The sequence below is a fragment of the Pararge aegeria genome, chromosome 27 (genome assembly GCF_905163445.1).
Source record: "Pararge aegeria chromosome 27, ilParAegt1.1, whole genome shotgun sequence".
Taxonomy (NCBI): domain Eukaryota; kingdom Metazoa; phylum Arthropoda; class Insecta; order Lepidoptera; family Nymphalidae; genus Pararge; species Pararge aegeria.
Window position 1 is genome coordinate 7423534 of NC_053206.1, and position 144179 is coordinate 7567712.

Below are 144179 nucleotides of genomic sequence, written 5' to 3' on the forward strand. Positions count from 1 at the left end.
GTACTAAAATCACATAAAAGACACTCGCACCTCGATTACGAGATGTACCAAACTCGCATAAAAGACACTCGCGACTCGATAACGAGATGTACAAAACTAGCATAAGAGACACTCGTGACTCGATTACGAGTACTACTAAAATCGCATAAAAGACACTCGTTACTCGATTATGAGATGTAGTAAAATCGCATAGAAGACACTCGCAACTCGTTTACGAGATGTACTAAACTCGCATTAAAGACACTCGCGACTCGTTTACGAGATGTACAAAACTAGCATAAGAGACACTCGCGACTCGTTTACGAGATGTACTTAATTCGCATAAAAGACACTCGCGACTCGTTTACGAGATGTACTAAACTCGCAAAAAAGACACTCGCGACTCGATTACGAGATGTACAAAACTAGCATTAGAGACACTCGTGACTCGATTACGAGATGTAGTAAAATCGCATAAAAGACACTCGCAACTCGTTAACGAGATGTACAAAACTAGCATTAGAGACACTCGCGACTCGATTACGGGATGTACAAAACTGGCATAAAAGACACTCGCGACTCGATTACGGGATGTACTTAAATCGCATAAAATACACTCGCAACTTGTTTACGAGATGTACTAAACTCGCATAAAAGACGCTCGCGACTCGATTACGAGATGTACAAAACATGCTAGTTTTGTACATCTCGTAATCGAGTCACTCGCGACTCGATTACGGGATGTACAAAACTAGCATAAAAGACACTCGCGACACGATTACGGGATGTACTAAAATCGCATAAAAGACACTCGTTACTCGATTACGAGATGTTCTAAACTCGCATAAAAGACACTCGCGACTCGTTTACGAGATGTACAAAACTAGCATAAGAGACACTCGCGACTCGTTTACGAGATGTACTTAATTCGCATTAGAGACACTCGTGACTCGATTACGAGATGTAGTAAACTCGCATTAAAGAAACTCGCAACTCGTTTATGAGATGTACTAACATCGCATGAAATACATTCGCACCTTGTTTTTGAGATGTACTAATATCGCATAAAAGACACTCGCAACTCGTTTACGAGATGTACTAAACTCGCATAAAAGACACTCGCTACTCGTTTACGAGATGTACAAAACTAGCATAGGAGACACTCGCGACTCGATTACGAGTAGTACTAAAATCACATAAAAGACACTCGCACCTCGATTACGAGATGTACCAAACTCGCATAAAAGACACTCGCGACTAAATTACGAAATGTACTAAACTCGCATAAAAGACACTCGCGACTCGATTACGAGTACTACTAAAATCGCATAAAAGACACTCGTTACTCGATTATGAGATGTAGTAAAATCGCATTAGAGACACTCGCAACTCGTTTACGAGATGTACAAAACTAGCATAAGAGACACTCGCGACTCGATTACGGGATGTACTAAAATTGCATAAAAGACACTCGTTACTCGATTACGAGATGTAGTACAATCGCACAAAAGACACTCGTTACTCGATTACGAGATGTAGTAAAATCGCATAGAAGACACTCGCGACTCGTTTACGAGATGTACAAAACTAGCATAAGAGACACTCGCGACTCGATTACGGGATGTACTAAAATTGCATAAAAGACACTCGTTACTCGATTACGAGATGTAGTAAAATCGCACAAAAGACACTCGCAACTCGTTTACGAGATGTACTAAACTCGCATAAAAGACGCTCGCGACTCGATTACGAGATGTACTAAACTCGCATAAAAGACACTCGCGACACGATTACGGGATGTACTAAAATCGCATAAAAGACACTCGTTACTCGATTACGAGATGTTCTAAACTCGCATGAAAGACACTCGCGACTCGTTTACGAGATGTACAAAACTAGCATAAGAGACACTCGCGACTCGTTTACGAGATGTACTTAATTCGCATAAAAGACACCCGCGACTCGTTTACGAGATGTACTAAATTCGCATAAAAGACACTCGTGACTCGTATACGAGATGTACAAAACTAGCATAAGAGACACTCGCGACTCGATTACGAGATATTCTAAACTCGAATAAAAGACAATCGCGACTCAATTACGAGATGTACTAAACTCGCAAAAAAGACACTCGCGACTCGATTACGAGATGTACAAAACTAGCATTAGAGACACTCGTGACTCGATTACGAGATGTAGTAAACTCGCATTAAAGAAACTCGCAACTCGTTTATGAGATGTACTAACATCGCATGAAATACATTCGCACCTTGTTTATGAGATGTACTAATATCGCATAAAAGACACTTGCAACTCGTTTACGAGATGTACTAAACTAGCATTAGAGACACTCGCGACTCGATTACGAGATGTACAAAACTAGCATAAGAGACACTCGCGACTCGATTACGGGATGTACTAAAATTGCATAAAAGACACTCGTTACTCGATTACGAGATGTAGTAAAATCGCATAGAAGACACTCGCGACTCGATTACGGGATGTACTAAAATTGCATAAAAGACACTCGTTACTCGATTACGAGATGTAGTAAAATCGCACAAAAGACACTCGCAACTCGTTTACGAGATGTACTAAACTCGCATAAAAGACACTCGTGACTCGATTACGAGTAGTACTAAAATCGCATAAAAGACACTCGTTACTCGATTCTGAGATGTAGTAAAATCGCATAGAAGACACTCGCGACTCGATTACGAGATGTAGTAAAATCGCTTAAAAGACACTCGCGACTCGATTACGAGATGTACTTAATTCGCATAAGAGACACCCGCGACTCGATTACGAGATGTACTAAAATCGCATAAAAGACACTCGTTACTCGATTACGAGATGTAGTAAAATCGCATAAAAGACACTCGCAACTCATTTACGAGATGTACTAAACTCGCATAAAAGACACACGCGACTCGTTTACGAAATGTACTTAATTCGCATAAAAGACACTCGCGACTCAATTACGAGATGTAGTAAACTCGCATAAAAGAAACTCGCAACTCGATTATGAGATGTACTGACATCGCATGAGAGACACTTGCACTTCGATTACGAGATGTACCAAACACGCATAAAAGAAACTCGCAACTCGTTTGTCAGATGTACTGACATCGCATAAAAGACACTCGCGACTCGATTACGAGATGTACAAAACTAGCATTAGAGACACTCGTGACTCGATTACGAGATGTAGTAAACTCGCATTAAAGAAACTCGCAACTCGTTTATGAGATGTACTAACATCGCATGAAATACATTCGCACCTTGTTTATGAGATGTACTAATATCGCATAAAAGACACTCGCAACTCGTTTACGAGATGTACTAAACTCGCATAAAAGACACTCGCTACTCGTTTACGAGATGTACAAAACTAGCATAAGTGACACTCGCGACTCGATTACGAGTAGTACTAAAATCACATAAAAGACACTCGCACCTCGATTACGAGATGTACCAAACTCGCATAAAAGACACTCGCGACTCGATAACGAGATGTACAAAACTAGCATAAGAGACACTCGTGACTCGATTACGAGTACTACTAAAATCGCATAAAAGACACTCGTTACTCGATTATGAGATGTAGTAAAATCGCATAGAAGACACTCGCGACTCGATTACGAGATGTAGTAAAATCGCTTAAAAGACACTCGCGACTCGTTTACGAGATGTACTTAATTCGCATAAGAGACACCCGCGACTCGATTACGAGATGTACTAAAATCGCATAAAAGACACTCGTTACTCGATTACGAGATGTAGTAAAATCGCATAAAAGACACTCGCAACTCATTTACGAGATGTACTAAACTCGCATAAAAGACACACGCGACTCGTTTACGAAATGTACTTAATTCGCATAAAAGACACTCGCGACTCGTATACGAGATGTACAAAACTAGCATAAGAGACACTCGCGACTCGATTACGAGATATACTAAACTCGAATAAAAGACAATCGCGACTCAATTACGAGATGTAGTAAACTCGCATAAAAGAAACTCGCAACTCGATTATGAGATGTACTGACATCGCATGAGAGACACTTGCACTTCGATTACGAGATGTACCAAACACGCATAAAAGAAACTCGCAACTCGTTTGTCAGATGTACTGACATCGCATAAAAGACACTCGCGACTCGATTACGAGATGTACAAAACTAGCATTAGAGACACTCGTGACTCGATTACGAGATGTAGTAAACTCGCATTAAAGAAACTCGCAACTCGTTTATGAGATGTACTAACATCGCATGAAATACATTCGCACCTTGTTTATGAGATGTACTAATATCGCATAAAAGACACTCGCAACTCGTTTACGAGATGTACTAAACTCGCATAAAAGACACTCGCTACTCGTTTACGAGATGTACAAAACTAGCATAAGTGACACTCGCGACTCGATTACGAGTAGTACTAAAATCACATAAAAGACACTCGCACCTCGATTACGAGATGTACCAAACTCGCATAAAAGACACTTGCGACTCGATAACGAGATGTACAAAACTAGCATAAGAGACACTCGTGACTCGATTACGAGTACTACTAAAATCGCATAAAAGACACTCGTTACTCGATTATGAGATGTAGTAAAATCGCATAGAAGACACTCGCGACTCGATTACGAGATGTAGTAAAATCGCTTAAAAGACACTCGCGACTCGTTTACGAGATGTACTTAATTCGCATAAGAGACACTCGCGACTCGATTACGGGATGTACTAAAATCACATAAAAGACACTCGCACCTCGATTACGAGATGTACCAAACTCGCATAAAAGACACTCGCGACTCGATTACGAGATGTACAAAACTAGCATTAGAGACACTCGTGACTCGATTACGAGATGTAGTAAACTCGCATTAAAGAAACTCGCAACTCGTTTATGAGATGTACTAACATCGCATGAAATACATTCGCACCTTGTTTATGAGATGTACTAATATCGCATAAAAGACACTCGCAACTCGTTTACGAGATGTACTAAACTCGCATAAAAGACACTCGCTACTCGTTTACGAGATGTACAAAACTAGCATAAGTGACACTCGCGACTCGATTACGAGTAGTACTAAAATCACATAAAAGACACTCGCACCTCGATTACGAGATGTACCAAACTCGCATAAAAGACACTCGCGACTCGATAACGAGATGTACAAAACTAGCATTAGAGACACTCGTGACTCGATTACGAGATGTAGTAAACTCGCATTAAAGAAACTCGCAACTCGTTTATGAGATGTACTAACATCGCATGAAATACATTCGCACCTTGTTTATGAGATGTACTAATATCGCATAAAAGACACTCGCAACTCGTTTACGAGATGTACTTAACTCGCATAAAAGACACTCGCTACTCGTTTACGAGATGTACAAAACTAGCATAAGAGACACTCGCGACTCGATTACGAGTAGTACTAAAATCACATAAAAGACACTCGCACCTCGATTACGAGATGTACCAAACTCGCATAAAAGACACTCGCGACTAAATTACGAGATGTACTAAACTCGCATAAAAGACACTCGCGACTCGATTACGAGTACTACTAAAATCGCATAAAAGACACTCGTTACTCGATTATGAGATGTAGTAAAATCGCATAGAAGACACTCGCAACTCGTTTACGAGATGTACTAAACTAGCATTAGAGACACTCGCGACTCGATTACGAGATGTACAAAACTAGCATAAGAGACACTCGCGACTCGATTACGGGATGTACTAAAATTGCATAAAAGACACTCGTTACTCGATTACGAGATGTAGTAAAATCGCACAAAAGACACTCGCAACTCGTTTACGAGATGTACTAAACTCGCATAAAAGACACTCGTGACTCGATTACGAGTAGTACTAAAATCACACAAAAGACACTCGTTACTCGATTCTAAGATGTAGTAAAATCGCATAGAAGACACTCGCGACTCGTTTACGAGAAGTACTAAAATCGCATAAAAGACACTCGTTACTCGATTATGAAATGTAGTAAAATCGCATAGAAGACACTCGCAACTCGTTTACGAGATGTACTAAACTCGCATAAAAGACACTCGCGACTCGTTTACGAGATGTACAAAACTAGCATAAGAGACACTCGCGACTCGATTACGGGATGTACTAAAATTGCATAAAAGACACTCGCACCTCGATTACGAGATGTAGTAAAATCGCACAAAAGACACTCGCAACTCGTTTACGAGATGTACTAAAATCGCATAAAAGACACTCGTTACTCGATTCTGAGATGTAGTAAAATCGCATAGAAGACACTCGCGACTCCATTGCGAGATGTAGTAAAATTGCTTAAAAGACACTCGTTACTCGATTACGAGATGTAGTAAAATCGCACAAAAGACACTCGCAACTCGTTTACGAGATGTACTAAACTCGCATAAAAGACACTCGCGACTCGATTACGAGTAGTACTAAAATCGCATAAAAGACACTCGTTACTCGATTCTAAGATGTAGTAAAATCGCATAGAAGACACTCGCGACTCGTTTACGAGAAGTACTAAAATCGCATAAAAGACACTCGCGACTCGTTTACGAGATGTACTTAATTCGCATAAAAGACCCTCGCGACTCGTTTACGAGATGTACAAAACTAGCATAAGAGACACTCGCGACTCGATTACGGGATGTACTAAAATTGCATAAAAGACACTTGCACCTCGATTACTAGATGTAGTAAAATCGCATAAAAGACACTCGCGACTCGATTACGAGTAGTACTAAAATCGCATAAAAGACACTCGTTACTCGATTCTGAGATGTAGTAAAATCGCATAGAAGACACTCGCGACTCGATTACGAGATGTAGTAAAATCGCTTAAAAGACACTCGCGACTCGTTTACGAGATGTACTTAATTCGCATAAGAGACACTCGCGACTCGATTACGGGATGTACTAAAATCACATAAAAGACACTCGCACCTCGATTACGAGATGTACCAAACTCGCATAAAAGACACTCGCGACTCGATTACGAGATGTACAAAACTAGCATTAGAGACACTCGTGACTCGATTACGAGATGTAGTAAACTCGCATTAAAGAAACTCGCAACTCGTTTATGAGATGTACTAACATCGCATGAAATACATTCGCACCTTGTTTATGAGATGTACTAATATCGCATAAAAGACACTCGCAACTCGTTTACGAGATGTACTAAACTCGCATAAAAGACACTCGCTACTCGTTTACGAGATGTACAAAACTAGCATAAGTGACACTCGCGACTCGATTACGAGTAGTACTAAAATCACATAAAAGACACTCGCACCTCGATTACGAGATGTACCAAACTCGCATAAAAGACACTCGCGACTCGATAACGAGATGTACAAAACTAGCATTAGAGACACTCGTGACTCGATTACGAGATGTAGTAAACTCGCATTAAAGAAACTCGCAACTCGTTTATGAGATGTACTAACATCGCATGAAATACATTCGCACCTTGTTTATGAGATGTACTAATATCGCATAAAAGACCCTCGCGACTCGTTTACGAGATGTACAAAACTAGCATAAGAGACACTCGCGACTCGATTACGGGATGTACTAAAATTGCATAAAAGACACTTGCACCTCGATTACTAGATGTAGTAAAATCGCATAAAAGACACTCGCGACTCGATTACGAGTAGTACTAAAATCACATAAAAGACACTCGCACCTCGATTACGAGATGTACCAAACTCGCATAAAAGACACTCGCGACTAAATTACGAGATGTACTAAACTCGCATAAAAGACACTCGCGACTCGATTACGAGTACTACTAAAATCGCATAAAAGACACTCGTTACTCGATTATGAGATGTAGTAAAATCGCATAGAAGACACTCGCAACTCGTTTACGAGATGTACTAAACTAGCATTAGAGACACTCGCGACTCGATTACGAGATGTACAAAACTAGCATAAGAGACACTCGCGACTCGATTACGGGATGTACTAAAATTGCATAAAAGACACTCGTTACTCGATTACGAGATGTAGTAAAATCGCACAAAAGACACTCGCAACTCGTTTACGAGATGTACTAAACTCGCATAAAAGACACTCGCGACTCGATTACGAGTAGTACTAAAATCGCACAAAAGACACTCGTTACTCGATTCTAAGATGTAGTAAAATCGCATAGAAGACACTCGCGACTCGTTTACGAGAAGTACTAAAATCGCATAAAAGACACTCGTTACTCGATTATGAAATGTAGTAAAATCGCATAGAAGACACTCGCAACTCGTTTACGAGATGTACTAAACTCGCATAAAAGACACTCGCGACTCGTTTACGAGATGTACAAAACTAGCATAAGAGACACTCGCGACTCGATTACGGGATGTACTAAAATTGCATAAAAGACACTCGCACCTCGATTACGAGATGTAGTAAAATCGCACAAAAGACACTCGCAACTCGTTTACGAGATGTACTAAAATCGCATAAAAGACACTCGTTACTCGATTCTGAGATGTAGTAAAATCGCATAGAAGACACTCGCGACTCCATTGCGAGATGTAGTAAAATTGCTTAAAAGACACTCGTTACTCGATTACGAGATGTAGTAAAATCGCACAAAAGACACTCGCAACTCGTTTACGAGATGTACTAAACTCGCATAAAAGACACTCGCGACTCGATTACGAGTAGTACTAAAATCGCATAAAAGACACTCGTTACTCGATTCTAAGATGTAGTAAAATCGCATAGAAGACACTCGCGACTCGTTTACGAGAAGTACTAAAATCGCATAAAAGACACTCGCGACTCGTTTACGAGATGTACTTAATTCGCATAAAAGACCCTCGCGACTCGTTTACGAGATGTACAAAACTAGCATAAGAGACACTCGCGACTCGATTACGGGATGTACTAAAATTGCATAAAAGACACTTGCACCTCGATTACGAGATGTAGTAAAATCGCATAAAAGACACTCGCGACTCGATTACGAGTAGTACTAAAATCGCATAATAGACACTCGTTACTCGATTCTGAGATGTAGTAAAATCGCATAGAAGACACTCGCGACTCCATTGCGAGATGTAGTAAAATTGCTTAAAAGACACTCGCGACTCGTTTACGAGATGTACTTAATTCGACTAAGAGACACTCGCGACTCGTTTACGAGATGTACTAAATTCGCATAAAAGACACTCGTGACTCGTATACGAGATGTACAAAACTAGCATAAGAGACACTCGCGACTCGATTACGAGATATACTAAACTCGAATAAAAGACAATCGCGACTCAATTACGAGATGTAGTAAACTTGCATAAAAGAAACTCGCAACTCGATTATGAGATGTACTAACATCGCATGAAATACATTCGCACCTTGTTTATGAGATGTACTAATATCGCATAAAAGACACTCGCAACTCGTTTACGAGATGTACTTAACTCGCATAAAAGACACTCGCTACTCGTTTACGAGATGTACAAAACTAGCATAAGAGACACTCGCGACTCGATTACGAGTAGTACTAAAATCACATAAAAGACACTCGCACCTCGATTACGAGATGTACCAAACTCGCATAAAAGACACTCGCGACTAAATTACGAGATGTACTAAACTCGCATAAAAGACACTCGCGACTCGATTACGAGTACTACTAAAATCGCATAAAAGACACTCGTTACTCGATTATGAGATGTAGTAAAATCGCATAGAAGACACTCGCAACTCGTTTACGAGATGTACTAAACTAGCATTAGAGACACTCGCGACTCGATTACGAGATGTACAAAACTAGCATAAGAGACACTCGCGACTCGATTACGGGATGTACTAAAATTGCATAAAAGACACTCGTTACTCGATTACGAGATGTAGTAAAATCGCACAAAAGACACTCGCAACTCGTTTACGAGATGTACTAAACTCGCATAAAAGACACTCGCGACTCGATTACGAGTAGTACTAAAATCGCACAAAAGACACTCGTTACTCGATTCTAAGATGTAGTAAAATCGCATAGAAGACACTCGCGACTCGTTTACGAGAAGTACTAAAATCGCATAAAAGACACTCGTTACTCGATTATGAAATGTAGTAAAATCGCATAGAAGACACTCGCAACTCGTTTACGAGATGTACTAAACTCGCATAAAAGACACTCGCGACTCGTTTACGAGATGTACAAAACTAGCATAAGAGACACTCGCGACTCGATTACGGGATGTACTAAAATTGCATAAAAGACACTCGCACCTCGATTACGAGATGTAGTAAAATCGCACAAAAGACACTCGCAACTCGTTTACGAGATGTACTAAAATCGCATAAAAGACACTCGTTACTCGATTCTGAGATGTAGTAAAATCGCATAGAAGACACTCGCGACTCCATTGCGAGATGTAGTAAAATTGCTTAAAAGACACTCGTTACTCGATTACGAGATGTAGTAAAATCGCACAAAAGACACTCGCAACTCGTTTACGAGATGTACTAAACTCGCATAAAAGACACTCGCGACTCGATTACGAGTAGTACTAAAATCGCATAAAAGACACTCGTTACTCGATTCTAAGATGTAGTAAAATCGCATAGAAGACACTCGCGACTCGTTTACGAGAAGTACTAAAATCGCATAAAAGACACTCGCGACTCGTTTACGAGATGTACTTAATTCGCATAAAAGACCCTCGCGACTCGTTTACGAGATGTACAAAACTAGCATAAGAGACACTCGCGACTCGATTACGGGATGTACTAAAATTGCATAAAAGACACTTGCACCTCGATTACGAGATGTAGTAAAATCGCATAAAAGACACTCGCGACTCGATTACGAGTAGTACTAAAATCGCATAATAGACACTCGTTACTCGATTCTGAGATGTAGTAAAATCGCATAGAAGACACTCGCGACTCCATTGCGAGATGTAGTAAAATTGCTTAAAAGACACTCGCGACTCGTTTACGAGATGTACTTAATTCGACTAAGAGACACTCGCGACTCGTTTACGAGATGTACTAAATTCGCATAAAAGACACTCGTGACTCGTATACGAGATGTACAAAACTAGCATAAGAGACACTCGCGACTCGATTACGAGATATACTAAACTCGAATAAAAGACAATCGCGACTCAATTACGAGATGTAGTAAACTTGCATAAAAGAAACTCGCAACTCGATTATGAGATGTACTAAAATCGCATAAAAGACACTCGTTACTCGATTCTAAGATGTAGTAAAATCGCATAGAAGACACTCGCGACTCGTTTACGAGAAGTACTAAAATCGCATAAAAGACACTCGCGACTCGTTTACGAGATGTACTTAATTCGCATAAAAGACCCTCGCGACTCGTTTACGAGATGTACAAAACTAGCATAAGAGACACTCGCGACTCGATTACGGGATGTACTAAAATTGCATAAAAGACACTTGCACCTCGATTACGAGATGTAGTAAAATCGCATAAAAGACACTCGCGACTCGATTACGAGACACTCGTGACTCGATTACGAGATGTAGTAAACTCGCATTAAAGAAACTCGCAACTCGTTTATGAGATGTACTAACATCGCATGAAATACATTCGCACCTTGTTTTTGAGATGTACTAATATCGCATAAAAGACACTCGCAACTCGTTTACGAGATGTACTAAACTCGCATAAAAGACACTCGCTACTCGTTTACGAGATGTACAAAACTAGCATAGGAGACACTCGCGACTCGATTACGAGTAGTACTAAAATCACATAAAAGACACTCGCACCTCGATTACGAGATGTACCAAACTCGCATAAAAGACACTCGCGACTAAATTACGAAATGTACTAAACTCGCATAAAAGACACTCGCGACTCGATTACGAGTACTACTAAAATCGCATAAAAGACACTCGTTACTCGATTATGAGATGTAGTAAAATCGCATTAGAGACACTCGCAACTCGTTTACGAGATGTACAAAACTAGCATAAGAGACACTCGCGACTCGATTACGGGATGTACTAAAATTGCATAAAAGACACTCGTTACTCGATTACGAGATGTAGTACAATCGCACAAAAGACACTCGCAACTCGTTTACGAGATGTACTAAACTCGCATAAAAGACACTCGCGACTCGATTACGAGTAGTACTAAAATCGCATAAAAGACACTCGTTACTCGATTCTAAGATGTAGTAAAATCGCATAGAAGACACTCGCGACTCGTTTACGAGAAGTACTAAAATCGCATAAAAGACACTCGTTACTCGATTATGAAATGTAGTAAAATCGCATAGAAGACACTCGCAACTCGTTTACGAGATGTACTAAACTTGCATAAAAGACACTCGCGACTCGTTTACGAGATGTACAAAACTAGCATAAGAGACACTCGCGACTCGATTACGGGATGTACTAAAATTGCATAAAAGACACTCGTTACTCGATTACGAGATGTAGTGAAATCGCACAAAAGACACTCGCAACTCGTTTACGAGATGTACTAAACTAGCATAAAAGACTCTCGTGACTCGATTACGAGATGTACAAAACTAGCATAAGAGACACTCGCGACTCGATTATGGGATGTACTAAAATTGCTTAAAAGACACACGTTACTCGATTACGAGATGTAGTAAAATCGCACAAAAGACACTCGTTACTCGATTACGAGATGTAGTAAAATCGCATAAAAGACACTCGCAACTCATTTACGAGATGTACTAAACTCGCATAAAAGACACACGCGACTCGTTTACGAGATGTACTTAATTCGCATAAAAGACACTCGCGACTCGTTTACGAGATGTACTAAATTCGCATAAAAGACACTCGCGACTCGTATACGAGATGTACAAAACTAGCATAAGAGACACTCGCGACTCGATTACGGGATGTACTAAAATTGCATAAAAGACACTCGTTACTCGATTACGAGATGTACAAAACTAGCATAAGAGACACTCGCGACTCGATTACGAGATATACTAAACTCGAATAAAAGACAATCGTGACTCAATTACGAGATGTAGTAAACTCGCATAAAAGAAACTCGCAACTCGATTATGAGATGTACTGACATCGCATGAAAGACACTCGCACTTCGATTACGAGATGTACCAAACACGCATAAAAGAAACTCGCAACTCGTTTGTCAGATGTACTGACATCGCATAAAAGACACTCGCACCTCGTTTACGAGATGTACTAAACTCGCAAAAAAGACACTCGCGACTCGATTACGAGATGTACAAAACTAGCATTAGATACACTCGTGACTCGATTACGAGATGTAGTAAACTCGCATTAAAGAAACTCGCAACTCGTTTATGAGATGTACTAACATCGCATGAAATACATTCGCACCTTGTTTTTGAGATGTACTAATATCGCATAAAAGACACTCGCAACTCGTTTACGAGATGTACTAAACTCGCATAAAAGACACTCGCTACTCGTTTACGAGATGTACAAAACTAGCATAGGAGACACTCGCGACTCGATTACGAGTAGTACTAAAATCACATAAAAGACACTCGCACCTCGATTACGAGATGTACCAAACTCGCATAAAAGACACTCGCGACTAAATTACGAAATGTACTAAATTCGCATAAAAGACACTCGCGACTCGATTACGAGTACTACTTAATTCGCATAAAAGACACTCGCGACTCGTTTACGAGATGTACTAAATTCGCATTAAAGACACTCGTGACTCGTATACGAGATGTACAAAACTAGCATAAGAGACACTCGCGACTCGATTACGAGATATTCTAAACTCGAATAAAAGACAATCGCAACTCAATTACGAGATGTAGTAAACTCGCATAAAACAAATTCGCGACTCGTTTACGAGATGTACAAAACTAGCATAAGAGACACTCGCGACTCGATTACGAGATATACTAAACTCGAATAAAAGACAATCGCGACTCAATTACGAGATGTAGTAAACTCGCATAAAAGAAACTCGCAACTCGATTATGAGATGTACTGACATCGCATGAAAAACACTCGCACTTCGATTACGAGATGCACCAAACACGCATAAAAGAAACGCGCAACTCGTTTGTCAGATGTACTGACATCGCATAAAAGACACTCGCACCTCGTTTACGAGATGTACTAAACTCGCAAAAAAGACACTCGCGACTCGATTACGAGATGTACAAAACTAGCATTAGAGACACTCGTGACTCGATTACGAGATGTAGTAAACTCGCATTAAAGAAACTCGCAACTCGTTTATGAGATGTACTAACATCGCATGAAAAACATTCGCACCTTGTTTTTGAGATGTACTAATATCGCATAAAAGACACTCGCAACTCGTTTACGAGATGTACTAAACTCGCATAAAAGACACTCGCTACTCGTTTACGAGATGTACAAAACTAGCATAGGAGACACTCGCGACTCGATTACGAGTAGTACTAAAATCACATAAAAGACACTCGCACCTCGATTACGAGATGTACCAAACTCGCATAAAAGACACTCGCGACTAAATTACGAAATGTACTAAATTCGCATAAAAGACACTCGCGACTCGATTACGAGTACTACTAAAATCGCATAAAAGACACTCGTTACTCGATTATGAGATGTAGTAAAATCGCATAAGAGACACTCGCAACTCGTTTACGAGATGTACAAAACTAGCATAAGAGACACTCGCGACTCGATTACGGGATGTACTAAAATTGCATAAAAGACACTCGTTACTCGATTACGAGATGTAGTACAATCGCACAAAAGACACTCGCAACTCGTTTACGAGATGTACTAAACTCGCATAAAAGACTCTCGTGACTCGATTACGAGATGTACAAAACTAGCATAAGAGACACTCGCGACTCGATTACGAGTACTACTTAATTCGCATAAAAGACACTCGCGACTCGTTTACGAGATGTACTAAATTCGCATTAAAGACACTCGTGACTCGTATACGAGATGTACAAAACTAGCATAAGAGACACTCGCGACTCGATTACGAGATATTCTAAACTCGAATAAAAGACAATCGCAACTCAATTAAGAGATGTAGTAAACTCGCATAAAACAAATTCGCGACTCGTTTACGAGATGTACAAAACTAGCATAAGAGACACTCGCGACTCGATTACGAGATATACTAAACTCGAATAAAAGACAATCGCGACTCAATTACGAGATGTAGTAAACTCGCATAAAAGAAACTCGCAACTCGATTATGAGATGTACTGACATCGCATGAAAGACACTCGCACTTCGATTACGAGATGCACCAAACACGCATAAAAGAAACGCGCAACTCGTTTGTCAGATGTACTGACATCGCATAAAAGACACTCGCACCTCGTTTACGAGATGTACTAAACTCGCAAAAAAGACACTCGCGACTCGATTACGAGATGTACAAAACTAGCATTAGAGACACTCGTGACTCGATTACGAGATGTAGTAAACTCGCATTAAAGAAACTCGCAACTCGTTTATGAGATGTACTAACATCGCATGAAATACATTCGCACCTTGTTTTTGAGATGTACTAATATCGCATAAAAGACACTCGCAACTCGTTTACGAGATGTACTAAACTCGCATAAAAGACACTCGCTACTCGTTTACGAGATGTACAAAACTAGCATAGGAGACACTCGCGACTCGATTACGAGTAGTACTAAAATCACATAAAAGACACTCGCACCTCGATTACGAGATGTACCAAACTCGCATAAAAGACACTCGCGACTAAATTACGAAATGTACTAAATTCGCATAAAAGACACTCGCGACTCGATTACGAGTACTACTAAAATCGCATAAAAGACACTCGTTACTCGATTATGAGATGTAGTAAAATCGCATAAGAGACACTCGCAACTCGTTTACGAGATGTACAAAACTAGCATAAGAGACACTCGCGACTCGATTACGGGATGTACTAAAATTGCATAAAAGACACTCGTTACTCGATTACGAGATGTAGTACAATCGCACAAAAGACACTCGCAACTCGTTTACGAGATGTACTAAACTCGCATAAAAGACACTCGCGACTCGATTACGAGTAGTACTAAAATCGCATAAAAGACACTCGTTACTCGATTCTAAGATGTAGTAAAATCGCATAGAAGACACTCGCGACTCGTTTACGAGAAGTACTAAAATCGCATAAAAGACACTCGTTACTCGATTATGAAATGTAGTAAAATCGCATAGAAGACACTCGCAACTCGTTTACGAGATGTACTAAACTTGCATAAAAGACACTCGCGACTCGTTTACGAGATGTACAAAACTAGCATAAGAGACACTCGCGACTCGATTACGGGATGTACTAAAATTGCATAAAAGACACTCGTTACTCGATTACGAGATGTAGTGAAATCGCACAAAAGACACTCGCAACTCGTTTACGAGATGTACTAAACTAGCATAAAAGACTCTCGTGACTCGATTACGAGATGTACAAAACTAGCATAAGAGACACTCGCGACTCGATTATGGGATGTACTAAAATTGCTTAAAAGACACACGTTACTCGATTACGAGATGTAGTAAAATCGCACAAAAGACACTCGTTACTCGATTACGAGATGTAGTAAAATCGCATAAAAGACACTCGCAACTCATTTACGAGATGTACTAAACTCGCATAAAAGACACACGCGACTCGTTTACGAGATGTACTTGATTCGCATAAAAGACACTCGCGACTCGTTTACGAGATGTACTAAATTCGCATAAAAGACACTCGCGACTCGTATACGAGATGTACAAAACTAGCATAAGAGACACTCGCGACTCGATTACGGGATGTACTAAAATTGCATAAAAGACACTCGTTACTCGATTACGAGATGTACAAAACTAGCATAAGAGACACTCGCGACTCGATTACGAGATATACTAAACTCGAATAAAAGACAATCGTGACTCAATTACGAGATGTAGTAAACTCGCATAAAAGAAACTCGCAACTCGATTATGAGATGTACTGACATCGCATGAAAGACACTCGCACTTCGATTACGAGATGTACCAAACACGCATAAAAGAAACTCGCAACTCGTTTGTCAGATGTACTGACATCGCATAAAAGACACTCGCACCTCGTTTACGAGATGTACTAAACTCGCAAAAAAGACACTCGCGACTCGATTACGAGATGTACAAAACTAGCATTAGAGACACTCGTGACTCGATTACGAGATGTAGTAAACTCGCATTAAAGAAACTCGCAACTCGTTTATGAGATGTACTAACATCGCATGAAATACATTCGCACCTTGTTTATGAGATGTACTAATATCGCATAAAAGACACTCGCAACTCGTTTACGAGATGTACTAAACTCGCATAAAAGACACTCGCTACTCGTTTACGAGATGTACAAAACTAGCATAAGTGACACTCGCGACTCGATTACGAGTAGTACTAAAATCACATAAAAGACACTCGCACCTCGATTACGAGATGTACCAAACTCGCATAAAAGACACTCGTGACTCGATTACGAGTACTACTAAAATCGCATAAAAGACACTCGTTACTCGATTATGAGATGTAGTAAAATCGCATAGAAGACACTCGCAACTCGTTTACGAGATGTACTAAACTCGCATTAAAGACACTCGCGACTCGTTTACGAGATGTACAAATCTAGCATAAGAGACACTCGCGACTCGTTTACGAGATGTACTTAATTCGCATAAAAGACACTCGCGACTCGTTTACGAGATGTACTAAATTCGCATAAAAGACACTCGTGACTCGTATACGAGATGTACAAAACTAGCATAAGAGACACTCGCGACTCGATTACGAGATATTCTAAACTCGAATAAAAGACAATCGCGACTCAATTACGAGATGTACTAAACTCGCAAAAAAGACACTCGCGACTCGATTACGAGATGTACAAAACTAGCATTAGAGACACTCGTGACTCGATTACGAGATGTAGTAAACTCGCATTAAAGAAACTCGCAACTCGTTTATGAGATGTACTAACATCGCATGAAATACATTCGCACCTTGTTTATGAGATGTAATAATATCGCATAAAAGACACTCGCAACTCGTTTACGAGATGTACTAAACTCGCATAAAAGACACTCGCTACTTGTTTACGAGATGTACAAAACTAGCATAAGAGACACTCGCGACTCGATTACGAGTAGCACTAAAATCACATTAAAGACACTCGCACCTCGATTACGAGATGTACCAAACTCGCATAAAAGACACTCGCGACTCGATTACGAGATGTACTAAACTCGCATAAAAGACACTCGCAACTCGATTACGAGATGTACAAAACTAGCAATAGAGACACTCGTGAATCGATTACGAGTACTACTAAAATCGCATAAAAGACACTCGTTACTCGATTATGAGATGTAGTAAAATCGCATAGAAGACACTCGCAACTCGTTTACGAGATGTACTAAACTAGCATTAGAGACACTCGCGACTCGATTACGAGATGTTTAAAACTAGCATAAGAGACACTCGCGACTCGATTACGGGATGTACTAAAATTGCATAAAAGACACTCGTTACTCGATTACGAGATGTAGTAAAATCGCATAGAAGACACTCGCGACTCGTTTACGAGATGTACAAAACTAGCATAAGAGACACCCGCGACTCGATTACGGGATGTACTAAAATTGCATAAAAGACACTCGTTACTCGATTACGAGATGTAGTAAAATCACACAAAAGACACTCGCAACTCGTTTACGAGATGTACTAAACTCGCATAAAAGACACTCGTGACTCGATTACGAGTAGTACTAAAATCGCATAAAAGACACTCGTTACTCGATTCTGAGATGTAGTAAAATCGCATAGAAGACACTCGCGACTCGATTACGAGATGTAGTAAAATCGCTGAAAAGACACTCGCGACTCGTTTACGAGATGTACTTAATTCGCATAAGAGACACTCGCGACTCGATTACGGGATGTACTAAAATCGCATAAAAGACACTCGTGACTCGATTACGAGATATACTAAACTCGAATAAAAGACAATCGCGACTCAATTACGAGATGTAGTAAACTCGCATAAAAGAAACTCGCAACTCGATTATGAGATGTACTGACATCGCATGAAAGACACTCGCACTTCGATTACGAGATGTACCAAACACGCATAAAAGAAACTCGCAACTCGTTTGTCAGATGTACTGACATCGCATAAAAGACACTCGCGACTCGATTACGAGATGTAGTAAACTCGCATTAAAGAAACTCGCAACTCGTTTATGAGATGTACTAACATCGCATGAAATACATTCGCACCTTGTTTATGAGATGTACTAATATCGCATAAAAGACACTCGCAACTCGTTTACGAGATGTACTAAACTCGCATAAAAGACACTCGCTACTCGTTTACGAGATGTACAAAACTAGCATAAGTGACACTCGCGACTCGATTACGAGTAGTACTAAAATCACATAAAAGACACTCGCACCTCGATTACGAGATGTACCAAACTCGCATAAAAGACACTCGCGACTCGATAACGAGATGTACAAAACTAGCATAAGAGACACTCGTGACTCGATTACGAGTACTACTAAAATCGCATAAAAGACACTCGTTACTCGATTATGAGATGTAGTAAAATCGCATAGAAGACACTCGCAACTCGTTTACGAGATGTACTAAACTCGCATTAAAGACACTCGCGACTCGTTTACGAGATGTACAAAACTAGCATAAGAGACACTCGCGACTCGTTTAAGAGATGTACTTAATTCGCATAAAAGACACTCGCGACTCGTTTACGAGATGTACTAAACTCGCAAAAAAGACACTCGCGACTCGATTACGAGATGTACAAAACTAGCATTAGAGACACTCGTGACTCGATTACGAGATGTAGTAAACTCGCATAAAAGACATTCCCGTCTCGTTTATGAGATGTACAAAACTAGCATAAGAGACACTCGCGACTCGATTACGAGATGTAGTAAAATCGCATAAAAGACACTCGCAACTCGTTAACGAGATGTACAAAACTAGCATTAGAGACACTCGCGACTCGATTACGGGATGTACAAAACTGGCATAAAAGACACTCGCGACTCGATTACGGGATGTACTTAAATCGCATAAAATACACTCGCAACTTGTTTACGAGATGTACTAAACTCGCATAAAAGACGCTCGCGACTCGATTACGAGATGTACAAAACATGCTAGTTTTGTACATCTCGTAATCGAGTCACTCGCGACTCGATTACGGGATGTACAAAACTAGCATAAAAGACACTCGCGACACGATTACGGGATGTACTAAAATCGCATAAAAGACACTCGTTACTCGATTACGAGATGTTCTAAACTCGCATGAAAGACATTCGCGACTCGTTCACGAGATGGACAAAACTAGCATAAGAGACACTCGCGACTCGATTACGGGATGTACTAAAATTCAATATAAGACACTCGTTACTCTATTACGAGATGTAGTAAAATCGCATTAAAGACACTCGCAACTCGTTTACGAGATGTACTAAACTCGCATAAAAGACACTCGCGACTCGTTTACGAGATGTACAAAACTAGCATAAAAGACACTCGCGACTCGATTACGGGATGTACTAAATTCGCATAAAAGACACTCGCGACTCGATTACGAGATGTACAAAACTAGCATTAGAGACACTCGCGACTCGATTACGGGATGTACAAAACTAGCATAAAAGACACTCGCGACTCGATTACGGGATGTACTAAAATCGCATAAAAGACACTCGTTACTCGATTACGAGATGTACTAAACTCGCATAAAAGACATTCCCGTCTCGTTTATGAGATGTACAAAACTAGCATAAGAGACACTCGCGACTCGATTACGAGATGTAGTAAAATCGCATAAAAGACACTCGCAACTCGTTTACGAGATGTACTAAATTCGCATAAAAGACACTCGTGACTCGTATACGAGATGTACAAAACTAGCATAAGAGACACTCGCGACTCGATTACGGGATGTACTTAAATCGCATAAAATACACTCGCAACTTGTTTACGAGATGTACTAAACTCGCATAAAAGACACTCGCGACTCGTTTACGAGATGTACTTAATTCGCATAAAAGACACTCGCGACTCGTATACGAGATGTACAAAACTAGCATAAGAGACACTCGCAACTCGATTACGAGATATACTAAACTCGAATAAAAGACAATCGCGACTCAATTACGAGATGTAGTAAACTCGCATAAAAGAAACTCGCAACTCGATTATGAGATGTACTGACATCGCATGAAAGACACTCGCACTTCGATTACGAGATGTACCAAACACGCATAAAAGACACTCGCACCTCGTTTACCAGATGTACTAAACTCGCAAAAAAGACACTCGCGACTCGATTACGAGATGTACAAAACTAGCATTAGAGACACTCGCGACTCGATTACGGGATGTACAAAACTAGCATAAAAGACACTCGCGACACGATTACGGGATGTACTAAAATCGCATAAAAGACACTCGTTACTCGATTACGAGATGTAGTAAAATCGCATAAAAGACACTCGCAAGTCGTTTACGAGATGTACTAAATTTGCATAAAAGACACTCGTGACTCGTATACGAGATGTACAAAACTAGCATAAGAGACACTCGCGACTCGATTACGGGATGTACTTAAATCGCATAAAATACACTCGCAACTTGTTTACGAGATGTACTAAACTCGCATAAAAGACACTCGCGACTCGTTTACGAGATGTACTTAATTCGCATAAAAGACACTCGCGACTCGTATACGAGATGTACAAAACTAGCATAAGAGACACTCGCGACTCGATTACGAGATATACTAAACTCGAATAAAAGACAATCGCGACTCAATTACGAGATGTAGTAAACTCGCATAAAAGAAACTCGCAACTCGATTATGAGATGTACTGACATCGCATGAAAGACACTCGCACTTCGATTACGAGATGTACCAAACACGCATAAAAGAAACTCGCAACTCGTTTGTCAGATGTACTGACATCGCATAAAAGACACTCGCACCTCGTTTACGATATGTACTAAACTCGCATAAAAGACGCTCGCGACTCGATTACGAGATGTACAAAACTAGCATTAGAGACACTCGCGACTCGATTACGGGATGTACAAAACTAGCATAAAAGACACTCGCGACACGATTACGGGATGTACTAAAATCGCATAAAAGACACTCGTTACTCGATTACGAGATGTTCTAAACTCGCATGAAAGACATTCGCGACTCGTTCACGAGATGGACAAAACTAGCATAAGAGACACTCGCGACTCGATTACGGGATGTACTAAAATTCAATAAAAGACACTCGTTACTCTATTACGAGATGTAGTAAAATCGCATTAAAGACACTCGCAACTCGTTTACGAGATGTACTAAACTCGCATAAAAGACACTCGCGACTCGTTTACGAGATGTACAAAACTAGCATAAAAGACACTCGCGACTCGATTACGGGATGTACTAAATTCGCATAACAGACACTCGCGACTCGATTACGAGATGTACAAAACTAGCATTAGAGACACTCGCGACTCGATTACGGGATGTACAAAACTAGCATAAAAAACACTCGCGACTCGATTACGGGATGTACTAAAATCGCATAAAAGACACGCGTTACTCGATTACGAGATGTACTAAACTCGCATAAAAGACATTCCCGTCTCGTTTATGAGATGTACAAAACTAGCATAAGAGACACTCGCGACTCGATTACGAGATGTAGTAAAATCGCATAAAAGACACTCGCAACTCGTTTACGAGATGTACTGACATCGCATGAAAGACACTCGCACTTCGATTACGAGATGTACCAAACACGCATAAAAGAAACTCGCGACTCGTTTACGAGATGTACTTAATTCGCATAAAAGACACTCGCGACTCGTATACGAGATGTACAAAACTAGCATAAGAGACACTCGCGACTCGATTACGAGATATACTAAACTCGAATAAAAGACAATCGCGACTCAATTACGAGATGTAGTAAACTCGCATAAAAGAAACTCGCAACTCGATTATGAGATGTACTGACATCGCATGAAAGACACTCGCACTTCGATTACGAGATGTACCAAACACGCATAAAAGAAACTCGCAACTCGTTTGTCAGATGTACTGACATCGCATAAAAGACACTCGCACCTCGTTTACGAGATGTACTTAACTCGCAAAAAAGACACTCGCGACTCGATTACGAGATGTACAAAACTAGCATTAGAGACACTCGTGACTCGATAACGAGATGTAGTAAACTCGCATTAAAGAAACTCGCAACTCGTTTATGAGATGTACTAACATCGCATGAAATACATTCGCACCTTGTTTATGAGATGTTTTTATATCGCATAAAAGACACTCGCAACTCGTTTACGAAATGTACTAAACTCGCATAAAAGACACTCGCTACTCGTTTCTGAGATGAACTGAAATTGCATAAAAGACACTCGTTACTCGATTACGAGTAGTACTAAACACGCATAAGAGACACTCGCGACTCGATTACGAGATGTACTTAACTCGCATGAAAGACACTCGCGACTCGTTTACGAGATGTACTAAACTCGTTTGAAAGACACTCGCGACTTGTTTACGAGATGTACAAAACTAGCATAAGAGACACTCGCAACTCGTTTACGAGATGTAGTAAAATCGCATAAAAGACACTCGCAACTCGTTTACGAGATGTACAAAACTAGCATAAAAGACACTCGCGACTCGATTACGGGATGTACTAAATTCGCATAAAAGACACTCGCGACTCGATTACGAGATGTACAAAACTAGCATTAGAGACACTCGCGACTCGATTACAGGATGTACAAAACTAGCATAAAAGACACTCGCGACTCGATTACGGGATGTACTAAAATCGCATAAAAGACACTCGTTACTCGATTACGAGATGTACTAAACTCGCATAAAAGACATTCCCGTCTCGTTTATGAGATGTACAAAACTAGCATAAGAGACACTCGCGACTCGATTACGAGATGTAGTAAAATCGCATAAAAGACACTCGCAACTCGTTAACGAGATGTACAAAACTAGCACTAGAGACACTCGCGACTCGATTACGGGATGTACAAAACTAGCATAAAAGACACTCGCGACTCGATTACGGGATGTATTTAAATCGCATAAAATACACTCGCAACTTGTTTACGAGATGTACTAAACTCGCATAAAAGACGCTCGCGACTCGATTACGAGATGTACAAAACTAGCATTAGAGACACTCGCGACTCGATTACGGGATGTACAAAACTAGCATAAAAGACACTCGCGACACGATTACGGGATGTACTAAAATCGCATAAAAGACACTCGTTACTCGATTACGAGATGTTCTAAACTCGCATGAAAGACATTCGCGACTCGTTCACGAGATGGACAAAACTAGCATAAGAGACACTCGCGACTCGATTACGGGATGTACTAAAATTCAATAAAAGACACTCGTTACTCTATTACGAGATGTAGTAAAATCGCATTAAAGACACTCGCAACTCGTTTACGAGATGTACTAAACTCGCATAAAAGACACTCGCGACTCGTTTACGAGATGTACAAAACTAGCATAAAAGACACTCGCGACTCGATTACGGGATGTACTAAATTCGCATAAAAGACACTCGCGACTCGATTACGAGATGTACAAAACTAGCATTAGAGACACTCGCGACTCGATTACGGGATGTACAAAACTAGCATAAAAGACACTCGCGACTCGATTACGGGATGTACTAAAATCGCATAAAAGACACTCGTTACTCGATTACGAGATGTACTAAACTCGCATAAAAGACATTCCCGTCTCGTTTATGAGATGTAAAAAACTAGCATAAGAGACACTCGCGACTCGATTACGAGATGTAGTAAAATCGCATAAAAGAAACTCGCAACTCGTTTACGAGATGTACTAAATTCGCATAAAAGACACTGGTGACTCGTATACGAGATGGACAAAACTAGCATAAGAGACACTCGCGACTCGATTACGGGATGTACTTAAATCGCATAAAATACACTCGCATCTTGTTTACGAGATGTACTAAACTCGCATAAAAGACGCTCGCGACTCGATTACGAGATGTACAAAACTAGCATTCGAGACACTCGCGACTCGATTACGGGATGTACAAAACTAGCATTAAAGACACTCGCGACACGATTACGGGATGTACTAAAATCGCATAAAAGACACTCGTTACTCGATTACGAGATGTTCTAAACTCGCATGAAAGACATTCGCGACTCGTTCACGAGATGGACAAAACTAGCATAAGAGACACTCGCGACTCGATTACGGGATGTACTAAAATTCAATAAAAGACACTCGTTACTCTATTACGAGATGTAGTAAAATCGCATTAAAGACACTCGCAACTTATTTACGAGATGTACTAAACTCGCATAAAAGACACTCGCGACTCAATTACGAGTAGTACTAAAATCGCATAAAAGACACTCGCAACTCGTTTCTGAGATGAACTGAAATTGCATTAAAGACACTCGTTACTCGATTACTAGTAGTACTAAAGTCGCATAAAAGATACTCGCAACTCGTTAACGAGATGTACTAAACTCGCATAAAAGACACTCGCGACTCGATTATGAGTAGTACTAATATCGCATAAAAGACACTCGTGACTCGTTTACGAGATGTACAAAACTAGCATAAGAGACACTCGCGACTCGATTACTGGATGTACTAAAATTGCATAAAAGACATTCGCGACTCGTTTACGAGATGTACAAAACTAGCATAAGAGACACTCGCGACTCGATTACGAGATGTAGTAAAATCGCATAAAAGACACTCGCAACTCGTTTACGAGATGTACAAAACTAGCATAAAGACACTCGCGACTCGATTACGGGATGTACTAAAATTCAATAAAAGACACTCGTTACTCTATTACGAGATGTAGTAAAATCGCGTTAAAGACACTCGCAACTCGTTTACGAGATGTACTAAACTCGCATAAAAGACACTCGCGACTCGTTTACGAGATGTACAAAACTAGCATAAAAGACACTCGCGACTCGATTACGGGATGTACTAAATTCGCATAAAAGACACTCGCGACTCGAATTCGAGATGTACAAAACTAGCATTAGAGACACTCGCGACGCGATTACGGGATGTACAAAACTAGCATAAAAGACACTCGCGACTCGATTACGGGATGTACTAAAATCGCATAAAAGACACTCGTTACTCGATTACGAGATGTACTAAACTCGCATAAAAGACATTCCCGTCTCGTTTATGAGATGTACAAAACTAGCATAAGAAACACTCGCGACTCGATTACGAGATGTAGTAAAATCGCATAAAAGACACTCGCAACTCCTTTAAGAGATGTACTAAATTCGCATAAAAGACACTCGTGACTCGTATACGAGATGTACAAAACTAGCATAAGAGACACTCGCGACTCGATTACGGGATGTACTTAAATCGCATAAAATACACTCGCAACTTGTTTACGAGATGTACTAAACTCGCATAAAAGACGCTCGCGACTCGATTACGAGATGTACAAAACTAGCATTCGAGACACTCGCGACTCGATTACGGGATGTACAAAACTAGCATAAAAGACACTCGCGACTCGATTACGGGATGTACTAAAATCGCATAAAAGACACTCGTTACTCGATTACGAGATGTACTAAACTCGCATAAAAGACATTCCCGTCTCGTTTATGAGATGTACAAAACTAGCATAAGAGACACTCGCGACTCGATTACGAGATGTAGTAAAATCGCATAAAAGACACTCGCAACTCGTTAACGAGATGTACAAAACTAGCACTAGAGACACTCGCGACTCGATTACGGGATGTACAAAACTAGCATAAAAGACACTCGCGACTCGATTACGGGATGTATTTAAATCGCATAAAATACACTCGCAACTTGTTTACGAGATGTACTAAACTCGCATAAAAGACGCTCGCGACTCGATTACGAGATGTACAAAACTAGCATTAGAGACACTCGCGACTCGATTACGGGATGTACAAAACTAGCATAAAAGACACTCGCGACACGATTACGGGATGTACAAAACTAGCATTAAAGACACTCGCGACACGATTACGGGATGTACTAAAATCGCATAAAAGACACTCGTTACTCGATTACGAGATGTTCTAAACTCGCATGAAAGACATTCGCGACTCGTTCACGAGATGGACAAAACTAGCATAAGAGACACTCGCGACTCGATTACGGGATGTACTAAAATTCAATAAAAGACACTCGTTACTCTATTACGAGATGTAGTAAAATCGCATTAAAGACACTCGCAACTTATTTACGAGATGTACTAAACTCGCATAAAAGACACTCGCGACTCAATTACGAGTAGTACTAAAATCGCATAAAAGACACTCGCAACTCGTTTCTGAGATGAACTGAAATTGCATTAAAGACACTCGTTACTCGATTACTAGTAGTACTAAAATCGCATAAAAGATACTCGCAACTCGTTAACGAGATGTACTAAACTCGCATAAAAGACACTCGCGACTCGATTATGAGTAGTACTAATATCGCATAAAAGACACTCGTGACTCGTTTACGAGATGTACAAAACTAGCATAAGAGACACTCGCGACTCGATTACTGGATGTACTAAAATTGCATAAAAGACATTCGCGACTCGTTTACGAGATGTACAAAACTAGCATAAGAGACACTCGCGACTCGATTACGAGATGTAGTAAAATCGCATAAAAGACACTCGCAACTCGTTTACGAGATGTACAAAACTAGCATAAAGACACTCGCGACTCGATTACGGGATGTACTAAAATTCAATAAAAGACACTCGTTACTCTATTACGAGATGTAGTAAAATCGCGTTAAAGACACTCGCAACTCGTTTACGAGATGTACTAAACTCGCATAAAAGACACTCGCGACTCGTTTACGAGATGTACAAAACTAGCATAAAAGACACTCGCGACTCGATTACGGGATGTACTAAATTCGCATAAAAGACACTCGCGACTCGATTACGAGATGTACAAAACTAGCATTAGAGACACTCGCGACGCGATTACGGGATGTACAAAACTAGCATAAAAGACACTCGCGACTCGATTACGGGATGTACTAAAATCGCATAAAAGACACTCGTTACTCGATTACGAGATGTACTAAACTCGCATAAAAGACATTCCCGTCTCGTTTATGAGATGTACAAAACTAGCATAAGAAACACTCGCGACTCGATTACGAGATGTAGTAAAATCGCATAAAAGACACTCGCAACTCCTTTAAGAGATGTACTAAATTCGCATAAAAGACACTCGTGACTCGTATACGAGATGTACAAAACTAGCATAAGAGACACTCGCGACTCGATTACGGGATGTACTTAAATCGCATAAAATACACTCGCAACTTGTTTACGAGATGTACTAAACTCGCATAAAAGACGCTCGCGACTCGATTACGAGATGTACAAAACTAGCATTCGAGACACTCGCGACTCGATTACGGGATGTACAAAACTAGCATAAAAGACACTCGCGACACGATTACGGGATGTACTAAAATCGCATAAAAGACACTCGTTACTCGATTACGAGATGTTCTAAACTCGCATGAAAGACATTCGCGACTCGTTCACGAGATGGACAAAACTAGCATAAGAGACACTCGCGACTCGATTACGGGATGTACTAAAATTCAATAAAAGACACTCGTTACTCTATTACGAGATGTAGTAAAATCGCATTAAAGACACTCGCAACTCATTTACGAGATGTACTAAACTCGCATAAAAGACACTCGCGACTCAATTACGAGTAGTACTAAAATCGCATAAAAGACACTCGCAACTCGTTTCTGAGATGAACTGAAATTGCATTAAAGACACTCGTTACTCGATTACTAGTAGTACTAAAATCGCATAAAAGACACTCGTTACTCGATTCCGAGATGTAGTAAAATCGCATAAAAGACACTCGCAACTCGTTTACCAGAGTTACTAAACTCGCATAAAAGATACTCGCAACTCGTTTACGAGATGTACTAAACTCGCATAAAAGACACTCGCGACTCGATTATGAGTAGTACTAATATCGCATAAAAGACACTCGTGACTCGTTTACGAGATGTACAAAACTAGCATAAGAGACACTCGCGACTCGATTACTGGATGTACTAAAATTGCATAAAAGACATTCGCGACTCGTTTACGAGATGTACAAAACTAGCATAAGAGACACTCGCGACTCGATTACGAGATGTAGTAAAATCGCATAAAAGACACTCGCAACTCGTTTACGAGATGTACAAAACTAGCATAAGGGACACTCGCAACTCGTTTACGAGATGTACTAAATTCGCATAAAAGACACTGGCGACTCGATTACGAGATGTACAAAACTAGCATTAGAGACACTCGCGACTCGATTACGGGATGTACAAAACTAGCATAAAAGACACTCGCGACTCGATTACGGGATGTACTAAAATCGCATAAAAGACACTCGTTACTCGATTACGAGATGTACTAAACTCGCATAAAAGACATTCCCGTCTCGTTTATGAGATGTACAAAACTAGCATAAGAGACACTCGCGACTCGATTACGAGATGTAGTAAAATCGCATAAAAGGCACTCGCAACTTGTTTACGAGATGTACTAAACTCGCATAAAAGACGCTCGCGACTCGATTACGAGATGTACAAAACTAGCATTAGATACACTCGCTACTCGATTACGGGATGTACAAAACTAGCATAAAAGACACTCGCGACACGATTACGGGATGTTCAAAACTAGCATAAAAGACACTCGCGACTCGATTACGGGATGTACTAAAATCGCATAAAAGACACTCGTTACTCGATTACGAGATGTACTAAACTCGCATAAAAGACATTCCCGTCTCGTTTATGAGATGTACAAAACTAGCATAAGAGACACTCGCGACTCGATTACGAGATGTACTTAAATCGCATAAAATACACTCGCAACTTGTTTACGAGATGTACTAAACTCGCATAAAAGACACTCGCGACTCGATTACGGGATGTACAAAACTAGCATAAGAGACACTCGCGACACGATTACGGGATGTACTAAAATCGCATAAAAGACACTCGCGACTCGATTACGAGATGTACAAAACTAGCATTAGAGACACTCGCGACTCGATTACGGGATGTACAAAACTAGCATAAAAGACACTCGCGACTCGATTACGGGATGTACTAAAATCGCATAAAAGACACTCGTTACTCTATTACGAGATGTAGTAAAATCGCATTAAAGACACTCGCAACTCATTTACGAGATGTACTAAACTCGCATAAAAGACACTCGCGACTCAATTACGAGTAGTACTAAAATCGCATAAAAGACACTCGCAACTCGTTTCTGAGATTAACTGAAATTGCATTAAAGACACTCGTTACTCGATTACTAGTAGTACTAAAATCGCATAAAAGACACTCGTTACTCGATTCCGAGATGTAGTAAAATCGCATAAAAGACTCTCGCAACTCGTTTACCAGAGTTACTAAACTCGCATAAAAGATACTCGCAACTCGTTAACGAGATGTACTTAACTCGCATAAAAGACACTCGCGACTCGATTATGAGTAGTACTAATATCGCATAAAAGACACTCGTGACTCGTTTACGAGATGTACAAAACTAGCATAAGAGACACCCGCGACTCGATTACTGGATGTACTAAAATTGCATAAAAGACATTCGCGACTCGTTTACGAGATGTACAAAACTAGCATAAGAGACACTCGCGACTCGATTACGAGATGTAGTAAAATCGCATAAAAGACACTCGCAACTCGTTTACGAGATGTACAAAACTAGCATAAAGACACTCGCGACTCGATTACGGGATGTACTAAAATTCAATAAAAGACACTCGTTACTCTATTACGAGATGTAGTAAAATCGCGTTAAAGACACTCGCAACTCGTTTACGAGATGTACTAAACTCGCATAAAAGACACTCGCGACTCGTTTACGAGATGTACAAAACTAGCATAAAAGACACTCGCGACTCGATTACGGGATGTACTAAATTCGCATAAAAGACACTCGCGACTCGATTACGAGATGTACAAAACTAGCATTAGAGACACTCGCGACGCGATTACGGGATGTACAAAACTAGCATAAAAGACACTCGCGACTCGATTACGGGATGTACTAAAATCGCATAAAAGACACTCGTTACTCGATTACGAGATGTACTAAACTCGCATAAAAGACATTCCCGTCTCGTTTATGAGATGTACAAAACTAGCATAAGAAACACTCGCGACTCGATTACGAGATGTAGTAAAATCGCATAAAAGACACTCGCAACTCCTTTAAGAGATGTACTAAATTCGCATAAAAGACACTCGTGACTCGTATACGAGATGTACAAAACTAGCATAAGAGACACTCGCGACTCGATTACGGGATGTACTTAAATCGCATAAAATACACTCGCAACTTGTTTACGAGATGTACTAAACTCGCATAAAAGACGCTCGCGACTCGATTACGAGATGTACAAAACTAGCATTCGAGACACTCGCGACTCGATTACGGGATGTACAAAACTAGCATAAAAGACACTCGCGACACGATTACGGGATGTACTAAAATCGCATAAAAGACACTCGTTACTCGATTACGAGATGTTCTAAACTCGCATGAAAGACATTCGCGACTCGTTCACGAGATGGACAAAACTAGCATAAGAGACACTCGCGACTCGATTACGGGATGTACTAAAATTCAATAAAAGACACTCGTTACTCTATTACGAGATGTAGTAAAATCGCATTAAAGACACTCGCAACTCATTTACGAGATGTACTAAACTCGCATAAAAGACACTCGCGACTCAATTACGAGTAGTACTAAAATCGCATAAAAGACACTCGCAACTCGTTTCTGAGATGAACTGAAATTGCATTAAAGACACTCGTTACTCGATTACTAGTAGTACTAAAATCGCATAAAAGACACTCGTTACTCGATTCCGAGATGTAGTAAAATCGCATAAAAGACACTCGCAACTCGTTTACCAGAGTTACTAAACTCGCATAAAAGATACTCGCAACTCGTTTACGAGATGTACTAAACTCGCATAAAAGACACTCGCGACTCGATTATGAGTAGTACTAATATCGCATAAAAGACACTCGTGACTCGTTTACGAGATGTACAAAACTAGCATAAGAGACACTCGCGACTCGATTACTGGATGTACTAAAATTGCATAAAAGACATTCGCGACTCGTTTACGAGATGTACAAAACTAGCATAAGAGACACTCGCGACTCGATTACGAGATGTAGTAAAATCGCATAAAAGACACTCGCAACTCGTTTACGAGATGTACAAAACTAGCATAAGGGACACTCGCAACTCGTTTACGAGATGTACTAAATTCGCATAAAAGACACTGGCGACTCGATTACGAGATGTACAAAACTAGCATTAGAGACACTCGCGACTCGATTACGGGATGTACAAAACTAGCATAAAAGACACTCGCGACTCGATTACGGGATGTACTAAAATCGCATAAAAGACACTCGTTACTCGATTACGAGATGTACTAAACTCGCATAAAAGACATTCCCGTCTCGTTTATGAGATGTACAAAACTAGCATAAGAGACACTCGCGACTCGATTACGAGATGTAGTAAAATCGCATAAAAGACACTCGCAACTTGTTTACGAGATGTACTAAACTCGCATAAAAGACGCTCGCGACTCGATTACGAGATGTACAAAACTAGCATTAGATACACTCGCTACTCGATTACGGGATGTACAAAACTAGCATAAAAGACACTCGCGACACGATTACGGGATGTTCAAAACTAGCATAAAAGACACTCGCGACTCGATTACGGGATGTACTAAAATCGCATAAAAGACACTCGTTACTCGATTACGAGATGTACTAAACTCGCATAAAAGACATTCCCGTCTCGTTTATGAGATGTACAAAACTAGCATAAGAGACACTCGCGACTCGATTACGAGATGTACTTAAATCGCATAAAATACACTCGCAACTTGTTTACGAGATGTACTAAACTCGCATAAAAGACACTCGCGACTCGATTACGGGATGTACAAAACTAGCATAAGAGACACTCGCGACACGATTACGGGATGTACTAAAATCGCATAAAAGACACTCGCGACTCGATTACGAGATGTACAAAACTAGCATTAGAGACACTCGCGACTCGATTACGGGATGTACAAAACTAGCATAAAAGACACTCGCGACTCGATTACGGGATGTACTAAAATCGCATAAAAGACACTCGTTACTCTATTACGAGATGTAGTAAAATCGCATTAAAGACACTCGCAACTCATTTACGAGATGTACTAAACTCGCATAAAAGACACTCGCGACTCAATTACGAGTAGTACTAAAATCGCATAAAAGACACTCGCAACTCGTTTCTGAGATTAACTGAAATTGCATTAAAGACACTCGTTACTCGATTACTAGTAGTACTAAAATCGCATAAAAGACACTCGTTACTCGATTCCGAGATGTAGTAAAATCGCATAAAAGACTCTCGCAACTCGTTTACCAGAGTTACTAAACTCGCATAAAAGATACTCGCAACTCGTTAACGAGATGTACTTAACTCGCATAAAAGACACTCGCGACTCGATTATGAGTAGTACTAATATCGCATAAAAGACACTCGTGACTCGTTTACGAGATGTACAAAACTAGCATAAGAGACACCCGCGACTCGATTACTGGATGTACTAAAATTGCATAAAAGACATTCGCGACTCGTTTACGAGATGTACAAAACTAGCATAAGAGACACTCGCGACTCGATTACGAGATGTAGTAAAATCGCATAAAAGACACTCGCAACTCGTTTACGAGATGTACAAAACTAGCATAAAGACACTCGCGACTCGATTACGGGATGTACTAAAATTCAATAAAAGACACTCGTTACTCTTTTACGAGATGTAGTAAAATCGCATTAAAGACACTCGCAACTCGTTTACGAGATGTACTAAACTCGCATAAAAGACACTCGCGACTCGTTTACGAGATGTACAAAACTAGCATAAAAGACACTCGCGACTCGATTACGGGATGTACTAAATTCGCATAAAAGACACTCGCGACTCGATTACGAGATGTACAAAACTAGCATTAGAGACACTCGCGACGCGATTACGGGATGTACAAAACTAGCATAAAAGACACTCGCGACTCGATTACGGGATGTACTAAAATCGCATAAAAGACACTCGTTACTCGATTACGAGATGTACTAAACTCGCATAGAAGACATTCCCGTCTCGTTTATGAGATGTACAAAACTAGCATAAGAGACACTCGCGACTCGATTACGAGATGTAGTAAAATCGCATAAAAGACACTCGCAACTCGTTTAAGAGATGTACTAAATTCGCATAAAAGACACTCGTGACTCGTATACGAGATGTACAAAACTAGCATAAGAGACACTCGCGACTCGATTACGGGATGTACTTAAATCGCATAAAATACACTCGCAACTTGTTTACGAGATGTACTAAACTCGCATAAAAGACGCTCGCGACTCGATTACGAGATGTACAAAACTAGCATTCGAGACACTCGCGACTCGATTACGGGATGTACAAAACTAGCATAAAAGACACTCGCGACACGATTACGGGATGTACTAAAATCGCATAAAAGACACTCGTTACTCGATTACGAGATGTTCTAAACTCGCATGAAAGACATTCGCGACTCGTTCACGAGATGGACAAAACTAGCATAAGAGACACCCGCGACTCGATTACGGGATGTACTAAAATTCAATAAAAGACACTCGTTACTCTATTACGAGATGTAGTAAAATCGCATTAAAGACACTCGCAACTCATTTACGAGATGTACTAAACTCGCATAAAAGACACTCGCGACTCAATTACGAGTAGTACTAAAATCGCATAAAAGACACTCGCAACTCGTTTCTGAGATGAACTGAAATTGCATTAAAGACACTCGTTACTCGATTACTAGTAGTACTAAAATCGCATAAAAGACACTCGTTACTCGATTCCGAGATGTAGTAAAATCGCATAAAAGACACTCGCAACTCGTTTACCAGAGTTACTAAACTCGCATAAAAGATACTCGCAACTCGTTTACGAGATGTACTAAACTCGCATAAAAGACACTCGCGACTCGATTATGAGTAGTACTAATATCGCATAAAAGACACTCGTGACTCGTTTACGAGATGTACAAAACTAGCATAAGAGACACTCGCGACTCGATTACTGGATGTACTAAAATTGCATAAAAGACATTCGCGACTCGTTTACGAGATGTACAAAACTAGCATAAGAGACACTCGCGACTCGATTACGAGATGTAGTAAAATCGCATAAAAGACACTCGCAACTCGTTTACGAGATGTACAAAACTAGCATTAGAGACACTCGCGACTCGATTACGGGATGTACAAAATTAGCATAAAAGACACTCGCGACTCGATTACGGGATGTACTAAAATCGCATAAAATACACTCGAAACTTGTTTACGAGATGTACAAAACTCGCATAAAAGACGCTCGCGACTCGATTACGAGATGTAAAAACTCGCATAAAAGACACTCGCGACTCGATTACGAGATGTAGTAAACTCGCATAAAAGAAACTCGCAACTCGTTTATGAGATGTACTAAACTCGCATAAAAGACAATCGCGACTCGATTACGAGATGTACAAAACTAGCATAAGGGACACTCGCAACTCGTTTACGAGATGTACTAAATTCGCATAACAGACACTGGCGACTCGATTACGAGATGTACAAAACTAGCATTAGAGACACTCGCGACTCGATTACGGGATGTACAAAACTAGCATAAAAGACACTCGCGACTCGATTACGGGATGTACTAAAATCGCATAAAAGACACTCGTTACTCGATTACGAGATGTACTAAACTCGCATAAAAGACATTCCCGTCTCGTATATGAGATGTACAAAACTAGCATAAGAGACACTCGCGACTCGATTACGAGATGTAGTAAAATCGCAAAAAAGACACTCGCGACTCGATTACGGGATGTACAAAACTAGCATAAGAGACACTCGCGACACGATTACGGGATGTACTAAAATCGCATAAAAGACACTCGCGACTCGATTACGAGATGTACAAAACTAGCATTAGAGACACTCGCGACTCGATTACGGGATGTACAAAACTAGCATAAAAGACACTCGCGACTCGATTACGGGATGTACTAAAATCGCATAAAAGACACTCGTTACTCGATTACGAGATGTACTAAACTCGCATAAAAGACATTCCCGTCTCGTATATGAGATGTACAAAACTAGCATAAGAGACACTCGCGACTCGATTACGAGATGTAGTAAAATCGCAAAAAAGACACTCGCAACTCGTTAACGAGTTGTACAAAACTAGCATTAGAGACACTCGCGACTCAGTTACGGGATGTACAAAACTAGCATAAAAGACACTCGCGACTCGATTACGGGATGTACTTAAATCGCATAAAATTCACTCGCAACTTGTTTACGAGATGTACTAAACTCGCATAAAAGACGCTCGCGACTCGATTACGAGATGTACAAAACTAGCATTAGAGACACTCGCGACTCGATTACGGGATGTACAAAACTAGCATAAAAGACACTCGCGACACGATTACGGGATGTACTAAAATCGCATAAAAGACACTCGTTACTCGATTACGAGATGTTCTAAACTCGCATAAAAGACATTCGCGACTCGTTCACGAGATGGACAAAACTAGCATAAGAGACACTCGCGACTCGATTACGGGATGTACTAAAATTCAATAAAAGACACTCGTTACTCTATTACGAGATGTAGTAAAATCGCATTAAAGACACTCGCAACTCATTTACGAGATGTACTAAACTCGCATAAAAGACACTCGCGACTCAATTACGAGTAGTACTAAAATCGCATAAAAGACACTCGCAACTCGTTTCTGAGATGAACTGAAATTGCATTAAAGACACTCGTTACTCGATTACTAGTAGTACTAAAATCGCATAAAAGACACTCGTTACTCGATTCCGAGATGTAGTAAAATCGCATAAAAGACACTCGCAACTCGTTTACCAGAGTTACTAAACTCGCATAAAAGATACTCGCAACTCGTTTACGAGATGTACTAAACTCGCATTAAAGACACTCGCGACTCGATTATGAGTAGTACTAAAATCGCATAAAAGACACTCGTGACTCGTTTACGAGATGTACAAAACTAGCATAAGAGACACTCGCGACTCGATTACTGGATGTACTAAAATTGCATAAAAGACATTCGCGACTCGTTTACGAGATGTACAAAACTAGCATAAGAGACACTCGCGACTCGATTACGAGATGTAGTAAAATCGCATAAAAGACACTCGCAACTCGTTTACGAGATGTACAAAACTAGCATTAGAGACTCGCGACTCGATTACGGGATGTACAAAACTAGCATAAAAGACACTCGCGACTCGATTACGGGATGTACTAAAATCGCATAAAATACACTCGCAACTTGTTTACGAGATGTACTAAACTCGCATAAAAGACGCTCGCGACTCGATTACGAGATGTAAAAACTCGCATAAAAGACACTCGCGACTCGATTACGAGATGTAGTAAACTCGCATAAAAGAAACTCGCAACTCGTTTATGAGATGTACTAAACTCGCATAAAAGACAATCGCGACTCGATTACGAGATGTACAAAACAAGCATAAGAGACACTCGCAACTCGTTTACGAGATGTACTAAATTCGCATAAAAGACACTCGCGACTCGATTACGAGATGTACAAAACTAGCATTAGAGACACTCGCGACTCGATTGCGGGATGTACAAAACTAGCATAAAAGACACTCGCGACTCGATTACGGGATGTACTAAAATCGCATAAAAGACACTCGTTACTCGATTACGAGATGTACTAAACTCGCATAAAAGACATTCCCGTCTCGTTTATGAGATGTACAAAACTAGCATAAGAGACACTCGCGACACGATTACGAGATGTAGTAAAATCGCATAAAAGACACTCGCAACTCGTTTACGAGATGTACAAAACTAGCATTAGAGACACTCGCGACTCGATTACGGGATGTACAAAACTAGCATAAAAGACACTCGCGACTCGATTACGGGATGTACTTAAATCGCATAAAATACACTCGCAACTTGTTTACGAGATGTACTAAACTCGCATAAAAGACGCTCGCGACTCGATAACGAGATGTACAAAACTAGCATTAGAGACACTCGCGACTCGATTACGGGATGTACAAAACTAGCATAAAAGACACTCGCGACACGATTACGGAATGTACTAAAATCGCATAAAAGACACTCGTTACTCGATTACGAGATGTTCTAAACTCGCATAAAAGACATTCGCGACTCGTTCACGAGATGGACAAAACTAGCATAAGAGACACTCGCGACTCGATTACGAGATGTAGTAAACTCGCATAAAAGAAACTCGCAACTCGTTTATGAGATGTACTGACATCGCATAAAACACACTCGCACCTCAATTACGAGATGTACCAAACTCGCATAAAAGACACTCGCGACTCGATTTCGGGATGTACTAAATTCTCATAAAAGACACTTGCGACTCGTATACGAGATGTACAAAACTAGCATAAGAGACACTCGCGACTCGATTACGGGATGTACTTAAATTCAATAAAAGACACTCGTTACTCTATTACGAGATGTAGTAAAATCGCATTAAAGAAACTCGCAACTCATTTACGAGATGTACTTAACTCGCATAAAAGACACTCGCGACTCAATTACGAGTATTACTAAAATCGCATAAAAGACACTCGCAACTCGTTTCTGAGATGAACTGAAATTGCATAAAAGACACTCGCAACTCGTTTACGAGATGTACAAAACTAGCATTAGAGACACTCGCGACTCGATTACGGGATGTACAAAACTAGCATAAAAGACACTCGCGACTCGATTACGGGATGTACTTAAATCGCATAAAATACACTCGCAACTTGTTTACGAGATGTACTAAACTCGCATAAAAGACGCTCGCGACTCGATAACGAGATGTACAAAACTAGCATTAGAGACACTCGCGACTCGATTACGGGATGTACAAAACTAGCATAAAAGACACTCGCGACACGATTACGGGATGTACTAAAATCGCATAAAAGACACTCGTTACTCGATTACGAGATGTTCTAAACTCGCATAAAAGACATTCGCGACTCGTTCACAAGATGGACAAAACTAGCATAAGAGACACTCGCGACTCGATTACGAGATGTAGTAAACTCGCATAAAAGAAACTCGCAACTCGTTTATGAGATGTACTGACATCGCATAAAACACACTCGCACCTCAATTACGAGATGTACCAAACTCGCATAAAAGACACTCGCGACTCGTTTACGAGATGTACTAAATTCGCATAAAAGACACTCGCGACTCGTATACGAGATGTACAAAACTAGCATAAGAGACACTCGCGACTCGATTACGGGATGTACTTAAATTCAATAAAAGACACTCGTTACTCTATTACGAGATGTAGTAAAATCGCATTAAAGAAACTCGCAACTCATTTACGAGATGTACTTAACTCGCATAAAAGACACTCGCGACTCAATTACGAGTATTACTAAAATCGCATAAAAGACACTCGCAACTCGTTTCTGAGATGAACTGAAATTGCATAAAAGACACTCGTTACTCGATTACGAGTAGTACTTAACACATATAAGAGACACTCGCGATTCGATTACGAGATGTACTTAACTCGCATAAAAGACACTCGCGACTCGTTTACGAGATGTACTAAACTCGTTTGAAAGACACTCGCGACTTGTTTACGAGATGTACAAAACTAGCATAAGAGACACTAGCGACTAGTTTACGAGATGTACTAAGCTCGTTTAAAAGACTCTCGCAACTCGTTTACGAAATGTACTAAACTCGCATAAAAGACAATCGCGACTCGATTACGAGATGTACAAAACTAGCATAAGAGACACTCGCAACTCGTTTACGAGATGTACTAAACTCGCATAAAAGACACTCGCGACTCGTTTACGAGATGTACAAAACTAGCATAAAAGACACTCGCGACTCGATTACGGGATGTACTAAATTCGCATAAAAGACACTCGCGACTCGATTACGAGTTGTACAAAACAAGCATTAGAGACACTCGCGACTCGATTACGGGATGTACAAAACTAGCATAAAAGACACTCGTGACTCGATTACGGGATGTACAAAACTAGCATTAGAGACTCGCGACTCGATTACGGGATGTACAAAACTAGCATAAAAGACACTCGCGACTCGATTACGGGATGTACTAAAATCGCATAAAATACACTCGCAACTTGTTTACGAGATGTACTAAACTCGCATAAAAGACGCTCGCGACTCGATTACGAGATGTAAAAACTCGCATAAAAGACACTCGCGACTCGATTACGAGATGTAGTAAACTCGCATAAAAGAAACTCGCAACTCGTTTATGAGATGTACTAAACTCGCATAAAAGACAATCGCGACTCGATTACGAGATGTACAAAACTAGCATAAGAGACACTCGCAACTCGTTTACGAGATGTACTAAATTCGCATAAAAGACACTCGCGACTCGATTACGAGATGTACAAAACTAGCATTAGAGACACTCGCGACTCGATTGCGGGATGTACAAAACTAGCATAAAAGACACTCGCGACTCGATTACGGGATGTACTAAAATCGCATAAAAGACACTCGTTACTCGATTACGAGATGTACTAAACTCGCATAAAAGACATTCCCGTCTCGTTTATGAGATGTACAAAACTAGCATAAGAGACACTCGCGACACGATTACGAGATGTAGTAAAATCGCATAAAAGACACTCGCAACTCGTTTACGAGATGTACAAAACTAGCATTAGAGACACTCGCGACTCGATTACGGGATGTACAAAACTAGCATAAAAGACACTCGCGACTCGATTACGGGATGTACTTAAATCGCATAAAATACACTCGCAACTTGTTTACGAGATGTACTAAACTCGCATAAAAGACGCTCGCGACTCGATAACGAGATGTACAAAACTAGCATTAGAGACACTCGCGACTCGATTACGGGATGTACAAAACTAGCATAAAAGACACTCGCGACACGATTACGGAATGTACTAAAATCGCATAAAAGACACTCGTTACTCGATTACGAGATGTTCTAAACTCGCATAAAAGACATTCGCGACTCGTTCACGAGATGGACAAAACTAGCATAAGAGACACTCGCGACTCGATTACGAGATGTAGTAAACTCGCATAAAAGAAACTCGCAACTCGTTTATGAGATGTACTGACATCGCATAAAACACACTCGCACCTCAATTACGAGATGTACCAAACTCGCATAAAAGACACTCGCGACTCGATTTCGGGATGTACTAAATTCTCATAAAAGACACTTGCGACTCGTATACGAGATGTACAAAACTAGCATAAGAGACACTCGCGACTCGATTACGGGATGTACTTAAATTCAATAAAAGACACTCGTTACTCTATTACGAGATGTAGTAAAATCGCATTAAAGAAACTCGCAACTCATTTACGAGATGTACTTAACTCGCATAAAAGACACTCGCGACTCAATTACGAGTATTACTAAAATCGCATAAAAGACACTCGCAACTCGTTTCTGAGATGAACTGAAATTGCATAAAAGACACTCGCAACTCGTTTACGAGATGTACAAAACTAGCATTAGAGACACTCGCGACTCGATTACGGGATGTACAAAACTAGCATAAAAGACACTCGCGACTCGATTACGGGATGTACTTAAATCGCATAAAATACACTCGCAACTTGTTTACGAGATGTACTAAACTCGCATAAAAGACGCTCGCGACTCGATAACGAGATGTACAAAACTAGCATTAGAGACACTCGCGACTCGATTACGGGATGTACAAAACTAGCATAAAAGACACTCGCGACACGATTACGGGATGTACTAAAATCGCATAAAAGACACTCGTTACTCGATTACGAGATGTTCTTAACTCGCATAAAAGACATTCGCGACTCGTTCACGAGATGGACAAAACTAGCATAAGAGACACTCGCGACTCGATTACGAGATGTAGTAAACTCGCATAAAAGAAACTCGCAACTCGTTTATGAGATGTACTGACATCGCATAAAACACACTCGCACCTCAATTACGAGATGTACCAAACTCGCATAAAAGACACTCGCGACTCGTTTACGAGATGTACTAAATTCGCATAAAAGACACTCGCGACTCGTATACGAGATGTACAAAACTAGCATAAGAGACACTCGCGACTCGATTACGGGATGTACTTAAATTCAATAAAAGACACTCGTTACTCTATTACGAGATGTAGTAAAATCGCATTCAAGAAACTCGCAACTCATTTACGAGATGTACTTAACTCGCATAAAAGACACACGCGACTCAATTACGAGTATTACTAAAATCGCATAAAAGACACTCGCAACTCGTTTCTGAGATGAACTGAAATTGCATAAAAGACACTCGTTACTCGATTACGAGTAGTACTTAACACATATAAGAGACACTCGCGATTCGATTACGAGATGTACTTAACTCGCATAAAAGACACTCGCGACTCGTTTACGAGATGTACTAAACTCGTTTGAAAGACACTCGCGACTTGTTTACGAGATGTACAAAACTAGCATAAGAGACACTAGCGACTAGTTTACGAGATGTACTAAGCTCGTTTAAAAGACTCTCGCAACTCGTTTACGAAATGTACTAAACTCGCATAAAAGACAATCGCGACTCGATTACGAGATGTACAAAACTAGCATAAGAGACACTCGCAACTCGTTTACGAGATGTACTAAACTCGCATAAAAGACACTCGCGACTCGTTTACGAGATGTACAAAACTAGCATAAAAGACACTCGCGACTCGATTACGGGATGTACTAAATTCGCATAAAAGACACTCGAGACTCGATTACGAGTTGTACAAAACTAGCATTAGAGACACTCGCGACTCGATTACGGGATGTACAAAACTAGCATAAAAGACACTCGCGACTCGATTACGGGATGTACTAAAATCGCATAAAAGACACTCGTTACTCGATTACGAGATGTACTAAACTCGCATAAAAGACATTCCCGTCTCGTTTATGAGATGTACAAAACTATCATAAGAGACACTCGCGACTCGATTACGAGATGTAGTAAAATCGCATAAAAGACACTCGCAACTCGTTTACGAGATGTACAAAACTAGCATTAGAGACACTCGCGACTCGATTACGGGATGTACAAAACTAGCATAAAAGACACTCGTGACTCGATTACGGGATGTACTTAAATCGCATAAAATACACTCGCAACTTGTTTACGAGATGTACTAAACTCGCATAAAAGACGCTCGCGACTCGATTACGAGATGTACTTAATTCGCATAAAAGACACTCGCGACTCGTATACGAGATGTACAAAACTAGCATAAGAGACACTCGCGACTCGATTACGAGATATACTAAACTCGAATAAAAGACAATCGCGACTCAATTACGAGATGTAGTAAACTCGCATAAAAGAAACTCGCAACTCGATTATGAGATGTACTGACATCGCATGAAAGACACTCGCACTTCGATTACGAGATGTACCAAACACGCATAAAAGAAACTCGCAACTCGTTTGTCAGATGTACTGACATCGCATAAAAGACACTCGCACCTCGTTTACGAGATGTACAAAACTCGCAAAAAAGACACTCGCGACTCGATTACAAGATGTACAAAACTAGCATTAGAGAATCTCGTGACTCGATAACGAGATGTAGTAAACTCGCATTAAAGAAACTCGCAACTCGTTTATGAGATGAACTAGCATCGCATGAAATACATTCGCACCTTGTTTATGAGATGTACTAATATCGCATAAAAGACACTCGCAACTCGTTAACGAGATGTACTAAACTCGCATAAAAGACACTCGCTACTCGTTTACGAGATGTACAAAACCAGCATAAGAGACACTCGCGACTCGATTACGAGTAGTACTAAAATCACATAAAAGACACTCGCACCTCGATTACGAGATGTACCAAACTCGCATAAAAGACACTCGCGACTCGATTACGAGATGTACAAAACTAGCATAAGAGACACTCGTGACTCGATTACGAGTACTACTAAAATCGCATAAAAGACACTCGTTACTCGATTATGAGATGTAGTAAAATCGCATAGAAGACACTCGCAACTCGTTTACGAGATGTACTAAACTCGCATTAAAGACACTCGCGACTCGTTTACGAGATGTACAAAACTAGCATAAGAGACACTCGCGACTCGTTTACGAGATGTACTTAATTCGCATAATAGACACTCGCGACTCGTTTACGAGATGTACTAAATTCGCATAAAAGACACTCGTGACTCGTATACGAGATGTACAAAACTAGCATAAGAGACACTCGCGACTCGATTACGAGATATTCTAAACTCGAATAAAAGACAATCGCGACTCAATTACGAGATGTAGTAAACTCGCATAAAACAAATTCGCGACTCGTTTACGAGATGTACAAAACTAGCATAAGAGACACTCGCGACTCGATTACGAGATATACTAAACTCGAATAAAAGACAATCGCGACTCAATTACGAGATGTAGTAAACTCGCATAAAAGAAACTCGCAACTCGATTACGAGATGTAGTAAAATCGCATAAAAGACACTCGCAACTTGATTACGAGATGTACAAAACTAGCATTAGAGACACTCGCGACTCGATTACGGGATGTACTAAACTCGCATACAAGACACTCGCGACTCGTATACGAGATGTACAAAACTAGCATAAGAGACACTCGCGACTCGTTTACGGGATGTACTAAAATCGCATAAAAGACACTCGCGACTCGATTACGAGATGTACTTAATTCGCATAAAAGTAACTCGCGACTCGTTTACGAGATGTACTAAATTCGCATAAAAGACGCTCGCGACTCGATTACGAGATGTACAAAACTAGCATAAGAGACACTCGCGACTCGATTACGAGTTATACTAAACTCGAATAAAAGACAATCGCGACTCAATTACGAGATGTAGTAAACTTGCATAAAAGAAACTCGCAACTCGATTATGAGATGTACTGACATCGCATAAAAGACACTCGCACTTCGATTACGAGATGTACCAAACACGCATAAAAGAAACTCGCAACTCGTTTACGAGATGTTCTAAACTCGCATAAAAGACATTCGCGACTCGTTCACGAGATATTCTAAATTCGCATAAAAGACACTCGCGACTCGATTACGAGATGTACAAAACTAGCATTAGAGACACTCGCGACTCGATTACGGGATGTACAAAACTAGCATAAAAGACACTCGCGACTCGATTACGGGATGTACTAAAATCGCATAAAAGACACTCGTTACTCGATTACGAGATGTACTAAACTCGCATAAAAGACATTTCCGTCTCGTTTATGAGATGTACAAAACTAGCATAAGAGACACTCGCGACTCGATTACGAGATGTAGTAAAATCGCATAAAAGACACTCGCAACTCGTTTACGAGATGTACAAAACTAGCATTAGAGACAATCGCGACTCGATTACGGGATGTACAAATTTAGCATAAAAGACACTCGCGACTCGATTACGGGATGTACTTAAATCGCATAAAATACACTCGCAACTTGTTTACGAGATGTACTAAACTCGCATTAAAGACGCTCGCGACTCGATAACGAGATGTACAAAACTAGCATTAGAGACACTCGCGACTCGATTACGGGATGTACAAAACTAGCATAAAAGACACTCGCGACACGATTACGGGATGTACTAAAATCGCATAAAAGACACTCGTTACTCGATTTCGAGATGTTCTAAACTCGCATAAAAGACATTCGCGACTCGTTCACGAGATGGACAAAACAAGCATAAGAGACACTCGCGACTCGATTACGAGATGTAGTAAACTCGCATAAAAGAAACTCGCAACTCGTTTATGAGATGTACTGACATCGCATAAAACACACTCGCACCTCAATTACGAGATGTACCAAACTCGCATAAAAGACACTCGCGACTCGATTTCGGGATGTACTAAATTCTCATAAAAGACACTTGCGACTCGTTTACGAGATGTACAAAGCTAGCATAAGAAACACTCGCGACTCGATTACATGATGTACTAAAATTGCATAAAAGACACTCGTTACTCGATTACGAGATGTACTAAACTCGCATAAAAGACACTCGCGACTCGATTACGAGATGAAGTAAAATCGCATAAAAGACACTCGCGACTCGATTACGAGATGTACAAAACTAGCATTAGAGACACTCGCGACTCGATTACGGGATGTACTAAACTCGCATCAAAGACACTCGCGACTCGTATACGAGATGTACAAAACTAGCATAAGAGACACTCGCGACTCGATTACGGGATGTACTAAAATCGCATAAAAGACACTCGCGACTCGATTACGAGATGTACTTAATTCGCATAAAAGACACTCGCGACTCGTTTACGAGATGTACTAAATTCGCATAAAAGACACTCGCGACTCGTATACGAGATGTACAAAACTAGCATAAGAGACACTCGCGACTCGATTACGGGATGTACTTAAATTCAATAAAAGACACTCGTTACTCTATTACGAGATGTAGTAAAATCGCATTAAAGAAACTCGCAACTCATTTACGAGATGTACTTAACTCGCATAAAAGACACTCGCGACTCAATTACGAGTATTACTAAAATCGCATAAAAGACACTAGCAACTCGTTTCTGAGATGAACTGAAATGCATAAAAGGCACTCGTTACTCGATTACGAGTAGTACTTAACACATATAAGTGACACTCGCGATTCGATTACGAGATGTACTTAACTCGCATAAAAGACACTCGCGACTCGTTTACGAGATGTACTAAACTCGTTTGAAAGACACTCGCGTCTTGTTTACGAGATGTACAAAACTAGCATAAGAGACACTAGCGACTAGTTTACGAGATGTACTAAGCTCGTTTAAAAGACTCTCGCAACTCGTTTACGAAATGTACTAAACTCGCATAAAAGACAATCGCGACTCGATTACGAGATGTACAAAACTAGCATAAGAGACACTCGCAACTCGTTTACGAGATGTACTAAACTCGCATAAAAGACACTCGCGACTCGTTTACGAGATGTACAAAACTAGCATAAAAGACACTCGCGACTCGATTACGGGATGTACTAAATTCGCATAAAAGACACTCGCGACTCGATTACGAGTTGTACAAAACTAGCATTAGAGACACTCGCGACTCGATTACGGGATGTACAAAACTAGCATAAAAGACACTCGCGACTCGATTACGGGATGTACTAAAATCGCATAAAAGACACTCGTTACTCGATTACGAGATGTACTAAACTCGCATAAAAGACATTCCCGTCTCGTTTATGAGATGTACAAAACTAGCATAAGAGACACTCGCGACTCGATTACGAGATGTAGTAAAATCGCATAAAAGACACTCGCAACTCGTTAACGAGATGTACAAAACTAGCATTAGAGACACTCGCGACTCGATTACGAGATGTAGTAAAATCGCATAAAAGACACTCGCAACTCGTTTACGAGATGTACAAAACTAGCATTAGAGACACTCGCGACTCGATTACGGGATGTACAAAACTAGCATAAAAGACACTCGCGACTCGATTATGGGATGTACTAAAATCGCATAAAATACACTCGCAACTTGTTTACGAGATGTACTAAACTCGCATAAAAGACGCTCGCGACTCGATTACGAGATGTAAAAACTCGCATAAAAGACACTCGCGACTCGATTACGAGATGTAGTAAACTCGCATAAAAGAAACTCGCAACTCGTTTATGAGATGTACTAAACTCGCATAAAAGACAATCGCGACTCGATTACGAGATGTACAAAACTAGCATAAGAGACACTCGCGACTCGATTACGAGATGTAGTAAAATCGCATAAAAGACACTCGCAACTCGTGTACGAGATGTACAAAACTAGCATTAGAGACACTCGCGACTCGATTACGGGATGTACAAAACTAGCATTAGAGACACTCGTGACTCGATAACGAGATGTAGTAAACTCGCATTAAAGAAACTCGCAACTCGTTTATGAGATGAACTAGCATCGCATGAAATACATTCGCACCTTGTTTATGAGATGTACTAATATCGCATAAAAGACACTCGCAACTTGTTAACGAGATGTACTAAACTCGCCTAAAAGACACTCGCTACTCGTTTACGAGATGTACAAAACCAGCATAAGAGACACTCGCGACTCGATTACGAGTAGTACTAAAATCACATAAAAGACACTCGCACCTCGATTACGAGATGTACCAAACTCGCATAAAAGACACTCGCGACTCGATTACGAGATGTACAAAACTAGCATAAGAGACACTCGTGACTCGATTACGAGTACTACTAAAATCGCATAAAAGACACTCGTTACTCGATTATGAGATGTAGTAAAATCGCATAGAAGACACTCGCAACTCGTTTACGAGATGTACTAAACTCGCATTAAAGACACTCGCGACTCGTTTACGAGATGTACAAAACTAGCATAAGAGACACTCGCGACTCGTTTACGAGATGTACTTAATTCGCATAATAGACACTCGCGACTCGTTTACGAGATGTACTAAATTCGCATAAAAGACACTCGTGACTCGTATACGAGATGTACAAAACTAGCATAAGAGACACTCGCGACTCGATTACGAGATATTCTAAACTCGAATAAAAGACAATCGCGACTCAATTACGAGATGTAGTAAACTCGCATAAAACAAATTCGCGACTCGTTTACGAGATGTACAAAACTAGCATAAGAGACACTCGCGACTCGATTACGAGATATACTAAACTCGAATAAAAGACAATCGCGACTCAATTACGAGATGTAGTAAACTCGCATAAAAGAAACTCGCAACTCGATTACGAGATGTAGTAAAATCGCATAAAAGACACTCGCAACTTGATTACGAGATGTACAAAACTAGCATTAGAGACACTCGCGACTCGATTACGGGATGTACTAAACTCGCATACAAGACACTCGCGACTCGTATACGAGATGTACAAAACTAGCATAAGAGACACTCGCGACTCGTTTACGGGATGTACTAAAATCGCATAAAAGACACTCGCGACTCGATTACGAGATGTACTTAATTCGCATAAAAGTAACTCGCGACTCGTTTACGAGATGTACTAAATTCGCATAAAAGACGCTCGCGACTCGATTACGAGATGTACAAAACTAGCATAAGAGACACTCGCGACTCGATTACGAGTTATACTAAACTCGAATAAAAGACAATCGCGACTCAATTACGAGATGTAGTAAACTTGCATAAAAGAAACTCGCAACTCGATTATGAGATGTACTGACATCGCATAAAAGACACTCGCACTTCGATTACGAGATGTACCAAACACGCATAAAAGAAACTCGCAACTCGTTTACGAGATGTTCTAAACTCGCATAAAAGACATTCGCGACTCGTTCACGAGATATTCTAAATTCGCATAAAAGACACTCGCGACTCGATTACGAGATGTACAAAACTAGCATTAGAGACACTCGCGACTCGATTACGGGATGTACAAAACTAGCATAAAAGACACTCGCGACTCGATTACGGGATGTACTAAAATCGCATAAAAGACACTCGTTACTCGATTACGAGATGTACTAAACTCGCATAAAAGACATTTCCGTCTCGTTTATGAGATGTACAAAACTAGCATAAGAGACACTCGCGACTCGATTACGAGATGTAGTAAAATCGCATAAAAGACACTCGCAACTCGTTTACGAGATGTACAAAACTAGCATTAGAGACAATCGCGACTCGATTACGGGATGTACAAATTTAGCATAAAAGACACTCGCGACTCGATTACGGGATGTACTTAAATCGCATAAAATACACTCGCAACTTGTTTACGAGATGTACTAAACTCGCATTAAAGACGCTCGCGACTCGATAACGAGATGTACAAAACTAGCATTAGAGACACTCGCGACTCGATTACGGGATGTACAAAACTAGCATAAAAGACACTCGCGACACGATTACGGGATGTACTAAAATCGCATAAAAGACACTCGTTACTCGATTTCGAGATGTTCTAAACTCGCATAAAAGACATTCGCGACTCGTTCACGAGATGGACAAAACTAGCATAAGAGACACTCGCGACTCGATTACGAGATGTAGTAAACTCGCATAAAACAAAATCGCAACTCGTTTATGAGATGTACTGACATCGCATAAAACACACTCGCACCTCAATTACGAGATGTACCAAACTCGCATAAAAGACACTCGCGACTCGATTTCGGGATGTACTAAATTCTCATAAAAGACACTTGCGACTCGTTTACGAGATGTACAAAGCTAGCATAAGAAACACTCGCGATTCGATTACATGATGTACTAAAATTGCATAAAAGACACTCGTTACTCGATTACGAGATGTACTAAACTCGCATAAAAGACACTCGCGACTCGATTACGAGATGAAGTAAAATCGCATAAAAGACACTCGCGACTCGATTACGAGATGTACAAAACTAGCATTAGAGACACTCGCGACTCGATTACGGGATTTACTAAACTCGCATCAAAGACACTCGCGACTCGTATACGAGATGTACAAAACTAGCATAAGAGACACTCGCGACTCGATTACGGGATGTACTAAAATCGCATAAAAGACACTCGCGACTCGATTACGAGATGTACTTAATTCGCATAAAAGACACTCGCGACTCGTTTACGAGATGTACTAAATTCGCATAAAAGACACTCGCGACTCGTATACGAGATGTACAAAACTAGCATAAGAGACACTCGCGACTCGATTACGGGATGTACTTAAATTCAATAAAAGACACTTGTTACTCTATTACGAGATGTAGTAAAATCGCATTAAAGAAACTCGCAACTCATTTACGAGATGTACTTAACTCGCATAAAAGACACTCGCGACTCAATTACGAGTATTACTAAAATCGCATAAAAGACACTCGCAACTCGTTTCTGAGATGAACTGAAATTGCATAAAAGACACTCGTTACTCGATTACGAGTAGTACTTAACACATATAAGAGACACTCGCGATTCGATTACGAGATGTACTTAACTCGCATAAAAGACACTCGCGACTCGTTTACGAGATGTACTAAACTCGTTTGAAAGACACTCGCGACTTGTTTACGAGATGTACAAAACTAGCATAAGAGACACTAGCGACTAGTTTACGAGATGTACTAAGCACGTTTAAAAGACTCTCGCAACTCGTTTACGAAATGTACTAAACTCGCATAAAAGACACTCGCGACTCGATTACGAGATGTACAAAACTAGCATTAGAGACACTCGCGACTCGATTACGGGATGTACAAAACTCGCATAAAAGACACTCGCGACTCAATTACGAGTAGTACTAAAATCGCATAAAAGACACTCGCAACTCGTTTCTGAGATGAACTGAAATTGCATAAAAGACACTCGTTACTCGATTACGAGAAGTACTAAACACGCATAAGAGACACTCGCGACTCGATTACGAGATGTACTTAGCTCGCATGAAAGACACTCGCGACTCGTTTACGAGATGTACTAAACTCGCTTGAAAGACACTCGCGACTTGTTTACGAGATGTACAAAACTAGCATAAGAGACACTAGCGACTAGTTTACGAGATGTACAAAACTAGCATAAAAGACACTCGCGACTCGATTACAGGATGTACTAAATTCGCATAAAAGACACTCGTTTCTCGATTACGAAATGTAGTAAAATCGCATAGAAGACACTCGCAACTCGTTTACGAGATGTACTAACCTAGTTTGAAAGACACTCGCGACTTGTTTACGAGATGTACAAAACTAGCATAAGAGACATTTGTGACTCGATTACGAGATGTAGTAAAATCGCTTGGAAGACACTCGGGACTCGTTTACGAGATGTACAAAACTAGCATTAAAGACACTCGCGACTCGATTACGGGATGTACTAAAATCGCATAAAAGACACTCGTTACTCGATTACGATATGTACTAAACTCGCATAAAAGACATTCGCGACTCGTTTACGAGATGGACAAAACTAGCATAAGAGACACTCGCGACTCGATTACGAGATGTAGTAAACTCGCAGAAAAGAAACTCGCAACTCGTTTATGAGATGTACTGACATCGCATAAAACACACTCGCACCTCGATTACGAGATGTACCAAACTCGCATAAAAGACACTCACGACTCAATTACGAGATGTAAAAACTCGCATAAAAGACACTCGCGACTCGATTACGAGATGTAATAAACTCGCATAAATTACTATCGCAACTCGTTTACGAGATGTACTAAACTCGCATAAAAGACACTCGCGACTCGATTATGAGTAGTACTAAAATCGCATAAAAGACACTCGTTACTCGATTCCGAGATGTAGTAAAATCGCATAAAAGATACTCGCAACTCGTTTACGAGATGTACTAAACTCGCATAAAAGACACTCGCGACTCGATTATGAGTAGTACTAAAATCGCATAAAAGACACTCGCAACTCGTTAACCAGATGTACTAAACTCGCATAAAAGACACTCGCGACTCGATTACGAGATGTACTAAAATCGCATAAAAGATACTCGCAACTCGTTTACGAGATGTACTAAACTCGCATAAAAGACACTCGCGACTCGATTATGAGTAGTACTAAAATTGCATAAAAGACACTTGTGACTCGTTTACGAGATGTACAAAACTAGCAAAAGAGACACTCGCGACTCGATTACTGAATGTACTAAAATTGCATAAAAGACACTCGATTACGAGATGTAGTAAAATCGCATAAAAGACACTCGCAACTCGTTTACGAGATGTACTTAACTCGCATAAAAGACACTCGCGACTCGATTACAAGTAGTTCTAAAAGCGCATAAAAGACACTCGTTACTCGATTCTGAGATATAGTTAAATCGCATAGAAGACACTTGCAACTCGTTTACGAGATGTACTAAACTCGCATAAAAGACACTCGCGACTCGATTACAAGTAGTTCTAAAAGCGCATAAAAGACACTCGTTACTCGATTCTGAGATATAGTAAAATCGCATAGAAGACACTTGCAACTCGTTTACGAGATGTACTAAACTCGCATAAAAGACACTCGCGACTCGATTACGAGATGTACAAAACTAGCATTAGAGACACTCGCGACTCGATTACGGGATGTACAAAACTCGCATAAAAGACACTCGCTACTCAATTACGAGTAGTACTAAAATCGCATAAAAGACACTCGCAACTCGTTTCTGAGATGAACTGAAATTGCATAAAAGACACTCGTTACTCGATTACGAGAAGTACTAAACACGCATAAGAGACACTCGCGACTCGATTACGAGATGTACTTAGCTCGCATGAAAGACACTCGCGACTCGTTTACGAGATGTACTAAACTCGCTTGAAAGACACTCGCGACTTGTTTACGAGATGTACAAAACTAGCATAAGAGACACTAGCGACTAGTTTACGAGATGTACAAAACTAGCATAAAAGACACTCGCGACTCGATTACAGGATGTACTAAATTCGCATAAAAGACACTCGTTTCTCGATTACGAGATATAGTAAAATCGCATAGAAGACACTCGCAACTCGTTTACGAGATGTACTAACCTAGTTTGAAAGACACTCGCGACTTGTTTACGAGATGTACAAAACTAGCATAAGAGACATTTGTGACTCGATTACGAGATGTAGTAAAATCGCTTGGAAGACACTCGGGACTCGTTTACGAGATGTACAAAACTAGCATTAAAGACACTCGCGACTCGATTACGGGATGTACTAAAATCGCATAAAAGACACTCGTTACTCGATTACGATATGTACTAAACTCGCATAAAAGACATTCGCGACTCGTTCACGAGATGGACAAAACTAGTATAAGAGACACTCGCGACTCGATTACGAGATGTAGTAAACTCGCATAAAAGAAAATCGCAACTCGTTTATGAGATGTACTGACATTGCATAAAACACACTCGCACCTCGATTACGAGATGTACCAAACTCGCATAAAAGACACTCACGACCCAATTACGAGATGTAAAAACTCGCATAAGAGACACTCGCGACTCGATTACGGGATGTACTAAAATCGCATAAAAGACACTCGCGACTCGATTACGAGATGTACTTAATTCGCATAAAAGACACTCGCGACTCGTTTACGAGATGTACTAAATTCGCATAAAAGACACTCGCGACTCGTATACGAGATGTACAAAACTAGCATAAGAGACACTCGCGACTCGATTACGGGATGTACTTAAATTCAATAAAAGACACTCGTTACTCTATTACGAGATGTAGTAAAATCGCATTAAAGAAACTCGCAACTCATTTACGAGATGTACTTAACTCGCATAAAAGACACTCGCGACTCAATTACGAGTATTACTAAAATCGCATAAAAGACACTCGCAACTCGTTTCTGAGATGAACTGAAATTGCATAAAAGACACTCGTTACTCGATTACGAGTAGTACTTAACACATATAAGAGACACTCGCGATTCGATTACGAGATGTACTTAACTCGCATAAAAGACACTCGCGACTCGTTTACGAGATGTACTAAACTCGTTTGAAAGACACTCGCGACTTGTTTACGAGATGTACAAAACTAGCATAAGAGACACTAGCGACTAGTTTACGAGATGTACTAAGCACGTTTAAAAGACTCTCGCAACTCGTTTACGAAATGTACTAAACTCGCATAAAAGACACTCGCGACTCGATTACGAGATGTACAAAACTAGCATTAGAGACACTCGCGACTCGATTACGGGATGTACAAAACTCGCATAAAAGACACTCGCGACTCAATTACGAGTAGTACTAAAATCGCATAAAAGACACTCGCAACTCGTTTCTGAGATGAACTGAAATTGCATAAAAGACACTCGTTACTCGATTACGAGAAGTACTAAACACGCATAAGAGACACTCGCGACTCGATTACGAGATGTACTTAGCTCGCATGAAAGACACTCGCGACTCGTTTACGAGATGTACTAAACTCGCTTGAAAGACACTCGCGACTTGTTTACGAGATGTACAAAACTAGCATAAGAGACACTAGCGACTAGTTTACGAGATGTACAAAACTAGCATAAAAGACACTCGCGACTCGATTACAGGATGTACTAAATTCGCATAAAAGACACTCGTTTCTCGATTACGAAATGTAGTAAAATCGCATAGAAGACACTCGCAACTCGTTTACGAGATGTACTAACCTAGTTTGAAAGACACTCGCGACTTGTTTACGAGATGTACAAAACTAGCATAAGAGACATTTGTGACTCGATTACGAGATGTAGTAAAATCGCTTGGAAGACACTCGGGACTCGTTTACGAGATGTACAAAACTAGCATTAAAGACACTCGCGACTCGATTACGGGATGTACTAAAATCGCATAAAAGACACTCGTTACTCGATTACGATATGTACTAAACTCGCATAAAAGACATTCGCGACTCGTTTACGAGATGGACAAAACTAGCATAAGAGACACTCACGACTCAATTACGAGATGTAAAAACTCGCATAAAAGACACTCGCGACTCGATTACGAGATGTAATAAACTCGCATAAATTACTATCGCAACTCGTTTACGAGATGTACTAAACTCGCATAAAAGACACTCGCGACTCGATTATGAGTAGTACTAAAATCGCATAAAAGACACTCGTTACTCGATTCCGAGATGTAGTAAAATCGCATAAAAGATACTCGCAACTCGTTTACGAGATGTACTAAACTCGCATAAAAGACACTCGCGACTCGATTATGAGTAGTACTAAAATCGCATAAAAGACACTCGCAACTCGTTAACCAGATGTACTAAACTCGCATAAAAGACACTCGCGACTCGATTACGAGATGTACTAAAATCGCATAAAAGATACTCGCAACTCGTTTACGAGATGTACTAAACTCGCATAAAAGACACTCGCGACTCGAATATGAGTAGTACTAAAATCGCATAAAAGACACTTGTGACTCGTTTACGAGATGTACAAAACTAGCAAAAGAGACACTCGCGACTCGATTACTGAATGTACTAAAATTGCATAAAAGACACTCGATTACGAGATGTAGTAAAATCGCATAAAAGACACTCGCAACTCGTTTACGAGATGTACTTAACTCGCATAAAAGACACTCGCGACTCGATTACAAGTAGTTCTAAAAGCGCATAAAAGACACTCGTTACTCGATTCTGAGATATAGTTAAATCGCATAGAAGACACTTGCAACTCGTTTACGAGATGTACTAAACTCGCATAAAAGACACTCGCGACTCGATTACAAGTAGTTCTAAAAGCGCATAAAAGACACTCGTTACTCGATTCTGAGATATAGTAAAATCGCATAGAAGACACTTGCAACTCGTTTACGAGATGTACTAAACTCGCATAAAAGACACTCGCGACTCGATTACGAGATGTACAAAACTAGCATTAGAGACACTCGCGACTCGATTACGAGATGTAGTAAAATCGCTTGGAAGACACTCGGGACTCGTTTACGAGATGTACAAAACTAGCATTAAAGACACTCGCGACTCGATTACGGGATGTACTAAAATCGCATAAAAGACACTCGTTACTCGATTACGATATGTACTAAACTCGCATAAAAGACATTCGCGACTCGTTCACGAGATGGACAAAACTAGTATAAGAGACACTCGCGACTCGATTACGAGATGTAGTAAACTCGCATAAAAGAAAATCGCAACTCGTTTATGAGATGTACTGACATTGCATAAAACACACTCGCACCTCGATTACGAGATGTACCAAACTCGCATAAAAGACACTCACGACCCAATTACGAGATGTAAAAACTCGCATAAAAGACACTCGCGACTCGATTACGAGATGTAATAAACTCGCATAAATTACTATCGCAACTCGTGTACGAGATGTACTAAACTCGCATAAAAGACACTCGCGACTCGATTATGAGTAGTACTAAAATCGCATAAAAGACACTCGTTACTCGATTCCGAGATGTAGTAAAATCGCATAAAAGATACTCGCAACTCGTTTACGAGATGTACTAAACTCGCATAAAAGACACTCGCGACTCGATTATGAGTAGTACTAAAATCGCATAAAAGACACTCGCAACTCGTTAACCAGATGTACTAAACTCGCAAAAAAGACACTCGCGACTCGATTACGAGATGTACTAAAATCGCATAAAAGATACTCGCAACTCGTTTACGAGATGTACTAAACTCGCATAAAAGACACTCGCGACTCGATTACGAGATGTACTAAAATCGCATAAAAGATACTCGCAACTCGTTTACGAGATGTACTAAACTCGCATAAAAGACACTCGCGACTCGATTATGAGTAGTACTAAAATCGCATAAAAGACACTTGTGACTCGTTTACGAGATGTACAAAACTAGCATAAGAGACACTCGCGACTCGATTACGAGATGTAGTAAACTCGCATAAAAGAAACTCGCAACTCGTTTATGAGATGTACTGACATCGCATAAAACACACTCGCACCTCGATTACGAGATGTACTAAACTCGCATAAAAGACACTCGCGACTCGATTACGAGATGTACTAAAATCGCATAAAAGATACTCGCAACTCGTTTACGAGATGTACTAAACTCGCATAAAAGACACTCGCGACTCGATTATGAGTAGTACTAAAATCGCATAAAAGACACTTGTGACTCGTTTACGAGATGTACAAAACTAGCAAAAGAGACACTCGCGACTCGATTACTGGATGTACTAAAATTGCATAAAAGACACTCGATTACGAGATGTAGTAAAATCGAATAAAAGACACTCGCGACTCGATTACGGGATGTACTAAAATCGCATAAAAGACACTCGTTACTCGATTACGATATGTACTAAACTCGCATAAAAGACATTCGCGACTCGTTCACGAGATGGACAAAACTAGCATAAGAGACACTCGCGACTCGATTACGAGATGTAGTAAACTCGCATAAAAGAAACTCGCAACTCGTTTATGAGATGTACTGACATCGCATAAAACACACTCGCACCTCGATTACGAGATGTACCAAACTCGCATAAAAGACACTCACTACTCAATTACGAGATGTAAAAACTCGCATTAAAGACACTCGCGACTCGATTACGGGATGTACTAAAATCGCATAAAAGACACTCGTTACTCGATTACGATATGTACTAAACTCGCATAAAAGACATTCGCGACTCGTTCACGAGATGGACAAAACTAGCATAAGAGACACTCGCGACTCGATTACGAGATGTAGTAAACTCGCATAAAAGAAACTCGCAACTCGTTTATGAGATGTACTGACATCGCATAAAACACACTCGCACCTCGATTACGAGATGTACCAAACTCGCATAAAAGACACTCACTACTCAATTACGAGATGTAAAAACTCGCATTAAAGACACTCGCGACTCGATTACGAGATGTAATAAACTCGCATAAATTACTATCGCAACTCGATTACGAGATGTACCAAACTCGCATAAAAGACACTCGCGACTCGATTATGAGTAGTACTAAAATCGCATAAAAGACACTCGTTACTCGATTCCGAGATGTAGTAAAATCGCATAAAAGATACTCGCAACTCGTTTACGAGATGTACTAAACTCGCATAAAAGACACTCGCGACTCGATTATGAGTAGTACTAAAATCGCATAAAAGACACTCGCAACTCGTTAACCAGATGTACTAAACTCGCATAAAAGACACTCGCGACTCGATTACGAGATGTACTAAAATCGCATAAAAGACACTCGTTACTCGATTACGATATGTACTAAACTCGCATAAAAGACACTCGCGACTCGATTACGAGATGTACTAAAATCGCATAAAAGATACTCGCAACTCGTTTACGAGATGTACTAAACTCGCATAAAAGACACTCGCGACTCGATTATGAGTAGTACTAAAATCGCATTAAAGACACTCGCGACTCGATTACGAGATGTAATAAACTCGCATAAATTACTATCGCAACTCGATTACGAGATGTACCAAACTCGCATAAAAGACACTCGCGACTCGATTATGAGTAGTACTAAAATCGCATAAAAGACACTCGTTACTCGATTCCGAGATGTAGTAAAATCGCATAAAAGATACTCGCAACTCGTTTACGAGATGTACTAAACTCGCATAAAAGACACTCGCGACTCGATTATGAGTAGTACTAAAATCGCATAAAAGACACTCGCAACTCGTTAACCAGATGTACTAAACTCGCATAAAAGACATTCGCGACTCGTTCACGAGATGGACAAAACTAGCATAAGAGACACTCGCGACTCGATTACGAGATGTAGTAAACTCGCATAAAAGAAACTCGCAACTCGTTTATGAGATGTACTGACATCGCATAAAACACACTCGCACCTCGATTACGAGATGTACCAAACTCGCATAAAAGACACTCACTACTCAATTACGAGATGTAAAAACTCGCATTAAAGACACTCGCGACTCGATTACGGGATGTACTAAAATCGCATAAAAGACACTCGTTACTCGATTACGATATGTACTAAACTCGCATAAAAGACATTCGCGACTCGTTCACGAGATGGACAAAACTAGCATAAGAGACACTCGCGACTCGATTACGAGATGTAGTAAACTCGCATAAAAGAAACTCGCAACTCGTTTATGAGATGTACTGACATCGCATAAAACACACTCGCACCTCGATTACGAGATGTACCAAACTCGCATAAAAGACACTCACTACTCAATTACGAGATGTAAAAACTCGCATTAAAGACACTCGCGACTCGATTACGAGATGTAATAAACTCGCATAAATTACTATCGCAACTCGATTACGAGATGTACCAAACTCGCATAAAAGACACTCGCGACTCGATTATGAGTAGTACTAAAATCGCATAAAAGACACTCGTTACTCGATTCCGAGATGTAGTAAAATCGCATAAAAGATACTCGCAACTCGTTTACGAGATGTACTAAACTCGCATAAAAGACACTCGCGACTCGATTATGAGTAGTACTAAAATCGCATAAAAGACACTCGCAACTCGTTAACCAGATGTACTAAACTCGCATAAAAGACACTCGCGACTCGATTACGAGATGTACTAAAATCGCATAAAAGATACTCGCAACTCGTTTACGAGATGTACTAAACTCGCATAAAAGACACTCGCGACTCGATTATGAGTAGTACTAAAATCGCATAAAAGACACTTGTGACTCGTTTACGAGATGTACAAAACTAGCAAAAGAGACACTCGCGACTCGATTACTGGATGTACTAAAATTGCATAAAAGACACTCGATTACGAGATGTAGTAAAATCGCATAAAAGACACTCGCAACTCGTTTACGAGATGTACTTAACTCGCATAAAAGACACTCGCGACTCGATTACAAGTAGTTCTAAAAGCGCATAAAAGACACTCGTTACTCGATTCTGAGATATAGTTAAATCGCATAGAAGACACTTGCAACTCGTTTACGAGATGTACTAAACTCGCATAAAAGACACTCGCGACTCGATTACAAGTAGTTCTAAAAGCGCATAAAAGACACTCGTTACTCGATTCTGAGATATAGTAAAATCGCATAGAAGACACTTGCAACTCGTTTACGAGATGTACTAAACTCGCATAAAAGACACTCGCAACTCGATTACGAGATGTACAAAACTAGCATTAGAGACACTCGCGACTCGATTACGGGATGTACAAAACTAGCATAAAAGACACTCGCGACTCGATTACGGGATGTACTAAAATCGCATAAAAGACACTCGTTACTCGATTACGAGATGTACTAAACTCGCATAAAAGACATTCCCGTCTCGTTTATGAGATGTACAAAACTAGCATAAGAGACACTCGCGACTCGATTACGAGATGTAGTAAAATCGCATAAAAGGCACTCGCAACTCGTTTACGAGATGTACAAAACTAGCATTAGAGACACTCGCGACTCGATTACGGGATGTACAAAACTAGCATAAAAGACACTCGCGACTCGATTACGGGATGTACTTAAATCGCATAAAATACACTCGCAACTTGTTTACGAGATGTTCTAAACTCGCATAAAAGACATTTGCGACTCGTTCACGAGATGGACAAAACTAGCATAAGAGACACTCGCGACTCGATTACGGGATGTACTAAAATTCAATAAAAGACACTCGTTACTCTATTACGAGATATAGTAAAATCGCATTAAAGACACTCGCAACTCATTTACGAGATGTACTAAACTCGCATAAAAGACACTCGCGACTCAATTACGAGTAGTACTAAAATCGCATAAAAGACACTCGCAACTCGTTTCTGAGATGAACTGAAATTACATAAAAGACACTCGTTACTCGATTACGAGAAGTATTAAACACGCATAAGAGACACTCGCGACTCGATTACGAGATGTACTTAGCTCGCATGAAAGACACTCGCGACTCGTTTACGAGATGTACTAAACTCGTTTGAAAGACACTCGCGACTTGTTTACGAGATGTACAAAACTAGCATAAGAGACACTAGCGACTAGTTTACGAGATGTACAAAACTAGCATAAAAGACACTCGCGACTCGATTACAGGATGTACTAAATTCGCATAAAAGACACTCGTTTCTCGATTACGAGATGTAGTAAAATCGCATAGAAGACACTCGCAACTCGTTAACGAGATGTACTAACCTCGTTTAAAAGACACTCGCGACTTGTTTACGAGATGTACAAAACTAGCATAAGAGACATTTGCGACTCGATTACGAGATGTAGTAAAATCGCTTGGAAGACACTCGATTACGAGATGTAGTAAAATCGCATAAAAGACACTCGCAACTCGTTTACGAGATGTACTTAACTCGCATAAAAGACACTCGCGACTCGATTACAAGTAGTTCTAAAAGCGCATAAAAGACACTCGTTACTCGATAACGAGATGTACTAAACTCGCATAAAAGACATTCCCGTCTCGTTTATGAGATGTACAAAACTAGCATAAGAGACACTCGCGACTCGATTACGAGATGTAGTAAAATCGCATAAAAGACACTCGCAACTCGTTTACGAGATGTACAAAACTAGCATTAGAGACACTCGTGACTCGATTACGGGATGTACAAAACTAGCATAAAAGACACTCGCGACTCGATTACGGGATGTACTTAAATCGCATAAAATACACTCGCAACTTGTTTACGAGATGTTCTAAACTCGCATAAAAGACATTCGCGACTCGTTCACGAGATGGACAAAACTAGCATAAGAGACACTCGCGACTCGATTACGGGATGTACTAAAATTCAATAAAAGACACTCGTTACTCTATTACGAGATGTAGTAAAATCGCATTAAAGACACTCGCAACTCATTTACGAGATGTACTAAACTCGCATAAAAGACACTCGCGACTCAATTACGAGTAGTACTAAAATCGCTTAAAAGACACTCGCAACTCGTTTACGAGATGTACTAAACTCGCATTAAAGACACTCGCGACTCGTTTACGAGATGTACAAAACTAGCATAAGAGACACTCGCGACTCGTTTACGAGATATTCTTAATTCGCATAAAAGACACTCGCGACTCGTTTACGAGATGTACTAAATTCGCATAAAAGACACTCGTGACTCGTATACGAGATGTACAAAACTAGCATAAGAGACACTCGCGACTCGATTACGAGATATTCTAAACTTGAATAAAAGACAATCGCGACTCAATTACGAGATGTAGTAAACTCGCATAAAACAAATTCGCGACTCGTTTACGAGATGTACAAAACTAGCATAAGAGACACTCGCGACTTGATTACGAGATATACTTAACTCGAATAAAAGACAATCGCGACTCAATTACGAGATGTAGTAAACTCGCATAAAAGAAATTCGCAACTCGATTATGAGATGTACTGACATCGCATGAAAGACACTCGCACTTCGATTACGAGATGTACCAAACACGCATAAAATAAACTCGCAACTCGTTTATCAGATATACTGACATCGCAAAAAAGACACTCGCAACTCGTTTATGAGATGTACTAACATCGCATGAAATACATTCGCACCTTGTTTATGAGATGTACTAATATCGCATAAAAGACACTCGCGACTCGATTACGGGATGTACTAAAATTGCATAAAAGACACTCGTTACTCGATTACGAGATGTAGTAAAATCGCACAAAAGACACTCGCAACTCGTTTACGAGATGTACAAAACTAGCATAAGAGACACTCGCGACTCGATTACGAGTAGTACTAAAATCACATATAAGACACTCGCACCTCGATTACGAGATGTACCAAACTCGCATAAAAGACACTCGCGACTCGATTACGAGATGTACTAAACTCGCATAAAAGACACTCGCAACTCGTTTATGAGATGTACTAACATCGCATGAAATACATTCGCACCTTGTTTATGAGATGTACTAATATCGCATAAAAGACACTCGCAACTCGTTTACGAGATGTACTAAACCCGCATAAAAGACACTCGTTACTCGATTATGAGATGTAGTAAAATCGCATAGAAGACACTCGCAACTCGTTTACGAGATGTACTAAACTAGCATTAGAGACACTCGCGACTCGATTACGAGATGTACAAAACTAGCATAAGAGACACTCGCGACTCGATTACGGGATGTACTAAAATTGCATAAAAGACACTCGTTACTCGATTACGAGATGTAGTAAAATCGCACAAAAGACACTCGCAACTCGTTTACGAGATGTACTAAACTCGCATAAAAGACACTCGCGACTCGATTACGAGTAGTACTAAAATCGCATTAAAGACACTCGTTACTCGATTCTAAGATGTAGTAAAATCGCATAGAAGACACTCGCGACTCGTTAACGAGAAGTACTAAAATCGCATAAAAGACACTCGTTACTCGATTATGAAATGTAGTAAAATCGCATAGAAGACACTCGCAACTCGTTTACGAGATGTATTAAACTCGCATAAAAGACACTCGCGACTCGTTTACGAGATGTACAAAACTAGCATAAGAGACACTCGCGACTCGATTACGGGATGTACTAAAATTGCATAAAAGACACTCGTTACTCGATTACGAGATGTAGTAAAATCGCACAAAAGACACTCGCAACTCGTTTACGAGATGTACTAAACTAGCATAAAAGACACTCGTGACTCGATTACGAGTAGTACTAAAATCGCATAAAAGACACTCGTTACTCGATTCTGAGATGTAGTAAAATCGCATAGAAGACACTCGCGACTCGATAACGAGATGTAGTAAAATCGCTTAAAACACACTCGCGACTTGTTTACGAGATGTACTTAATTCGCATAATAGACACACGCGACTCGTTTACGAGATGTACTTATTTCGCATAAAAGACACTCGCGACTCGTTTACGAGATGTACTTAATTCGCATAAAAGACACTCGCGACTCGTATACGAGATGTACAAAACTAGCATAAGAGACACTCGCGACTCGATTACGAGATATACTAAACTCGAATAAAAGACAATCGCGACTCAATTACGAGATGTAGTAAACTCGCATAAAAGAAACTCGCAACTCGATTATGAGATGTACTGACATCGCATGAAAGACACACGCACTTCGATTACGAGATGTACCAAACACGCATAAAAGAAACTCGCAACTCGTTTGTCAGATGTACTGACATCTCATAAAAGACACTCGCACCTCGTTTACGAGATGTACTAAACTCGCAAAAAAGACACTCGCGACTCGATTACGAGATGTACAAAACTAGCATTAGAGACACTCGTGACTCGATTACGAGATGTAGTAAACTCGCATTAAAGAAACTCGCAACTCGTTTATGAGATGTACTAACATCGCATGAAATACATTCGCACCTTGTTTATGAGATGTACTAATATCGCATAAAAGACACTCGCAACTCGTTTACGAGATGTACTAAACTCGCATAAAAGACACTCGCTACTCGTTTACGAGATGTACAAAACTAGCATAAGTGACACTCGCGACTCGATTACGAGTAGTACTAAAATCACATAAAAGACACTCGCACCTCGATTACGAGATGTACCAAACTCGCATAAAAGACACTCGCGACTCGATAACGAGATGTACAAAACTATCATAAGAGACACTCGTGACTCGATTACGAGTACTACTAAAATCGCATAAAAGACACTCGTTACTCGATTATGAGATATAGTAAAATCGCATAGAAGACACTCGCAACTCGTTTACGAGATGTACTAAACTCGCATTAAAGACACTCGCGACTCGTTTACGAGATGTACAAAACTAGCATAAGAGACACTCGCGACTCGATTACGGGATGTACTAAAATTGCATAAAAGACACTCGTTACTCGATTACGAGATGTAGTATAATCGCACAAAAGACACACGCAACTCGTTTACGAGATGTACTAAACTCGCATAAAAGACACACGCGACTCGTTTACGAGATGTACTTATTTCGCATAAAAGACACTCGCGACTCGTTTACGAGATGTACTTAATTCGCATAAAAGACACTCGCGACTCGTATACGAGATGTACAAAACTAGCATAAGAGACACTCGCGACTCGATTACGAGCTATAATAAACTCGAATAAAAGACAATCGCGACTCAATTACGAGATGTAGTAAACTCGCATAAAAGAAACTCGCAACTCGATTATGAGATGTACTGACATCGCATGAAAGACACTCGCACTTCGATTACGAGATGTACCAAACACGCATAAAAGAAACTCGCAACTCGTTTGTCAGATGTACTGACATCGCATAAAAGACACTCGCACCTCGTTTACGAGTTGTACAAAACTCGAAAAAAGACACTCGCGACTCGATTACGAGATGTACAAAACTAGCATTAGAGACACTCGTGACTCGATTACGAGATGTAGTAAACTCGCATTAAAGAAACTCGCAACTCGTTTATGAGATGTACTAACATCGCATGAAATACATTCGCACCTTGTTTATGAGATGTACTAATATCGCATAAAAGACACTCGCAACTCGTTTACGAAATGTACTAAACTCGCATAAAAGACACTCGCTACTCGTTTACGAGATGTACAAAACTAGCATAAGAGACACTCGCGACTCGATTACGAGATGTACAAAACTAGCATTAGAGACACTCGCGACTCGATTACGGGATGTACAAAACTAGCATAAAAGACACTCGCGACACGATTACGGGATGTACTAAAATCGCATAAAAGACACTCGTTACTCGATTACGAGATGTTCTAAACTCGCATAAAAGACATTCGCGACTCGTTCACGAGATGTACAAAACTAGCATAAGAGACACTCGCGACTCGATTACGAGATATACTAAACTCGAATAAAAGACAATCGCGACTCAATTACGAGATGTAGTAAACTCGCATAAAAGAAACTCGCAACTCGATTATGAGATGTACTGACATCGCATGAAAGACACTCGCACTTCGATTACGAGATGTACCAAACACGCATAAAAGAAACTCGCAACTCGTTTGTCAGATGTACTGACATCGCATAAAAGACACTCGCACCTCGTTTACGAGATGTACTAAACTCGCAAAAAAGACACTCGCGACTCGATTACGAGATGTACAAAACTAGCATTAGAGACACTCGCGACTCGATTACGGGATGTACAAAACTAGCATAAAAGACACTCGCGACACGATTACGGGATGTACTAAAATCGCATAAAAGACACTCGTTACTCGATTACGAGATGTTCTAAACTCGCATAAAAGACACTCGCGACTCGATTACGGGATGTACAAAACTAGCATAAAAGACACTCGCGACACGATTACGGGATGTACTAAAATCGCATAAAAGACACTCGTTACTCGATTACGAGATGTTCTTAACTCGCATAAAAGACATTCGCGACTCGTTCACGAGATGGACAAAACTAGCATAAGAGACACTCGCGACTCGATTACGAGATGTAGTAAACTCGCATAAAAGACACTCGCTACTCGTTTACGAGATGTACAAGACTAGCATAAGAGACACTCGCGACTCGATTACGAGTAGTACTAAAATCACATAAAAGACACTCGTTACTCGATTATGAGATGTAGTAAAATTGCATAGAAGACACTCGCAACTCGTTTATGAGATGTACTAACATCGCATGAAATACATTCGCACCTTGTTTATGAGATGTACTAATATCGCATAAAAGACACTCGCAACTCGTTTACGAAATGTACTAAACTCGCATAAAAGACACTCGCTACTCGTTTACGAGATGTACAAAACTAGCATAAGAGACACTCGCGACTCGATTACGAGATGTACAAAACTAGCATTAGAGACACTCGCGACTCGATTACGGGATGTACAAAACTAGCATAAAAGACACTCGCGACACGATTACGGGATGTACTAAAATCGCATAAAAGACACTCGTTACTCGATTACGAGATGTTCTAAACTCGCATAAAAGACACTCGCGACTCGATTACGGGATGTACAAAACTAGCATAAAAGACACTCGCGACACGATTACGGGATGTACTAAAATCGCATAAAAGACACTCGTTACTCGATTACGAGATGTTCTAAACTCGCATAAAAGACATTCGCGACTCGTTCACGAGATGGACAAAACTAGCATAAGAGACACTCGCGACTCGATTACGAGATGTAGTAAACTCGCATAAAAGACACTCGCGACTCGATTACGAGATGTACAAAACTAGCATTAGAGACACTCGCGACTCGATTACGGGATGTACAAAACTAGCATAAAAGACACTCGCGACACGATTACGGGATGTACTAAAATCGCATAAAAGACACTCGTTACTCGATTACGAGATGTTCTAAACTCGCATAAAAGACACTCGCGACTCGATTACGGGATGTACGAAACTAGCATAAAAGACACTCGCGACACGATTACGGGATGTACTATATTCGCATAAAAGACACTCGTTACTCGATTACGAGATGTTCTAAACTCGCATAAAAGACATTCGCGACTCGTTCACGAGATGGACAAAACTAGCATAAGAGACACTCGCGACTCGATTACGAGATGTAGTAAACTCGCATAAAAGACACTCGCGACTCGATTACGAGATGTACAAAACTAGCATTAGAGACACTCGCGACTCGATTACGGGATGTACAAAACTAGCATAAAAGACACTCGCGACACGATTACGGGATGTACTAAAATCGCATAAAAGACACTCGTTACTCGATTACGAGATGTTCTAAACTCGCATAAAAGACACTCGCGACTCGATTACGGGATGTACAAAACTAGCATAAAAGACACTCGCGACACGATTACGGGATGTACTAAAATCGCATAAAAGACACTCGTTACTCGATTACGAGATGTTCTAAACTCGCATAAATGACATTCGCGACTCGTTCACGAGATGGACAAAACTAGCATAAGAGACACTCGCGACTCGATTACGAGATGTAGTAAACTCGCATAAAAGACACTCGCTACTCGTTTACGAGATGTACCAAACTCGCATAAAAGACACTCGCGACTCGATTACGAGATGTACAAAACTAGCATAAGAGACACTCGTTACTCGATAACAAGTACTACTAAAATCGCATAAAAGACACTCGTTACTCGATTATGAGATGTAGTAAAATTGCATAGAAGACACTCGCAACTCGTTTACGAGATGTACTAAACTCGCATTAAAGACACTCGCGACTCGTTTACGAGATGTACAAAACTAGCATAAGAGACACTCGCGACTCGATTACGGGATGTACTAAAATTGCATAAAAGACACTCGTTACTCGATTACGAGATGTAGTAAAATCGCACAAAAGACACACGCAACTCGTTTACGAGATGTACTAAACTCGCATAAAAGACACTCGCGACTCGATTACGAGTAGTACTAAAATCGCATAAAAGACACTCGTTACTCGATTCTAAGATGTAGTAAAATCGCATAGCAGACACTCGCGACTCGTTTACGAGAAGTACTAAAATCGCATAAAAGACACTCGTTACTCGATTATGAGATGTAGTAAAATCGCATAGAAGACACTCGCAACTCGTTTACGAGATGTACTAAACTCGCATAAAAGACACTCGCGACTCGTTTACGAGATGTACAAAACTAGCATAAGAGACACTCGCGACTCGATTACGGGATGTACTAAAATTGCATAAAAGACACTCGTTACTCGATTACGAGATGTAGTAAAATCACACAAAAGACACTCGCAACTCGTTTACGAGATGTACTAAACTCGCATAAAAGACACTCGCGACTCGATTACGAGTAGTACTAAAATCCCATAAAAGACACTCGTTACTCGATTTTGAGATGTAGTAAAATCGTGTAGAAGACACTCGCGACTCGATTACGAGATGTAGTAAAATCGCTTAAAAGACACTCGCGACTCGTTTACGGGATGTACTAAAATCGCATAAAAGACACACGCGACTCGTTTACGAGATGTACTTATTTCGCATAAAAGACACTCGCGACTCGTATACGAGATGTACTTAATTCGCATAAAAGACACTCGCGACTCGTATACGAGATGTTCAAAACTAGCATAAGAGACACTCGCGACTCGATTACGGGATGTACTAAAATCGCATAAAAGACACTCGCGACTCGATTACGAGATGTACTTAATTCGCATAAAAGACACTCGCTACTCTTTTACGAGATGTACTAAATTCGCATTTAAGACACTCGCGACTCGTATACGAGATGTACAAAACTAGCATGAGAGACACTCGCGACTCGATTACGGGATGTACTAAAATCGCATAAAAGACACTCGTTACTCGATTACGAGATGTAGTAAAATCGCATAAAAGACACTCGCAACTCATTTACGAGATGTACTAAACTCGCATAAAAGACACACGCGACTCGTTTACGAGATGTACTTATTTCGCATAAAAGACACTCGCGACTCGATTACGGGATGTACTAAAATTGCATAAAAGACACTCGTTACTCGATTACGAGATGTAGTAAACTCGCATAAAAGAAACTCGCAACTCGATTATGAGATGTACTGACATCGCATGAAAGACACTCGCACTTCGATTACGAGATGTACCAAACACGCATAAAAGAAACTCGCAACTCGTTTGTCAGATGTACTGACATCGCATAAAAGACACTCGCACCTCGTTTACGAGATGTACTAAACTCGCAAAAAAGACACTCGCGACTCGATTACGAGATGTACAAAACTAGCATTAGAGACACTCGCGACTCGATTACGGGATGTACAAAACTAGCATAAAAGACACTCGCGACTCGATTACGGGATGTACTAAAATCGCATAAAAGACACTCGTTACTCGATAACGAGATGTTCTAAACTCGCATAAAAGACACTCGCGACTCGATTACGGGATGTACAAAACTAGCATAAAAGACACTCGCGACACGATTACGGGATGTACTCAAATCGCATAAAAGACACTCGTTACTCGATTACGAGATGTTCTAAACTCGCATAAAAGACATTCGCGACTCGTTCACGAGATGGACAAAACTAGCATAAGAGACACTCGCGACTCGATTACGAGATGTAGTAAACTCGCATAAAAGACACTCGCTACTCGTTTACGAGATGTACAAAACTAGCATAAGAGACACTCGCGACTCGATTACGAGTAGTACTAAAATCACATAAAAGACACTCGTTACTCGATTATGAGATGTAGTAAAATTGCATAAAAGACACTCGTTACTCGATTACGAGATGTTCTTAACTCGCATAAAAGACATTCGCGACTCGTTCACGAGATGGACAAAACTAGCATAAGAGACACTCGCGACTCGATTACGAGATGTAGTAAACTCGCATAAAAGACACTCGCTACTCGTTTACGAGATGTACAAAACTAGCATAAGAGACACTCGCGACTCGATTACGAGATGTACAAAACTAGCATTAGAGACACTCGCGACTCGATTACGGGATGTACAAAACTAGCATAAAAGACACTCGCGACACGATTACGGGATGTACTAAAATCGCATAAAAGACACTCGTTACTCGATTACGAGATGTTCTAAACTCGCATAAAAGACACTCGCGACTCGATTACGGGATGTACAAAACTAGCATAAAAGACACTCGCGACACGATTACGGGATGTACTAAAATCGCATAAAAGACACTCGTTACTCGATTACGAGATGTTCTAAACTCGCATAAAAGACATTCGCGACTCGTTCACGAGATGGACAAAACTAGCATAAGAGACACTCGCGACTCGATTACGAGATGGACAAAACTAGCATAAGAGACACTCGCGACACGATTACGGGATGTACTAAAATCGCATAAAAGACACTCGTTACTCGATTACGAGATGTTCTAAACTCGCATAAAAGACACTCGCGACTCGATTACGGGATGTACGAAACTAGCATAAAAGACACTCGCGACACGATTACGGGATGTACTAAAATCGCATAAAAGACACTCGTTACTCGATTACGAGATGTTCTAAACTCGCATAAAAGACATTCGCGACTCGTTCACGAGATGGACAAAACTAGCATAAGAGACACTCGCGACACGATTACGGGATGTACTAAAATCGCATAAAAGACACTCGTTACTCGATTACGAGATGTTCTAAACTCGCATAAAAGACATTCGCGACTCGTTCACGAGATGGACAAAACTAGCATAAGAGACACTCGCGACTCGATTACGAGATGTACTAAACTCGCATTAAAGACACTCGCGACTCGTTTACGAGATGTACAAAACTAGCATAAGAGACACTCGCGACTCGATTACGGGATGTACTAAAATTGCATAAAAGACACTCGTTACTCGATTACGAGATGTAGTAAAATCGCACAAAAGACACACGCAACTCGTTTACGAGATGTACTAAACTCGCATAAAAGACACTCGCGACTCGATTACGAGTAGTACTAAAATCGCATAAAAGACACTCGTTACTCGATTCTAAGATGTAGTAAAATCGCATAGCAGACACTCGCGACTCGATTACGGGATGTACTAAAATTGCATAAAAGACACTCGTTACTCGATTACGAGATGTAGTAAAATCGCACAAAAGACACTCGCAACTCGTTTACGAGATGTACTAAACTCGCATAAAAGACACTCGCGACTCGATTACGAGTAGTACTAAAATCCCATAAAAGACACTCGTTACTCGATTTTGAGATGTAGTAAAATCGTGTAGAAGACACTCGCGACTCGATTACGAGATGTAGTAAAATCGCTTAAAAGACACTCGCGACTCGTTTACGGGATGTACTAAAATCGCATAAAAGACACACGCGACTCGTTTACGAGATGTACTTATTTCGCATAAAAGACACTCGCGACTCGTATACGAGATGTACTTAATTCGCATAAAAGACACTCGCGACTCGTATACGAGATGTTCAAAACTAGCATAAGAGACACTCGCGACTCGATTACGGGATGTACTAAAATCGCATAAAAGACACTCGCGACTTGATTACGAGATGTACTTAATTCGCATAAAAGACACTCGCTACTCTTTTACGAGATGTACTAAATTCGCATTTAAGACACTCGCGACTCGTATACGAGATGTACAAAACTAGCATGAGAGACACTCGCGACTCGATTACGGGATGTACTAAAATCGCATAAAAGACACTCGTTACTCGATTACGAGATGTAGTAAAATCGCATAAAAGACACTCGCAACTCATTTACGAGATGTACTAAACTCGCATAAAAGACACACGCGACTCGTTTACGAGATGTACTTATTTCGCATAAAAGACACTCGCGACTCGATTACGGGATGTACTAAAATTGCATAAAAGACACTCGTTACTCGATTACGAGATGTAGTAAACTCGCATAAAAGAAACTCGCAACTCGATTATGAGATGTACTGACATCGCATGAAAGACACTCGCACTTCGATTACGAGATGTACCAAACACGCATAAAAGAAACTCGCAACTCGTTTGTCAGATGTACTGACATCGCATAAAAGACACTCGCACCTCGTTTACGAGATGTACTAAACTCGCAAAAAAGACACTCGCGACTCGATTACGAGATGTACAAAACTAGCATTAGAGACACTCGCGACTCGATTACGGGATGTACAAAACTAGCATAAAAGACACTCGCGACTCGATTACGGGATGTACTAAAATCGCATAAAAGACACTCGTTACTCGATTACGAGATGTTCTAAACTCGCATAAAAGACACTCGCGACTCGATTACGGGATGTACAAAACTAGCATAAAAGACACTCGCGACACGATTACGGGATGTACTAAAATCGCATAAAAGACACTCGTTACTCGATTACGAGATGTTCTAAACTCGCATAAAAGACATTCGCGACTCGTTCACGAGATGGACAAAACTAGCATAAGAGACACTCGCGACTCGATTACGAGATGTAGTAAACTCGCATAAAAGACACTCGCTACTCGTTTACGAGATGTACAAAACTAGCATAAGAGACACTCGCGACTCGATTACGAGTAGTACTAAAATCACATAAAAGACACTCGTTACTCGATTATGAGATGTAGTAAAATTGCATAGAAGACACTCGCAACTCGTTTATGAGATGTACTAACATCGCATGAAATACATTCGCACCTTGTTTATGAGATGTACTAATATCGCATAAAAGACACTCGCAACTCGTTTACGAAATGTACTAAACTCGCATAAAAGACACTCGCTACTCGTTTACGAGATGTACAAAACTAGCATAAGAGACACTCGCGACTCGATTACGAGATGTACAAAACTAGCATTAGAGACACTCGCGACTCGATTACGGGATGTACAAAACTAGCATAAAAGACACTCGCGACACGATTACGGGATGTACTAAAATCGCATAAAAGACACTCGTTACTCGATTACGAGATGTTCTAAACTCGCATGAAAGACACTCGCGACTCGATTACGGGATGTACAAAACTAGCATAAAAGACACTCGCGACACGATTACGGGATGTACTAAAATCGCATAAAAGACACTCGTTACTCGATTACGAGATGTTCTAAACTCGCATAAAAGACATTCGCGACTCGTTCACGAGATGGACAAAACTAGCATAAGAGACACTCGCGACTCGATTACGAGATGGACAAAACTAGCATAAGAGACACTCGCGACACGATTACGGGATGTAGTAAAATCGCTTAAAAGACACTCGCGACTCGTTTACGGGATGTACTAAAATCGCATTAAAGACACACGCGACTCGCTTACGAGATGTACTTATTTCGCATAAAAGACACTCGCGACTCGTATACGAGATGTACTTAATTCGCATAAAAGACACTCGCGACTCGTATACGAGATGTTCAAAACTAGCATAAGAGACACTCGCGACTCGATTACGAGATGTACCAAACTCGCATAAAAGACACACGCGACTCGTTTACGAGATGTACTTATTTCGCATAAAAGACACTCGCGACTCGATTACGGGATGTACTAAAATTGCATAAAAGGCACTCGTTACTCGATTACGAGATGTAGTAAAATCGCACAAAAGACACTCGTTACTCGATTATGAGATGTAGTAAAATCGCATAGAAGACACTCGCAACTCGTTTACGAGATGTACTAAACTCGCATAAAAGACACTCGCGACTCGTTTACGAGATGTACAAAACTAGCATAAGAGACACTCGCGACTCGATTACGGGATGTACTAAAATTGCATAAAAGAAACTCGTTACTCGATTACGAGATGTAGTAAAATCGCACAAAAGACACTCGCAACTCGTTTACGAGATGTACTAAACTCGCATAAAAGACACTCGCGACTCGATTACGAGTAGTACTAAAATCCCATAAAAGACACTCGTTACTCGATTTTGAGATGTAGTAAAATCGTGTAGAAGACACTCGCGACTCGATTACGAGATGTAGTAAAATCGCTTAAAAGACACTCACGACTCGTTTACGGGATGTACTAAAATCGCATTAAAGACACACGCGACTCGTTTACGAGATGTACTTATTTCGCATAAAAGACACTCGCGACTCGTATACGAGATGTACTTAATTCGCATAAAAGACACTCGCGACTCGTATACGAGATGTTCAAAACTAGCATAAGAGACACTCGCGACTCGATTACGAGATGTACCAAACTCGCATAAAAGACACTCGCGACTCGATTAGGAGATGTACAAAACTAGCATAAGAGACACTCGTGACTCGATTACAAGTACTACTAAAATCGCATAAAAGACACTCGTTACTCGATTATGAGATGTAGTAAAATTGCATAGAAGACACTCGCAACTCGTTTACGAGATGTACTAAACTCGCATTAAAGACACTCGCGACTCGTTTACGAGATGTACAAAACTAGCATAAGAGACACTCGCGACTCGATTACGGGATGTACTAAAATTGCATAAAAGACACACGCGACTCGTTTACGAGATGTACTTATTTCGCATAAAAGACACTCGCGACTCGTTTACGAGATGTACTTAATTCGCATAAAAGACACTCGCGACTCGTATACGAGATGTACAAAACTAGCATAAGAGAAACTCGCGACTCGATTACGGGATGTACTAAAATCGCATAAAAGACACTCGCGACTCGATTACGAGATGTACTTAATTCGCATAAAAGACACTCGCGACTCGTTTACGAGATGTACTAAATTCGCATAAAAGACACTCGCGACTCGTATACGAGATGTACAAAACTAGCATGAGAGACACTCGCGACTCGATTACGGGATGTACTAAAATTCAATAAAAGACACTCGTTACTCGATTACGAGATGTAGTAAAATCGCATTAAAGACACTCGCAACTCATTTACGAGATGTACTAAACTCGCATAAAAGACATTCCCGTCTCGTTTATGAGATGTACAAAACTAGCATAAGAGACACTCGCGACTCGATTACGACATGTAGTAAAATCGCATAAAAGACACTCGCAACTCGTTTACGAGATGAACAAAACTAGCATTAGAGACACTCGCGATTCGATTACGGGATGTACAAAACTAGCATAAAAGACAATCGCGACTCGATTACGAGATGTACAAAACTAGCATAAAAGACACTCGCGACACGATTACGGGATGTACTAAAATCGCATAAAAGACACTCGTTACTCGATTACGAGATGTTCTAAACTCGCATAAAAGACATTCGCGACTCGTTCACGAGATGGACAAAACTAACATAAGAGACACTCGCGACTCGATTACGAGATGTAGTAAACTCGCATAAAAGAAACTCGCAACTCGTTTATGAGATGTACTGATATCGCATAAAACACACTCGCACCTCGATTAAGAGATGTACCAAACTCGCATAAAGACACTCGCGACTCGATTACGAGATGTAAAAACTCGCATTAAAGAAACTCGCGACTCGATTACGAGATGTAGTAAAATCGCATAAAAGACACTCGCAACTCGTTTACGAGATGTACTAAACTCGCATAAAAGACACTCGCGACTCGATTAGGAGATGTACAAAACTAGCATTAGAGACACTCGCGACTCGATTACGGTATGTACAAAACTAGCATAAAAGACACTCGCGACTCGATTACGGGATGTACTAAACTCGCATAAAAGACATTCGCGACTCGTTCACGAGATGGACAAAACTAGCATAAGAGACACTCGCGACTCGATTACATTATTACATTATTATTATTATTACATAAAGTTTCCAAAAAAAAATAAAAAATACTTATAGCTAGCATCAGAAAACCACGCAGGTTTGTAATATATGCTAACAGAGAATTAAATCTAGGTACGTTACTACAGAACATTATTGCCAGTTTACCATGTTGTGTATAAAAATGATCACAAGTTACTTAAAAAGAAGGACTTCAGTTTTTTCTTAATATTACGAGGATTAATATTGTCTCGTACATCAGTGGGTAATTCATTAATAAGGCGAGGAACTAGGTAAACGTTCGTGCGCTCGCCATACCTATTGAACGCGCCCGAAGTGCATAACCGGCCTCGACTGACGGCCCGCTTGCATACAGGATGTTGTACTTTGTTCCAGTATATGTTATTGAAAAAGTTTTCTTTTAAAATTGAATATTTCAACTGTACATGCACTGGTAAAACTTTACACTGTTTAAAAAGTTCAGCTTCGGAATAGTCACTATGGTTATTGTTAAGGATAACTTTTAAAATTCTTTTTTGCAGCTTGAATATTTCTTTTAAATAAGAGTTATATGTACGGCCGTAACTGCTCAAACCATACTGGATATATGATTGAGCTAGAGAATTATACAATATTAATTTTATTTTGAAGGGAATACGATTTTTTAGAATTATTATATTAGCTAAAAATTGCCTAAGCTTATTGCAAACGTGTTCAATATGATAACTCCAATTAAATTTACTATCTATATGTAATCCTAAATATGTAACAGTTTCAACCACTTCAATGACGGGGCATTTACAACTGGTGTCATTCGAGTGTAGGCAGCTATGGTCATGGGCAAGAATATGGTTCATTGGGAGTTTTGCAAGATGCGGAGATTTTATGAGTATTAATTTAGTTTTACCTGGGTTGATTACTAAACCAGAATCGTGACACCACTTATTCAACATATTAAAATCAGACTGTAGAAGGTCACGAGCATTATCAGGATCTTTATCAGCAATCAGTAAGCATGTATCATCCGCAAATTGGTAAACCGTGGAGTACTTTATGCAGTTAGGCATATCATTAACATATGAGAGAAAGTGAAGAGGGCCCAACACTGAGCCCTGCGCTGTACCCTCAGTAGATGCTACATGCCTACTATATGCAGTATCAATCTTAACCGTAAACGTTCTATTATAGAGATAATTCTCGCACCATTTTAATAATGGTCCACGAACCCCACATCTACCAAGCCTTTCTATCAGTTGTTTATGCTCCAAAGTATCAAAAGCACGCGAAAAGTCAATAAATAGAGCCAACACGTGATGTTTGTTATTAAGATAATCGTTGACTGCATTTGTAAATTTTGACAAAAGATCGGATGTACCTTTACCAGCTTGAAATCCAAACTGATTTGGGTACATCACGTTCTGTTTTTTATAGAAACTATGTATTTGGTCACTAAGACATTTTTCTACAATCTTATCAATACAAGATAGTAGTGTAATTGGACGAAAATTGCAACAGTTACTTCTTGATCCCTTTTTATAAACCGGCCTAACACAACCAACTTTTAATTCGTTGGGATAAATTCCCGTTTTCACGCTTTGGTTAATTAAGTGAGCTATTGCTACCGATACGTCTTTCCCCACAATTTTAATATCTGATACTTTTATGCCATCGAGTCCAGGCGCTTTGTTTGTTGTTACGACATGTAGTAAACTCGCATAAAAGAAACTCGCAACTCGTTTATGAGATGTACTGATATCGCATAAAACACACTCGCACCTCGATTACGAGATGTACCAAACTCGCATAAAAGACACTCGCGACTCGATTACTAGATGTAAAAACTCGCATTAAAGACACTCGGGACTCGATTACGAGATGTAGTAAAATCGCATAAAAGACACTCGCAACTCGTTTACGAGATGTACTAAACTCGCATAAAAGACACTCGCGACTCGATTACGAGATGTACAAAACTAGCATTAGAGACACTCGCGACTCGATTACGGTATGTACAAAACTAGCATAAAAGACACTCGCGACTCGATTACGGGATGTACTAAAATCGCATAAAAGACACTCGTTACTCGATTACGAGAAGTACAAAACTAGCATAAGAGACACTCGTGACTCGATTACGAGTACTACTAAAATCGCATAAAAGACACTCGTTACTCGATTATGAGATGTAGTAAAATCGCATAGAAGACACTCGCAACTCGTTTACAAGATGTACTAAACTCGCATAAAAGACACTCGCGACTCGTTTACGAGATGTACAAAACTAGCATAAGAGACACTCGAGACTCGTTTACGAGATGTACAAAACTAGCATAAGAGACACTCGCGACTCGATTACGGGATGTACTTAATTCGCATAAAAGACACTCGCGACTCGTTTACGAGATGTACTAAGCTCGTTTAAAAGACTCTCGCATCTCGTTTACGAGATGTACTAAATTCGCATAAAAGACACTCGCGACTCGATTACGAGATGTACAAAACTAGCATAAAAGACACTCGAGACTCGATTACGAGTAATACTAAAATCGCATAAAAGACACTCGTTACTCGATTATGAGATGTAGTAAAATCGCTTGGAAGACACTCGGGACTCGTTTACGAGATGTACAAAACTCGCATAAAAGACACTCGTGACTCGATTAAGAGATGTAAAAAACTAGCATAAGAGACACTCTTGACTCGATTACGATTTGTAGTAAACTCGCATAAAAGAAACTCGCAACTCGTTTATGAGATGTACTAAAATCGCATAAAAGATACTCGCAACTCGTTTACGAGATGTACTAAACTCGCATAAAAAACACTCGCGACTCGATTATGAGTAGTACTAAAATCGCAAAAAAGACACTCGTGACTCGTTTACGAGATTTTCAAAACTAGCATAAGAGACACTTGCGACTCGATTACGGGATGTGCTAAAATTGCATAAAAGACACTAGATTACGAGATGTAGTAAAATCGCATAAAAGACACTCGCAACTCTTTTACGAGATATACTAAACTCGCATAAAAGACATCGCGACTCGATTACGAGTAGTTCTACGAGTAGTTCTAAAATCGCATAAAAGACACTCGTTACTCGATTCTGAGATATAGTAAAATCGCATAGAAGACACTTGCAACTCGTTTACGAGATGTACTAAACTCGCATAAAAGACACTCGCAACTCGTTTACGAGATGTACTAAACTCGCATAAAAGACACTCGCGACTCGATTTCAAGTAGTTCTAAAATCGCATAAAAGACACTCGTTACTCGATTCTGAGATATAGTAAAATCGCATAGAAGACACTTGCAACTCGTTTACGAGATGTACTAAACTCGCATAAAAGACACTCGCGACTCGATTACGAGTAGTACTAAAATCACATAAAAGACACTCGCAACTCGTTAACGAGATGTACTAAACTCGCATAAAAGACACTCGCGACTCGTTTACGAGATGTACAAAACTAGCATAAAAGACACTCCCAACTTGATTACGGGATGGACTAAAATTGCATAAAAGACACTCGTTACTCGATTACGAGATGTACTAAACTCGCATATAAGACGCTCGCGACTCGATTACGAGATGTACAAAACTAGCATTAGAGACACTCGCGACTCGATTACGGGATGTACAAAACTAGCATAAAAGACACTCGCGACACGATTACGGGATGTACTAAAATCGCATAAAAGACACTCGTTACTCGATTACGAGATGTTCTAAACTCGCATAAAAGACATTCGCGACTCGTTCACGAGATGGACAAAACTAGCATAAGAGACACTCGCAACTCGATTACGAGATGTAGTAAACTCGCATAAAAGAAACTCGCAACTCGTTTATGAGATGTACTGATATCGCATAAAACACACTCGCACCTCGATTAAGAGATGTACCAAACTCGCATAAAGACACTCGCGACTCGATTACGAGATGTAAAAACTCGCATTAAAGACACTCGCGACTCGATTACGAGATGTAGTAAAATCGCATAAAAGACACTCGCAACTTGATTACGGGATGGACTAAAATTGCATAAAAGACACTCGTTACTCGATTACGAGATGTACTAAACTCGCATATAAGACGCTCGCGACTCGATTACGAGATGTACAAAACTAGCATTAGAGACACTCGCGACTCGATTACGGGATGTACAAAACTAGCATAAAAGACACTCGCGACACGATTACGGGATGTACTAAAATCGCATAAAAGACACTCGTTACTCGATTACGAGATGTTCTAAACTCGCATAAAAGACATTCGCGACTCGTTCACGAGATGGACAAAACTAGCATAAGAGACACTCGCAACTCGTTTACGAGATGTAGTAAACTCGCATAAAAGAAACTCGCAACTCGTTTATGAGATGTACTGATATCGCATAAAACACACTCGCACCTCGATTAAGAGATGTACCAAACTCGCATAAAGACACTCGCGACTCGATTACGAGATGTAAAAACTCGCATTAAAGACACTCGCGACTCGATTACGAGATGTAGTAAAATCGCATAAAAGACACTCGCAACTCGTTTACGAGATGTACTAAACTCGCATAAAAGACACTCGCGACTCGATTAGGAGATGTACAAAACTAGCATTAGAGACACTCGCGACTCGATTACGGTATGTACAAAACTAGCATAAAAGACACTCGCGACTCGATTACGGGATGTACTAAACTCGCATAAAAGACATTCGCGACTCGTTCACGAGATGGACAAAACTAGCATAAGAGACACTCGCGACTCGATTACGAGATGTAGTAAACTCGCATAAAAGAAACTCGCAACTCGTTTATGAGATGTACTGATATCGCATAAAACACACTCGCACCTCGATTACGAGATGTACCAAACTCGCATAAAAGACACTCGCGACTCGATTACGAGATGTAAAAACTCGCATTAAAGACACTCGCGACTCGATTACGAGATGTAGTAAAATCGCATAAAAGACACTCGCAACTCGTTTACGAGATGTACTAAACTCGCATAAAAGACACTCGCGACTCGATTACGAGATGTACAAAACTAGCATTAGAGACACTCGTGACTCGATAACGAGTACTACTAAAATCGCATAAAAGACACTCGTTACTCGATTATGAGATGTAGTAAAATCGCATAGAAGACACTCGCAACTCGTTTACAAGATGTACTAAACTCGCATAAAAGACACTCGCGACTCGTTTACGAGATGTACAAAACTAGCATAAGAGACACTCGAGACTCGTTTACGAGATGTACAAAACTAGCATAAGAGACACTCGCGACTCGATTACGGGATGTACTTAATTCGCATAAAAGACACTCGCGACTCGTTTACGAGATGTACTAAGCTCGTTTAAAAGACTCTCGCAACTCGTTTACGAGATGTACTAAATTCGCATAAAAGACACTCGCGACTCGATTACGAGATGTACAAAACTAGCATAAAAGACACTCGAGACTCGATTACGAGTAATACTAAAATCGCATAAAAGACACTCGTTACTCGATTATGAGATGTAGTAAAATCGCTTGGAAGACACTCGGGACTCGTTTACGAGATGTACAAAACTCGCATAAAAGACACTCGTAACTCGATTAAGAGATGTAAAAAATTAGCATAAGAGACACTCTTGACTCGATTACGATATGTAGTAAACTCGCATAAAAAACACTCGCGACTCGATTATGAGTAGTACTAAAAACGCAAAAAAGACACTCGTGACTCGTTTACGAGATGTACTAAGCTCGTTTAAAAGACTCTCGCATCTCGTTTACGAGATGTACTAAATTCGCATAAAAGACACTCGCGACTCGATTACGAGATGTACAAAACTAGCATAAAAGACACTCGAGACTCGATTACGAGTAATACTAAAATCGCATAAAAGACACTCGTTACTCGATTATGAGATGTAGTAAAATCGCTTGGAAGACACTCGGGACTCGTTTACGAGATGTACAAAACTCGCATAAAAGACACTCGTGACTCGATTAAGAGATGTAAAAAACTAGCATAAGAGACACTCTTGACTCGATTACGATTTGTAGTAAACTCGCATAAAAGAAACTCGCAACTCGTTTATGAGATGTACTAAAATCGCATAAAAGATACTCGCAACTCGTTTACGAGATGTACTAAACTCGCATAAAAAACACTCGCGACTCGATTATGAGTAGTACTAAAATCGCAAAAAAGACACTCGTGACTCGTTTACGAGATTTTCAAAACTAGCATAAGAGACACTTGCGACTCGATTACGGGATGTGCTAAAATTGCATAAAAGACACTAGATTACGAGATGTAGTAAAATCGCATAAAAGACACTCGCAACTCTTTTACGAGATATACTAAACTCGCATAAAAGACATCGCGACTCGATTACGAGTAGTTCTAAAATCGCATAAAAGACACTCGTTACTCGATTCTGAGATATAGTAAAATCGCATAGAAGACACTTGCAACTCGTTTACGAGATGTACTAAACTCGCATAAAAGACACTCGCAACTCGTTTACGAGATGTACTAAACTCGCATAAAAGACACTCGCGACTCGATTTCAAGTAGTTCTAAAATCGCATAAAAGACACTCGTTACTCGATTCTGAGATATAGTAAAATCGCATAGAAGACACTTGCAACTCGTTTACGAGATGTACTAAACTCGCATAAAAGACACTCGCGACTCGATTACGAGTAGTACTAAAATCACATAAAAGACACTCGCAACTCGTTAACGAGATGTACTAAACTCGCATAAAAGACACTCGCGACTCGTTTACGAGATGTACAAAACTAGCATAAAAGACACTCCCAACTTGATTACGGGATGGACTAAAATTGCATAAAAGACACTCGTTACTCGATTACGAGATGTACTAAACTCGCATATAAGACGCTCGCGACTCGATTACGAGATGTACAAAACTAGCATTAGAGACACTCGCGACTCGATTACGGGATGTACAAAACTAGCATAAAAGACACTCGCGACACGATTACGGGATGTACTAAAATCGCATAAAAGACACTCGTTACTCGATTACGAGATGTTCTAAACTCGCATAAAAGACATTCGCGACTCGTTCACGAGATGGACAAAACTAGCATAAGAGACACTCGCAACTCGATTACGAGATGTAGTAAACTCGCATAAAAGAAACTCGCAACTCGTTTATGAGATGTACTGATATCGCATAAAACACACTCGCACCTCGATTAAGAGATGTACCAAACTCGCATAAAGACACTCGCGACTCGATTACGAGATGTAAAAACTCGCATTAAAGACACTCGCGACTCGATTACGAGATGTAGTAAAATCGCATAAAAGACACTCGCAACTCGTTTACGAGATGTACTAAACTCGCATAAAAGACACTCGCGACTCGATTAGGAGATGTACAAAACTAGCATTAGAGACACTCGCGACTCGATTACGGTATGTACAAAACTAGCATAAAAGACACTCGCGACTCGATTACGGGATGTACTAAACTCGCATAAAAGACATTCGCGACTCGTTCACGAGATGGACAAAACTAGCATAAGAGACACTCGCGACTCGATTACGAGATGTAGTAAACTCGCATAAAAGAAACTCGCAACTCGTTTATGAGATGTACTGATATCGCATAAAACACACTCGCACCTCGATTACGAGATGTACCAAACTCGCATAAAAGACACTCGCGACTCGATTACGAGATGTAAAAACTCGCATTAAAGACACTCGCGACTCGATTACGAGATGTAGTAAAATCGCATAAAAGACACTCGCAACTCGTTTACGAGATGTACTAAACTCGCATAAAAGACACTCGCGACTCGATTACGAGATGTACAAAACTAGCATTAGAGACACTCGTGACTCGATAACGAGTACTACTAAAATCGCATAAAAGACACTCGTTACTCGATTATGAGATGTAGTAAAATCGCATAGAAGACACTCGCAACTCGTTTACAAGATGTACTAAACTCGCATAAAAGACACTCGCGACTCGTTTACGAGATGTACAAAACTAGCATAAGAGACACTCGAGACTCGTTTACGAGATGTACAAAACTAGCATAAGAGACACTCGCGACTCGATTACGGGATGTACTTAATTCGCATAAAAGACACTCGCGACTCGTTTACGAGATGTACTAAGCTCGTTTAAAAGACTCTCGCAACTCGTTTACGAGATGTACTAAATTCGCATAAAAGACACTCGCGACTCGATTACGAGATGTACAAAACTAGCATAAAAGACACTCGAGACTCGATTACGAGTAATACTAAAATCGCATAAAAGACACTCGTTACTCGATTATGAGATGTAGTAAAATCGCTTGGAAGACACTCGGGACTCGTTTACGAGATGTACAAAACTCGCATAAAAGACACTCGTAACTCGATTAAGAGATGTAAAAAATTAGCATAAGAGACACTCTTGACTCGATTACGATATGTAGTAAACTCGCATAAAAAACACTCGCGACTCGATTATGAGTAGTACTAAAAACGCAAAAAAGACACTCGTGACTCGTTTACGAGATTTTCAAAACTAGCATAAGAGACACTCGCGACTCGATTACGGGATGTGCTAAAATTGCATAAAAGACACTAGATTACGAGATGTAGTAAAATCGCATAAAAGACACTCGCAACTCTTTTACGAGATATACTAAACTCGCATAAAAGACATCGCGACTCGATTACGAGTAGTTCTAAAATCGCATAAAAGACACTCGTTACTCGATTCTGAGATATAGTAAAATCGCATAGAAGACACTTGCAACTCGTTTACGAGATGTACTAAACTCGCATGAAAGACACTCGCGACTCGATTACGAGTAGTACTAAAATCACATAAAAGACACTCGCAACTCGTTTACGAGATGTACTAAACTCGCATAAAAGACACTCGCGACTCGATTTCGAGTAGTTCTAAAATCGCATAAAAGACACTCGTTACTCGATTCTGAGATATAGTAAAATCGCATAGAAGACACTTGCAACTCGTTTACGAGATGTATTAAACTCGCATAAAAGACACTCGCGACTCGATTACGAGTAGTACTAAAATCACATAAAAGAGACTCGCAACTCGTTAACGAGATGTACTAAACTCGCATAAAAGACTCTCGCGACTCGTTTACGAGATGTACAAAACTAGCATAAAAGACACTCCCAACTTGATTACGGGATGGACTAAAATCGCATAAAAGACACTCGTTACTCGATTACGAGATGTACTAAACTCGCATAAAAGACATACGCGACTCGTTTACGAGATGTACAAAACTAGCATAAGAGACACTCGCGACTCGATTACGAGATGTAGTAAACTCGCATAAAAGACACTCGGGACTCGTTTACGAGATGTACAAAACTCGCATAAAAGACACTCGTGACTTTTTTTTTTTTTTTTTTTTAATTTATTGTTCAAAATAAAAAGTTACAAATATTTTTTCAACATAATTATCCATCCCCTTAGAAACTATGCGTTTATGGTGGGGATGGCAGGTTCGCAAGTGTATATCTAAAAAAAGAAAAAATTTATTCAACTACTTAATCTTAATGTAAAAATATTTAAACAATCTTAATCAAACAGTGGCATTTTTGAACTATTAGCTAAAAAATGTCTTTTACAATTTCTTAAAAATATATGTTTTTTTCCATTTACACATTGCAAAGCAGGTGGGAGATCTTCAAATATTTTGGGTAATATGTATTTATAATTCCTTCTTCCGTACACATTATGTGTTTTCGGTAGAATAAACTTTTTATAACTAGGCAGTTTCCGAAAATTACCATCTCGCCCTTTACGTCTAAGATGTTGTATATTACCAAATTCTTCCTTAAGTACAGCTAACGTAACTTTGCTCTGCACTGGCAATAATTTACAATATGTGAATAATTCATGGCATTCCTTTGAGTATTTTAGTTTGATTTTTTTAGGTACTATGGTTTTTAACATTTTTAGTTGTAGGTTGTATATTCGGGTAATATATGTTTTATATGTTCTACCATAACTACTCAGACCGATTAAGAGATGTAAAAAACTAGCATAAGAGACACTCTTGACTCGATTACGATATGTAGTAAACTCGCATAAAAGAAACTCGCAACTCGTTTATGAGATGTACTAAAATCGCATAAAAGATACTCGCAACTCGTTTACGAGATGTACTAAACTCGCATAAAAACACTCGCGACTCGATTATGAGTAGTACTAAAATCGCAAAAAAGACACTCGTGACTCGTTTACGAGATTTTCAAAACTAGCATAAGAGACACTCGCGACTCGATTACGGGATGTGCTAAAATTGCATAAAAGACACTAGATTACGAGATGTAGTAAAATCGCATAAAAGACACTCGCAACTCTTTTACGAGATATACTAAACTCGCATAAAAGACATCGCGACTCGATTACGAGTAGTTCTAAAATCGCATAAAAGACACTCGTTACTCGATTCTGAGATATAGTAAAATCGCATAGAAGACACTTGCAACTCGTTTACGAGATGTACTAAACTCGCATAAAAGACACTCAAGACTCGATTACGAGTAGTACTAAAATCACATAAAAGACACTCGCAACTCGTTTACGAGATGTACTAAACTCGCATAAAAGACACTCGCAACTCGTTAACGAGATGTACTAAACTCGCATAAAAGACTCTCGCGACTCGTTTACGAGATGTACAAAACTAGCATAAAAGACACTCGCAACTCGTTAACGAGATGTACTAAACTCGCATAAAAGACTCTCGCGACTCGTTTACGAGATGTACAAAACTAGCATAAAAGACACTCCCAACTTGATTACGGGATGGACTAAAATCGCATAAAAGACACTCGTTACTCGATTACGAGATGTACTAAACTCGCATAAAAGACATACGCGACTCGTTTACGAGATGTACAAAACTAGCATAAGAGACACTCGCGACTCGATTACGAGGTGTGGTAAACTCGCATAAAAGACACTCGGGACTCGTTTACGAGATGTACAAAACTCGCATAAAAGACACACGTGACTCGATTAAGAGATGTAAAAAACTAGCATAAGAGACACTCTTGACTCGATTACGATATGTAGTAAACTCGCATTAAAGAAACTCGCAACTCGTTTATGAGATGTACTAAAATCGCAAAAAAGACACTCGTGACTCGTTTACGAGATTTTCAAAACTAGCATAAGAGACACTCGCGACTCGATTACGGGATGTGCTAAAATTGCATAAAAGACACTCGCGACTCGATTACGAGTAGTACTAAAATCACATAAAAGACACTTGTAACTCGTTTACGAGATGTACTAAACTCGCATAAAAGACACTCGCAACTCGTTAACGAGATGTACTAAACTCGCATAAAAGACTCTCGGGACTCGTTTACGAGATGTACAAAACTCGCATAAAAGACACTCGTGACTCGATTAAGAGATGTAAAAAACTAGCATAAGAGACACTCTTGACTCGATTACGATATGTAGTAAACTCGCATAAAAGAAACTCGCAACTCGTTTATGAGATGTACTAAAATCGCATAAAAGATACTCGCAACTCGTTTACGAGATGTACTAAACTCGCATAAAAACACTCGCGACTCGATTATGAGTAGTACTAAAATCGCAAAAAAGACACTCGTGACTCGTTTACGAGATTTTCAAAACTAGCATAAGAGACACTCGCGACTCGATTACGGGATGTGCTAAAATTGCATAAAAGACACTCGCGACTCGATTACGAGTAGTACTAAAATCACATAAAAGACACTCGTAACTCGTTTACGAGATGTACTAAACTCGCATAAAAGACACTCGCAACTCGTTAACGAGATGTACTAAACTCGCATATAAGACGCTCGCGACTCGATTACGAGATGTACAAAACTAGCATTAGAGACACTCGCGACTCGATTACGGGATGTACAAAACTAGCATAAAAGACACTCGCGACACGATTTCGGGATGTACTAAAATCGCATAAAAGACACTCGTTACTCGATTACGAGATGTTCTAAACTCGCATAAAAGACATTCGCGACTCGTTCACGAGATGGACAAAACTAGCATAAGAGACACTCGCAACTCGATTACGAGATGTAGTAAACTCGCATAAAAGAAACTCGCAACTCGTTTATGAGATGTACTGATATCGCATAAAACACACTCGCACCTCGATTAAGAGATGTACCAAACTCGCATAAAGACACTCGCGACTCGATTACGAGATGTAAAAACTCGCATTAAAGACACTCGCGACTCGATTACGAGATGTAGTAAAATCGCATAAAAGACACTCGCAACTCGTTTACGAGATGTACTAAACTCGCATAAAAGACACTCGCGACTCGATTAGGAGATGTACAAAACTAGCATTAGAGACACTCGCGACTCGATTACGGTATGTACAAAACTAGCATAAAAGACACTCGCGACTCGATTACGGGATGTACTAAACTCGCATAAAAGACATTCGCGACTCGTTCACGAGATGGACAAAACTAGCATAAGAGACACTCGCGACTCGATTACGAGATGTAGTAAACTCGCATAAAAGAAACTCGCAACTCGTTTATGAGATGTACTGATATCGCATAAAACACACTCGCACCTCGATTACGAGATGTACCAAACTCGCATAAAAGACACTCGCGACTCGATTACGAGATGTAAAAACTCGCATTAAAGACACTCGCGACTCGATTACGAGATGTAGTAAAATCGCATAAAAGACACTCGCAACTCGTTTACGAGATGTACTAAACTCGCATAAAAGACACTCGCGACTCGATTACGAGATGTACAAAACTAGCATTAGAGACACTCGTGACTCGATTACGAGTACTACTAAAATCGCATAAAAGACACTCGTTACTCGATTATGAGATGTAGTAAAATCGCATAGAAGACACTCGCAACTCGTTTACAAGATGTACTAAACTCGCATAAAAGACACTCGCGACTCGTTTACGAGATGTACAAAACTAGCATAAGAGACACTCGAGACTCGTTTACGAGATGTACAAAACTAGCATAAGAGACACTCGCGACTCGATTACGGGATGTACTTAATTCGCATAAAAGACACTCGCGACTCGTTTACGAGATGTACTAAGCTCGTTTAAAAGACTCTCGCAACTCGTTTACGAGATGTACTAAATTCGCATAAAAGACACTCGCGACTCGATTACGAGATGTACAAAACTAGCATAAAAGACACTCGAGACTCAATTACGAGTAATACTAAAATCGCATAAAAGACACTCGTTACTCGATTATGAGATGTAGTAAAATCGCTTGGAAGACACTCGGGACTCGTTTACGAGATGTACAAAACTCGCATAAAAGACACTCGTAACTCGATTAAGAGATGTAAAAAATAAGCATAAGAGACACTCTTGACTCGATTACGATATGTAGTAAACTCGCATAAAAAACACTCGCGACTCGATTATGAGTAGTACTAAAATCGCAAAAAAGACACTCGTGACTCGTTTACGAGATTTTCAAAACTAGCATAAGAGACACTCGCGACTCGATTACGGGATGTGCTAATATTGCATAAAAGACACTAGATTACGAGATGTAGTAAAATCGCATAAAAGACACTCGCAACTCTTTTACGAGATATACTAAACTCGCATAAAAGACATCGCGACTCGATTACGAGTAGTTCTAAAATCGCATAAAAGACACTCGTTACTCGATTCTGAGATATAGTAAAATCGCATAGAAGACACTTGCAACTCGTTTACGAGATGTACTAAACTCGCATGAAAGACACTCGCGACTCGATTACGAGTAGTACTAAAATCACATATAAGACACTCGCAACTCGTTTACGAGATGTACTAAACTCGCATAAAAGACACTCGCGACTCGATTTCGAGTAGTTCTAAAATCGCATAAAAGACACTCGTTACTTGATTCTGAGATATAGTAAAATCGCATAGAAGACACTTGCAACTCGTTTACGAGATGTATTAAACTCGCATAAAAGACACTCGCGACTCGATTACGAGTAGTACTAAAATCACATAAAAGAGACTCGCAACTCGTTAACGAGATGTACTAAACTCGCATAAAAGACTCTCGCGACTCGTTTACGAGATGTACAAAACTAGCATAAAAGACACTCCCAACTTGATTACGGGATGGACTAAAATCGCATAAAAGACACTCGTTAATCGATTACGAGATGTACTAAACTCGCATAAAAGACATACGCGACTCGTTTACGAGATGTACAAAACTAGCATAAGAGACACTCGCGACTCGATTACGAGATGTAGTAAACTCGTATAAAAGACACTCGGGACTCGTTTACGAGATGTACAAAACTCGCATAAAAGACACTCGTGACTCGATTAAGAGATGTAAAAAACTAGCATAAAAGACACTCTTGACTCGATTACGATATGTAGTAAACTCGCATAAAAGAAACTCGCAACTCGTTTATGAGATGTACTAAAATCGCATAAAAGATACTCGCAACTCGTTTACGAGATGTACTAAACTCGCATAAAAACACTCGCGACTCGATTATGAGTAGTACTAAAATCGCAAAAAAGACACTCGTGACTCGTTTACGAGATTTTCAAAACTAGCATAAGAGACACTCGCGACTCGATTACGGGATGTGCTAAAATTGCATAAAAGACACTCGCGACTCGATTACGAGTAGTACTAAAATCACATAAAAGACACTCGTAACTCGTTTACGAGATGTACTAAACTCGCATAAAAGACACTCGCAACTCGTTAACGAGATGTACTAAACTCGCATAAAAGACTCTCGCGACTCGTTTACGAGATGTACAAAACTAGCATAAAAGACACTCCCAACTTGATTACGGGATGGACTAAAATCGCATAAAAGACACTCGTTACTCGATTACGAGATGTACTAAACTCGCATAAAAGACATACGCGACTCGTTTACGAGATGTACAAAACTAGCATAAGAGACACTCGCGACTCGATTACGAGATGTAGTAAACTCGCATAAAAGACACTCGGGACTCGTTTACGAGATGTACAAAACTCGCATAAAAGACATCGCGACTCGATTACGAGTAGTTCTAAAATCGCATAAAAGACACTCGTTACTCGATTCTGAGATATAGTAAAATCGCATAGAAGACACTTGCAACTCGTTTACGAGATGTACTAAACTCGCATAAAAGACACTCGCGACTCGATTACGAGTAGTACTAAAATCACATAAAAGACACTCGCAAATCGTTTACGAGATGTACTAAACTCGCATAAAAGACACTCGCAACTCGTTAACGAGATGTAATAAACTCGCATAAAAGACTCTCGCGACTCGTTTACGAGATGTACAAAACTAGCATAAAAGACACTCCCAACTTGATTACGGGATGGACTAAAATCGCATAAAAGACACTCGTTACTCGATTACGAGATGTACTAAACTCGCATAAAAGACATACGCGACTCGTTTACGAGATGTACAAAACTAGCATAAGAGACACTCGCGACTCGATTACGAGATGTACTAAACTCGCATAAAAACACTCGCGACTCGATTATGAGTAGTACTAAAATCGCAAAAAAGACACTCGTGACTCGTTTACGAGATTTTCAAAACTAGCATAAGAGACACTCGCGACTCGATTACGGGATGTGCTAAAATTGCATAAAAGACACTAGATTACGAGATGTAGTAAAATCGCATAAAAGACACTCGCAACTCTTTTACGAGATATACTAAACTCGCATAAAAGACATCGCGACTCGATTACGAGTAGTTCTAAAATCGCATAAAAGACACTCGTTACTCGATTCTGAGATATACTAAACTCGCATAAAAACACTCGCGACTCGATTATGAGTAGTACTAAAATCGCAAAAAAGACACTCGTGACTCGTTTACGAGATTTTCAAAACTAGCATAAGAGACACTCGCGACTCGATTACGGGATGTGCTAAAATTGCATAAAAGACACTAGATTACGAGATGTAGTAAAATCGCATAAAAGACACTTGCAACTCGTTTACGAGATGTACTAAACTCGCATAAAAGACACTCGCGACTCGATTACGAGTAGTACTAAAATCACATAAAAGACACTCGCAACTCGTTTACGAGATGTACTAAACTCAAATAAAAGACACTCGCAACTCGTTAACGAGATGTACTAAACTCGCATAAAAGACTCTCGCGACTCGTTTACGAGATGTACAAAACTAGCATAAAAGACACTCCCAACTTGATTACGGGATGGACTAAAATCGCATAAAAGACACTCGTTACTCGATTACGAGATGTACTAAACTCGCATAAAAGACATACGCGACTCGTTTACGAGATGTACAAAACTAGCATAAGAGACACTCGCGACTCGATTACGAGATGTAGTAAACTCGCATAAAAGACACTCGGGACTCGTTTACGAGATGTTCAAAACTCGCATAAAAGACACTCGTGACTCGATTAAGAGATGTAAAAAACTAGCATAAGAGACACTCTTGACTCGATTACGATATGTAGTAAACTCGCATAAAAGAAACTCGCAACTCGTTTATGAGATGTACTAAAATCGCATAAAAGATACTCGCAACTCGTTTACGAGATGTACTAAACTCGCATAAAAACACTCGCGACTCGATTATGAGTAGTACTAAAATCGCAAAAAAGACACTCGTGACTCGTTTACGAGATTTTCAAAACTAGCATAAGAGACACTCGCGACTCGATTACGGGATGTGCTAAAATTGCATAAAAGACACTCGCGACTCGATTACGAGTAGTACTAAAATCACATAAAAGACACTCGTAACTCGTTTACGAGATGTACTAAACTCGCATAAAAGACACTCGCAACTCGTTAACGAGATGTACTAAACTCGCATAAAAGACTCTCGCGACTCGTTTACGAGATGTACAAAACTAGCATAAAAGACACTCCCAACTTGATTACGGGATGGACTAAAATCGCATAAAAGACACTCGTTACTCGATTACGAGATGTACTAAACTCGCATAAAAGACATACGCGACTCGTTTACGAGATGTACAAAATTAGCATAAGAGACACTCGCGACTCGATTACGAGATGTAGTAAACTCGCATAAAAGACACTCGGGACTCGTTTACGAGATGTACAAAACTCGCATAAAAGACATCGCGACTCGATTACGAGTAGTTCTAAAATCGCATAAAAGACACTCGTTACTCGATTCTGAGATATAGTAAAATCGCATAGAAGACACTTGCAACTCGTTTACGAGATGTACTAAACTCGCATAAAAGACACTCGCGACTCGATTACGAGTAGTACTAAAATCACATAAAAGACACTCGCAAATCGTTTACGAGATGTACTAAACTCGCATAAAAGACACTCGCAACTCGTTAACGAGATGTAGTAAAATCGCATAAAAGACACTCGCAACTCTTTTACGAGATATACTAAACTCGCATAAAAGACATCGCGACTCGATTACGAGTAGTTCAAAAATCGCATAAAAGACACTCGTTACTCGATTCTGAGATATACTAAACTCGCATAAAAACACTCGCGACTCGATTATGAGTAGTACTAAAATCGCAAAAAAGACACTCGTGACTCGTTTACGAGATTTTCAAAACTAGCATAAGAGACACTCGCGACTCGATTACGGGATGTGCTAAAATTGCATAAAAGACACTAGATTACGAGATGTAGTAAAATCGCATAAAAGACACTTGCAACTCGTTTACGAAATGTACTAAACTCGCATAAAAGACACTCGCGACTCGATTACGAGTAGTACTAAAATCACATAAAAGACACTCGCAACTCGTTTACGAGATGTACTAAACTCAAATAAAAGACACTCGCAACTCGTTAACGAGATGTACTAAACTCGCATAAAAGACTCTCGCGACTCGTTTACGAGATGTACAAAACTAGCATAAAAGACACTCCCAACTTGATTACGGGATGGACTAAAATCGCATAAAAGACACTCGTTACTCGATTACGAGATGTACTAAACTCGCATAAAAGACATACGCGACTCGTTTACGAGATGTACAAAACTAGCATAAGAGACACTCGCGACTCGATTACGAGATGTAGTAAACTCGCATAAAAGACACTCGGGAATTGTTTACGAGATGTTCAAAACTCGCATAAAAGACACTCGTGACTCGATTAAGAGATGTAAAAAACTAGCATAAGAGACACTCTTGACTCGATTACGATATGTAGTAAACTCGCATAAAAGAAACTCGCAACTCGTTTATGAGATGTACTAAAATCGCATAAAAGATACTCGCAACTCGTTTACGAGATGTACTAAACTCGCATAAAAACACTCGCGACTCGATTATGAGTAGTACTAAAATCGCAAAAAAGACACTCGTGACTCGTTTACGAGATTTTCAAAACTAGCATAAGAGACACTCGCGACTCGATTACGGGATGTGCTAAAATTGCATAAAAGACACTCGCGACTCGATTACGAGTAGTACTAAAATCACATAAAAGACACTCGTAACTCGTTTACGAGATGTACTAAACTCGCATAAAAGACACTCGCAACTCGTTAACGAGATGTACTAAACTCGCATAAAAGACTCTCGCGACTCGTTTACGAGATGTACAAAACTAGCATAAGAGACACTCGAGACTCGTTTACGAGATGTACAAAACTAGCATAAGAGACACTCGCGACTCGATTACGGGATGTACTTAATTCGCATAAAAGACACTCGCGACTCGTTTACGAGATGTACTAAGCTCGTTTAAAAGACTCTCGCAACTCGTTAACGAGATGTACTAAACTCGCATAAAAGACTCTCGCGACTCGTTTACGAGATGTACAAAACTAGCATAAGAGACACTCGAGACTCGTTTACGAGATGTACAAAACTAGCATAAGAGACACTCGCGACTCGATTACGGGATGTACTAAAATCACATAAAAGACACTCGTAACTCGTTTACGAGATGTAGTAAAATCGCATAGAAGACACTCGCAACTCGTTTACAAGATGTACTAAACTCGCATAAAAGACACTCGCGACTCGTTTACGAGATGTACAAAACTAGCATAAGAGACACTCGAGACTCGTTTACGAGATGTACAAAACTAGCATAAGAGACACTCGCGACTCGATTACGGGATGTACTTAATTCGCATAAAAGACACTCGCGACTCGTTTACGAGATGTACTAAGCTCGTTTAAAAGACTCTCGCAACTCGTTTACGAGATGTACTAAATTCGCATAAAAGACACTCGCGACTCGATTACGAGATGTACAAAACTAGCATAAAAGACACTCGAGACTCAATTACGAGTAATACTAAAATCGCATAAAAGACACTCGTTACTCGATTATGAGATGTAGTAAAATCGCTTGGAAGACACTCGGGACTCGTTTACGAGATGTACAAAACTCGCATAAAAGACACTCGTAACTCGATTAAGAGATGTAAAAAATAAGCATAAGAGACACTCTTGACTCGATTACGATATGTAGTAAACTCGCATAAAAAACACTCGCGACTCGATTATGAGTAGTACTAAAATCGCAAAAAAGACACTCGTGACTCGTTTACGAGATTTTCAAAACTAGCATAAGAGACACTCGCGACTCGATTACGGGATGTGCTAATATTGCATAAAAGACACTAGATTACGAGATGTAGTAAAATCGCATAAAAGACACTCGCAACTCTTTTACGAGATATACTAAACTCGCATAAAAGACATCGCGACTCGATTACGAGTAGTTCTAAAATCGCATAAAAGACACTCGTTACTCGATTCTGAGATATAGTAAAATCGCATAGAAGACACTTGCAACTCGTTTACGAGATGTACTAAACTCGCATGAAAGACACTCGCGACTCGATTACGAGTAGTACTAAAATCACATATAAGACACTCGCAACTCGTTTACGAGATGTACTAAACTCGCATAAAAGACACTCGCGACTCGATTTCGAGTAGTTCTAAAATCGCATAAAAGACACTCGTTACTTGATTCTGAGATATAGTAAAATCGCATAGAAGACACTTGCAACTCGTTTACGAGATGTATTAAACTCGCATAAAAGACACTCGCGACTCGATTACGAGTAGTACTAAAATCACATAAAAGAGACTCGCAACTCGTTAACGAGATGTACTAAACTCGCATAAAAGACTCTCGCGACTCGTTTACGAGATGTACAAAACTAGCATAAAAGACACTCCCAACTTGATTACGGGATGGACTAAAATCGCATAAAAGACACTCGTTAATCGATTACGAGATGTACTAAACTCGCATAAAAGACATACGCGACTCGTTTACGAGATGTACAAAACTAGCATAAGAGACACTCGCGACTCGATTACGAGATGTAGTAAACTCGTATAAAAGACACTCGGGACTCGTTTACGAGATGTACAAAACTCGCATAAAAGACACTCGTGACTCGATTAAGAGATGTAAAAAACTAGCATAAAAGACACTCTTGACTCGATTACGATATGTAGTAAACTCGCATAAAAGAAACTCGCAACTCGTTTATGAGATGTACTAAAATCGCATAAAAGATACTCGCAACTCGTTTACGAGATGTACTAAACTCGCATAAAAACACTCGCGACTCGATTATGAGTAGTACTAAAATCGCAAAAAAGACACTCGTGACTCGTTTACGAGATTTTCAAAACTAGCATAAGAGACACTCGCGACTCGATTACGGGATGTGCTAAAATTGCATAAAAGACACTCGCGACTCGATTACGAGTAGTACTAAAATCACATAAAAGACACTCGTAACTCGTTTACGAGATGTACTAAACTCGCATAAAAGACACTCGCAACTCGTTAACGAGATGTACAAAACTCGCATAAAAGACACTCGCGACTCGTTTACGAGATGTACAAAACTAGCATAAAAGACACTCCCAACTTGATTACGGGATGGACTAAAATCGCATAAAAGACACTCGTTACTCGATTACGAGATGTACTAAACTCGCATAAAAGACATACGCGACTCGTTTACGAGATGTACAAAACTAGCATAAGAGACACTCGCGACTCGATTACGAGATGTAGTAAACTCGCATAAAAGACACTCGGGACTCGTTTACGAGATGTACAAAACTCGCATAAAAGACATCGCGACTCGATTACGAGTAGTTCTAAAATCGCATAAAAGACACTCGTTACTCGATTCTGAGATATAGTAAAATCGCATAGAAGACACTTGCAACTCGTTTACGAGATGTACTAAACTCGCATAAAAGACACTCGCGACTCGATTACGAGTAGTACTAAAATCACATAAAAGACACTCGCAAATCGTTTACGAGATGTACTAAACTCGCATAAAAGACACTCGCAACTCGTTAACGAGATGTAATAAACTCGCATAAAAGACTCTCGCGACTCGTTTACGAGATGTACAAAACTAGCATAAAAGACACTCCCAACTTGATTACGGGATGGACTAAAATCGCATAAAAGACACTCGTTACTCGATTACGAGATGTACTAAACTCGCATAAAAGACATACGCGACTCGTTTACGAGATGTACAAAACTAGCATAAGAGACACTCGCGACTCGATTACGAGATGTACTAAACTCGCATAAAAACACTCGCGACTCGATTATGAGTAGTACTAAAATCGCAAAAAAGACACTCGTGACTCGTTTACGAGATTTTCAAAACTAGCATAAGAGACACTCGCGACTCGATTACGGGATGTGCTAAAATTGCATAAAAGACACTAGATTACGAGATGTAGTAAAATCGCATAAAAGACACTCGCAACTCTTTTACGAGATATACTAAACTCGCATAAAAGACATCGCGACTCGATTACGAGTAGTTCTAAAATCGCATAAAAGACACTCGTTACTCGATTCTGAGATATACTAAACTCGCATAAAAACACTCGCGACTCGATTATGAGTAGTACTAAAATCGCAAAAAAGACACTCGTGACTCGTTTACGAGATTTTCAAAACTAGCATAAGAGACACTCGCGACTCGATTACGGGATGTGCTAAAATTGCATAAAAGACACTAGATTACGAGATGTAGTAAAATCGCATAAAAGACACTTGCAACTCGTTTACGAGATGTACTAAACTCGCATAAAAGACACTCGCGACTCGATTACGAGTAGTACTAAAATCACATAAAAGACACTCGCAACTCGTTTACGAGATGTACTAAACTCAAATAAAAGACACTCGCAACTCGTTAACGAGATGTACTAAACTCGCATAAAAGACTCTCGCGACTCGTTTACGAGATGTACAAAACTAGCATAAAAGACACTCCCAACTTGATTACGGGATGGACTAAAATCGCATAAAAGACACTCGTTACTCGATTACGAGATGTACTAAACTCGCATAAAAGACATACGCGACTCGTTTACGAGATGTACAAAACTAGCATAAGAGACACTCGCGACTCGATTACGAGATGTAGTAAACTCGCATAAAAGACACTCGGGACTCGTTTACGAGATGTTCAAAACTCGCATAAAAGACACTCGTGACTCGATTAAGAGATGTAAAAAACTAGCATAAGAGACACTCTTGACTCGATTACGATATGTAGTAAACTCGCATAAAAGAAACTCGCAACTCGTTTATGAGATGTACTAAAATCGCATAAAAGATACTCGCAACTCGTTTACGAGATGTACTAAACTCGCATAAAAACACTCGCGACTCGATTATGAGTAGTACTAAAATCGCAAAAAAGACACTCGTGACTCGTTTACGAGATTTTCAAAACTAGCATAAGAGACACTCGCGACTCGATTACGGGATGTGCTAAAATTGCATAAAAGACACTCGCGACTCGATTACGAGTAGTACTAAAATCACATAAAAGACACTCGTAACTCGTTTACGAGATGTACTAAACTCGCATAAAAGACACTCGCAACTCGTTAACGAGATGTACTAAACTCGCATAAAAGACACTCGCGACTCGTTTACGAGATGTACAAAACTAGCATAAAAGACACTCCCAACTTGATTACGGGATGGACTAAAATCGCATAAAAGACACTCGTTACTCGATTACGAGATGTACTAAACTCGCATAAAAGACATACGCGACTCGTTTACGAGATGTACAAAACTAGCATAAGAGACACTCGCGACTCGATTACGAGATGTAGTAAACTCGCATAAAAGACACTCGGGACTCGTTTACGAGATGTACAAAACTCGCATAAAAGACATCGCGACTCGATTACGAGTAGTTCTAAAATCGCATAAAAGACACTCGTTACTCGATTCTGAGATATAGTAAAATCGCATAGAAGACACTTGCAACTCGTTTACGAGATGTACTAAACTCGCATAAAAGACACTCGCGACTCGATTACGAGTAGTACTAAAATCACATAAAAGACACTCGCAAATCGTTTACGAGATGTACTAAACTCGCATAAAAGACACTCGCAACTCGTTAACGAGATGTAGTAAAATCGCATAAAAGACACTCGCAACTCTTTTACGAGATATACTAAACTCGCATAAAAGACATCGCGACTCGATTACGAGTAGTTCAAAAATCGCATAAAAGACACTCGTTACTCGATTCTGAGATATACTAAACTCGCATAAAAACACTCGCGACTCGATTATGAGTAGTACTAAAATCGCAAAAAAGACACTCGTGACTCGTTTACGAGATTTTCAAAACTAGCATAAGAGACACTCGCGACTCGATTACGGGATGTGCTAAAATTGCATAAAAGACACTAGATTACGAGATGTAGTAAAATCGCATAAAAGACACTTGCAACTCGTTTACGAAATGTACTAAACTCGCATAAAAGACACTCGCGACTCGATTACGAGTAGTACTAAAATCACATAAAAGACACTCGCAACTCGTTTACGAGATGTACTAAACTCAAATAAAAGACACTCGCAACTCGTTAACGAGATGTACTAAACTCGCATAAAAGACTCTCGCGACTCGTTTACGAGATGTACAAAACTAGCATAAAAGACACTCCCAACTTGATTACGGGATGGACTAAAATCGCATAAAAGACACTCGTTACTCGATTACGAGATGTACTAAACTCGCATAAAAGACATACGCGACTCGTTTACGAGATGTACAAAACTAGCATAAGAGACACTCGCGACTCGATTACGAGATGTAGTAAACTCGCATAAAAGACACTCGGGAATTGTTTACGAGATGTTCAAAACTCGCATAAAAGACACTCGTGACTCGATTAAGAGATGTAAAAAACTAGCATAAGAGACACTCTTGACTCGATTACGATATGTAGTAAACTCGCATAAAAGAAACTCGCAACTCGTTTATGAGATGTACTAAAATCGCATAAAAGATACTCGCAACTCGTTTACGAGATGTACTAAACTCGCATAAAAACACTCGCGACTCGATTATGAGTAGTACTAAAATCGCAAAAAAGACACTCGTGACTCGTTTACGAGATTTTCAAAACTAGCATAAGAGACACTCGCGACTCGATTACGGGATGTGCTAAAATTGCATAAAAGACACTCGCGACTCGATTACGAGTAGTACTAAAATCACATAAAAGACACTCGTAACTCGTTTACGAGATGTACTAAACTCGCATAAAAGACACTCGCAACTCGTTAACGAGATGTACTAAACTCGCATAAAAGACTCTCGCGACTCGTTTACGAGATGTACAAAACTAGCATAAAAGACACTCCCAACTTGATTACGGGATGGACTAAAATCGCATAAAAGACACTCGTTACTCGATTACGAGATGTACTAAACTCGCATAAAAGACATACGCGACTCGTTTACGAGATGTACAAAACTAGCATAAGAGACACTCGCGACTCGATTACGAGATGTAGTAAACTCGCATAAAAGACACTCGGGACTCGTTTACGAGATGTACAAAACTCGCATAAAAGACATCGCGACTCGATTACGAGTAGTTCTAAAATCGCATAAAAGACACTCGTTACTCGATTCTGAGATATAGTAAAATCGCATAAAAGACACTCGCGACTCGATTACGAGATGTACAAAACTAGCATAAGAGACACTCGTGACTCGATTACTAGTAGTACTAAAATCGCATAAAAGACACGCGTTACTCGATTACGAGATGTAGTAAACTCGCATAAAAGACACTCGGGACTCGTTTACGAGATGTACAAAACTCGCATAAAAGACATCGCGACTCGATTACGAGTAGTTCTAAAATCGCATAAAAGACACTCGTTACTCGATTCTGAGATATAGTAAAATCGCATAAAAGACACTCGCGACTCGATTACGAGATGTACAAAACTAGCATAAGAGACACTCGTGACTCGATTACTAGTAGTACTAAAATCGCATAAAAGACACTCGGGACTCGTTTACGAGATGTAAAAAACTCGCATAAAAGACATCGCGACTCGATTACGAGTAGTTCTAAAATCGCATAAAAGACACTCGTTACTCGATTCTGAGATATAGTAAAATCGCATAGAAGACACTTGCAACTCGTTTACGAGATGTACTAAACTCGCATAAAAGACACTCGCGACTCGATTACGAGTAGTACTAAAATCACATAAAAGACACTCGCAAATCGTTTACGAGATGTACTAAACTCGCATAAAAGACACTCGCAACTCGTTAACGAGATGTAATAAACTCGCATAAAAGACTCTCGCGACTCGTTTACGAGATGTACAAAACTAGCATAAAAGACACTCCCAACTTGATTACGGGATGGACTAAAATCGCATAAAAGACACTCGTTACTCGATTACGAGATGTACTAAACTCGCATAAAAGACATACGCGACTCGTTTACGAGATGTACAAAACTAGCATAAGAGACACTCGCGACTCGATTACGAGATGTAGTAAACTCGCATAAAAGACACTCGGGACTCGTTTACGAGATGTACAAAACTCGCATAAAAGACACTCGTGACTCGATTAAGAGATGTAAAAAACTAGCATAAGAGACACTCTTGACTCGATTACGATATGTAGTAAACTCGCATAAAAGAAACTCGCAACTCGTTTATGAGATGTACTAAAATTGCATAAAAGACACTAGATTACGAGATGTAGTAAAATCGCATAAAAGACACTCGCAACTCTTTTACGAGATATACTAAACTCGCATAAAAGACATCGCGACTCGATTACGAGTAGTTCTTAAATCGCATAAAAGACACTCGTTACTCGATTCTGAGATATAGTAAAATCGCATAGAAGACACTTACAACTCGTTTACGAGATGTACTAAACTCGCATAAAAGACACTCGCGACTCGATTACGAGTAGTACTAAAATCACATAAAAGACACTCGCAACTCGTTTACGAGATGTACTTAACTCGCATAAAAGACACTCGCGACTCGATTTCGAGTAGTTCTAAAATCGCATAAAAGACACTCGTTACTCGATTCTGAGATATAGTAAAATCGCATAGAAGACACTTGCAACTTGTTTACGAGATGTACTAAACTCGCATAAAAGACACTCGCGACTCGATTACGAGTAGTACTAAAATCACATAAAAGACACTCGCAACTCGTTAACGAGATGTACTAAACTCGCATAAAAGACACTCGCGACTCGTTTACGAGATGTACAAAACTAGCATAAAAGACACTCCCAACTTGATTACGGGATGGACTAAAATCGCATTAAAGACACTCGTTACTCGATTACGAGATGTACTAAACTCGCATAAAAGACATACGCGACTCGTTTACGAGATGTACAAAACTAGCATAAGAGACACTCGCGACTCGATTACGAGATGTAGTAAACTCGCATAAAAGACACTCGGGACTCGTTTACGAGATGTACAAAACTCGCATAAAAGACACTCGTGACTCGATTAAGAGATGTAAAAAACTAGCATAAGAGACACTCTTGACTCGATTACGATATGTAGTAAACTCGCATAAAAGAAACTCGCAACTCGTTTATGAGATGTACTAAAATCGCATAAAAAATACTCGCAACTCGTTTACGAGATGTACTAAACTCGCATAAAAACACTCGCGACTCGATTATGAGTAGTACTAAAATCGCAAAAAAGACACTCGTGACTCGTTTACGAGATTTTCAAAATTTGCATAAGAGACACTCGCGACTCGATTACGGGATGTGCTAAAATTGCATAAAAGACACTAGATTACGAGATGTAGTAAAATCGCATAAAAGACACTCGCAACTCTTTTACGAGATATACTAAACTCGCATAAAAGACATCGCGACTCGATTACGAGTAGTTCTTAAATCGCATAAAAGACACTCGTTACTCGATTCTGAGATATAGTAAAATCGCATAGAAGACACTTACAACTCGTTTACGAGATGTACTAAACTCGCATAAAAGACACTCGCGACTCGATTACGAGTAGTACTAAAATCACATAAAAGACACTCGCAACTCGTTTACGAGATGTACTTAACTCGCATAAAAGACACTCGCGACTCGATTTCGAGTAGTTCTAAAATCGCTTAAAAGACACTCGTTACTCGATTCTGAGATATAGTAAAATCGCATAGAAGACACTTGCAACTCGTTTACGAGATGTACTAAACTCGCATAAAAGACACTCGCGACTCGATTACGAGTAGTACTAAAATCACATAAAAGACACTCGCAACTCGTTAACGAGATGTACTAAACTCGCATAAAAGACACTCGCGACTCGTTTACGAGATGTACAAAACTAGCATAAAAGACACTCCCAACTTGATTACGGGATGGACTAAAATCGCATTAAAGACACTCGTTACTCGATTACGAGATGTACTAAACTCGCATAAAAGACATACGCGACTCGTTTACGAGATGAACAAAACTAGCATAAGAGACACTCGCGACTCGATTAGGAGATGTAGTAAACTCGCATAAAAGAAACTCGCAACTCGTTTATAAGATGTACTGACATCGCATAAAAGACACTCGCGACTCGATTACGAGATATACTAAACTCGCATAAAAGACACTCGCGACTCGATTACGAGATGTACAAAACTAGCATAAGAGACACTCGTGACTCGATTACTAGTAGTACTAAAATCGCATAAAAGACACGCGTTACTCGATTACGAGATGTACAAAACTCGCAAAAAAGAAACTCAAGACTCGATTGAGAGTAGTACTAAAATTGTATAAAAGACACTCGTTACTCGATTCCGAGATGTAGTAAAATCGCATAGAAGACACTCGCAACTCGTTTACGAGATGTACTGACATCGCATAAAACACACTCGCACCTCGATTTCGAGATGTAACAAACTCACATAAAAGACACTCGCGACTCGATTACGAGATGTACTTAACTCGCATAAAAGACACTCGCGACTCGATTACGAGATGTACAAAACTAGCATAAGAGACACTCGTGACTCGATTACGAGTAGTACTAAAATCGCATAAAAGACACTCGTTTCTCGATTACGTGATGTACTAAACTCGCATAAAAGACACTCGCGACTCGTTCACGAGATGTACAAAACTAGCATAAGAGACACTCGCGACTCGATTACGGGATGTACTAAACTCGCATTAAAGACACTCGCGACTCGTTTACGAGATGTACTAAACTCGCATAAAAGACACTCGGGACTCGATTACGAGTAATACTAAAATTGCATAAAATACACTCGCGACTCGATTACGAGTAGTACTAAAATCGCATAAAAGACACTCGTTACTCGATTATGAGATGTAGTAAAATCGCATAGAAGACACTCGCAACTCATTTACGAGATGTACTAAACTCGCATAAAAGACACTCGCGACTCGTTTACGAGATGTACAAAACTAGCATAAGAGACACTCGCGACTCGATTACGGGATGTACTAAACTCGCATAAAAGACACTCGCGACTCGATTTCGAGTAGTTCTAAAATCGCATAAAAGACACTCGTTACTCGATTCTGAGATATAGTAAAATCGCATAGAAGACACTTGCAACTCGTTTACGAGATGTACTAAACTCGCATAAAAGACACTCGCGACTCGATTACGAGTAGTACTAAAATCACATAAAAGAGACTCGCAACTCGTTAACGAGATGTACTAAACTCGCATAAAAGACTCTCGCGACTCGTTTACGAGATGTACAAAACTAGCATAAACGACACTCCCAACTTGATTACGGGATGGACTAAAATCGCATAAAAGACACTCGTTACTCGATTACGAGATGTACTAAACTCGCATAAAAGACATACGCGACTCGTTTACGAGATGTACAAAACTAGCATAAGAGACACTCGCGACTCGATTACGAGATGTAGTAAACTCGCATAAAAGACACTCGGGACTCGTTTACGAGATGTACAAAACTCGCATAAAAGACACTCGTGACTCGATTAAGAGATGTAAAAAACTAGCATAAGAGACACTCTTGACTCGATTACGATATGTAGTAAACTCGCATAAAAGAAACTCGCAACTCGTTTATGAGATGTACTAAAATCGCATAAAAGATACTCGCAACTCGTTTACGAGATGTACTAAACTCGCATAAAAACACTCGCGACTCGATTATGAGTAGTACTAAAATCGCAAAAAAGACACTCGTGACTCGTTTACGAGATTTTCAAAACTAGCATAAGAGACACTCGCGACTCGATTACGGGATGTGCTAAAATTGCATAAAAGACACTAGATTACGAGATGTAGTAAAATCGCATAAAAGACACTCGCAACTCTTTTACGAGATATACTAAACTCGAATAAAAGACATCGCGACTCGATTACGAGTAGTTCTAAAATCGCATAAAAGACACTCGTTACTCGATTCTGAGATATAGTAAAATCGCATAGAAGACACTTGCAACTCGTTTACGAGATGTACTAAACTCGCATAAAAGACACTCGCGACTCGATTACGAGTAGTACTAAAATCACATAAAAGACACTCGCAACTCGTTTACGAGATGTACTTAACTCGCATAAAAGACACTCGCGACTCGATTTCGAGTAGTTCTAAAATCGCATAAAAGACACTCGTTACTCGATTCTGAGATATAGTAAAATCGCATAGAAGACACTTGCAACTCGTTTACGAGATGTACTAAACTCGCATAAAAGACACTCGCGACTCGATTACGAGTAGTACTAAAATCACATAAAAGACACTCCAACTCGTTAACGAGATGTACTAAACTCGCATAAAAGACACTCGCGACTCGTTTACGAGATGTTCAAAACTAGCATAAAAGACACTGCCAACTTGGTTACGGGATGGACTAAAATCGCATTAAAGACACTCGTTACTCGATTACGAGATGTACTAAACTCGCATAAAAGACATACGCGACTCGTTTACGAGATGTACAAAACTAGCATAAGAGACACTCGCGACTCGATTACGAGATGTAGTAAACTCGCATAAAAGAAACTCGCAACTCGTTTATAAGATGTACTGACATCGCATAAAAGACACTCGCGACTCGATTACGAGATGTACTAAACTCGCATAAAAGACACTCGCGACTCGATTACGAGACGTACAAAACTAGCATAAGAGACACTCGTGACTCGATTACTAGTAGTACTAAAATCGCATAAAAGACACGCGTTACTCGATTACGAGATGTACAAAACTCGCAAAAAAGAAACTCAAGACTCGATTGAGAGTAGTACTAAAATTGTATAAAAGACACTCGTTACTCGATTCCGAGATGTAGTAAAATCGCATAGAAGACACTCGCAACTCGTTTACGAGATGTACTGACATCGCATAAAACACACTCGCACCTCGATTTCGAGATGTAACAAACTCGCATAAAAGACACTCGCGACTCGATTACGAGATGTACTAAACTCGCATAAAAGACACTCGCGACTCGATTACGAGATGTACAAAACTAGCATAAGAGACACTCGTGACTCGATTACGAGTAGTACTAAAATCGCATAAAAGACACTCGTTTCTCGATTACGTGATGTACTAAACTCGCATAAAAGACACTCGCGACTCGTTCACGAGATGTACAAAACTAGCATAAGAGACACTCGCGACTCGATTACGGGATGTACTAAACTCGCATAAAAGACACTCGCGACTCGTTTACGAGATGTACTAAACTCGCATAAAAGACACTCGAGACTCGATTACGAGTAATACTAAAATTGCATAAAATACACTCGCGACTCGATTACGAGTAGTACTAAAATCGCATAAAAGACACTCGTTACTCGATTATGAGATGTAGTAAAATCGCATAGAAGACACTCGCAACTCATTAACGAGATGTACTAAACTCGCATAAAAGACACTCGCGACTCGTTTACGAGATGTACAAAACTAGCATAAGAGACACTCGCGACTCGATTACGGGATGTACTTAATTCGCATAAAAGACACTCGCGACTCGTTTACGAGATGTACTAAACTCGCATAAAAGACACTCGCGACTCGATTACGAGATGTACAAAACTAGCATAAGAGACACTCGTGACTCGATTACTAGTAGTACTTAAATCGCATAAAAGACACTCGTTACTCGATTCCGAGATGTAGTAAAATCGCATAGAAGACACTCGCGACTCGATTATGAGATGAACAAAACTAGCATAAGAGACACTCGCGACTCGATTACGAGATGTAATAAACTCGCATAAAAGACATCGCGACTCGATTACGAGTAGTTCTAAAATCGCATAAAAGACACTCGTTACTCGATTCTGAGATATAGTAAAATCGCATAGAAGACACTTGCAACTCGTTTACGAGATGTACTAAACTCGCATAAAAGACACTTGCGACTCGATTACGAGTAGTACAAAAATCACATAAAAGACACTCGCAACTCGTTTACGAGATGTACTTAACTCGCATAAAAGACACTCGCGACTCGATTTCGAGTAGTTCTAAAATCGCATAAAAGACACTCGTTACTCGATTCTGAGATATAGTAAAATCGCATAGAAGACACTTGCAACTCGTTTACGAGATGTACTAAACTCGCGTAAAAGACACTCGCGACTCGATTACGAGTAGTACTAAAATCACATAAAAGACACTCGCACCTCGATTACTAGATGTACTAAACTCGCATAAAAGACACTCGCGACTCGATTACGAGATGTACAAAATTAGCATAAGAGACACTCGTGACTCGATTACTAGTAGTACTAAATAATAAAAGACACTCGTTACTCGATTCTGAGATATAGTAAAATCGCATAGAAGACACTTGCAACTCGTTTACGAGATGTACTAAACTCGCAAAAAAGAAACTCAAGACTCGATTGAGAGTAGTACTAAAATTGTATAAAAGACACTCGTTACTCGATTCCGAGATGTAGTAAAATCGCATAGAAGACACTCGCAACTCGTTTACGAGATGTACTGACATCACATAAAACACACTCGCACCTCGATTTCGAGATGTAACAAACTCGCATAAAAGACACTCGCGACTCGATTACGAGATGTACTAAACTCGCATAAAAGACACTCGCGACTCTATTACGAGATGTACAAAACTAGCATAAGAGACACTCGTGACTCGATTACGAGTAGTACTAAAATCGCATAAAAGACACTCGTTTCTCGATTACGTGATGTACTAAACTCGCATAAAAAACACTCGCGACTCGTTCACGAGATGTACAAAACTAGCATAAGAGACACTCGCGACTCGATTACGGGATGTACTAAACTCGCATTAAAGACACTCGCGACTCGTTTACGAGATGTACTAAACTCGCATAAAAGACACTCGAGACTCGATTACGAGTAATACTAAAATTGCATAAAATACACTCGCGACTCGATTACGAGTAGTACTAAAATCGCATAAAAGACACTCGTTACTCGATTATGAGATGTAGTAAAATCGCATAGAAGACACTCGCAACTCATTTACGAGATGTAATAAACTCGCATAAAAGACACTCGCGACTCGTTTACGAGATGTACAAAACTAGCATAAGAGACACTCGCGACTCGATTACGGGATGTACTTAATTCGCATAAAAGACACTCGCGACTCGTTTACGAGATGTACAAAACTCGCAAAAAAGAAACTCAAGACTCGATTGAGAGTAGTACTAAAATTGTATAAAAGACACTCGTTACTCGATTCCGAGATGTAGTAAAATCGCATAGAAGACACTCGCAACTCGTTTACGAGATGTACTGACATCGCATAAAACACACTCGCACCTCGATTTCGAGATGTAACAAACTCGCATAAAAGACACTCGCGACTCGATTACGAGATGTACTAAACTCGCATAAAAGACACTCGCGACTCGATTACGAGATGTACAAAACTAGCATAAGAGACACTCGTGACTCGATTACGAGTAGTACTAAAATCGCATAAAAGACACTCGTTTCTCGATTACGTGATGTACTAAACTCGCATAAAAGACACTCGCGACTCGTTCACGAGATGTACAAAACTAGCATAAGAGACACTCGCGACTCGATTACGGGATGTACTAAACTCGCATAAAAGACACTCGCGACTCATTTACGAGATGTACTAAACTCGCATAAAAGACACTCGAGACTCGATTACGAGTTATACTAAAATTGCATAAAATACACTCGCGACTCGATTACGAGTAGTACTAAAATCGCATAAAAGACACTCGTTACTCGATTATGAGATGTAGTAAAATCGCATAGAAGACACTCGCAACTCATTAACGAGATGTACTAAACTCGCATAAAAGACACTCGCGACTCGTTTACGAGATGTACAACACTAGCATAAGAGACACTCGCGACTCGATTACGGGATGTACTTAATTCGCATAAAAGACACTCGCGACTCGTTTACGAGATGTACTAAACTCGCATAAAAGACACTCGCGACTCGATTACGAGATGTACAAAACTAGCATAAGAGACACTTGTGACTCGATTACTAGTAGTACTAAAATCGCATAAAAGACACTCGTTACTCGATTCCGAGATGTAGTAAAATCGCATAGAAGACACTCGCGACTCGATTATGAGATGTACAAAACTAGCATAAGAGACACTCGTGACTCGATTACGAGATGTACTAAACTCGCATAAAAGACATCGCGACTCGATTACGAGTAGTTCTAAAATCGCATAAAAGACACTCGTTACTCGATTCTGAGATATAGTAAAATCGCATAGAAGACACTTGCAACTCGTTTACGAGATGTACTAAACTCGCATAAAAGACACTCGCGACTCGATTACGAGTAGTACAAAAATCACATAAAAGACACTCGCAACTCGTTTACGAGATGTACTAAACTCGCATAAAAGACACTCGCGACTCGATTTCGAGTAGTTCTAAAATCGCATAAAAGACACTCGTTACTCGATTCTGAGATATAGTAAAATCGCATAAAAGACACTTGCAACTCGTTTACGAGATGTACTAAACTCGCGTAAAAGACACTCGCGACTCGATTACGAGTAGTACTAAAATCACATAAAAGACACTCGCACCTCGATTACTAGATGTACTAAACTCGCATAAAAGACACTCGCGACTCGATTACGAGATGTACAAAACTAGCATAAGAGACACTCGTGACTCGATTACTAGTAGTACTAAATAATAAAAGACACTCGTTACTCGATTCTGAGATATAGTAAAATCGCATAGAAGACACTTGCAACTCGTTTACGAGATGTTCTAAACTCGCATAAAAGACACTCGCGACTCGATTACGAGTAGTACTAAAATCACATAAAAGAGACTCGCAACTCGTTAACGAGATGTACTAAACTCGCATAAAAGACTCTCGCGACTCGTTTACGAGATGTACAAAACTAGCATAAAAGACACTCCCAACTTGATTACGGGATGGACTAAAATCGCATAAAAGACAATCGTTACTCGATTACGAGATGTACTAAACTCGCATAGAAGACATACGCGACTCGTTTACGAGATGTACAAAACTAGCATAAGAGACACTCGCGACTCGATTACGAGACGTAGTAAACTCGCATAAAAGACACTCGGGACTCGTTTACGAGATGTACAAAACTCGCATAAAAGACACTCGTGACTCGATTAAGAGATGTAAAAAACTAGCATAAGAGACACTCTTGACTCGATTACGATATGTAGTAAACTCGCATAAAAGAAACTCGCAACTCGTTTATGAGATGTACTAAAATCGCATAAAAGATACTCGCAACTCGTTTACGAGATGTACTAAACTCGCATAAAAACACTCGCGACTCGATTATGAGTAGTACTAAAATCGCAAAAAAGACACTCGTGACTCGTTTACGAGATTTTCAAAACTAGCATAAGAGACACTCGCGACTCGATTACGGGATGTGCTAAAATTGCATAAAAGACACTAGATTACGAGATGTAGTAAAATCGCATAAAAGACACTCGCAACTCTTTTACGAGATGTACTAAACTCGCATAAAAGACATCGCGACTCGATTACGAGTAGTTCTATAATCGCATAAAAGACACTCGTTACTCGATTCTGAGATATAGTAAAATCGCATAGAAGACACTTGCAACTCGTTTACGAGATGTACTAAGCTCGCATAAAAGACACTCGCGACTCGATTACGAGTAGTACTAAAATCACATAAAAGACACTCGCAACTCGTTTACGAGATGTACTTAACTCGCATAAAAGACACTCGCGACTCGATTTCGAGTAGTTCTAAAATCGCATAAAAGACACTCGTTACTCGATTCTGAGATATAGTAAAATCGCATAGAAGACACTTGCAACTCGTTTACGAGATGTACTAAACTCGCATAAAAGACACTCGCGACTCGATTACGAGTAGTACTAAAATCACATAAAAGACACTCGCAACTCGTTAAAGAGATGTACTAAACTCGCATAAAAGACACTCGCGACTCGTTTACGAGATGTACAAAACTAGCATAAAAGACACTCCCAACTTGATTACGGGATGGACTAAATTCGCATTAAAGACACTCGTTACTCGATTACGAGATGTACTAAACTCGCATAAAAGACATACGTGACTCGTTTACGAGATGTACAAAACTAGCATAAGAGACACTCGCGACTCGATTACGAGATGTAGTAAACTCGCATAAAAGAAACTCGCAACTCGTTTATAAGATGTACTGACATCCCATAAAAGACACTCGCGACTCGATTACGAGATGTACTAAACTCGCATAAAAGACACTCGCGACTCGATTACGAGATTTACAAAACTAGCATATGAGACACTCGTGACTCGATTACTAGTAGTACTAAAATCGCATAAAAGACACGCGTTACTCGATTACGAGATGTACAAAACTCGCAAAAAAGAAACTCAAGACTCAATTGAGAGTAGTACTAAAATTGTATAAAAGACACTCGTTACTCGATTCCGAGATGTAGTAAAATCGCATAGAAGACACTCGCAACTCGTTTACGAGATGTACTGACATCGCATAAAACACACTCGCACCTCGATTTCGAGATGTAACAAACTCGCATAAAAGACACTCGCGACTCGATTACGAGATGTACTAAACTCGCATAAAAGACACTCGCGACTCGATTACGAGATGTACAAAACTAGCATAAGAGACACTCGTGACTCGATTACGAGTAGTACTAAAATCGCATAAAAGACACTCGTTTCTCGATTACGTGATGTACTAAACTCGCATAAAAGACACTCGCGACTCGTTCACGAGATGTACAAAACTAGCATAAGAGACACTCGCGACTCGATTACGGGATGTACTAAACTCGCATAAAAGACACTCGCGACTCGTTTACGAGATGTACTAATCTCGCATAAAAGACACTCGAGACTCGATTACGAGTAATACTAAAATTGCATAAAATACACTCGCGACTCGATTACGAGTAGTACTAAAATCGCATAAAAGACACTCGTTACTCGATTATGAGATGTAGTAAAATCACATAGAAGACACTCGCAACTCATTTACGAGATGAACTAAACTCGCATAAAAGACACTCGCGACTCGTTTACGAGTTGTACAAAACTAGCATAAGAGACACTCGCGACTCGATTACGGGATGTACCTAATTCGCATAAAAGACACTCGCGACTCGTTTACGACATGTACTAAACTCGCATAAAAGACACTCGCGACTCGATTACGAGATGTACAAAACTAGCATAAGAGACACTCGTGACTCGATTACTAGTAGTACTAAAATCGCATAAAAGACACTCGTTACTCGATTCCGAGATGTAGTAAAATCGCATAGAAGACACTCGCGACTCGATTATGAGATGTACAAAACTAGCATAAGAGACACTCGCGACTAGATAACGAGATGTACTAAACTCGCATAAAAGACATCGCGACTCGATTACGAGTAGTTCTAAAATCGCATAAGAGACACTCGTGACTCGATTACTAGTAGTACTAAAATCGCGCATAAAAGACACTCGTTACTCGATTCCGAGATGTACTAAAATCACATAAAAGATACTCGCAACTCGTTTACGAGATGTACTAAACTCGCATAAAAGACACTCGCGACTCGATTTCGAGTAGTTCTAAAATCGCATAAAAGACACTCGTTACTCGATTCTGAGATATAGTAAAATCGCATAGAAGACACTTGCAACTCGTTTACGAGATGTACTAAACTCGCATAAAAGACACTCGCGACTCGATTACGAGTAGTACTAAAATCACATAAAAGACACTCGCACCTCGATTACTAGATGTACTAAACTCGCATAAAAGACACTCGCGACTCGATTACGAGATGTACAAAACTAGCATAAGAGACACTCGTGACTCGATTACTAGTAGTACTAAAATCGCATAAAAGACACTCGTTACTCGATTACGAGATGTACAAAACTCGCAAAAAAGACACTCAAGACTCGATTACGAGTAGTACTAAAATTGCATAAAAGACACTCGTTACTCGATTCCGAGATGTAGTAAAATCGCATAGAAGACACTCGCAACTCGTTTACGAGATGTACTGACATCGCATAAAACACACTCGCACCTCGATTACGAGATGTACCAAACTCGCATAAAAGACACTCGCGACTCGATAACGAGATGTACTAAACTCGCATAAAAGACACTCGCGACTCGATTATGAGATGTACAAAACTAGCATAAGAGACACTCGCGACTCGATTACGAGATGTACTAAACTCGCATAAAAGACACTCGCGACTCGATTACGAGATGTACAAAACTAGCATAAGAGACACTCGTGACTCGATTACTAGTAGTACTAAAATCGCATAAAAGACACTCGTTACTCGATTACGAGATGTACAAAACTCGCAAAAAAGACACTCAAGACTCGATTACGAGTAGTACTAAAATTGCATAAAAGACACTCGTTACTCGATACCGAGATGTAGTAAAATCGCATAGAAGACACTCGCAACTCGTTTACGAGATGTACTGACATCGCATAAAACACACTCGCACCTCGATTACGAGATGTACCAAACTCGCATAAAAGACACTCGCGACTCGATAACGAGATGTACTAAACTCGCATAAAAGACACTCGCGACTCGATTACGAGATGTACTAAACTCGCATAAAAGACATCGCGACTCGATTACGAGTAGTTCTAAAATCGCATAAAAGACACTCGTTACTCGATTCTGAGATATAGTAAAATCGCATAGAAGACACTTGCAACTCGTTTACGAGATGTACTAAACTCGCATAAAAGACACTCGCGACTCGATTACGAGTAGTACTAAAATCACATAAAAGACACTCGCAACTCGTTTACGAGATGTACTAAACTCGCATAAAAGACACTCGCGACTCGATTTCGAGTAGTTCTAAAATCGCATAAAAGACACTCGTTACTCGATTCTGAGATATAGTAAAATCGCATAGAAGACACTTGCAACTCGTTTACGAGATGTACTAAACTCGCATAAAAGACACTCGCGACTCGATTACGAGTAGTACTAAAATCACATAAAAGACACTCGCAACTCGTTAACGAGATGTACTAAACTCGCATAAAAGACACTCGCGACTCGTTTACGAGATGTACAAAACTAGCATAAAAGACACTCCCAACTTGGTTACGGGATGGACTAAAATCGCATAAAAGACACTCGTTACTCGATTACGAGATGTACTAAACTCGCATAAAAGACATACGCGACTCGTTTACGAGATGTACAAAACTAGCATAAGAGACACTCGCGACTCGATTACGAGATGTAGTAAACTCGCATAAAAGACACTCGGGACTCGTTTACGAGATGTACAAAACTCGCATAAAAGACACTCGTGACTCGATTAAGAGATGTAAAAAACTAGCATAAGAGACACTCTTGACTCGATTACGATATGTAGTAAACTCGCATAAAAGAAACTCGCAACTCGTTTATGAGATGTACTAAAATCGCATAAAAGATACTCGCAACTCGTTTACGAGATGTACTAAACTCGCATAAAAACAATCGCGACTCGATTATGAGTAGTACTAAAATCACATAAAAGACACTCGCAACTCGTTTACGAGATGTACTAAACTCGCATAAAAGATACTCGCGACTCGATTACGAGATGTACTAAACTCGCATAAAAGACACTCGCGACTCGATTACGAGATGTAGTAAACTCGCATAAAAGAAACTCGCAACTCGTTTATAAGATGTACTGACATCGCATAAAAGACACTCGCGACTTGATTACGAGATGTACTAAACTCGCATAAAAGACACTCGAACTCGATTACGAGATTTACAAAACTAGCATATGAGACACTCATGACTCGATTACTAGTAGTACTAAAATCGCATAAAAGACACGCGTTACTCGATTACGAGATGTACAAAACTCGCAAAAAAGAAACTCAAGACTCGATTAAGAGTAGTACAAAAATTGTATAAAAGACACTCGTTACTTGATTCCGAGATGTAGTAAAATCGCATAGAAGACACATTAGCAACTCGTTTACGAGATGTACTGACATCGCATAAAACACACTCGCACCTCGATTTCGAGATGTAACAAACTCGCATAAAAGACACTCGCGACTCGATTACGAGATGTACTAAACTCGCATAAAAGACACTCGCGACTCGATTACGAGATGTACAAAACTTGCATAAGAGACACTCATGACTCGATTACGAGTAGTACTAAAATCGCATAAAAGACACTCGTTTCTCGATTACGTGATGTACTAAACTCGCATAAAAGACACTCGCGACTCGTTCACGAGATGTACAAAACTAGCATAAGAGACACTCGCGACTCGATTACGGGATGTACTAAACTCGCATAAAAGACACTCGCGACTCGTTTACGAGATGTACTAATCTCGCATAAAAGACACTCGAGACTCGATTACGAGTAATACTAAAATTGCATAAAATACACTCGCGACTCGATTACGAGTAGTACTAAAATCGCATTAAAGACACTCGTTACTCGATTACGAGATGTACTAAACTCGCATAAAAGACATACGCGACTCGTTTACGAGATGTACAAATCTAGCATAAGAGACACTCGCGACTCGATTACGAGATGTAGTAAACTCGCATAAAAGAAACTCGCAACTCGTTTATAAGATGTACTGACATCGCATAAAAGACACTCGCGACTCGATTACGAGATGTACTAAACTCGCATAAAAGACACTCGCGACTCGATTACGAGATTTACAAAACTAGCATATGAGACACTCGTGACTCGATTACTAGTAGTACTAAAATCGCATAAAAGACACGCGTTACTCGATTACGAGATGTACAAAACTCGCAAAAAAGAAACTCAAGACTCGATAAAATAGTACTAAAATTGTATAAAAGACACTCGTTACTTGATTCCGAGATGTAGTAAAATCGCATAGAAGACACATTAGCAACTCGTTTACGAGATGTACTGACATCGCATAAAACACACTCGCACCTTGATTTCGAGATGTAACAAACTCGTATAAAAGACACTCGCGACTCGATTACGAGATGTACTAAACTCGCATAAAAGACACTCGCGACTCGATTACGAGATGTACAAAACTTGCATAAGAGACACTCGTGACTCGATTACGAGTAGTACTAAAATCGCATAAAAGACACTCGTTTCTCGATTACGTGATGTACTAAACTCGCATAAAAGACACTCGCGACTCGTTCACGAGATGTACAAAACTAGCATAAGAGACACTCGCGACTCGATTACGGGATGTACTAAACTCGCATAAAAGACACTCGCGACTCGTTTACGAGATGTACTAATCTCGCATAAAAGACACTCGAGACTCGATTACGAGTAATACTAAAATTGCATAAAATACACTCGCGACTCGATTACGAGTAGTACTAAAATCGCATAAAAGACACTCGTTACTCGATTATGAGATGTAGTAAAATCGCATAGAAGACACTCGCAACTCATTTACGAGATGTACTAAACTCGCATAAAAGACACTCGCGACTCGTTTACGAGATGTACAAAACTAGCATAAGAGACACTCGCGACTCGATTACGGGATGTACTTAATTCGCATAAAAGACACTCGCGACTCGTTTACGACATGTACTAAACTCGCATAAAAGACACTCGCGACTCGATTACGAGATGTACAAAACTAGCATAAGAGACACTCGTGACTCGATTACTAGTAGTACTAAAATCGCATAAAAGACACTCGTTACTCGATTCCGAGATGTAGTAAAATCGCATAGAAGACACTCGCGACTCGATTAAGAGATGTACAAAACTAGCATAAGAGACACTCGCGACTCGATAACGAGATGTACTAAACTCGCATAAAAGACATCGCGACTCGATTACGAGTAGTTCTAAAATCGCATAAAAGACACTCGTTACTCGATTCTGAGATATAGTAAAATCGCATAGAAGACACTTGCAACTCGTTTACGAGATGTACTAAACTCGCATAAAAGACACTCGCGACTCGATTACGAGTAGTACTAAAATCACATAAAAGATACTCGCAACTCGTTTACGAGATGTACTAAACTCGCATAAAAGACACTCGCGACTCGATTTCGAGTAGTTCTAAAATCGCATAAAAGACACTCGTTACTCGATTCTGAGATATAGTAAAATCGCATAGAAGACACATGCAACTCGTTTACGAGATGTACAAAACTCGCATAAAAGACACTCGCGACTCGATTACGAGTAGTACTAAAATCACATAAAAGACACTCGCACCTCGATTACTAGATGTACTAAACTCGCATAAAAGACACTCGCGACTCGATTACGAGATGTACAAAACTAGCATAAGAGACACTCGTGACTCGATTACTAGTAGTACTAAAATCGCATAAAAGACACTCGTTACTCGATTACGAGATGTACAAAACTCGCAAAAAAGACACTCAAGACTCGATTACGAGTAGTACTAAAATTGCATAAAAGACACTCGTTACTCGATTCCGAGATGTAGTAAAATCGCAAAGAAGACACTCGCAACTCGTTTACGAGATGTACTGACATCGCATAAAACACACTCGCACCTCGATTACGAGATGTACCAAACTCGCATAAAAGACACTCGCGACTCGATAACGAGATGTACTAAACTCGCATAAAAGACACTCGCGACTCGATTACGAGATGTACAAAACTTGCATAAGAGACACTCGTGACTCGATTACGAGTAGTACTAAAATCGCATAAAAGACACTCGTTTCTCGATTACGTGATGTACTAAACTCGCATAAAAGACACTCGCGACTCGTTCACGAGATGTACAAAACTAGCATAAGAGACACTCGCGACTCGATTACGGGATGTACAAAACTCGCAAAAAAGACACTCAAGACTCGATTACGAGTAGTACTAAAATTGCATAAAAGACACTCGTTACTCGATTCCGAGATGTAGTAAAATCGCATAGAAGACACTCGCAACTCGTTTACGAGATGTACTGACATCGCATAAAACACACTCGCACCTCGATTACGAGATGTACCAAACTCGCATAAAAGACACTCGCGACTCGATAACGAGATGTACTAAACTCGCATAAAAGACACTCGCGACTCGATTATGAGATGTACAAAACTAGCATAAGAGACACTCGCGACTCGATTACGAGATGTACTAAACTCGCATAAAAGACATCGCGACTCGATTACGAGTAGTTCTAAAATCGCATAAAAGACACTCGTTACTCGATTCTGAGATATAGTAAAATCGCATAGAAGACACTTGCAACTCGTTTACGAGATGTACTAAACTCGCATAAAAGACACTCGCGACTCGATTACGAGTAGTACTAAAATCACATAAAAGACACTCGCAACTCGTTTACGAGATGTACTAAACTCGCGTAAAAGACACTCGCGACTCGATTTCGAGTAGTTCTAAAATCGCATAAAAGACACTCGTTACTCGATTCTGAGATATAGTAAAATCGCATAGAAGACACTTGCAACTCGTTTACGAGATGTACTAAACTCGCATAAAAGACACTCGCGACTCGATTACGAGTAGTACTAAAATCACATAAAAGACACTCGCAACTCGTTAACGAGATGTACTAAACTCGCATAAAAGACACTCGCGACTCGTTTACGAGATGTACAAAACTAGCATAAAAGACACTCCCAACTTGGTTACGGGATGGACTAAAATCGCATAAAAGACACTCGTTACTCGATTACGAGATGTACTAAACTCGCATAAAAGACATACGCGACTCGTTTACGAGATGTACAAAACTAGCATAAGAGACACTCGCGACTCGATTACGAGATGTAGTAAACTCGCATAAAAGACACTCGGGACTCGTTTACGAGATGTACAAAACTCGCATAAAAGACACTCGTGACTCGATTAAGAGATGTAAAAATCTAGCATAAGAGACACTCTTGACTCGATTACGATATGTAGTAAACTCGCATAAAAGAAACTCGCAACTCGTTTATGAGATGTACTAAAATCGCATAAAAGATACTCGCAACTCGTTTACGAGATGTACTAAACTCGCATAAAAACACTCGCGACTCGATTATGAGTAGTACTAAAATCACATAAAAGACACTCGCAACTCGTTTACGAGATGTACTAAACTCGCATAAAAGATACTCGCGACTCGATTACGAGATGTACAAAACTAGCATAAGAGACACTCGTGACTCGATTACGAGTAGTACTAAAATCGCATAAAAGACACTCGTTTCTCGATTACGTGATGTACTAAACTCGCATAAAAGACACTCGCGACTCGATTTCGAGTAGTTCTAAAATCGCATAAAAGATACTCGTTACTCGATTCTGAGATATAGTAAAATCGCATAGAAGACACTTGCAACTCGTTTACGAGATGTACTAAACTCGCATAAAAGACACTCGCGACTCGATTACGAGTAGTACTAAAATCACATAAAAGACACTCGCAACTCGTTTACGAGATGTACTTAACTCGCATAAAAGACACTCGCGACTCGATTTCGAGTAGTTCTAAAATCGCATAAAAGACACTCGTTACTCGATTCTGAGATATAGTAAAAACGCATAGAAGACACTTGCAACTCGTTTACGAGATGTACTAAACTCGCATAAAAGACACTCGCGACTCGATTACGAGTAGTACTAAAATCACATAAAAGACACTCGCAACTCGTTAACAAGATGTACTAAACTCGCATAAAAGACACTCGCGACTCGTTTACGAGATGTACAAAACTAGCATAAAAGACACTCCCAACTTGATTACGGGATGGACTAAATTCGCATTAAAGACACTCGTTACTCGATTACGAGATGTACTAAACTCGCATAAAAGACATACGCGACTCGTTTACGAGATGTACAAAACTAGCATAAGAGACACTCGCGACTCGATTACGAGATGTAGTAAACTCGCATAAAAGAAACTCGCAACTCGTTTATAAGATGTACTGACATCGCATAAAAGACACTCGCGACTCGATTACGAGATGTACTAAACTCGCATAAAAGACACTCGCGACTCGATTACGAGATTTACAAAACTAGCATATGAGACACTCGTGACTCGATTACTAGTAGTACTAAAATCGCATAAAAGACACGCGTTACTCGATTACGAGATGTACAAAACTCGCAAAAAAGAAACTCAAGACTCGATTAAGAGTAGTACTAAAATTGTATAAAAGACACTCGTTACTTGATTCCGAGATGTAGTAAAATCGCATAGAAGACACATTAGCAACCCGTTTACGAGATGTACTGACATCGCATAAAACACACTCGCACCTCGATTTCGAGATGTAATAAACTCGCATAAAAGACACTCGCGACTCGATTACGAGATGTACTAAACTCGCATAAAAGACACTCGCGACTCGATTACGAGATGTACAAAACTTGCATAAGAGACACTCGTGACTCGATTACGAGTAGTACTAAAATCGCATAAAAGACACTCGTTTCTCGATTACGTGATGTACTAAACTCGCATAAAAGACACTCGCGACTCGTTTACGAGATGTACAAAACTAGCATAAGAGACACTCGCGACTCGATTACGGGATGTACTAAAATCGCATTAAAGACACTCGTTACTCGATTACGAGATGTACTAAACTCGCATAAAAGACATACGCGACTCGTTTACGAGATGTACAAAACTAGCATAAGAGACACTCGCGACTCGATTACGAGATGTAGTAAACTCGCATAAAAGAAACTCGCAACTCGTTTATAAGATGTACTGACATCGCATAAAAGACACTCGCGACTCGATTACGAGATGTACTAAACTCGCATAAAAGACACTCGCGACTCGATTACGAGATTTACAAAACTAGCATATGAGACACTCGTGAATCGATTACTAGTAGTACTAAAATCGCATAAAAGACACGCGTTACTCGATTACGAGATGTACAAAACTCGCAAAAAAGAAACTCAAGACTCGATTAAGAGTAGTACTAAAATTGTATAAAAGACACTCGTTACTTGATTCCGAGATGTAGTAAAATCGCATAGAAGACACATTAGCAACTCGTTTACGAGATGTACTGACATCGCATAAAACACACTCGCACCTCGATTTCGAGATGTAACAAACTCGCATAAAAGACACTCGCGACTCGATTACGAGATGTACTAAACTCGCATAAAAGACACTCGCGACTCGATTACGAGATGTACAAAACTTGCATAAGAGACACTCGTGACTCGATTACGAGTAGTACTAAAATCGCATAAAAGACACTCTTTTCTCGATTACGTGATGTACTAAACTCGCATAAAAGACACTCGCGACTCGTTCACGAGATGTACAAAACTAGCATAAGAGACACTCGCGACTCGATTACGGGATGTACTAAACTCGCATAAAAGACACTCGCGACTCGTTTACGAGATGTACTAATCTCGCATAAAAGACACTCGAGACTCGATTACGAGTAATACTAAAATTGCATAAAATACACTCGCGACTCGATTACGAGTAGTACTAAAATCGCATAAAAGACACTCGTTACTCGATTATGAGATGTAGTAAAATCGCATAGAAGACACTCGCAACTCATTTACGAGATGTACTAAACTCGCATAAAAGACACTCGCGACTCGTTTACGAGATGTACAAAACTAGCATAAGAGACACTCGCGACTCGATTACGGGATGTACTTAATTCGCATAAAAGACACTCGCGACTCGTTTACGACATGTACTAAACTCGCATAAAAGACATCGCGACTCGATTACGAGTAGTTCTAAAATCGCATAAAAGACACTCGTTACTCGATTCTGAGATATAGTAAAATCGCATAGAAGACACTTGCAACTCGTTTACGAGATGTACTAAACTCACATAAAAGACACTCGCGACTCGATTACGAGTAGTACTAAAATCACATAAAAGACACTCGCAACTCGTTTACGAGATGTACTAAACTCGCATAAAAGACACTCGCGACTCGATTTCGAGTAGTTCTAAAATCGCATAAAAGACACTCGTTACTCGATTCTGAGATATAGTAAAATCGCATAGAAGACACTTGCAACTCGTTTACGAGATGTACTAAACTCGCATAAAAGACACTCGCGACTCGATTACGAGTAGTACTAAAATCACATAAAAGACACTCGCACCTCGATTACTAGATGTACTAAACTCGCATAAAAGACACTCGCGACTCGATTACGAGATGTACAAAACTAGCATAAGAGACACTCGTGACTCGATTACTAGTAGTACTAAAATCGCATAAAAGACACTCGTTACTCGATTACGAGATGTACAAAACTCGCAAAAAAGACACTCAAGACTCGATTACGAGTAGTACTAAAATTGCATAAAAGACACTCGTTACTCGATTCCGAGATGTAGTAAAATCGCATAGAAGACACTCGCAACTCGTTTACGAGATGTACTGACATCGCATAAAACACACTCGCACCTCGATTACGAGATGTACCAAACTCGCATAAAAGACACTCGCGACTCGATAACGAGATGTACTAAACTCCCATAAAAGACACTCGCGACTCGATTATGAGATGTACAAAACTAGCATAAGAGACACTCGCGACTCGATTACGAGATGTACTAAACTCGCATAAAAGACACTCGCGACTCGATTACGAGATGTACAAAACTAGCATAAGAGACACTCGTGACTCGATTACTAGTAGTACTAAAATCGCATAAAAGACACTCGTTACTCGATTACGAGATGTACAAAACTCGCAAAAAAGACACTCAAGACTCGATTACGAGTAGTACTAAAATTGCATAAAAGACACTCGTTACTCGATTCCGAGATGTAGTAAAATCGCATAGAAGACACTCGCAACTCGTTTACGAGATGTACTGACATCGCATAAAACACACTCGCACCTCGATTACGAGATGTACCAAACTCGCATAAAAGACACTCGCGACTCGATAACGAGATGTACTAAACTCGCATAAAAGACACTCGCGACTCGATTATGAGATGTACAAAACTAGCATAAGAGACACTCGCGACTCGATTACGAGATGTACTAAACTCGCATAAAAGACATCGCGACTCGATTACGAGTAGTTCTAAAATCGCATAAAAGACACTTGTTACTCGATTCTGAGATATAGTAAAATCGCATAGAAGACACTTGCAACTCGTTTACGAGATGTACTAAACTCGCATAAAAGACACTCGCGACTCGATTACGAGTAGTACTAAAATCACATAAAAGACACTCGCAACTCGTTTACGAGATGTACTAAACTCGCATAAAAGACACTCGCGACTCGATTTCGAGTAGTTCTAAAATCGCATAAAAGACACTCGTTACTCGATTCTGAGATATAGTAAAATCGCATAGAAGACACTTGCAACTCGTTTACGAGATGTACTAAACTCGCATAAAAGACACTCGCGACTCGATTACGAGTAGTACTAAAATCACATAAAAGACACTCGCAACTCGTTAACGAGATGTACTAAACTCGCATAAAAGACACTCGCGACTCGTTTACGAGATGTACAAAACTAGCATAAAAGACACTACCAACTTGGTTACGGGATGGACTAAAATCGCATAAAAGACACTCGTTACTCGATTACGAGATGTACTAAACTCGCATAAAAGACATACGCGACTCGTTTACGAGATGTACAAAACTAGCATAAGAGACACTCGCGACTCGATTACGAGATGTAGTAAACTCGCATAAAAGACACTCGGGACTCGTTTACGAGATGTACAAAACTCGCATAAAAGACACTCGTGACTCGATTAAGAGATGTAAAAAACTAGCATAAGAGACACTCTTGACTCGATTACGATATGTAGTAAACTCGCATAAAAGAAACTCGCAACTCGTTTATGAGATGTACTAAAATCGCATAAAAGATACTCGCAACTCGTTTACGAGATGTACTAAACTCGCATAAAAAACACTCGCGACTCGATTATGAGTAGTACTAAAATCGCAAAAAAGACACTCGTGACTCGATAAAAAGATGTACTAAACTCGCATAAAAGACACTCGCGACTCGATTACGAGATGTACAAAACTAGCATAAGAGACACTCGCGACTCGATTACGAGATTAAGTAAACTCGCATAAAAGAAACTCGCAACTCGTTTATGAGATGTACTGACTTCGCAAAAAAGACACTCAAGACTCGATTACGAGTAGTACTAAAATCGCATAAAAGACACTCGTTACTCGATTCCGAGATGTAGTAAAATCGCATAGAAGACACTCGCAACTCGTTTACGAGATGTACTGACATCGCATAAAACACACTCGCACCTCGATTACGAGATGTACAAAACTAGCATAAGAGACACTCGCGACTCGATTACGAGATGTACTAAACTCGCATAAAAGACACTCACGACTCGATTACAAGATGAACAAAACTAGCATAATAGACACTCGTGACTCGATTACTAGTAGTACTAAAATCGCATAAAAGACACTCGTTACTCGATTACGAGATGTAGTAAACTCGCATAGAAGAAACTCGCAACTCGTTTATGAGATGTACTGACATAGCATAAAAGACACTCGCGACTCGATTACGAGATGTACTAAACTCGCATAAAAGACACTCGCGACTCGATTACGAGATGTACAAAACTAGCATAAGAGACACTCGTGACTCGATTACTAGTAGTACTAAAATCGCATAAAAGACACTCGTTACTCGATTACGAGATGTACAAAACTCGCAAAAAACACACTCGCACCTCGATTACGAGATGTACCAAACTCGCATAAAAGACACTCAAGACTCGATATCGAGATGTACTAAACTCGCATAAAAGACACTCGCGACTCGATTACGAGATGTACAAAACTAGCATAAGAGACACTCGCGCCTCGATTACGAGATTATGTAAGCTCGCATAAAAGAAACTCGCAACTCGTTTATGAGATGTACTGACTTCGCATAAAACACACTCGCACCTCGATTACGAGATGTATCAAACTCGCATAAAAGACACTCGCGACTCGATTACGAGATGTACTAAACACGCATAAGAGACACTCGTGACTCGATTACGAGATGTAGTAAACTCGCATAAGGGAAACTCGCAACTCGTTTATGAGATGTACTAAACTCGCATAAAAGACACTCGCGACTAGATTACGAGATGAACAAAACTAGCATGAGAGACACTCGCGACTTGATTACGGGATGTACTAAAATCGCATTAAAGACACTCGTTACTCGTTTACGAGATGTACTAATTTCGCATAAAAGACACTCGCGACTCGATTACGAGTAGTACTAAAATCACATAAAAGACACTCGCAACTCGTTTACGAGATGTACTAAACTCGCATAAAAGACACTCGCGACTCGATTTCGAGTAGTTCTAAAATCGCATAAAAGACACTCGTTACTCGATTCTGAGATATAGTAAAATCGCATAGAAGACACTTGCAACTCGTTTACGAGATGTACTAAACTCTCATAAAAGACACTCGCGACTCGATTACGAGTAGTACTAAAATCACATAAAAGACACTCGCAACTCGATTACGAGATGTACTAAACTCGCATAAAAGACACTCGCGACTCGATTACGAGATGTACAAAACTAGCATAAGAGACACTCGTGACTCGATTACTAGTAGTACTAAAATCGCATAAAAGACACTCGTTACTCGATTACGAGATGTACAAAACTCGCAAAAAACACACTCGCACCTCGATTACGAGATGTACCAAACTCGCATAAAAGACACTCACGACTCGATAACGAGATGTACTAAACTCGCATAAAAGACACTCGCGACTCGATTACGAGATGTACAAAACTAGCATAAGAGACACTCGCGACTCGATTACGAGATTATGTAAACTCGCATAAAAGAAACTCGCAACTCGTTTATGAGATGTACTGACTTCGCATAAAACACACTCGCACCTCGATTACGAGATGTATCAAACTCGCATAAAAGACACTCGCGACTCGATTACGAGATGTACTAAACACGCATAAGAGACACTCGTGACTCGAATACGAGATGTAGTAAACTCGCATAAAGGAAACTCGCAACTCGTTTATGAGATGTACTAAACTCGCATAAAAGACACTCGCGACTAGATTACGAGATGAACAAAACTAGCATGAGAGACACTCGCGACTTGATTACGGGATGTACTAAAATCGCATTAAAGACACTCGTTACTCGTTTACGAGATGTACTAAACACGCATAAGAGACACTCGTGACTCGATTACGAGATGTAGTAAACTCGCATAAAGGAAACTCGCAACTCGTTTATGAGATGTACTAAACTCGCATGAGAGACACTCGCGACTTGATTACGGGATGTACTAAAATCGAATTAAAGACACTCGTTACTCGATTACGAGATGTATTAAACTCGCATAAAAGACACTCGTTACTCAATTACGAGATGTATTAAACTCGCATAAGAGACACTCGTGACTCGATTACGAGTAGTACTAAAATCGCATAAAAGACACTTGCAACTCGTTTACGAGATGTACTAAACTCGCATAAAAGACACTCGCGACTCGATTACGAGTAGTACTAAAATCACATAAAAAACACTCGCAACTCGTTTACGAGATGTACTAAACTCGCATAAAAGACACTCGCGACTCGTTTACGGGATGTACAAAACTAGCATAAAAGACACTCGCAACTTGATTACGGGATGTACTAAAATCGCATAAAAGACACTCGTTACTCGATTACGAGATGTACTAAACTTGCATAGAAGACATACGCGACTCGTTAACGAGATGTACAAAACTAGCATAAGAGACTCTCGCGACTCGATTACGAGATGTAGTAAACTCGCATAAAAGAAACTCGCAACTCGTTTATGAGATGTACTGACATCGCATAAAAGACACTCGCGACTCGATTACGAGATGTACTAAACTCGCATAAAAGACACTCGCGACTCGATTACGAGATGTACAAAACTAGCATAAGAGACACTCGTGACTCGATTACTAGTAGTACTAAAATCGCATAAAAGACACTCGTTACTCGATTACGCGATGTACAAAACTGGCATAAAAGACACTCGCACCTCGATTACGAGATGTACTAAACACGCATAAAAGAAACTCGCAACTCGTTTATGAGATGTACTGACTTCGCATAAAACACACTAGCACCTCGATAACGAGATGTATCAAACTCGCATAAAAGACACTTGCGACTCGATTACGAGATGTACTAAACACGCATAAGAGACACTCGTGTCTCGATTACGAGATGTAGTAAACTCGCATAAAGGAAACTCGCAACTCGTTTATGAGATGTACTAAACTCGCATGAGAGACACTCGCGACTTGATTACGGGATGTACTAAAATCGAATTAAAGACACTCGTTACTCGATTACGAGATGTATTAAACTCGCATAAAAGACACTCGTTACTCGATTACGAGATGTATTAAACTCGCATAAAAGACACTCGTGACTCGATTACGAGTAGTACTAAAATCGCATAAAAGACACTTGCAACTCGTTTACGAGATGTACTAAACTCGCATAAAAGACACTCGCGACTCGATTACGAGTAGTACTAAACTCGCATAAAAGACACTCGCGACTCGATTACGAGTAGTACTAAAATCACATAAAAAACACTCGCAACTCGTTTACGAGATGTACTAAACTCGCATAAAAGACACTCGCGACTCGATTACGAGTAGTACTAAAATCACATAAAAAACACTCGCAACTCGTTTACGAGATGTACTAAACTCGCATAAAAGACACTCAAGACTCGATTACGAGTAGTACTAAAATTGCATAAAAGACACACGTTACTCGATTCCGAGATGTAGTAAACTCGTTTGAAAGACACTTGCGACTCGATTACGAGATGTAGTAAAATCGCATAAAAGACACTCGTTACTCGATTACGCGATGTACTAAACTTGCATAGAAGACATACGCGACTCGTTAACGAGATGTACAAAACTAGCATAAGAGACTCTCGCGACTCGATTACGAGATGTAGTAAACTCGCATAAAAGAAACTCGCAACTCGTTTATGAGATGTACTGACATCGCATAAAAGACACTCGCGACTCGATTACGAGATGTACTAAACTCGCATAAAAGACACTCGCGACTCGATTACGAGATGTACAAAACTAGCATAAGAGACACTCGTGACTCGATTACTAGTAGTACTAAAATCGCATAAAAGACACTCGTTACTCGATTACGCGATGTACAAAACTGGCATAAAAGACACTCGCACCTCGATTACGAGATGTACTAAACACGCATAAAAGAAACTCGCAACTCGTTTATGAGATGTACTGACTTCGCATAAAACACACTAGCACCTCGATAACGAGATGTATCAAACTCGCATAAAAGACACTTGCGACTCGATTACGAGATGTACTAAACACGCATAAGAGACACTCGTGACTCGATTACGAGATGTAGTAAACTCGCAACTCGTTTATGAGATGTACTAAACTCGCATGAGAGACACTCGCGACTTGATTACGGGATGTACTAAAATCGAATTAAAGACACTCGTTACTCGATTACGAGATGTATTAAACTCGCATAAAAGACACTCGTTACTCGATTACGAGATGTATTAAACTCGCATAAAAGACACTCGTGACTCGATTACGAGTAGTACTAAAATCGCATAAAAGACACTTGCAACTCGTTTACGAGATGTACTAAACTCGCATAAAAGACACTCGCGACTCGATTACGAGTAGTACTAAACTCGCATAAAAGACACTCGCGACTCGATTACGAGTAGTACTAAAATCACATAAAAAACACTCGCAACTCGTTTACGAGATGTACTAAACTCGCATAAAAGACACTCGCGACTCGATTACGAGTAGTACTAAAATCACATAAAAAACACTCGCAACTCGTTAACGAGATGTACTAAACTCGCATAAAAGACACTCAAGACTCGATTACGAGTAGTACTAAAATTGCATAAAAGACACACGTTACTCGATTCCGAGATGTAGTAAACTCGTTTGAAAGACACTTGCGACTCGATTACGAGATGTAGTAAAATCGCATAAAAGACACTCGTTACTCGATTACGCGATGTACAAAACTCGCAAAAAAGACACTCAAGACTCGATTACGAGTAGTACTAAAATTGCATAAAAGACACACGTTACTCGATTCCGAGATGTAGTAAACTCGTTTGAAAGACACTTGCGACTCGATTACGAGATGTAGTAAACTCGCATATAATAAACTCGCATCTCGTTTATGAGATGTACTAAACTCGCATTTAAGACACTCGCGACTCGATTACGGGATGTACTAAAATCGCATAAAAACACTCGTTACTCGATTACGAGTTGTACTAAAATCGCATAAAAGACACTCGTTACTCGATTATGAGATGTACAAAACTGGCATAAAAGACACTCGCACCTCGATTACGAGATGTACTAAACACGCATAAAAGAAACTCGCAACTCGTTTATGAGATGTACTGACTTCGCATAAAACACACTAGCACCTCGATAACGAGATGTATCAAACTCGCATAAAAGACACTTGCGACTCGATTACGAGATGTACTAAACACGCATAAGAGACACTCGTGACTCGATTACGAGATGTAGTAAACTCGCATAAAGGAAACTCGCAACTCGTTTATGAGATGTACTAAACTCGCATGAGAGACACTCGCGACTTGATTACGGGATGTACTAAAATCGAATTAAAGACACTCGTTACTCGATTACGAGATGTATTAAACTCGCATAAAAGACACTCGTTACTCGATTACGAGATGTATTAAACTCGCATAAGAGACACTCGTGACTCGATTACGAGTAGTACTAAAATCGCATAAAAGACACTTGCAACTCGTTTACGAGATGTACTAAACTCGCATAAAAGACACTCGCGACTCGATTACGAGTAGTACTAAAATCACATAAAAAACACTCGCAACTCGTTTACGAGATGTACTAAACTCGCATAAAAGACACTCGCGACTCGTTTACGGGATGTACAAAACTAGCATAAAAGACACTCGCAACTTGATTACGGGATGTACTAAAATCGCATAAAAGACACTCGTTACTCGATTACGAGATGTACTAAACTTGCATAGAAGACATACGCGACTCGTTAACGAGATGTACAAAACTAGCATAAGAGACTCTCGCGACTCGATTACGAGATGTAGTAAACTCGCATAAAAGAAACTCGCAACTCGTTTATGAGATGTACTGACATCGCATAAAAGACACTCGCGACTCGATTACGAGATGTACTAAACTCGCATAAAAGACACTCGCGACTCGATTACGAGATGTACAAAACTAGCATAAGAGACACTCGTGACTCGATTACTAGTAGTACTAAAATCGCATAAAAGACACTCGTTACTCGATTACGTGATGTACAAAACTGGCATAAAAGACACTCGCACCTCGATTACGAGATGTACTAAACACGCATAAAAGAAACTCGCAACTCGTTTATGAGATGTACTGACTTCGCATAAAACACACTAGCACCTCGATAACGAGATGTATCAAACTCGCATAAAAGACACTTGCGACTCGATTACGAGATGTACTAAACACGCATAAGAGACACTCGTGACTCGATTACGAGATGTAGTAAACTCGCATAAAGGAAACTCGCAACTCGTTTATGAGATGTACTAAACTCGCATGAGAGACACTCGCGACTTGATTACGGGATGTACTAAAATCGAATTAAAGACACTCGTTACTCGATTACGAGATGTATTAAACTCGCATAAAAGACACTCGTTACTCGATTACGAGATGTATTAAACTCGCATAAAAGACACTCGTGACACGATTACGAGTAGTACTAAAATCGCATAAAAGACACTTGCAACTCGTTTACGAGATGTACTAAACTCGCATAAAAGACACTCGCGACTCGATTACGAGTAGTACTAAACTCGCATAAAAGACACTCGCGACTCGATTACGAGTAGTACTAAAATCACATAAAAAACACTCGCAACTCGTTTACGAGATGTACTAAACTCGCATAAAAGACACTCGCGACTCGTTTACGGGATGTACAAAACTAGCATAAAAGACACTCGCAACTTGATTACGGGATGTACTAAAATCGCATAAAAGACACTCGTTACTCGATTACGAGATGTACTAAACTTGCATAGAAGACATACGCGACTCGTTAACGAGATGTACAAAACTAGCATAAGAGACTCTCGCGACTCGATTACGAGATGTTGTAAACTCGCATAAAAGAAACTCGCAACTCGTTTATGAGATGTACTGACATCGCATAAAAGACACTCGCGACTCGATTACGAGATGTACTAAACTCGCATAAAAGACACTCGCGACTCGATTACGAGATGTACAAAACTAGCATAAGAGACACTCGTGACTCGATTACTAGTAGTACTAAAATCGCATAATAGACACTCGTTACTCGATTACGCGATGTACAAAACTGGCATAAAAGACACTCGCACCTCGATTACGAGATGTACTAAACACGCATAAAAGAAACTCGCAACTCGTTTATGAGATGTACTGACTTCGCATAAAACACACTAGCACCTCGATAACGAGATGTATCAAACTCGCATAAAAGACACTTGCGACTCGATTACGAGATGTACTAAACACGCATAAGAGACACTCGTGACTCGATTACGAGATGTAGTAAACTCGCATAAAGGAAACTCGCAACTCGTTTATGAGATGTACTAAACTCGCATGAGAGACACTCGCGACTTGATTACGGGATGTACTAAAATCGAATTAAAGACACTCGTTACTCGATTACGAGATGTATTAAACTCGCATAAAAGACACTCGTTACTCGATTACGAGATGTATTAAACTCGCATAAAAGACACTCGTGACTCGATTACGAGTAGTACTAAAATCGCATAAAAGACACTTGCAACTCGTTTACGAGATGTACTAAACTCGCATAAAAGACACTCGCGACTCGATTACGAGTAGTACTAAAATCACATAAAAAACACTCGCAACTCGTTTACGAGATGTACTAAACTCGCATAAAAGACACTCGCGACTCGTTTACGGGATGTACAAAACTAGCATAAAAGACACTCGCAACTTGATTACGGGATGTACTAAAATCGCATAAAAGACACTCGTTACTCGATTACGAGATGTACTAAACTTGCATAAAAGACACTCGCGACTCGATTACGAGATGTACTAAACTCGCATTTAAGACACTCGCGACTCGATTACGGGATGTACTAAAATCGCATAAAAGACACTTGCGACTCGATTACGAGAAGTACTAAAATCACATAAAAGACACTCGCGACTCGATTACGAGTAGTACTTAGCTCGTTTAAAAGACTCTCGCAACTCGTTTACGAGATGTACTAAACTCGCATAGAAGACACTCGCGACTCGTTTACGAGATTAACAAAACTAGCATAAGAGACACTCGTGACTCGATTACGAGATGTAGTAAACTCGCATAAAAGATACTCGCAACTCGTTTATGAGATGTACTGACATCGCATAAAAGACATTCGCACCTCGTTTATGAGATGTACTAAACTCACATAAAAGACTCTCGCAACTCGTTTACGAGATGTACTCAAATCGCATAAAAGACACTCGCGACTCGATTACGAGTAGTACTAAAATCGCATAAAAGGCACTCGCAACTCGTTTCTGAGATGAACTGAAATTGCATAAAAGACTGTTACTCGATTTCGAGATGTACTAAACACGCATATGAGACACTCTCGACTCGATTACGAGATGCACTTAACTCGCATGAAAGACACTCGCGACTCGTTTACGAGATGTACTAAACACGCATAAGAGATGTACTAAACTCACATAAAAGACTCTCGGAACTTGTTTACTTGATGTACTAAAATCGCATAAAAGACACTTGTTACTCGATTACGAGATGTAGTAAAATCGCACAAAAGACACTCGTAACTCGTTTAAGAGATGTACTAAACTCGCATAAGAGACACTCGCGACTCGAGTACGAGATGTACTAAACTCGTTTGAAAGACACTCGCAACTCGAGTACGAGATGTACTAAACTCGTTTAAAAGACACTCGCGACTCGTTTACGAGATGTACAAAACTAGCATAAGAGACACTCGCGACTCGATTACGAGATGTAGTAAACTCGCAACTCGTTTATGAGATGTACTGACATCGCATTAAAGACATGATATGTACTAAACTTTCATAAAAGACACTCGCGACTCGATTACGAGATGACCTAAACTCGCATAAAAGACACTCGCGACTCGTTTACGAGATTAACAAAACTAGCATAAAAGACACTCGTGACTCGATTACGAGATGTAGTAAACTCGCATAAAAGATACTCTCAACTCGTTTATGAGATGTACTGACATCGCATAAAAGACATTCGCACCTCGTTTATGAGATGTACTAAACTCACATAAAAGACTCTCGCAACTCGTTTTCGAGATGTACTAAAATCGCATAAAAGACACTCGTGACTCGTTTACGAGATGTACAAAACTAGCGCAAGAGACACTCGCGACTCGATTACGAGATGTAGTAAACTCGCATAAAAGACACTCGCGACTCGATTACGAGTAGTTCTAAAATCGCATTAAAGACACTCGTTACTCGATTCTGAGATATAGTAAAATCGCATAGAAGACACTTGCATCTCGTTTACGAGATGTACTGAACTAGCATAAAAGACACTTGCAACTCGTTTACGAGATGTACTAAACTCGCATAAAAGACACTCGCGACTCGATTACGAGTAGTTCTAAAATCGCATAAATGACACTCGTTACTCGATTCTGAGATATAGTAAAATCGCATAGAAGACACTTACAACTCGTTTACGAGATGTATTAAACTCGCATAAAAGACCCTCGTGACTCGATTACGAGTAGTACTAAAATCGCATAAAAGACACTTGCAACTCGTTTACGAGATGTACTAAACTCGCATAAAAGACACTCGCGACTCGATTACGAGTAGTACTAAAATAACATAAAAAACACTCGCAACTCGTTTACGAGATGTACTAAACTCGCATAAAAGACACTCGCGACTCGTTTACGAGATGTACAAAACTAGCATAAAAGACACTCGCAACTTGATTACGGGATGTACTAAAATCGCATAAAAGACACTCGTTACTCGATTACGAGATGTACTAAACTTGCATAGAAGACATACGCGACTCGTTTACGAGATGTACAAAACTAGCATAAGAGACTCTCGCGACTCGATTACGAGATGTAGTAAACTCGCATAAAAGAAACTCGCAACTCGTTTATGAGATGTACTGACATCGCATAAAAAACACTCGCGACTCGATTACGAGATGTACTAAACTCGCATAAAAGACACTCGCGACTCGATTACGAGATGTACAAAACTAGCATAAGAGACACTCGTGACTCGATTACTAGTAGTACTAAAATCGCATAAAAGACACTCGTTACTCGATTACGCGATGTACAAAACTCGCAAAAAAGACACTCAAGACTCGATTACGAGTAGTACTAAAATTGCATAAAAGACACTCGTTACTCGATTCCGAGATTTAGTAAAATCGCATAGAAGACACTCGCAACTCGTTTACGAGATGTACTGACATCGCATAAAACACACTCGCGACTCGATTACGAGATGTACCAAACTCGCATAAAAGACACTCGTGACTCGATTACGAGATGTACTAAACTCGTTTGAAAGACACTCGCGACTTGTTTACGAGATATACAAAACTAGCATGAGAGACACTCGCGACTCGATTACGAGATGTAGTAAAATCGCTAAAAGGAAACTCGCGACTCGTTTACGAGATGTACAAAACTAGCATAAGAGACACTCGCGACTCGATTACGAGATGTACTAAGCTCGTTTAAAAGACTCTCGCAACTCGTTTACGAGATGTACTAAACTCGCATAAAAGACACTCGCGACTCGTTTACGAGATGTAGAAAACTATCATAAGAGACACTCGCGACTCGATTACGGGATGTACTAAAATCGCATAAAAGACACTCGTTACTCGTTTACGAGATGTACTAAACTCGCATAAAAGACACTCGCGACTTGATTACGGGATGTACTAAAATCGCATTAAAGACACTCGTTACTCGATTACGAGATGTATTAAACTCGCATAAAAGACACTCGCGACTCGATTACGAGTAGTACTAAAATCGCATAAAAGACACTCGCAACTCGTTTCTGAGATGAACTGAAATTGCATTAAAGGCACTTGTTACTCGATTTCGAGATGTACTAAACACGCATAAGAGACACTCGCGACTCGATTACGAGATGTACTTAACTCGCATGAAAGACACTCGCGACTCGTTTACGAGATGTACTAAACTCGTTTGAAAGACACTCGCGACTTATTTACGAGATGTACAAAACTAGCATAGCAGACACTCGCGACTCGATTACGAGATGTACTTAATTCGCATAAAAGACACTCGCGACTCGTTTACGAGATGTACTTAGCTCGTTTAAAAGACTCTCGCAACTCGTTTACGAGATGTACTAAACTCGCATAGAAGACACTCGCGACTCGTTTACGAGATTAACAAAACTAGCATAAGAGACACTCGTGACTCAATTACGAGATGTAGTAAACTCGCATAAAAGATACTCGCAACTCGTTTATGAGATGTACTGACATCGCATAAAAGACATTCGCACCTCGTTTATGAGATGTACTAAACTCACATAAAAGACTCTCGCAACTCGTTTACGAGATGTACTCAAATCGCATAAAAGACACTCGCGACTCGATTACGAGTAGTACTAAAATCGCATAAAAGGCACTCGCAACTCGTTTCTGAGATGAACTGAAATTGCATAAAAGACTGTTACTCGATTTCGAGATGTACTAAACACGCATATGAGACACTCTCGACTCGATTACGAGATGCACTTAACTCGCATGAAAGACACGTTTAAAAGACTCTCGCAACTCGTTTACGAGATGTACTAAACTCGCATAGAAGACACTCGCGACTCGTTTACGAGATTAACAAAACTAGCATAAGAGACACTCGTGACTCGATTACGAGATGTAGTAAACTCGCATAAAAGATACTCGCAACTCGTTTATGAGATGTACTGACATCGCATAAAAGACATTCGCACCTCGTTTATGAGATGTACTAAACTCACATAAAAGACTCTCGCAACTCGTTTACGAGATGTACTCAAATCGCATAAAAGACACTCGCGACTCGATTACGAGTAGTACTAAAATCGCATAAAAGGCACTCGCAACTCGTTTCTGAGATGAACTGAAATTGCATAAAAGACTGTTACTCGATTTCGAGATGTACTAAACACGCATATGAGACACTCTCGACTCGATTACGAGATGCACTTAACTCGCATGAAAGACACTCGCGACTCGTTTACGAGATGTACTAAACACGCATAAGAGATGTACTAAACTCACATAAAAGACTCTCGGAACTTGTTTACTTGATGTACTAAAATCGCATAAAAGACACTTGTTACTCGATTACGAGATGTAGTAAAATCGCACAAAAGACACTCGTAACTCGTTTAAGAGATGTACTAAACTCGCATAAGAGACACTCGCGACTCGAGTACGAGATGTACTAAACTCGTTTGAAAGACACTCGCAACTCGAGTACGAGATGTACTAAACTCGTTTAAAAGACACTCGCGACTCGTTTACGAGATGTACAAAACTAGCATAAGAGACACTCGCGACTCGATTACGAGATGTAGTAAACTCGCAACTCGTTTATGAGATGTACTGACATCGCATAAAAGACATGATATGTACTAAACTTTCATAAAAGACACTCGCGACTCGATTACGAGATGACCTAAACTCGCATAAAAGACACTCGCGACTCGTTTACGAGATGAACAAAACTAGCATAAAAGACACTCGTGACTCGATTACGAGATGTAGTAAACTCGCATAAAAGATACTCTCAACTCGTTTATGAGATGTACTGACATCGCATAAAAGACATTCGCACCTCGTTTATGAGATGTACTAAACTCACATAAAAGACTCTCGCAACTCGTTTTCGAGATGTACTAAAATCGCATAAAAGACACTCGTGACTTGTTTACGAGATGTACAAAACTAGCGCAAGAGACACTCGCGACTCGATTACGAGATGTAGTAAACTCGCATAAAAGACACTCGCGACTCGATTACGAGTAGTTCTAAAATCGCATTAAAGACACTCGTTACTCGATTCTGAGATATAGTAAAATCGCATAGAAGACACTTGCATCTCGTTTACGAGATGTACTGAACTAGCATAAAAGACACTTGCAACTCGTTTACGAGATGTACTAAACTCGCATAAAAGACACTCGCGACTCGATTACGAGTAGTTCTAAAATCGCATAAATGACACTCGTTACTCGATTCTGAGATATAGTAAAATCGCATAGAAGACACTTACAACTCGTTTACGAGATGTACTAAACTAGCATAAAAGACACTTGCGACTCGATTACGAGTAGTACTAAAATCACATAAAAGACACTTGCAACTCGTTTACGAGATGTACTAAACTCGCATAAAAGACACTCGCGACTCGTTTACGAGATATACAAAACTAGCATAAAACACACTCGCGACTCGATTACGGGATGTACTAAACTCGTTTGAAAGACACTCGCGACTTGTTTACGAGATATACAAAACTAGCATAAGAGACACTCGCGACTCGATTACGAGATGTAGTAAAATCGCTAAAAGGATACTCGCGACTCGTTTACGAGATGTACAAAACTAGCATAAGAGACACTCGCGACTCGATTACGAGATGTACTAAGCTCGTTTAAAAGACTCTCGCAACTCGTTTACGAGATGTACTAAACTCGCATAGAAGACACTCGCGACTCGTTTACGAGATTAACAAAACTAGCATAAGAGACACTCGTGACTCAATTACGAGATGTAGTAAACTCGCATAAAAGATACTCGCAACTCGTTTATGAGATGTACTGACATCGCATAAAAGACATTCGCACCTCGTTTATGAGATGTACTAAACTCACATAAAAGACTCTCGCAACTCGTTTACGAGATGTACTCAAATCGCATAAAAGACACTCGCGACTCGATTACGAGTAGTACTAAAATCGCATAAAAGGCACTCGCAACTCGTTTCTGAGATGAACTGAAATTGCATAAAAGACTGTTACTCGATTTCGAGATGTACTAAACACGCATATGAGACACTCTCGACTCGATTACGAGATGCACTTAACTCGCATGAAAGACACGTTTAAAAGACTCTCGCAACTCGTTTACGAGATGTACTAAACTCGCATAGAAGACACTCGCGACTCGTTTACGAGATTAACAAAACTAGCATAAGAGACACTCGTGACTCGATTACGAGATGTAGTAAACTCGCATAAAAGATACTCGCAACTCGTTTATGAGATGTACTGACATCGCATAAAAGACATTCGCACCTCGTTTATGAGATGTACTAAACTCACATAAAAGACTCTCGCAACTCGTTTACGAGATGTACTCAAATCGCATAAAAGACACTCGCGACTCGATTACGAGTAGTACTAAAATCGCATAAAAGGCACTCGCAACTCGTTTCTGAGATGAACTGAAATTGCATAAAAGACTGTTACTCGATTTCGAGATGTACTAAACACGCATATGAGACACTCTCGACTCGATTACGAGATGCACTTAACTCGCATGAAAGACACTCGCGACTCGTTTACGAGATGTACTAAACACGCATAAGAGATGTACTAAACTCACATAAAAGACTCTCGGAACTTGTTTACTTGATGTACTAAAATCGCATAAAAGACACTTGTTACTCGATTACGAGATGTAGTAAAATCGCACAAAAGACACTCGTAACTCGTTTAAGAGATGTACTAAACTCGCATAAGAGACACTCGCGACTCGAGTACGAGATGTACTAAACTCGTTTGAAAGACACTCGCAACTCGAGTACGAGATGTACTAAACTCGTTTAAAAGACACTCGCGACTCGTTTACGAGATGTACAAAACTAGCATAAGAGACACTCGCGACTCGATTACGAGATGTAGTAAACTCGCAACTCGTTTATGAGATGTACTGACATCGCATAAAAGACATGATATGTACTAAACTTTCATAAAAGACACTCGCGACTCGATTACGAGATGACCTAAACTCGCATAAAAGACACTCGCGACTCGTTTACGAGATGAACAAAACTAGCATAAAAGACACTCGTGACTCGATTACGAGATGTAGTAAACTCGCATAAAAGATACTCTCAACTCGTTTATGAGATGTACTGACATCGCATAAAAGACATTCGCACCTCGTTTATGAGATGTACTAAACTCACATAAAAGACTCTCGCAACTCGTTTTCGAGATGTACTAAAATCGCATAAAAGACACTCGTGACTTGTTTACGAGATGTACAAAACTAGCGCAAGAGACACTCGCGACTCGATTACGAGATGTAGTAAACTCGCATAAAAGACACTCGCGACTCGATTACGAGTAGTTCTAAAATCGCATTAAAGACACTCGTTACTCGATTCTGAGATATAGTAAAATCGCATAGAAGACACTTGCATCTCGTTTACGAGATGTACTGAACTAGCATAAAAGACACTTGCAACTCGTTTACGAGATGTACTAAACTCGCATAAAAGACACTCGCGACTCGATTACGAGTAGTTCTAAAATCGCATAAATGACACTCGTTACTCGATTCTGAGATATAGTAAAATCGCATAGAAGACACTTACAACTCGTTTACGAGATGTACTAAACTAGCATAAAAGACACTTGCGACTCGATTACGAGTAGTACTAAAATCACATAAAAGACACTTGCAACTCGTTTACGAGATGTACTAAACTCGCATAAAAGACACTCGCGACTCGTTTACGAGATATACAAAACTAGCATAAAACACACTCGCGACTCGATTACGGGATGTACTAAACTCGTTTGAAAGACACTCGCGACTTGTTTACGAGATATACAAAACTAGCATAAGAGACACTCGCGACTCGATTACGAGATGTAGTAAAATCGCTAAAAGGATACTCGCGACTCGTTTACGAGATGTACAAAACTAGCATAAGAGACACTCGCGACTCGATTACGAGATGTACTAAGCTCGTTTAAAAGACTCTCGCAACTCGTTTACGAGATGTACTAAACTCGCATAAAAGACACTCGCAACTCGTTTACGAGATGTAGAAAACTATCATAAAAGACACTCGCGACTCGATTACGGGATGTACTAAAATCGCATAAAAGACACTCGTTACTCGATTACGAGATGTAGTAAAATCGCATAAAAGACACTCGCAACTCATTTACGAGATGTACTAAACTCGCATAAAAGACACTCGCGACTCGATTACGAGTAGTACTAAAATCGCATAAAAGACACTCGCAACTCGTTTCTGAGATGAACTGAAATTGCATAAAAGACACTTGTTACTCGATTTCGAGATGAACTAAACACGCATAAGAGACACTCGCGACTCGATTACGAGATGTACTTAACTCGCATGAAAGACACTCGCGACTTGTTTACGAGATATACAAAACTAGCATAAGAGACACTCGCGACTCGATTACGAGATGTAGTAAAATCGCTAAAAGGAAACTCGCGACTCGTTTACGAGATGTACAAAACTATCATAAGAGATACTCGCGACTCGATTACGAGATGTACTAAGCTCGTTTAAAAGACTCTCGCAACTCGTTTACGAGATGTACTAAACTCGCATAAAATACACTCGCGACTCGTTTACGAGATGTAGAAAACTATCATAAGAGACACTCGCGACTCGATTACGGGATGTACTAAAATCGCATAAAAGACACTCGTTACTCGATTACGAGATGTAGTAAAATCGCATAAAAGACACTCGCAACTCATTTACGAGATGTACTAAACTCGCATAAAAGACACTCGTGACTCGATTACGAGTAGTACTAAAATCGCATAAAAGACACTCGCAACTCGTTTCTGAGATGAACTGAAATTGCATAAAAGACACTTGTTACTCGATTTCGAGATGTACTAAACACGCATAAGAGACACTCGCGACTCGATTACGAGATGTACAAAACTAGCATAAGAGACACTCGCGACTCGATTACGAGATGTACTAAGCTCGTTTAAAAGACTCTCGCAACTCGTTTACGAGATGTACTAAACTCGCATAAAAGACACCCGCGACTCGTTTACGAGATGTAGAAAACTATCATAAGAGACACTCGCGACTCGATTACGGGATGTACTAAAATCGCATAAAAGACACTCGTTACTCGATTACGAGATGTAGTAAAATCGCATAAAAGACACTCGCAACTCATTTACGAGATGTACTAAACTCGCATAAAAGACACTCGCGACTCGATTACGAGTAGTACTAAAATCGCATAAAAGACACTCGCAACTCGTTTCTGAGATGAACTGAAATTGCATAAAAGACACTTGTTACTCGATTTCGAGATGTACTAAACACGCATAAGAGACACTCGCGACTCGATTACGAGATGTACTTAACTCGCATGAAAGACACTCGCGACTCGTTTACGAGATGTACTAAACTCGTTTGAAAGACACTCGCGACTTGTTTACGAGATGTACAAAACTAGCATAGGAGACCCTCGCGACTCGATTACGAGATGTACTTAATTCACATAAAAGACACTCGCGACTCGTTTACGAGATGTACTAAGCTCGTTTAAAAGACTCTCGCAACTCGTTTACGAGATGTACTAAACTCGCATAGAAGACACTCGCGACTCGTTTACGAGATGTACAAAACTAGCATTAGAGACACGCGCGACTCGATTACGGGATGTACTAAAATCGCATAACAGACACTCGCAACTCATTTATGCGATGTACTAAACTCGCTTAAAAGACACTCGCAACTCGTTTACGAGATGTACTAAACTCGCATAAAAGACACTCGTGACTCGATTACGAGATGTAGTAAAATCGCATAAAAGACACTCGCGACTCGTTTACGAGAACTAATTTCATCAAAGACAAATTACGCCCTAATTTTTTTTTAAATTCATATTCAGTATATAACGTACGGTCAGTATATAAACTTAAATCACATGAATCCCTCCGTGTAAAATTTAAAGAAATAGGTATACTTACGGTAGCCTCACAATATATTTTTAACAATATGTATTTGTAAGACAACATATTAGTATTTATAAACAAAAAGT